The sequence below is a fragment of the Sorex fumeus genome, unplaced genomic scaffold, assembly GCF_029834395.1.
Source record: "Sorex fumeus unplaced genomic scaffold, SorFum_2.1 ptg000019l, whole genome shotgun sequence".
Taxonomy (NCBI): domain Eukaryota; kingdom Metazoa; phylum Chordata; class Mammalia; order Eulipotyphla; family Soricidae; genus Sorex; species Sorex fumeus.
In genome coordinates this window covers 21,518,679-21,662,857 of record NW_026606076.1, presented here as the reverse complement: position 1 = coordinate 21,662,857, position 144,179 = coordinate 21,518,679, and the positions used below count along the sequence as shown (strand labels likewise).

Sequence of the window (144,179 nt, the reverse complement as noted above, 5' to 3'; positions counted from 1 at the left end):
TTCACTTGAGTAATCTGGGTTCGATTCCTGCCTTCAGATCTTTGTGGGGTGGATAGCTGAATCGCCTCGAGGGTCGAGTGGGTTGCCCTACGTTTGTCTCTAAACCCCGAAGAGTGCAGAGGATTGAACTGAGCCTTTAATGAGTAAGGTAAGGTTATTTTCTTGCATTTATTGTTCTCTTCTCTCTGTACAAGAAAAGTTCTGAATGCACCTTGTGATGCCTGTGACCGAGCCCTGTGAATGTTTTCTGTTATGGGCAACCCAAACCCCATCACTCCACATTATGAGTGTACTCTAACAGTATTCTACACCGATGTGGGGAATGGAAGAATATACAGTTCTGGCACCCTCAAGTCATGGTGAGAGAATCGCTATCAAGGAACTAAAGCTCTGTGTTTTACTTTTCTTTCTTGTTTGTCCCTTTATGGCTGTGGCCACACCTGGGCATGCTCACGGCCTTCTCCTGGCTCTGCACTCAGTAATCACAATGGACCTGACTGAAGAACCATAGGGGAAGCCTATGAATATACCCCGGTCCGACGGATGCAAGGCAAAAGCCCTATCCGCTCTGCTCCTGTTGCAGTGGCCCAAGATGCGTGCTGGATCTTTAATGACCTCATACTTAACATTTCAGCAAAGAGAAGGCTGAAAGTCTTAAAAGTGGGAAAATTTGGACCCAAGAATTTATGCTGAAACACCACGAGATGGAGCTGTGGGCATTTCTGTCCTCAAGGCTCGTTCCTTTAAGAATTTTCCACCCTTTCTTAGGTTTGCTTCCGTGTAAAGTATTGGGTAATTAAAGATCAAGCCAGGAGCTTCAAAGGGGAAGTGGTAGGAAAGTCTTGAGGGTGTGCGTCTTTCACATGGGTGACAAGTATTCGATTCTCGCCTTCAGATCTTGTGGGGTACATAGCTGAATCACCTCGAGGATCGAATGGGCTGTCCATCTTTGCCTCTGGACCACGACGGATGCAGAGGATTGAACCTCAGGTGGACAGAGCAAGGAAAAGCTGCAAGGCTGGAGCCATAGTACAGGGCAGAGGGCATTTGCCTTGCATGTGGCCAACATGGCCGACCCGAGTTCGATTCCACCACCACTCTCGGCAAGCTACCAAGAGTATCTTGCCCGCACGCCAAAGCCTGAGAACCTACCTGTGTCATATTTGATATGTCAAACACAGTAACAAGTCTCACAATGTTACTGGGCCCGCTCCGAAAAATCCATGAGCAATGGGAGGACAGTGACAGTGACACTCTGAGCTAAAACACATCAGAAGCCACTTTGTTATGTCTGTGACCAAACCATTTAGAAATATTTCCTGGTATGGGCAACCCACACCACATCACCCCACGTTATGAGGATACCCAACCCTATACTACAAGGAAAAGGCAGCATGGATACAGCAAGATACAGCTCAGAAACGCCCACGTTGGGATGAGGGAATCCTCCAATAAGGGACTGAGGCTGTTTTGTTTGTATTTGGTTTGTTCATGGTTTGGGGGCCACAAATCAAGCAACACACAGAGATTCTCCTGGCTCTGCACTCAGGAAGCACTCTGGCATGATGGTGGGGTTGTATGGAGAGCCAAAGAGTATGAGAGCTTTCTTTCACTTGGGTAACCTGGGTTCCATTCCAGCCTTCATATCTTGTGGGGTACATAACTGGACTCACTATAAACAGAGCTCCTCTCCCACAGTCCAGGAGCTTCTCCCCCAGGGACAGCTTGTGTCCATGGACTGAGCAGAACAGTCTCCGAGTAGCTTTTTCCAGGGGAACGCTTCTTTAAAGCATGGGTGCTTACTTCCTTCTGGTCTCCCACAGAAGACATCCCACCTGTCTTGGCATCCTCATGGCGCTGAGGGCATAATTGCTCACTCGAGATTTTGTCACAGTGCGCATTATCATAAAAATTCCTCCTGGGTTGACTGCTACCTTCAAGAACAGCAGAGAAGACTTCCGATTACTGTGCTGTGCCTGAGAGTCTCTTCATCCAGAAAATTCTAGATCGGCAGGTTGGTTTCTAACATTTACCCAACTCAATTGCAATTCTGACAGGTGGATGGATTTTCCAGGCAACGACCTTACATTTCAGCAAAATGAACAAGCAAAATAGACCGACGGCAGGTCGCATAGCTGTGTAAATTTTTTTTCAACTCAAAGAACTGACAAACAAACAAAACAAACACAAACATTGTCCTCCCATTGTTCATTGATTTGCTTGAGCAGGCCCAGTAACGTCTCCATTTTGAGACTTGCTGTTACTATATTTGGCGTATTGAATATGTCACAGGTAGCTTGCCAGGCTTCGCTGCACGGGCAAGATACTCTCGGTAGCTTGCCAGGCTGTCCGAGAGGGGTGGAGGAATCAAACCCAGCTCGGCCGGGCTGGCTGTGAACAAGGCAAACACCGTACCGCTGTGCTATCGCTCCAGCCCAAGATACAGTAACTGGAAATAACTACCTCTGCAGAAAATTGAAGCACCAGTTTAGAGTAAAAATAAAAGGCGCCCAAGACTCGGTTTGGTACTAGCTTAGTGTGGAGCATAGTGGGATAGCTTAGTGGAATAGGCAATGATGCATCCCCACACAGCCGAGACAGACCTTTGAAAACATCTCACCTGAAACAGATTCCTCTCCAGGATCAATGAGTTTTTTTGTTATCTTGTTCTATTTACTTAGGTGGGGAGAGGGTCACACCAGCATTACTCAGGGATTCCTGCTGCTGGGGCTCTGGGGACCCTGAGGGGTGCTGGGATGGAACCAAAGTTTTCTTCCTTCGGACCAAGCAAGTGCGCTTCTTAATGCAAAATCACTAGTGCTGAACCATCGAGTTCTTTTCAACAATCACACTTGTCCTTGCTGTCTATCAAATGTAAAGTCACAGTATTTGCCCTGTAATAAAAAGAATTTTTGGGGGGTTCCATAGTACAGGGGTAGGCATTTGCCTTGCATAGAGCCGGCCCAGCTTCAATCCCAGGCATCCCATATGGTCCCACATGCACCACTAGGAATAATTCCTGAGTGGAGAGCTATGAGTAACCCCTGAGCATCGCTGGGTGTAACCCAAAAAGCAAAATAAATAAATAAATAAATAAATAAAAGATATATTTTTTTAGGTTTTAGAACTACTGATTTTATGCAGCAACACGATTGAAACTGGAAGATACCATCTTGAGTGAAGTTAGCCAGAAAAAGAAACAAAAACAGGATAATGTCACTCATCGGTGGAATACAGAACACTGGATGTGGAGATGTACTGTAAAGGGTCTAATTAAATCATCCCTTATTTCAGTGTTTAGAGAGAAGCAGGATAAAGAAGGAAAGAAATCTGCGGGCAGAAAAGAACCAGAAGTTTACAGGGATCAGGGATTCATTTATGGCAGTGACATGAGTGACGGGAGTAGCCATTTACCCAAAATACAAATGCAACAGAACTGAAAACAAGAGATGTAAGCTGCAACCACTGAAACTTAGTCATGTGGTTGTTCAGATGACAGGCGGGGGTGGAGTGAGGACTGAGGTTGGAGGGAATACAGAAACATGGGTGGAGGGAAGCTGACACTGGCGCAGGGATTGGTGCTGAATTATTGTATGCGTAGGGCTGGAGCTATAGCACAGCGGGAAAGGCGTTCGCCTTACAAGCGGCCAACATGGCCGACCCGAGTTCGATTCCTCTGCCCCTCTCGGAGAGCCCAGCAAGCTACCGAGAGTATTCGATATGCCAAACACAGTAACAACAAAGTCTCCAATGGAGACGTTACTGGGCCCGCTAGAGCAAATCGATGATCAACGGGAGGGCCTTTACCTTTACCTTTACCTACTGTATGCGTAAGTACAACTATCAATACTTTTGAAAATTCTGGCACTTTAATGAAAACTTCAAAAAAGAATAAAATGAAATAAATTTCCAGATTTCAGCCCCCACTGAGGTTAAAGACCCTCTAGTCCCAGTATTAGGCTCTTATATATTTCCTATGGTGCTGAGACCATAGATATGGTTGTGGGGATGGAGTCAGACCCTACCTTTCAAGTCACATGCTTGGTCCACTGAGCACTCCAGTAGCATAATATTTAGTTTCAACAAGAGAATCTTACAGCACACTTGTATGCAATACCCCTTTTCCCAAATGAAATTGCTGTAATTCCACATCCTGAACTGTAGTATAACACTGTTCTGTCCTTCTTGCATAACCTCAGGAATAGTTGATAGTTTATTGGACTTAGGAAAAGAGAAAAACACCTTAAGTATCTTGCCCTTGAGCAGTGAGGAAGGGCTTTTTATATTGATTTGGCTACCTGACAGGGTGGAGTGTCAGCCCAGACTAGAGGGGAGCTGGAGAAGGAGAGAGCAGGGCTGAAAGATGGACTACCAAGAGACTAGCAAGGAGAACTTGTGCTTGAGAGAATCTAGGCCCTACATAACATAAATTTCTTCTATGGGATAAACTTCCTTGTAATAAACTGCTACAAAGATCAACCAGTCTGGCCCTCATCTCTTCCTTCATCTGCCCTTGGCTAGCAGCCATCCCGATGCAGGCCACACACAGCGGCTCTAGGGCACCGAAAGCAGGCGGTGAGATAGAGCTGTTCAGAGAACCCACGAACACACAACCTTCAGCATGCGTAGTTTTTTACAGCGGACCTGTGATTTGAGATCTGAAATCAAACAAAATGCACAATGAGGATTAGTTCAACATTGAATGGAATGCAATTGAATGGCTAAACAGGTGGAGGACATGGTTTCCACAGTCCAAACAAGCCGACAAAAAGAGAAAATCTGCGGGAAGTGTTGCTGCAGGAGCAAGGCAATTCCAGAACAAGCCTTTTGGGTTTTATTTTTGATCAGACCCAGTGATGCTCGAGATACCATAGGGGAAGCTGGACATCAAAGGTAGGCAGCGTCTGTTGGCGAGCACCCTCCGTGATGCACTGCTGTTCTGGTCCTAATAAGCTTCACTATGGGCTCACAGCCACAATTTAACATACACACAATAAAATATTTTGTGGTGCGTATAAGAGTACAGCAGGTAGGCATTTGCCTTGCATGAGGCTGACAGGGGTTGATCCTTGAGCATTGCCAACAGCAACTTATGAGAAACACCAGGAATAACTGTTGGTCATCCCCAGTCCCAAAAACAAAAGAAAATTCAATTTCTTCCTATATTCAAAAAAACATGGCAATGATTCAAAGGCAAAGATAAGCAGATAAGCATGGTGTCATATTGACAGAGAGGGGTACAGAAAGGGTACCCGGCCCTGTAGGTGTACAGTGAGGCTGGTTTTTCAGCTGGGGGGGGACAAGGGTCTTGAAACTCATGACTATTCGGCATACCTGACAGACGAGGAAGAATGACAACAAAGTCAAGAAAGCAAAGGACAGGATCTCTCCGTAACGAACAGCTCCGGGGAATGAAGGGCAGCGTGAGTGCAGTACAGACGCCTGATCCAGTGGCCCGAGGACACAGTAGCATGTTTCACACACACAGGGCACGCACACACTGCCCAGGGACCCAGCCAGGAAGGGTCCTCAGACACTCACCTGTACACACCTCACCTCCCCGGCTTTAGGGCTCCTCTTCCAGCCTAGAGATTAACGCAGGCTTCACCCCAGAAGGCCCTGCTCCGCAGAGACAGAGGACTGGATTAGTCACAAGGAAGGAAAAGGCGACAAGTAAACCTCATGTGTCCCTGGTCTAACTGGTCACACTATTGAAAAGGCATGATCATAACGTCCACTTTCAATATGCCAACGATTGGTGGGGAGTGAGGAATAAGACAAGGTTTAAACTTAAGAGTAAAATAAGGGAGTACCAGATAATATCACTAAGCTACCAGCACTGTATGCAGTTTTGTTTTGGGTTACAGTTGGCGATGCTAAGGGTTAATTCTGTATCCGTGCTCAGGAATCATCTCTGGTAGTATTGGCTCCATGGAAGGTCAGTGATTGAACCTGATTTGCTTTACGTAAGGAAGCGCCCTCCCCACAGTGCTTTTGGAACATCTGCAATTCCCTGAATTTCTCTTTTACCTTTACTTTGAGCTTACAATTCCCCAAGTGAGGTTTGATGACTTAGGTGAATCTGAGCATTGTATTTGAAGTGAATACTTCCTATTCTATATTCCCATTAGCCCTTTTATACTCTACTATAGAGCAATGTTCTTTGCTTAACCACAGATAGACTATTAATGATAGGCTCCTAATATTTGGCCCATATCCTGAAATACATCTACTCCTGGCACCTGTCATATTTACTTGATTCAAGCTTCAGTTGCCATACTTCCTAACACTCCAAAAAGGAAGGCCCCCATAGGGCTGAGATGGATCTGGGGAAAATAGCAAAACTACCCCGGAATCGAAATGGAATAGTCTAGAAAGCATGAAAGAACAGTCCTGATATTAGCTGTTATGACTTAAGAGACAGGACCTCATGAAGGACAAGCTGTACCGGCCTGAAGACCTAGTATGGGGTTTATGGTAGAAGCCCAGCAACCTTGCCCTCAGAGTCCAGAGAACTAAATTTTGGAATCTATATTTCTTACTATTTTTATCCACATATCTGCAATTATTAATAAGAAGTAAATTTAATTGTTTAATATTTTCTAGTAGATGAAGAGGAAAGCAATATAATGCTGTTGACCCTGGGAGAATCTCTCTGTATAGCCACTGGGAGACAGTGTATCCTTGAATTCTCCAGAATTGTCTCCATCAAAACCCTTTACCTCTGTAGGGGCTGGAGCCATAGCACAGCAGGAAGGGCATTTGCCTTGCACGCAGATGATGAGGGTTCTTTTCCCAGCATCCCATATGGTCCCTCGATCACATCCAGGAGTAAATTCCTTAGTGCAGAGCAAGGAGTTACCCCTGTTAATGGCCAGGCGTGACCCAAAAACAAAAACAAACAAAAATGCTTTACCTCTGTAAACGATCAGTCACCCCTATGTGTAGTCCTATAGCTCAACAACCTTCAATGCTCTGTATTATGCTAAAAGCTTCACATTAAACAAGCCATTCTGACCATCAGTCAGTGGTTCTCCATATCTTTGTTCCTCTTCTGACTCCAGCATAATGTCCCTTTAGAGATTCCTCTGAGAGGCAATCAGGTATGTTCATCCTTCTGGGGTGAAACTCACTGCCATGTTGACAGAGGTAACCACATTTCGAACCAGCACACACTAGGATAGGAGGAGGCTATCCCAATCCACACAATGGGCCTGAGGATGAGACACTGCAGCACCCTAGGGGTTCTCAGGGATCTCCCTTCTCCCCACTCCAGAAGGGAGGAACCAGCCTCCACCAATACTTTAGGGTGACGGGCCCCAGTAGTCACTGGATGGAATCCTGATATACCACAATGGAACTATATTAGAAGCTGATGGACTTGCACGCAGTCATCCCAGAGACAAACCCAATGAACAATGCTCCTGTGAGTAACACCTAAGCACTGACCCAGCAGGACCAAAAGAAAGCAACACTGGGTTGGACCAAAACTCTAGACACTCCTCCCCCATGCCATATAGTCACATCAACTGTTCTAGGGGTGAGAAGGGGACACTCAATGTCCAGTGAGCAACTCAAAGGTGTTGTGGACTGGAGGACTCCTGGGTTGGCCACATGCAAGCAAGTACCCTACTTGCTGTACTATTGCTCTGGCCATTTCTAAATAAATTTATTTTCCCAGCACACCAGCAGTGACCCCTGAGCAAAACTCCCCTTCCCCATACTGAAATATCTCCCTTTCAGGAAAAGATAAAACAACAAGTATACTGATGTAGCCACCCCCAAGAGCCAGTTTTCCTGATGTTCTGGTCAGGGAGAGATGAAGAGAAAGGGATTGTTTGCAATTGGACATGTGGAAGTAGAAAAAATTACTTGCAGTATTGTTGTTTATTCGGCTATTGATTAGGCTGACTGAAATGGGCATCAACTCCACCGTACTTTCCCCCTTTTTTTTGATAATTTTATTTTTTGAATCGCCCTGAGTGAAGTTACAAAGCTTTTGGGTTTGTCTCATTCATACAATGAAGCACCAGTCCCTTTACTGTGCCAATTTTCCGCCACCAAAACCCCAAGTATACCCCCATTCTACACCCTCCCCCTAACTGTTGGGGCAGATGATTTCTACATTTCTCTCTACTTTGATTACATTCAATATTTTGACACCAGACCCACCATTATTATATTTGGGATTTAACCCCAGCACTCAGATAGTTCAAAAAGGCAACAGTAGACAATTTGTTTTCTACTGCTGGTTATAACAACATGATTTTGTAATTTTGAAATTTTAATAATATGGAGGGATTTCTCCCAATACCTGCTGAGTTCCAGATTTTCTCCTGACTCTCTGGGATCATGGCCATTAAGCAGCTTTATCAGGAGCCAGAGAGGCGGTTCGTGGGCATGATCTAAGCTATTGTTGGGTCGTGGAGGAAAGGGCCACCTCCACCCCCATCCCCCCATCTTGTGAAGCTCCACATATCTCATCACTGCGGGCCCAAACGTGACTTTCCAATGGCCTCTGGAGGATGGTGGCCAGCGAGCCGCCAAGGGGGAGCAGGTGGAGGGACAGCACCACTTCCCTCTGGGGTGGCCCGGGGTTAGTAACCTACTGCAGGGTCCAGACTCATTTCTGCCAAGAGCCGCTGGGTTTTGAGATTTGTCTCTGAATCTTTGGGATCATAGCCATTAAGCAGCAGTGATATCAGAGCAGGTAGGATGTTTGCCTTGCACGCGAAAAACCCGGGTTCGAATTCTGACAACAATATGTTCGCCTGAGCACTGCCAGGAGTAATTCCTGAGTGCATAAGTCAGGAGTAACCCCATGTGCATCGCTGGTTGTAACTCAAAAAGCAGAAAACAAAATAAATAAATCATACAAACAGTAAATTTTCAGAGGCAAAACCCTCTCACTTGTGCAGACACACCCCAAAGTCCCAACCCCAGCACAGGAGCCAATAAAAATGGCCACAACAGTGTCCCTTTCCTTCCGGGGCTTCCCGTGAACATATCTGGAGGTTTGATAAGTGTTATCTCCAGTCCAAAGGCTCCAAAAAGGGCCCTGCGCAGTCCCGAGTAGGGAGGTATGAGATGGCCAAGACCACCACTCTCTGCAGGTCCCTCACACCAAGGCCCAAAGTTCATGTGGCATCTTCGACCTGGATGTGATCTTGGCTGCAGGGACCCTCAGCATAACGCACCCTCACCCATGACACCTCCATCACAGAACAGCTCCCAATGCAACCCTCAGAAGCTCCACATTCCCTAATACCTAGATATGCAGAAAAAGTTTTGAAAAAAACAAGCACAAAAACGCCCTACAAGCTGGCATGTCCTGCCGCTCAAGTTCCCAAACTAGGAGCTGCAGGGTGCTCAAGCAGTGTTTCTCCAGCGTGAATGTGCCTGTGTTCAATAAGTCTGAGGCTCCAGCAAAGGCCTTTCCACATTCCTTACATATATATGGTTTCTATCCAATGTAAATTCTACTATATACATTAATTATTGAGGTCACAGCAAAGGCCTTCCCACATTCCTTATATATAAAGTTTCTCTCCAGTGTGAATTCTCCTATGTACAGTCAATTGCGAGGATGTAGTAAAGGTGTTTCCACACTCCACACATATATAAGGCTTCTCTCAAGTATGAATTCTCATGTGTATAGTAAGGGAAGAGGACAACGTGAATGCCATTCCACATATCTGACACTGATGAGATTTCTCTCCACTGTGAATTCTGCTATGATTCCGAAGGTACTGAGATTGACCGAAGGCCTTCCCACATTCTTTGCAGATATAGGGTTTCTCTCCAGTGTGAATTCTCCTATGTTCACTAAGTCTTGAGGCTTTAGCAAAGGCCTTCCCACATTCCGTACATATATATGGTTTCTCTCCAGTGTGAATTTTCATATGTACAGTAAGTCTTGAGGCTGCAGCAAAGGCCTTCCCACATTCCTTACATATATACGGTTTCTCTCCAGTGTGAATTCTCCTATGTACAGTAAGTCTTGAGGCTTTAGCAAAGGCCTTCCCACATTCCTTACATATATACGGTTTCTCTCCAGTGTGAATTCTCCTATGTACAGTAAGTCTTGAGGCTGCAAAAAAGGCCTTTCCACATTCCTTACATATATATGGTTTCTCTCCAGTGTGAATTTTCCTATGTACAGTAAGTTCTGAGGATGTAGCAAAGGCCTTCCCACATTCCTTACATATATACGGTTTCTCTCCAGTGTGAATTCTCCTATGTACAGTAAGTCTTGAGGCTTTAGCAAAGGCCTTCCCACATTCCTTACATATATACGGTTTCTCTCCAGTGTGAATTCTCCTATGTACAGTAAGTCTTGAGGCTTTAGCAAAGGCCTTTCCACATTCCTTACATATGTAGGGTTTCTCTCCAGTGTGAATTCTCCTATGTTCACTAAGTCTTGAGGCTATAGCAAAGGCCTTCCCACATTCCTTACATATATACGGTTTCTCTCCAGTGTGAATTCTCCTATGTACACGAAGGCTTGAGGCTGCAGCAAAGGCCTTTCCACATTCCTTACATATATATGGTTTCTCTCCAGTGTGAATTTTTCTATGTACAGTAAGTTCTGAGGATGTAGCAAAGGCCTTCCCACATTCCTTACATATATACGGTTTCTCTCCAGTGTGAATTCTCATATGTACAGTAAGTCTTGAGGCTGCAGCAAAGGCCTTCCCACATTCCTTACATATATACGGTTTCTCTCCAGTGTGAATTCTCCTATGTACAGTAAGTTCTGAGGATGTAGTAAAGGCCTTCCCACATTCCTTACATATATACGGTTTCTCTCCAGTGTGAATTCTCCTATGTACAGTAAGTCTTGAGGCTGCAGGAAAGGCCTTTCCACATTCCTTAAATATATAGGGTTTCTCTCCAGTGTGAATTCTCCTATGTTCACTAAGTCTTGAGGCTTTAGCAAAGGCCTTTCCACACTCCTGACATATATAAGTCTTCTTTCCACTATGAGTATTCTTATGTCTATAAAGAGACGAGGTGTGAATAAAGGCCTTCCCACAGGTCTGACATTTATGAGGTTTCTCTCCACTATGAATATTCATATGTCTATTAAGATCTGAGGGCCGATTAAAGGCCTTCCCACATGTCTGACATATATAAGGCTTCTCTCCACTATGCGTTTTCATATGTCTATTAAGATCTGAGGGCTGAATAAAGGCCTTCCCACATGTCTGACATTTATGAGATTTCTCTCCTGTATGAATTCTCCTATGTCTAAAAAGATGTGATGATTTATTGAAGGTCTTCCCACATGCTTCACACGCATAAGGTTTCACTCCTGAATTTATATTCATATGGTCATGATGGAGTAACCCTTGACTCACGCTTTGTTCTCGGTGCTCACTTTTCCAGGGATGCTGTCCACTGTAGTTTTCTAAGGGAATTCCACAGTGCTGAGAACATGGGGAGGCTCCGCCACATTCCTTACACTTAGATGGGTTCTGTTCACAGTGACTGTGATTGAGAGTTTGTCGCTGTGAGGGACTCACTATAAACAGTGCTTCTTTCCCTAGTGGCATCCAGACTAGGGGATTTTGTGACTTTGAACTGAGAACACCACACTCCAAGGAACTTTTTCCAAGGGAGGGCTTCTTCAGAGTGAGGTAGCTCTCGCCATTCTGATCACCCTCAGAAGACATCCCACACATCTTGGCATCCTCATGGGGTTGAATGCAGGATTGCTCACTAGAGATATTGTCATAGAGTGCAGAATCAGAGATATCCCACTTGGGTTGGTTGCTTCCCTGTAGGAAGAGCAGAGAAGGATTCCAATTATTAACTTATTCACCGAGTCTTCCTGTCAAAAAACTGAGCCTTCAGATGTGGTTTCTTTTTGGGGGGGTCACACCTGGTGATGCACAGGGGTTACTCCTGGCTCTGCACTAAGGAGTTACTCCTGGCAGTGCTCAGGGGTCCATATGGGATGCAGGAAATCAAACCCGGGTTGGCCGCGTGCAAGGCAAATGCCCTGCCCGCTGTGCTATTGCTCCAGCCCCAGGTGAGGTTTCTAACATATGCACCACACAAATGTAATTACCTACGTAAGGATTGTCTTATTATAGAATAACTTCGTGTAAATGTAAGTTCGACGCACAAAATTGATGGAAGCAGATTCATAAAATTCTGTGACTTCTCCCCACCTTTAACTTAATGAAGGAATATAACTGGAAATAATTCCTTCTATAGAAAACTGATGCATCCATTTCAAGAGAAAATGAAATACAACCACAGTGGGTTTGATTAAAGCTCAGAGTGGAACCTGTGATGAAAGGGTGAAGATAACGCTGCATCCTCACACAGCTGAGACAGACCACGTGGCTATTGCAAAGCTCCCACCACAAGTGATTGCTTTCAGGATCAACAAAGTTTTTTGTTCTTAATGTTTTGTAGTTTCTATTTATTGGGGGTTGGGTGGGCAGAGGGGCACACCATGCAGTATCTAGGATCAGTTCTGTGTGTCTACGGTGTCTATAAGGAGTGCTGGGTAAGGATCATCCATCCCTGTGCAAAGCAAGTATATTTCTCACTGCATTATCTCCACGGCCCACAAATTAGTTTTTTAAATGACTATAACTGTCAAGCAAATGAAAACTCACAGCATTTTTATACATGGTTGATTTCAGCACCTAGTAAAGCTAAGGGTCCTCTACCCCAAGCATCAGGCTTTGGAATTCCTCCCTGCCATTCACAGCCCTCCACCCTAACAATCACATATTTGGTCCACTCCCCCTGGCATAATAATTTATTCCGAATTAAAAATCTTACCAACTCACTCGTACTTGCAGACCCCATACCCAAATCAAAGTGCTGTAATGCCAAATCTTGAATCTGTGGTTTCAGCTCTGAAACTGAACACAACATGCAGTTAAAGCAATTGTCAAAAATGTAACAAAATGATGCCATGTAGTTGGAGTACATCTCTGTGGTATTCAAAGTCCATAAAATCCTACACTAAAGAAAAGATTAGGTTAGTGGAAAACGGTAAGGATCTTTGCAATTCAACACTAGGTTTTGTTTTAGTTTTTGAGCAGACCTGGTGATGTTCGGGGAACCAGGTTATTGAACAGGTCACTTTCAGGCACTGCAAGGCACTCCCTGCTGTACTATCGTTCAGATCCAAACTAGCTCTGTTATGGTCTTACTTATTCGAAAGCCATGGAAGCAACTTACAGAGTCATTCTGGACAGACATACGATGGGAATGAAGAGGAGTGTGAGTGTGGCACAGACCCATGGATCCAGGAGCCCAAGGCCCCAGCCTCAGCAGCGTGTTTCATACATGCTCAGGGCACCCATACACTGCACAGGGCCTGAGCCAGGAAGGGTCCTCAGACACTCACCTAAACACAAGTCTCTCCTCCCTGACCTCAGGGCTCCTCCTTCCAGCCAGGAGATCACCGCAGGCTTCATCCCAGTGTGCCCTGCCACAACAGAGACAGAGGCATGGATAAGTGACAAGGAAAAGGTGACAGGTAAATCCCCGTGTTTCCTGATATAAAGGCATGAACACAATGTCCATTTCCAAATTGCCACATATTTCTAGTTATTCGAAAGGTAAGACCCAAGAAAATACCACAAATACAATAGACCAGGCCTTGTGTATGGCCGACAGGGTGTTGATCAGCACAGTATGTTGTTGGTTTTTGTCTTGTTTGGGGTCTAACCTGGCAATGCTCAAGGACGACTCCTGACTCTGTATTCTGAAATCAGCACTGCTGGTGCTTGGGGATGACATGGGATGCCGGGGATTTAACCCAGGTGCATTGCTTGCAAGAAAATCACTTTCCTAACCATACTGTCTGTCTAGGCCTAACACCACATGGAGTTTCCTGAGCCCCTAATGAACTCATCAAGAATTTCAGTAAAACTAAGTGCTTAATAAATCTGGAAATGGCCAAAGGTGGCAAGAGACCCTTATTTTGTTAATCTAAAAATGTATCCAGAAAGAGAGCACAGCAGGAGTTTCTCACAGCCAATCCAGTTGCAATACCCGACATCCCCTAGGGTCCGTCACGCCAGCCAGGAGTGATCCCTGAGTTCAGAGACCAGGAGAAAAGCCTGAGTCCTGCTGAAGTCTCACAAGAACCATTAGAAGTATCTCCAAGCACTGAAATACGGCAGTGTCAGATGAGTTGAGAGAAGATATATCAAAGCCCCAGTGGTGGGAGAGATAGAACAGCACATAGGACAGAAGTGCTGCACACACATGTGGGTTTGATCACAGGCAGCCCATAAGGTCTTGGAGCAAGGTCAGGTGTGGATCCTGAATACACAGGCAGGAATAATCCCTAATCACAATCACAACCATCCTGTTATTCGTCGATTGCCTCAAGCAGGCCCCAGTAACGTCTCCTTCGTCCTAGCCCTCAGATTTAAAAAACAAGTCCCATATTCAAGGCTCTTTCAGAATTAGGAGAATGAGACCCTTCATTATTATTAGTATTTGGCATATTGGGTACTCCACGGGGAGTTTGCCAGACTCTGACATGTGGGCAGGTTACATACGGTAGCCTGCCAGTTTGTCCAAAGTAGGAATGAGAAGATAAGATGTCGTAAAGGGTGTGATAATCTCTGGATCCTGGCCCTTACGTTATTATTATTATTACATAATAATAATTATTATTACTATTATTATAATTACTATAATAATTACTATAATAATTATTATTATTACTATTATGTGAATGTAATAATGAAAAGAATCAGGCCGTAATCCTGATTCTTTTTTCCTAATACCTAAGGAAAAAAGAGAAAGTAAAATCCGTCTGATTTGAGTGCCTGGTGCAAAAATATTGGGAGTCATGCACCAATGTTTTAAATTGCCAAGAGGTTTCAGTCCATGGTATCCCGGTTTCTGTGCACTCTTAGGAGTCATCGTTTAGCACAGAGCCAGGAGAACTGTGGACTGTGCTCCCTAAACAAAGGCAACAGAAAAGCCAATTAAACACACGGAAGTTTGTGTAGTACACAAAGCCAATTGATTCACCAATGGATGAAACTATTTAAAGGGACCTGAGTGATAACTGGGCAGATAGGGATCTTCCCACGGACACAGTCGAAACGGGTTGATCTGAATCACCCCACAGGGTCCTGCTACTCCACAAGACTGATTCCTAAGGACAGAGCTGAGAGTAAGCCCTGAGTATCCACAGGTGAACCCTAAAAAAAACAGGGAGGGAACAAACACCTCATGGCTGTTCAACATACCAGCCCGTCAGTCACAGCTACTGTTGGACACACAGCTGCGGCCCAAACCCAGGGAGCCCAAGCAGGTCTGTCCAGACAGGGTTGGCTCCACACTGCTCTCACCTACAGCCTGCAGATGCTGGTAGGTCTCCAGCATCACGTCCTTGTAGAGCTTCTGCTGAGAGGCCGCCAGGCATGACCATTCCTCCGGGGTGAAGTTCACAGCCACGTCGTGGAAGGTCACTGCGTCCTGAGTCAGCACACAGGGAGGGTGGCAGTTAGAGTCTACCTTAGTCTCATCCCCACTACTGTGAGGCCAGGACCCAGAGTCCTATATTGTCGCTAGTCCTCTCCCCTTCGAATGAACCAGCCTCCATGCAGACGCATGGCTGACGGGCCCCAGAAATCACATAAGGCAGCTGGATCTGTGAAAGTGGGAGGATGTTATACAGAAAGTTCTCGGATATATCTGCCTTTCCTGGTAACCCAAGGTCCAATTCGAGCACCACTGGTCCAGTGAGCACTGTAGAGAGGATCACCTGACCGCAGACTTGTACGATCCAAAAAACCATCCCTGGGTGCAGCAAAAACGACTGCACGCTCACCGCTGCACCCCCACAGCACATGACTACTAGGACTAAGAACTACAGTCCATATAGACAACTACTCAGAGTGGTGCATGGCATGTGTGCCTGTAAGAACACACTGCTCAAGACCGCCCCAAATCCCTCGCAAAGAAGGAGAAGTTTCTTCACCCCAACATCTCTACTGGCCTCAGAGATCCTTGGCTCTTTCTCCTTGCGATCAGCACATGCCCAGAAATCCACACATAACTTTATGTGAATATAAGACTGTATGGCTGAGAAGGCAAGGCTCTCCAGAGCAGGAAGGACAAAACAGGGGAAAAATAAGTCCTGGGGTCCACGTTACTGTAGTTGACAGTACGCAAATGTGGCCAGCAGACCCCAGGGCATTCTGATGCCCATCAGTTGTGAATCCAGAGAACAGAGTAAAGAGGATGGCTGAGTACAAAAACAATGCAAAAGAAAATGAAGCAGCAGGTTGGCGTAACAGGACAGCTGCTCCGGGAACAGCGTGTAGGACTGGCGATCCCCACCATCCCATATGGTCCCACAAGCACTGCCAGGGGCAATGCCAGAGTGCAGCACAAGGATTTCTTGTGAGAATCCTTTGCAATGTACCCCAAATTGTTGATCATCGATTTGCTCAAGCGGGTCCAGTAACGTCTCCATTGGAGACTGCTGTTACTGTGTTTGGCATATTGAATACGTAACAAGAAGCTTACCAGGCTCTGCCGTGCGGGCGAGATACTCTCGGTAGCTTGCCGAGCTCTCCGAGAGGGGCAGGGGCGGAGGAATCGAACTCAGGTCAGCCATGTTGACTGCGTGCAAGGCAAACACCCTACCGCTGTGCTATCACTCCCAAATAAAACAGAAAATTCAAGACAAAATCTTTGGACCTCCAGCATCCCATTGGTTGCCTAGACATGTCAGGAGTGATCATTGAGCACTGAGCTTTGAGTATTCCTCATGCACCGCTGGGTCGGTCCCACAGCCAAATATGGCGCGGTCTGATCGGAAGTCTCAACTTGGAATCCATCCAAAAGAAACTCAAAACAGATCGCCCAGGAAACCCGGGCACTCCTGGCACTACCTCATGCCATTCTGTCCCTCTACTCCTACCTTTGGACGGTTTATCAGAAGCCGCATCACCACCTTCTCCCGCCACTGTTGTGCTGAGAATTAGCAGGAGGCTCTGTGCAAAGACCTGAAGAAGTCAGAACAGTGAGCACCAGAGAGCAGCACCTCCTCCCACCCCTGATCTCAGACCAACCACACCCGCATAATCCCACCTCAGGGAGACAATGGCAGAAGCTCCTGTCTCCACTGGGGATGCAAATTTTGTTGGCATCTGTGCTGCACTTCAGGATAGGAGCCTGGGCCCAGGCAATAGGAGAGGAAACGACAGCCCTCTCTGGTCCCCGAATTCCTCCCTGAATTGCACAGGAAAATCCCTACAGGCCCAGCCTTGGTCTGACTCTGAGTCCCGGTGCTCCCAAGTACTGGCGCCCCTGCAGCTGGCAGCAGTGCTGGCCCCTGGGAACTATAGCCTGGATGTGGATCTGCCATGGGGAAAGTCACAGGGACATAGAGTGGACAAAGCTTCAGCCACTCTCCTGCAGCAGGGACAAGAACATGCGCCTGGGCACTCTGTCCTGGGGACCAAGATCACTTCTGGGTACAGTTGGGTCAGAGGCACAGCCCTGCTCTCTCGCGCTGGACCTGAGACCTTATGGGTCCTAATTTACTCTATCCCTGAAACGGAACATCTGCGTGAGCCTCAGCTAACACTTGCTCCTGCCGTCCAAGAATATATTAGAAAACTGCGCAAACGGTTGAATAGAAAAATAATTCAAATAACCAGGGCATTTACTAGGGTCCATAATATGAACTGTCAGGAGTTAAGACCTGAGCACTGTAGATTATGACCAAAAATACTGCAACAAAAAGGCAAATTCGAAGCACAAGAAACCAACAGAATTCATGTGCAAAATAAGAGGGAAGAACATTTAAATAGACAAATAGCAGGTCCTTAAAACTTTGATTGTCTGGTATGGTTTTCCATGAATTATTATTCTCTTTTTCTACGATCACACGTTTTCTGTGTGCATGTGTATGTGTCCGTGCGGGTGCGTGTGCATGATTTTCTTCTTTGAGTCAGAACCAGCATTGCTCAGGGAGTATTCCTAGCTCTGCACTCAGGTTTCACTCCCAGCAGGTGTGGGGACCAGTGGGATTCAAGACACAGAACGTGGGTTAGCTGTGTGTAAGGCAATCACCCTACTTGCTGTACTTTTGCTCCGCCCCTTCCTATATAAATTTCTTCCAAAAATACTAGGAGTGAGTCATGAACACAGCTCTTCCCCCTCCCCGCACACACAAAAATATTCTTTAAAAAATAAACATTAAAAAGCCCTTTGGAGCTGGAGTGATAGCACAGCGGGTAGGGTGTTTGCCTTGCATGAAGCTGACCCAGGTTCGACTCCTAGCATCCCATATGGTCCCCTGAGCACCGCCAGGAGTAATTCCTGAGTACGAAACCAGGAGTAACCCCTGTGCATCGCCAGGTATAACGCAAAAAGCAAAAAAAAAAAAAACCTTTACCCTCAGTATTTACCCGGATTCCAGTGGTTGTCTGCTCAAGGAAAGATGAAGAGTCAGGTCTGCCTTACAGCTTGATGTGAAGGACCTGAAATTCATGATCCGGAAAAAGATACACCAGTATTGTTGGACAGGCAGTAATGTGACTTGGGCGTTGGACCACATGAACCGATCAATCCTCTGCATCCCATATGGCCCCCAGCAGTGCCAGGGATAATTCCTTAGCTTAGAGGCTAGAGTAAGTCAGAAGCATCTCCGGATGTGTTCCCACTCCCCCCAAAAATAAAAAGAATCAAAAATAGCCCCCCAAATACGTTTTCATTGGCAAACCTCAGGCACCTGCAGGTCCCCTTCCCCCCCCCCCACATACCACACATAACCCTGGCTAAAACGGCAGACAATGAAGATGACCAGCAAAATATCTCCTGCCATGAAGTGGAGGGGCTGAAGCTCTGCCCCTCAAATCTGTAGATTCTAAAGAAGCTAGGTTAGGGCCGATGGTTCAAACATGGGACTGCTGGGAGGGTTGGTACGGCCAAGATCCGGCTGATTCTCGCATTCACCCACTATTGCCCCATCCTGGAGCTGGAGATGATCGTGGCCAAAGAGGCCCCCCGGGATCACACACTCACAGCTGCCACCCCTGAACCCTGAGACAGCCTCCACTGCACCCCCAAAGCTCCGCATCCCCCTAAAGCCTCCACCGCACCTCAGAATACACCTGGATTTCAGAGAACAAGTGAAAAACTAGGGCAAAAGTGCCCCCCAAGCTGGCTCGGCCCCTCAGCTCAGAGTGTGGAAATGGGAAGGCGCGTGGTGCTCACAGGAGGCTGCTCGAATCCTGACATAAAACCCGCCTTCAGAATCCCTCTTTAAGGATAGAGCGCAAATTTACTTGTCCTTTGGCAAGTATACAACAGCCCCAGTGTCAGTGTCAGGGATGGAAAATGAACTATGACATCACTTATGACATCACTTTTATTTCCATAAGGTGCCTTAAAGAGCCAGAGTCTAGGCACTGAGAACCATTTTGCCTCCTAGGTGAATCCGTACTGCAAGGGGGATGGACTCAAAAAAAGGCATGGAGAGGCAAATGCTGGAGTGGTCGATCACACACTATGGGGCCCGGGGGTAAGGAGAAGTCCCCTGATTCTGCAGTTGTCACCAAACATTGAACCAAAGATATCTAGACACACAATGTTACCCTGACTCTTGCAAATGATCCCTGAGCTCAGACACAAGAGTAAACACTGAGTACTGTATGCTATGGCAAAAAATATAAGAACAAAAAAAGGCAAATTCTACCGAAGGGGGGGAAATAATGTGCAATGACAAATTCTAGAGTGAAACATTTAAAGAGTCAAATTTCTGGTCCTTAAAAATTCCCTATTCTTGATCTTTCCCTGCTACCGAAACTCTATTGTTCTTTCTCCATTTTGCATCTTTCTTAATTGTATGTGCATATATGTGTGTATATACATGGACACAGTATGTGCATATATGTGTCTTTGTGTGATTTTTGTTTGGGGGCCACAAACGGCATATTCAGTGCTTACTCTTAGCTTTACACTCAGGAATCACTCTGGTACAGAATATATGGATGCAGGGGTGGAACCTGGGTCGACTGCTTGGATGGTTAAATCCTTACTCACTGTACTATGTCTCTGGCCCTAACTAAATGTGCTCCTAGCACAGCCAAGGTGAACCCTGAGCAAATGTCCTTACTCCTGAAAAACCAAAACTAAGACAGCAAGATGTTTAAAAAACAAAACCCTTTACCTTTGTTGGATTAGAGTTCTAAACAATTTAGGTTTATCATTGGTCCATCATTTCTCTTCTGCTACAAGGAGTTTAGGCTTACTGAGTAACACCCATACCAATGCTCCCGAATCACTCCCATTTCCTTAGTATTCATCTTTAACTTCCAGGTGCTCTGCTTCTCCTATGCATTAATCACCCATTTCCCCTAACCAGAAACTGTGAATTGTAAAGTCAAATTCTTCAGAGATCTCTGGATTTTGTATTTGTGAGTCAAATTTTGACTTTCTATTTCCTTAATGTCCTCTGCAGTTTACTTTAGACAAATATCCTTTTTGCTCCTGGACAAGGACCAGTGCAGTCCCAGTTGGGAAGATTGTGCTGGCAGGATCGGGATGGCCATGCCCCCAGCCCTCAGCTTTGTAGAGACAAAGGAAGACAATGTTATGCTTTTGTAACTTCAGAGTTATCTGACTCCAGATATTATACACTCCTGGGCATTGTCATATTTATGAGACTTAAGCCTCAGCTACTCTTCGTTCTTAGCACCCAAAAAGCAAGAGACTGGATGGACCCAGGATAGTTGTGCGCTACCCTGGCATTAAAAAGGGACAGGTAAGCACCATAAAAAATTTTGTCGTGACCCAAATATAAGTAACTGGGTAAGGATCCTGCTGGGGTTAGGAAGGACTATCCTATCCTGGGGAGTGTAGTCTGGGAGCTATAGGAAATATTCCCAATAGAGACACCCTATAAGCTTAATAGATCTTTTACTTTGTCCATTCAAATTAAACAGAAAGATTAAGTGTCAATTTAAGATGAATGTTTCAATGAATATGAACTACGCAAAGAAAAAATATGTCCTTAGAGAAAATCCTGCCCTTGAGCTGATCTCTCCTTCTGAGTCAAAGTTTTGTCCTAGAAATTTCTCTTCAGGGAAGGGCTTTACATCCTTTGATTGTACAACCACATCTCTGTCTATTTACTACCCCTAACTCTGTGGGATGGGGAATAAAGCCTGTGGGAGATGGGTGAAGAGAGGGATAAAGAGCAGTGGGAGACTGGTATAGGTGCACAGGAGAATGGAATAAGGAGCAAGTTGATCACTGTGAGTCCACAAAGTAAAATGTGCGGGTACAGTGAGTCCACAAACTAAAATGGGGATCCCTTCCCAACAGAGACAGAGAGACAGGGAGACAGAAAACCACACCCTAAGTGAAAAATGGCCCATTTAATGCAGAACAGCTACCATACTTATAGAACATCTGAGGGGTCGTGAGATAAGGACATGGGAGTGACTGATCATTTATGCAAATAAACATTTGTCAGAGGAACTTCTCATTGGGAGATTCACCCAAGGAGACACTCTGTCTCCCAGGGACATCTACATTGCTTTTATCTTTTCATCTAGTTGTATAAGTTATCAATACTTGCAGTTGTTTGGATAAACACAGTAAGAAACAAAGATCCCAACACTTAGTTCTCTGGGCTTTGAGAGCAAATAAGGATTTTAACACTTAATTCTCTGGGCTGTGAGAGCAAGCAAGGTTTTACTGTAAATTCCAGACTAAGACCTCAGGCCAGTTCGGCTTGTCCTTCCCCATGGGGCTCCTGTCTCTTAAGCTGTAACTGTTTGAATCAAGACCATGCACTTCTGCTTTCTACAATATGCCATATGGAAGCCAGGGTAGTTTTGCCACTTGCTCCAGGTCCATCCAAGTCCCACGGCAGAACCTCCCTTTTGGGGTGTTACGAACTACAGCAACCGAAGCATGAGTGAAGTAATGATGACCAAGCAATTATGCCCAGGAGTAGGTAACTTCAGAGTCAATCAACTCCCAAATATTAGGAGCAGAGCATTGATGTCTTTCTGGATTAACCATAGACACTGTTGTGTAGTAAAAACATAAAAAGCTATAGGAGAAACAGAAAAGTGGGTACAAATACACAGCACTTCAACTACAAAGCAGTACAAATATGAAGCTGAGAATTAAGAGAAAGTTATGGCTCATAAGTAATCAAGACTGACTTGGGGAACTGAGACAATGAGAGGTAAAATACAATGAAATGGTTAAAGATAAACTTTAACTAAATTTGGGATGTAAGCAAGGACATGATAAGCTTCTCTGGGTGGAGCAAAAGTGGAAATTCACAGATGAAGCCTAAAATATTGTTAAGTTAATTAATATCCAGCAGATCACCAACATCCTGGCCCCTGTTTCCTTCTTCGATCCTCTCTCACCCTTTACCAGGCAGGGTGGGGAGACCAATCATTGCCACCAAATGCACACAGCTCATGCCCATACATTATTTGAACACAACTCTCAGTACTCAGTGTAACAGCCGCACTTTGCCCTAATCAGGGAGAGATGAAGAGTCGGGGTGCAATTTTCAACTTGATTTTAGGGTACAGAAATTCCACATGTTAGAAAAAAAAACAACAATGTGGAATCAGAGAGATAGTAAGCTGGGAGGGGCGATTCCCTTGCTGACCCAGATCGATACTCGGCATCTCACGTGACCCCTAAAGATCAAAAAAAAAATAATTGCAGAGTGCTGCTCGTGAAGTAAACCCCGAGCTTCCACAGATGTGCCCAAAATACAACCAAAAGTAGCCCCAAATTAAATTTTCACTTGCAAACCGCAACCACCCCTAGATCCACACACACAGGATGGCCCTGGACATCAGGGCTACTAATGAATAGTGACCGAGGGCTACAGTGTCATTTGCCATTGGGGAGCTTCCCCTCTGCCCCTCTAAAATTAACAGTCCTTTTATAGTTTTGGAGGCACCACCGGCAATATGGACGAGAAACTTCTGACTCTGCGCTCAGGCACCCGTCCTGGTGGAGCTCAGAGATCAAACTTGGTGGGCAAGATGCAAAGCAAACGCCCTAACCGCTGTGCTATCTCTCCGGTCCTCTAGGTGAATCTGCAGCTTCTATAGCAGGGAGGTACAGGCCAAAGCGTCCAGGACAGGGCCCAGCGCAGTCCTGTGCTGGGAGGGTCAGGACGGCCCAGCCCCGACGCTCTGCAGCCCCCGCGCTCAGCCCCGCGCCCATTCGCCACTGCCCGCCGGCGGAGCTGAAGGCGACTGTGGCTGTAGGGGATCCCCAGAAACACGCACTCACACCTGTGACCCCTGCGCCCCAGTAGAGCCCCCACTGCACTCACCAAAGCTCCGCGTCCCCCCGCGCTGCAGGAACCGCCAGGTTCTCGGGAAAGGATTGAAAAAAGAGCGCGAAAGCGGCCTCCAAGGTGGCCTGGCCCCGCCCCTCAGCGCGGAGACCGGGAGGGTGGGGCTGGCGCTCAAGGGAGGCCGCTAGTGTCCTGCCACGAAACCGGCCTTCACAGACCCCTTCCACGCGGGACAGCCACTTCGCCCCTCACCTGCATAACAAGTGGAGGCCGGATCCAGCTTCTTGCACGCAAATACCTGAATGCCCTGCTGCGATGTCACTTCCGCTTGTGCAAGCAGCCTTAAAGGGCCAGACACCAGCTGCGCAGAGAACAACTAGGAAATGCAGGTAAATGTGTAAGCCTCGCTGGCTGGCTGGCTGGCTGGCTGGCTGGCTGGCTGGCTGGAACGATAGCACAGTGGACAGGGCATTTGCCTTGCACGCAGCTGACCCAGGTTCAATCATCTGCATTCTATAGGGTCCCCAAAGCAGGACCAGGAGTGTAGAAGAGAGAGGAGAAACCCCTGAACACCGCTGGGTGTGACCAAAAAAGTGGAACTAGATTTTACTGCAAGTGGAATTGGATCGCATAAAGGAACAGAGAAGTGGTTGTTAGAGTGTGAAGTCACAAAGTGGGCGTCTGGAGAAAAAAGTTCCCCGACCCTGTATTGCATAGTGACTCTGAAGCCAGCTCTGGAGATGCAGAGAGGAACTGATCTAGTAACAACACAGATTGCCAGAGAGACACTGGAACAGGAGGAAAGGCTTCTACCCCTTAACAACACGAGAGCCGTGGATTCATGCCTACAAGGAAAACCCCAGGAAGCAGTTTCAGAACCAATATTTCAAACCAACAGTGGCCTGAGGGGTAGTACAGTGGGTTGGGAACTTTCTTTGAACTCGGTCAACCTGAGATCAGTCCCTGACATCCCCAATAGTGGCCTGGGAACCACCAGGAATAACCCTTAAGGACTGTCAGGTTTCCCCAAAAATGAAAATAGATAATTAAGTACGTAAAACACAGAATACAGACCAACCCCCAGCATGGAGGCATGCATGGAGCTAACAGGCAGCAAACCACACTGGTCACTTTGTAGACTGGCTTGGCTTTTTGCACAGATCTACATGGTGTTTACCATTGGCTGAATATTAGATTGTTTTACTGCTTCCAAAGTGTAAGTCTCAAAACAGTAACCCTCAATGTTTGTGTAGATCCAATAGAAAACTGAATACAATGAGTGCTGATATGCTGCAGAGAGTGAAGTGCTTCCTTGCATGTGAGTGACCTGGACACAAATAATGGACAGCGCAGCGGAATGTGGCTCCCAGAACATAACACAGAAGGGCCTGAAGAATGGAGATTTGGCTATCTATTCAATGTCAAATGAGTTCACCGCAGCATCGCGGTTGATGAACCCCCGCAAACCAGGGCCTCTGAGCAAGGCCAAAGTCAAAGCAAAGAATGAAACCAAGGTGAGTCTTGACGGTACCCAAACAAAATGCAATTTTTGTACCTATTTCCATCTTATTTAATTCCTTCCACCTTGCTTTATTACTAAGAACCATTATTTATCCGTTAACATACTTAGAAGTCCACCTACTGGGACATTATCATAACCATGGTCCAGGTGATAATCAGCAAGCACCTTTCACTTGTGGTACTAGTATCACAGGAAGCTTTCACACGTACCAGGATTGTTTCCTTCCTTACTGTACTTTTGTATAAATCCCCCACCCACGTCTTGAAACTAAAATTATTTTACCTAAAGTCCCTGTTCTGACCCCGGCCATTGATATTATGGAATTGGTTGATCCAGCATAACTTTTATATTTACTAAAGCCTGAGGGAACATGATGGTCTTCATCTATTTCTTCCCTACAGGATTTTCTCCAGTATTCTCTTAAAAGGCCTCATGTGCGAATAATGGGCTTCCCACATTCTTACATACATATATATATATATATATATATATATAGTTTTTCTCCAGTATGAATTCTCCTATGCATAATAAGGCCCGAGGATCCAGAAAAGTTCTTCCCATGCTCCTGAGATATATAAGGTTTCACTGCAAAATGACTTTTCCCATGCACAGGAAGGGCTGAGGACAAACTGAAGACATTTCTACATTCCTTACACTTATGAGGTTTCTCTCCACTGTGAATTTTCTTGTTCAGAAAGCTATGTTATTTGCATGAAAATCTTCCATCAGTTTTTACATATATAAGGACTCAATCCAGGATAAATTTTTCTACACACAGCAAAGCTTGAGGATTGAGTAAAGTTCTTCTCACACCCTTATATATGTTTTGTTTTAGTATGAGTTTTCCTATGTTTAATAAGGAGTTAGGGGGAACTGAAGGCTTTGCCAAAGACTTTACAAACACAAGGTTTGTCTCCAGTATGAAATTTTCTGTGCCTCAAAAGGCCTGTGAAATAAGCAAAGGCCTTGTCACACTCCATACATATATGTGGATTCACTTCAGTGTGTTTTCTTGTGGACAAAAATGTTTGAATAGAAAGTGAAGACCCTCCTACAGTAGTGACACGAATAATGTGTAATTACTGTAAGAACTTTCCAATGCTCAGAAGGACCTGAGAAGAAATAAAAAACCTTTTCACCTACCTCACAAATATAAGGGTTTTCTCCAAAATGGAAATTGTGAAAACTACGACTTCAGGAATAAGCAAAGGCTTTCCTACATTGCTCACATGTGTAAGTTATCTCTCCAGTGTGAGTTTTTTGTGTACTAAGACATGTGGAATAAGCAAAGATTTCTCACTCCATACATGCATATGGTTTCTTTCCAGTGTGAATTTTTTGTGCATAATAAGTTGTAAGAGTCAGATAAAGGCCACGACACATTCCATACATGCATAGGAACTCTCCAGTATGAAATTTCCCTTGTATAAGTTATTATGATCCACTAAAGGCCTTCCCACAGTCCTTACACTTAACCGGTTTCTCTCCTGTGTGGATGTTCACATACTCCCACCGGGGTGATACTGGACTCAAGTTTGTCCTCAGTGCTTACATTTCTGGGGATTCTGTCCAGTATGGCTTCTAAGGGAAGGTGATGGTGGTGAGGACATGGGAAGGGTGATCTTCTGATGAACCTCAGAAGAAATCCCACCTGTTTCAGCATCCCCATGGCAATGGGGGTTAAATTGCTCACTTGAGCCTTTATCACAGTATGCAGGAAGAGATATTCCACCAGGGCTGGCTGATTCCTTGTAGAAGAGCAGAGAAAGATTCTAATTAGTAGTATATGCCATGAGAGTTTTCATGTCAAAAGAAATCAAGCTCTGCAGGTAGGTAGCTGGTGGGGCATGGGACAATGATTTTCTTTGGGGAAGTAATAAATCCAGATGGGGGTGAAAGTAGTGATTCCGAAGCCAGCCTTGGGGATAAAGAGTGGAATTGGCCTAGTAGAAACCCAGAGAGTTGGAGACATGGAAAAGGAGCAAAGGCTGGTAAGAACATCAGAGAGCACGGTCTGGACAATGCTCACCCCTTGACAACACACAAGCAGTGGACTCTCAGCTATAAGGAAATCCCCAGGAGGCAGTTTCAGAAACATGATTTCAAACTGAGTATCAGGCTAGTATAGTGGATTGTATGCAGTCAATCTAGGTACAATGCCCAGAATTCCAAATGGCCCCCTGAGCACTGTCCACCCTGAGATGGATGGAATTTTGCTCTATTCAATCATAAATGTTGCCATTTTTCTTCTAATATTATTAAAGTGACATGGGTAGAATCCAGGACTGTGACCAACCTTGTGAGTAATCACAGTTAAATGGAATTGCCTGATGGGATGTGGGAAGCTTGGGAGCTGACCCATATTCCCACTTATAAAATACTTCACCAAGGGGTCTCTTCCATCCTTTCAAACGACATTCTGTGCACAGTAAAGTTCATCTAAACTGTCTCTAATTGAGACCAGTGCAACTGTAGATCAGGGTAAGGTGTTGTTTTCACATGGCCAACCTAGGTTCAACCCCTAGGATCCTGGAGTCTCCCGGAGCACCAACTGAGTGCAGACCCAGGAGAAACCCCTGAGCATCACCAGGTATTATAGGATAATATTGATTTTCCCTTCCTCCCTGGTCTCTGGGAGCTTGTCTTTGTTTATTGCCCCCAAACCTTTCAATTACCTTTATCTCCTGATCAGACATTTACTTTAAATATTGTCTTTCTCTTCTCCTTAATGTCCTTTGTGTGATTAGCGATTTCAGAGCAATTGCATTTTGTATGCATATAGTAAAACAGTTACAAAGACAAGCCTGTGGCTTGGGAGTTGATTATCTCCAGATAATATCACCTGCTGCACATCTGCTCTCTTGACTTAAGCCTCAGTTGTCCTTACTTCCTTGATCCCCAAAATCAGGGTCCTGATGCATCACTGGATGGATCCAGGGCAAGAGGTGAACTAGCTACCCTGGCATCAAAATGGGCCTGGCCAAAGTACCATAATGCTTATCCATAAGTTAAGAGCATGGTCATGGACAAATTCTGTCATAAATCAAAAAGTAATAACTAGACTTGACCCTGCTGGGATTTGGAGTGATTGATCCGGCCTGAGCAATGTAGTCTGAGTTTGTGGTGAGAAGTCCCCAGGAGTGTCACCCCACAAGCCTAAAAATTTCTAGTTCTGTGTCCATACAGAATGGTAAATATTAGGAAGTAAAACTGTCACTGTCACTGTCACTGTCCTCCCGTTGTTCATTGATTTGCTGTAGCGGGCCCAGTATCATCTCCATTTCGAGACTTGTTACTGTGTTTGGCATATTGAATATGTCAAAGGTAGCTTGCCAGGTCTTTCACAAGGCAAACACCCAACCACTGTGCTAAATGTTATTTGCTTGTCTAAGGAGAGGAGAAACACACATTAAGGTGTGCTTTGCCCCCGTGGGCTGCAGGTGATGGGGAAGTCTGGAAAAACAATTTTCATTATGCTTCCCATGGGGAGGCGTGACTGGGGGGCATGGTGAGAGAAGAAAAAAGAGCAGCTTCAGGGAGACAGAGGGATTGAAGGAGACTGAGAGAAAAGGAGACACAGTTAGAGATGGTTGCGACTTAGAGAGAAGGATGAGAGCTGAGAGTAAGAGTGGCTGGGGAGATTGGAGAGGGGTCTCTGAGAGCATTGTAGAGCAAGTTAGAGAGACGGTTGGAGAGAGCTGGGAGAGACAAGGGATTGAATAAACTGCACCTACTCAGCAACCAGCTTGGCCCTCATTCTTCTTTCGCCGGTCCAAAGCAACAGCTGTCCGGGGTGATAAGTGGCTTGAGAATAACAAATGCAGACAGGGAGAGAGCCACCAAAAGTCTGGTACCCATAGGTGTAAAATCATGTACCCATAGGTGTAAAATCATAGTCTGAAAACCTGGCCTGTAAGCTCTGAGCACTTCTGGATGTGGGCCCAAAACAAAATAAACTCAGAGGAATGACCGTTCAGAATATATTACCAGATTTTACACTTCTGCTCTTGGCAGATACCTACTCATTGCCTTTATTTGGGTAGGAGGGGGATGGCTATGTGGGCTTTTGCCAAAACCAGCAGTGATCTGGGATCGCTCCTTGGCAATTCAGGATGTGAAGTTAAGTCTTTTGCGTTCATGACAAGTGCCCTCCCACTCACTGTCAGCTCTTTCGGGTCCCTGCAAACCTTTGAAATTGCAGCCTATACTTCTGGTTCAGGTTTGCACTGGGAGGCCCCAGGTGCCAGCAGCCCTGCCCTGACCTCTAACAGTTGGGCCTCATCCCTGCCCCCGTCTGTATCCTTCTCACAAGGTTCACATTATTTCTATAGAATTTGAATTCCTGTGGTCAGAGATAGGCCAGGAATGCAGGACGTGTCTTTGCAAGCAGTCTGATATGGTACAGTCTCCTGTACATTGCAGGGTTCCCCAAGCACCTCTCAGATAAGCCCAAACTTCTGCCACTTGTAACCCCAAAACCCAAACCTGCATTCTACAAAACTGGCTGGTGGAGATTGACTTGCGAACAAATTATATATATATATATATATATATATATGTACATATATATATGTATATATATACACACACATACACAAATACATATATATATATGGTTTTACCCTGTGATTCCTGCCAAAAGGTACCAAAAGGTACCCAGTGTGGTGCCGGGGTATACAGGTCAGCCATGTACAAGGCCAGTACCCTACAAGACCATAGTTCTGGCACATAAATTTTTTAATTTACTTTTGGTTGGCCACACCTGATGGAGATATGGTTTAACCCGGCTCTGTTCTCATTGATAATGCTAGGATTGGGAACCCTGTGAGGTTATAGGGATTGAACCCTGATCAGCTGTGTGTCAGACAAGCAATTCATGGTCTGTGCTATATCTATAGCCATCATAAAATTTTTTTATGCTAATCGAGAAAGTTGTGTTCTTTTTTCTGATTAACCACACAATTGTGTTTTTTTTGGGGGGGTCACATCCTGTGATGCACAGGGGTTTCTCCTGGCTCGTGCATTCAGGAATTATTCCTAGCGGTGCTTGGGGGACCATATGGGATGCTGGGAATCAAACGTGGGTTGTTCGCATGCAAGGTAAATGCCCGACCTGCTGTGCTATCACTTCAGCCTTGCACAATTCACTTTGTGTGTGTGTGTGTGTGTGTGTTTTTTCGGGTCACAGCCAGAAGTGCTCTGGGATTACTCCTGACTCTGCACACAGGAGTCACTGCAGGGGGGGTTGGGGAACCCTATGGGAAGTGGGGGAGTGAACCAAATTTACATGTTAACAGATGTTCCTGGACTCTCCAGGTGGCTCTCTCTTGCTGTCCACGTTTGGTGCTCTCAAGCCACTTCTCCACCCTGGTCAGCTATTGCCTTGGACCAACGAAAGTAGAGCAAGGATCAAGCTGGTTGCTGTTTAGTTGCAGTTTATTTAGTCTCTTGTCTCTCCCACCTCTATCCAACCATCTCTATAACTTGCTCTACAATGCTCTCCATGACTCCTCTCCAATCTCCCCAGCAACTCTTACTCTCAGCTCTCAGCCTTCTCTCTAAGTCGCAACAGTCTCCTCTAATTTTGTGTCTTTTCTTCTCACAGTCTCCTTCAATCCCCCTGTCTCCCTGAAGCCGTTCTGTTTCTTCTTTGTCCATGCCCCCAACCACGCCTCCCCACGGGAAGTGCAATGAAAAATGGTTTTCCAGACTACACCATCACCTGCAGCCCATGAGGGCAAAGCAGCCCTTAAGGTGTTTTTCTCCTCTCCTTAGATCAGCAACTTAATTAACTTTTTTTTTTACTTCTTTAATATTTACCATTCTGTATGGACACAGCAATCGACACTTTCAGGCTTGTAGGGTGACTCTCCTGGGGACTTCTCACCACAGACTCAGACTACAGTGCTCAGGCAAGATAAATCATTCCTAACTCCAGCAGGTCCAAGTCTACTTATTACTTTTTGATTTATGACACAATTTGTCCATGACTATGCTCTTAACTTATAGATAAGCATTATGGTACTTTGGCCAGGCCCATTTTGATGCCAGAGTAGCTAGCTCACCACTTGCCTTGGGTCATTCCAGTCCCTTATCAGGACCCCGCCTTTGTGGATTGAGGAAGTAAGGGCAACTGAGGCTTAAGTTAAGAGAGCAGATGTCCAGGAGGTAATTTTATCTGGAGAAATCAACTCCCAAGCCACGGGCTTGTCTTCCTGTACCCATACAAAAAGCAATTGCTCTGAAATAGCTAACTATGCAAAGGACATTAAGACGAAGAGAAAGACAATATTTACAAGTCAAAGTCTGATCAGGAGACAAAGGTAATTGACAGGATGGGGCAATCAACAAATAAAAGCTCCCAGTGGCCATGGAGAAAGGGAAAACCAATATTATCCTATAATATCTGGTGATGCTCAGGGGGTTCTCCTGGCTCTGCATTCAGGTATTATTTCTGTTGGTGCTCCGGGAGACTCCAGAGGATCCTGGTGATTGAACCTAGGTCGGCCATGTGCAAGCAACACCTATCCCAATCTACAGTTGCTCTGGTCTCAATTGGAAACAGTTTAGATGAACTTAACTCTGCACAGAACATCGTTTGAAAGGATGGAAGGGGCCCCTTTATAAAAATTTTTATAAGTGGAAATATGAGTCAACTCCTAAGCTCCCCACATCCCAGCAGGCCATTCCGTTTACCTTATTTACTCACAAGGTTGGTCACATTCCTTGATCCCACATATGTCACTTTACTAATATTAAAGGGAAAAAAGACAACATTTATGATTGGAAAGAACAAAATTCCATCCATCTATTAGTCAGATGGTGCTCAGGGGACCATTTGGAATTCAGGACATTGTACCAAGATTAACTGCATGCAACCCACTGTACTAACCTGATACTCAGTTTAAAATAATGTTTCTAAAACTCCCTCTTGATGTTTTCCTTGTAGCTGAGAGTCCACTGTTAGCGTGTTGCCAAGGGGTAGAGCATTGTCCAGATTGTGCTCTATGATATTCTTACCAGCCTTTGCTCCTGTTCCATTTCTCCATCTCTCTGGGTTTCTCCTAGGCCAGTTTCTCTCTTAAGCCCAGGAGTTACTGCTTTAACCCCCATCTGGATTTATTACTTCCCCGTGAATCTCATTGTCCCTTCCCCCACCAGTTACCTACCTGCAGAGTTTGATTTCTTTTCACATGAAAACTCTCATGGAATAGAATGATAATTGGAATCCTTCTTTGCTCTTCTACATGGAAGCAGCCAGCCCTGGTGGAATATCTTTTCCTGCACACTGTGATAAAGGCTCAACTGAGCAATTTTTCCCTCATTCTCATGGGGATGCCGAGACAGGTGATATGTCTTCTGAGGGCGATTGGAAGAACACCTTTCCTGTGTCCTCTGCACCATCACGTTCCCTTAGAAGCCCATAATGGACAGAATCCCCAGAAATGTAAGCACTGAGGATAAACTTTTGAGTCCAGCCTCACCCCGGTGGGACTATGAGCATCCATACAGGAGAGAAACCGATTAATTGTAAGGACTGTGGGGAGGCCTTCAGTGGATCTTCATACCTCATACACAGGCGATTTCATACTAGATAGTCCGTATGCATGTAAGGAATGTGTCATGGCCTTTATCTGAATCTTACATCTTAGTATGCACAGAAAAAGTCACACTGGAAAGAAACCATATACTTGTACGGAGTGGGAAATCTTTGCTTATTACACAAGCCTTAGTACACAAAAAAAAGTCACACTGGAGAGATAACTTATATATATGAGCGATTTAGGAAGGCCTTTGCTTATTTCTGAAGTCTTGGTTTTCACAATTTCCATTTTGGATAAAACCCTTATATGTGTGAGGTAAGTATAAAGGCCTTTCATTCCTATTCAGGTCTTTCTTAGCATAGCAAAGTTCATACAGAAATGAAACATTATTCGTGTCACTACTGAGGGAGGGTCTTCACTTTCTATTCAAACTTTTTTGTCCACAAGAAAACACAAACTGCAGTGAATCCATATATATGTGAGGAGTGTGGCAAGACCTTTGCTTATTTTGCAATCCTTTTGCAGCACAGAAATTTTCATACTGGAAACAAATCTTATGTTTGTAAAGACTTTGGCAAAGCCTTCATTTCGCCCTAACTCCTTATTAAACATAGGGAAATTCATACTCGAAAAAAAAAAACATACGTAAGTATGTGAGAAGATCTTTACTCATACTCGAGCTTTGCTTTGTGTAGAAAAATTTATCATGGATTGAGGCCTTAAATATGTAAGGACTGCAGGAAGATTTTCATGCAATTAGAATAGCTTTCTTAACAGAAACATTGACAGTGGAGAGAAACCTCATAAGTGTTAGGAATGTAGAAAGGTCTTCAGTTTGTTTTCAGCCCTTACTGAGCGTGTGAAAAGTCATTTTGCAGTGAAACCTTATATATGTAAGGAGTGTGGGAAGGACTTTCCTGGATCCTCAGTCCTTTTTATGCATAGGAGAATTCACACTGGAGAAAAACTATACATGTGTAAGAACATGGGAAGCCCATTATTCGCACCTGCGGCCTTTAAAGAGAATACTGGAGAAAATCCTGTAGGGAAGGAATAGAGGAAGACCATCATGTTCCCTCAAGATTTAGTAAATATAAAAGTTATGCTGGAGCAATCACTTCCATAATTACAATGCCGGGGTCAGAAAATGAATCTTAGGTAAAACAATTTTAGTTTCAACGAGTGAGGGATTGATACAGTAAGGAAGGAAATAATCCTGGTATGTGTGAAAGCTTCCTGTGATAATAGTACCAGAAGTGAAAGGTACTTGCTGATGATCACCTGGATCATGGTTATGGCAGTGTCCTGGCATTTCGACTTGCCAGTAAGTTAACTGGTAAATAATGTTTCTTAGTGATAAAGCAAGGTGGAAGGAATTAAATAAGAATTAAATAGGTACAAAAATGCATTTTGCTGGGTACTGTCAAGACCCACCATGGTTTCATTCTTTGCTGTGACTCTGACTTGGCTCAGAAACCCTGGTTTGCGGGGCATCATGGCCGAGATCAACCATGATGCTGCAGTGAACCCTTTTGACATTGGATAGTCAGCCAAACCTCCATTCTTCAGGCCCTTCTGCGTTATGTTATGGGAGCCACATCCCGCTGTGCTGTCCATAATTTGTGTCCAGGTCACTCACATGCAAGGAAGCACTTCACTCGCTGTAGCATATCAGCACTCATTGTATTCAGTTTTCCATTGGATTTACACAAACATTGAGGGTAAATGTTTTGATATTTTTACTTTAGGAGCAGTAAAATCTTAACAATCGAATATTCACCCAAATAGTAAACACCATGTAGATCTGTGCCAAAGGCCAAGCCAGGCTGAAAAGTGACCAATGTGGTTTGCTGCCTGTTAGTCCCATGCATGCCTCCATTCTAGGGTTTGATATATATATATATATATATATATATATATATATATGCTATGTTTTGTGTACTTATGTATTTTCATTTTTGGGCAAACCTAACAGTTCTTAAGGGTTACTCCTGTTGGTTCCCAGGCCAGTATTAGGGATGTCAGGGACTGAACTCAGGTTGACCGAGTTCAAGGCAAGTGCCCAACCCACTGTACTACCTCTCAGGCCACTGTTGGTTCTGAAACTACATCCTGTGGCTTAGCTTGTAGACATGAGTCTACTGCCCTCGTGTTCTTAAGGTTTAGAAGCCTTTCCTCCTGTTCCAGTGTCTCTCCGGCAATCTGTGTTGTTACTAGATCCGTTCCTCTCTGTATCTCCAGGGCTTGCTTCAGAGTCACTGTGTAGTACAGGATTGGGGTGAAAGATAGCCCCATGACAATTGGGCCCTCGCAAAGCAAGTCCCAGCCCATATCACCGCCTACACCTGCGTCACCTGACAACACCAAGTACCGCCATCTCCTCCTTGCCCCTGGAATTCGTCAAATAAGGCCACAAGGCCGGAGAAGGCCTAATGATGTATTTCCTTGCTCTCGAAATCCGCCTAATAAGGCCATAAGGCCAGAAAAGACCTAATCGGTTGCCCGTTGGGATGGCCTGGTGACCTGTACAAAAGAGAGTAGCTGGTGCTGATGGCTTGTTGCAAAATGACTGGCTGCCTGCATGGAGCATCTAATGTGATAATTCAAATGTATTGGGTGATTTGTGCGCGGGGTTTTCTGAGACGGCAGGAAATTGCCCTATAAAAAGCTCCCTCTGAAGCGGCTCGGGGCTCTCAGCCACTGATGGTTTTTGGTCAGGCTGTGAGCCCAAGCATGCTCAAATAAACCTCTTGCTTTTGCATGAACTTGGTCTCTCAGAGTTTTCCTTGACAGGTGAGGCTGTCCTGAGCTCGGACCCTAACAGGGGGACTTCTTTCTCCAGACCCCCGCTTTGTGACTGAATACTCTAGACACCACTTCTCTGCTCCTTTATGAGATCCAATTCCACTTGCAGTACACTTTTTCTTTTTGGGTCACACCCAGGAGTGCTCAGGGGTTTCTTCTGGCTCTTCTACACTCCTGGTCCTGCTTGGGCGACCATGTAGAATGCAGATGATTGAACCTGGGTCAGCTGCGTGCGAGGCAAATGTCCTATCCACAGTGCTATAGCTCCAACCAACCAGCCTTAAACATTTACCTGGATTTTCCTAGTTGTTTTCTGAGCTGCTGGTGTCTGGCCCTTTAAGGCGGCTTGCAGAAGCGGAAGTGACATCACAGCAGGGTATTTAGGTGTTTGCGTGCTAGAGGCTGGGTCAGCTTCCATTTCTACACAGGTGAGGGGCGAAGTGGGTGTCCCGCGTGGAAGGGGTCTGTGAAGGCGGGGTTTGTGGCAGGACACTATCTGCCTGGCGCATCCCGGTCTCTGCGCTGTGAGGGGCGGGGCCAGGCCACCTTGGAGGCCGCTTTCGGGCTCCTTTTTCAATCCTTTCCCGAGATCCAGGCAGTTCCTGCGGCTCCACGAGGTTTGGTGGGGGACGCGGAGCTTTGGTGAGTGCAGTGGGGGCTGTGCCAGGGCGCAGGGGTTGCGGGTGTGAGTGCGTTGTTCTGGGGATCCCCTGCAGCTCCACCGTGGGGCAGTGGCGGGTGGGCGCGGGGCTGAGCGCGGGGGCTGCAGAGCGTCAGGGCTGGGCAGTCCTGACCCTCCCAGCACAGGACTGCGCTGGGCCCTGTCCTGGGCGCTTTGGCCTGTACCTCCCTTCTGTAGAACCTGAAGATTCTCTTAGAGGGCCAGAGAGATAGCACAGTGGTTAGGGCGTTTGCTTTGCACCTGGCCCATCCAAGTTCGATCAACTAGCTCCACCAGGACGGGTGCCTGAGCGCAGAGTCAGAAGTTTCTCATCCATATCGCCGCTGGTGCTTCCAAATCTATAAAAGGCCTGTTCATTTTTGAGCGGCAGGGGGACAGCTCCCCAATGGTAAATGACACTGTAGCCCTCGGTCACTATTCATTAGTGGCCTGGATGTCCAGAGCCATCCTGTGTGTGTGGATCTAGGGGTGGTTTCGGTTTGCAAATGAAAATTTACTTTTGGGGTATTTTTGGGTTTTTTGGGCACATCTATGGAAGCTCAGGATTTACTTCAGGAGCAGCACTCTGCAATTATTATTTTTTTCATCTTTAGGGGTCACATGACATGCCGAGTATCAATCTGGGTGAGCAAGGGAAGCGCCCCTCCCAGCTTGCTATCTCTGACTCCACGTTGTTGTTTTTTCTAACATGTAGAATTTCTGTACCCTAAAATCAAGTTGAAAATTGCACCCCGACTCTTCATCTCTCCCTGATCAGGGCAAAACGCGGCTGTTACACTGAGTACTGAGAGTTGTGTTCAAATAATGTGTGGGCATGAGCTGCGTGCATTTGGTGGCAATGATTGGTCTCCCCACCGTGGCCGGTGAAGGGTGACAGAGGATTGAAGAAGGAAACAGGGGCCAGGCTCTTGGTGATATGCTGGATATTAACAGTGTTTTAGACTTCTGTGAATTGCTCCTTTTGCTCCTCCCAGAGAAGCTTATCATGTCCTTGCTTACATCCCTATATTAGTTAAAGTTTATCTTTAACCTTTTCTTTGTATTTTACCTCTCATTGTCTCAGTTCCCCAAGTCAGTCTTGATTGCTTATGAGCTATAACTCTCTCTTAATTCTCAGCTTCATATTTGTACTGCTTTGTAGTTGAAGTGTTGTGTATTTGTACCCGCTTTTCTGTTTCCCCTATAGCTTTTTATGTTTTTACTATACAACAATGTGTTTGGTTAAACACAGAAAGACCATCAATGCTATTCTCCTAATATTTGGGAGTTGATTGACTCTGAAAGTTATCTACTCCTGGGAATAATTGCTTGGTCATCATTACTTGACCATGCTTCAGTTGGTGTAGTTCCTGACACCCCAAAAGGGAGGTTCTGCCGTGGAACTTGTATGGACCCGGGACAAGTGGCAAAACTACGTGAGTTTCGAAATGGAACATTCTAGAAAGCAGAAATGCATGGTCTTGAGGCAAACTGTTACAACTTTAGAGACAGGAGCCCCATGGGGAAGGACAAGCTGAACTGGCCTGAGGACTGAGTCTAGGATTTACAGTAAAAGCCTTGCTTGCTCTCAGAGCCCAGAGAATTAAGTGTTAAAATCCTTATTTGCTCTCAAAGCCCAGAGAACTAAGTGTTGGGATCTTTGTCTCGTACTGTGTTTATCCAAACAACTGCAAGTATTGATAACTTATACAACTAGATGAAAAGATAAAAGCAATGTAGATGTCCCTGGGAGACAGAGTGTCTCTTTGAGTGAATCTCTCCCTGAGAATTTCCTCTGCCAAATGTTTATCTGCGTAAATGAACAGTCACTCCTGTGTCCTTAGCTCATGCCTCCTCAGACGTTCTATAAGTATGGTAGCTGTTCTGCATTAAACGGGCCATTTTCACCATCAGGGTTTGGTTTTCTGTCTCCCTGTCTCTCTGTCTCTGTTGGCAAGGGACCCCCATTTAACTTTGTGGACTCACTGCACCCGCGCATTTTACTTTGTGGACTCACAGTGATCAGTTGCTCTTTATTCCATTCTCCTGCGCACCTATACCAGTTTCCCACTGCTCTTTATCCCTGTATTCACCCATGGTCCACAGGCTTTATTCCCCATCCCACAGAGTTAGGGGTAGCAACTACTCAATGCCGTAATAACAATTTTAATGTTATTTTATTGTCAAAACAGGCCCCTTTGGTAAAGTCTGGTTACTACGTACCATGGGATGCTGTGCTACAAAAGTGCAGCCAGGAAGGAAATAATCCCTTAGTGTGTAACAAAGTTTTTGTGATGTCAGTCTATTATTAAAAGTCTATGCTAGGGCTCCGCAATTTAAACTTGATGTGGATGTTAATGCCACAGGGAGTTTGCCAGATGGTACTCCCTGTGGCATACCCAATATGCCAAATGAAGGGTCTCATTCTCCTAAAGAGCCTTGAATATAAGACTTTCTTAAAAATCTCAGTGCTAGGATGAAAGAGATGTTACTGGGGCCTGCTCGAGGCAATCGACAAATAACAGGATTGTCATGATTCGTCGTGATTCGTGGATGTTAACATGTACTTTTTAGATTTTCTGGTGAAAGCCAGGAGGAAGGTGAATTAAAAGATAAAAAAAAATCTCCTTCGCTCAGGGCTATCAAGGCTCAACCTGTCTTATTCTTTGTTGTGACTCTGTCTAGACTTTTTTTTTGCTTTTTGGTTCACACCCAGTGATGCTCAGGGGTTACTCCTGCCTCCACTATCAGTAATTACTCCTGGCTGTGCCTGTGGACCATATGGGATGGCAGGGATTGAAACTGGGCTGGCCCCATGCAAGGAAAAAGTCCTCCCCCTGGACTATCGCTCCAGCCCCTGTGACTTGGTTTTGAGGCCCTTGGTTTGGGGGATTATGGAAGAGAAACAGCCACACCTTCGTTCTTCAGGGCCTCCTGATTCGTGTTCTTTGGAGCCACACCCAGCTGAGTCCTAGTCCTCGCTCTCAGCTCAGTCATCCATACCTGTGGTACTCAGGATCATTATGGGGCACTGTGGTTGGAGTCCCGATGGGCTGTGTGTGACCAGCTCCTTCCCTCAAGCCATCTCTGCCTCCCATGTGTTCAGGTACTTTTTAACGTTGTGTAAGTACAAAGGATAAATGTTTCAGAAAGTGTTATCTTAGTTAAATGGCCCTGGCAAGGTTCTTTAATGGAGTGCCGTGAAGACAGTTTGTTTTTAAATTTTAAACTTTGTTTTTCCCATCTTTTTGGGTCATATCCTGAAATACTCAGAGATTACTCCTGGTGGTACTCTGGGAACCCTGTTAAACCTGGTGCAATGCAGATGTCCTGTCTGTTGTGCCTACTCTTTGGCCCTTATTGGAAACAGTTTAAAAGAACATTCCTGTGTTTAGAAAGACAGGAAAGGATGGAATGGGTCCCTTGAGTCAAATGTCTGACAAATGCCGGGAATATGGGTCAGCCCCCCACAACCCAGCAGGCTGATCCATTTACCTATGATTACTTACAAGGTTGGTTACGTTCCTGGATCCCCCCCCCCCAAGTTCAATAATATTACAGAAAAAATTAAGTGTTGTATTTAGAATTAGCAAAGTCCCCTCAATGTAGTATTCACCAGAATCATAAAAAGGATTCAGGTCAGGACAAAAACGGCTCCACGGTGACCAAAATGACTTTGCTGCCCATTAGCCTCAATTTTTAGGGTCAGAATATGTGATTCTTGTGCAGCCTGGCAGTGCTCAGGACCTACTCCTGGCATTGCTCTCCGATGGTGCTCAGGGGACCATTTGGAATTCTGAGATTTGAACCCAAATTGACCACATGCAAGGCAAGCGCCCAAGCCACTGTACTAACCTCTTGCCCCATGGTCTGGATTTAAAATTGTGCTTCTGTTTCTTTCCTTGTAGGTAAGAGTGCCCTGGTTCTGTATTTTCAAGGGGTAGTGTGTTGAGCATACAGTGCTCTCTGATGTTCTTACCAGCCTCTGCTCCTCTTCCAGTGTCTGTCCAGCTCTCTGGGCTGCTGCTAGGCCAGTCCCTCTCTGCATCTCCAGGGCTGGCTTGCAGTCACTGCTTTCAACCCATCCTGAATTAATTAATTCCCAAAGAAACTCAGTATCTGGTGAATTGTACCAACCTTCCTGTTTTACCTTGAATCACCCCAGCTGCGTTTTTCCTGATGGACTGTGTGTGAGAGCACTGGGTCATTGTTTGACTGACCAATACAGGACCAAGGGTCTTCTTATCCCCCCCACCCCCCACTGTGTGACCCACCACTCTCCACATTCACCTCTCTACACCTTTATCCAGTCCATCCCCTTTGAAGCACAGATTCACCTGGGTGGGCAAAAAGGGTCTCTGCATCTGGACCAGGGTCCTTTTTAAGGTTCAGGTTCTGGCAGCAGTGGAAGTGGCGTCCCAGGCCAGGGACGTTTGGATATTTTTTCTCTTCCCATTGTGGTTGCCTGATCAGGCTGCCATTGCTCTGGTGGTAGAGGAGGAAATGGAGGCCCTTCATGGAAGGGGGATTGTCAAGACCTATTTTTTGTCAGGACCGAGTGGCGGTCCGTGAGTGCCCTGTGCCTCCCGTTCTCCGCCCTGAAAGCACTGGGGCCGCTCCAGCTTGGTGGGGGGGGGGCTTTTGTTCTTGTTTTTCTCTCATTTCGATATAAGCCATTTCCTGAGGCATGAGGGAAGCTTTAGGGGAACCCAGAGGCTTTAGGGGGTGCAGGGGTTGCAGTGTGTGTAGGTGATCATGGGGTCCCCTTTGGCCACCATCACCTCCAGCTCCATGAATGGTCAGCAGCAGGTGGGCATGGGGCTGAGCGCAGGGGCTGAGCTCGGGGCCTGCGGGACATGCAGAGGGCAGGGCTTGGCTGTCCCGACCCTCCCAGCATGGTATTTTGCTCTGCCCTGTTCCAGTGCATTTGGACCTGGCATCACTCACTCGTGTAGAACCTTCAGATTCACTTCAAACGGCAGGGCCCCAGTCCTTCCCCCCTCCACCCCCCCGTTGTTGTCTGTTCTTTGACTGGGTTTTACAAAGGCATGCGGGTCCCGGGGCTGAGATCTCCAAGCCTGCTCAGGATCGGGGCTGAGCATCCTCCACCCAGATCCTCCAAATTCCAGTAGGCAAGCGTCACACCCACCAACTGGCCCCCTGAAGCCGTGTAATCCCATCAACGCCCATGACCCAGAGACTATAAAACACAGCTCCCGGAAGAGAATAGTGCACAGTCTCCTGCCTCCACACCTGGCTGTCCTGGCCAGGGCCCCTTGGAGGGGAATGGGTTGAGTTTCCCTCCCCACCCTGACCAGGGCTCCAGCGGCCGAATACCTCCAGATCTAGCCACCAATATGCTGAGACCACTCTCCACACGCATGAAGGTACTGGCAGAGGAACAAAGGCATGCGGGTCCCGGGGCTGAGATCTTCAAGCCGGCTTGGATCGGGGCTGAGCATCCTGAACCCAGCTCCTCCAAATTCCAGTAGGCAGGGGTCACAACCACCATATATAATGTTTGTTGGTGGTACACACCTGGCAGTGCGCAGAGCTTACTCCTTGATTTTCACTTTGATGGTGCTCAGGGAACCATTTGGAATTATGAGGATTGAACCCAGATTCACCATATACAAGGCAAGTGCCCACCCCACTGTAATATCCCTCTTGTCCAAACTCTGGATTTGAAAGTGTGTTTCTGAAATTGCCTCTTGTGATTTTTCTTGTTGGCAAGAGTCTACTGGTCATGCGTTTTCAAGAGGTAGCATGTTGGCTGGACAGTACTCTCTTATGGTCTTACCAGGCTTTTCCCCTTTCCAGTGTCTGTCCAGCTCTCTGAGCTGGTACTAGGCCAGTTCCTCTCTGCATCTCCAGGGCTGGCTTCAGAGTCACTGCTTTCACCCCATCTTGATTACTTCCTCATGAAACTTAATGTCAGGTGCCTTGTACCAACCTGCCTGTTTGACCTTGAATCAACCCACATGTTTTTTTTTTCCTGATGGACTGTTTGTGAGAGCATTATTTCAATGGTTGACTGACCAGTACAGGATCAGGGCTCTTGTCCTTACCTCAGCCCCCCACTGTGTGACCCATCACTCCAGCATCTTCCTCTCCACTACTTTATCCAGTCCAGCCCCCTTAAAGCACCAATTTACCTAGATGGGGACAGAGGGTCTCTCTGCATCTGGACCATGGCCCTTTAAGGATTCTGTCGGGTGCAGAAGTGATGTCACAGAGCTGGTACTTTCAGCATCCTTTCTATTCTAGTTCTGGTTGCCTGTCTCAGGCCTCCACAGGTCTTGTGGGTAGAGGAGGAATTGGCGGCTCTTTATACAGGGGGACTGTGGAGGCCGATTTTGTGGCAGGATACTAGTGGCCTCCCAGTCTCCTGCACTGTGAGTGGCAGAGCTGGGCCAAATTGGGGGCGCTTTCACCTTTGTTTTTCACTCACTCCTGATATCCAGGTGGTTCCTTAGGAATGGCAAAGGCTTTACGGGGACCCAGGGGCTTTGTGCAGTGGAGTGGGGCCTGTGCCAGGGTGCAGGGTTTGCACGTGTGAGCAAGTGATCATGGGAGGGTTCCCTTAGCCAGCATCGCCTCCGGCTCTGGGAAGGCTCAGAGGTGGGTGGGTGCTTGGCTGAGGGACCTGCACAGGGCGGGGCCTAGCCCTCTCAAACCTGCCAGCACTGGGCTGAGCTTGGCTGTTTCCAGAGCCTTTGGCCCTGGCATCACTAGTGTAGAAGCTTTAGATTCACTTCAAAGGGCAGGGCCCCAGCCCCCTTGCAGCAGGAAACCCAATTCTTCTCAGTGCTTTGTTTGGCTGTTGTGATGGGAAAAGGCCACCCACTGGCTCATTCCCTGTGGGTGGGTAAGGTTTGCAAGTGGAAATTTTTCTTTTCTTTTTTCTTTCTTTTCTTTTTATTTATTTATTTATTTATTTATTTTTGGGTCACACCTGGCGATGCACAGGTGTTACTCCTGGCTCTGCACTCAAGAATCACTCATGGCGATGCTCAGGGGACCAGGTGGGATGCTGGGAATCAAATCTGGGTCGGCCGCATGCAAGGACAATGCTGTGCCGGCTCTGCTATTGCTCCAGCCCCTTCATTATTTTTTTGGTTTGGCTTGTGTACCTTGTGTACCATATCTGGAGATGCTCAGGGTTTACTTTTGGGTCTGTAGTTGGGAATTCCTGTTGATGATACTCGGGAATCATATGGGATGCCAGGAATTGATCTGGGTTGGCAACGAGCAAGGCAAATTCCCTTACCCGCTTTTCTGTCTCTCGTCCCAACTTTTTGTCTTTCATCTAGGTCAAGAATTTCTGCTTCCTAAGGGTCAGTTGCAAAGCACTATGAACACTGTTTCGTGTGACACTGTCCCAACATATAAACGTAAACAAAAAAAATTTCATTGATCCTGACATTGATTCAATTAGGTTAGATGATTTCAATGGCCCTTGCATTCTCAGCTTTGTGGGGACGCAGCCTTGCCTTCATATATGCATCCCGAGCTCTGTACTGAGCTACAACCGAACCCAGACTCGGGTGTATTTTTACGTGCTTGAAACTGATGCTTCCTTTTTCTGTATAGAAATTATTTCCACTTAATGTGTTCTTCATTGAGTTGAAAAAAAATGGGCAGACGTTAATGACAACACTTCTGTCAATTTTGCATGTCCTTCTTCCAAAACTATTTGGTCATCACAGGAAAAGTCATATATGTGTTGATAATTGTATTTTCATGGTGGGAAGGTTAGCCATTAAACCTGCAGGGTTCGACATTTTTTTTTGACATGGAGACTCTCATGAAATCAAGACGTAATCGGAATCCTCTTTTGCTGTTCTCCAGGGAAGCGACCAGCCTCAGTGCAAAGTCTCTGACCCTGGGCACTGTGACAGTATCGAGTGAGCACCAGTGCCTGTATCACCGTGGGGATTCTGAGACAGGCCGGAACTCTTCAGATGGGAAAAGTTCCAAGGCTGTTAGCAGCACGAACAGAATTTGAGTCAGCCGCCATGCAAGTGTGATCATCTGAATATCCACACAGGAGAAAAACTGTAGACATTTAAAGAATGTGGTAAGGCTTAGATCGATCCTCATACCTGATTATACATAGGAGAATTCATACAGGAGAGAAACGCTATTCATCCAAGGAATATGGGAAGACCTCAAGACTTAGTATGCATAGGAAAATTCATTTAGAGAAACCTTATTCATGTAAGTATAAGGAATGTATGAAGACCTTTATTTCCTTTTCAGGCGTTTCTGTGCATAGGAAAATTCATGCAGGAGAGAAACCTTACTCATGTAAGGACTGTGGGAAGACCTTTACTTTGTACTCAGAACTTACTAAGCACAGGAAAACGCACACTGCAGAGAAGCTTTATATATGTAAGGACTGTTGGAAGGCATTCACTTACCCCTCACTCCTTATTACACATACGGACATTCATACTGGAAAGAAACCTTATGTACGTAAGGCAAGCAGGAAGGCCTGCATTATGTCCTCAAGCCTTAGTGATCACAGAAAAAATTATATGGCAGACAGCTTAAGTATGGAATGACTGTGGGGAGGCCTTCATTCAAAGTTGATGTCTTACTAAACAGAAAATTTCATACCAGAGATAAAGCCCATACATGTTAAAAAGGCCTTTGCTCTACATTCAAGCCTTAGTATACATAGGAAAATTCATAGTGGAGAGAAGTCTTACATATGTCAGAAATGTGCAAAGGCCTTCACTCAACCCTCAACTCTTACAATCCACAGGAAAATACAAACTGGAGGGAAAACTCATGTTTGTGAATGTAGGAAGGCCTTTGTGTGCCTCTCTAGCCTTTGTAGTCATTGTAAAATGCACATGGGATGAGTTCACCCCAAAGAACTATCCCCAAGTTCAGAACAATCCCACTAGGGAAGACATGTTTTATTTAGACCAGGAAGGTTAGGGGGTCTACAAAAGTGCAGCCAAGAAGCTAAGAATCTAGCATGATATGCTTCCCGTGACATCATCCTATAAGGGAAAGATACTTGGTGATTATCACCAGGGCTATATTTATGCCAGTGTCCCCGCATTTGAACTTCACATGTATGTTAACTTGTAAATAACAGTCTTGGTGATGGAAGCCAGGAGGAAAGTGACTAAATAAGTACCAAATTTAAATAGGAAAAACCTCTTGGAGCAACAAAAGCTTTTAAAAATTAATGAGACAATCTTACCAACCCTACAACCAGATAGAACAATGTTCACATGAATTTGTTTTCTCCACCTATTGATATTAATATTGCAAATTTGTTATCTCAAATTTTATTTTATTTTTTTTTACCTTTTTTGGTTACATCTGGCGATGCACAGAGTTTACTCCTGGCTAGGCACTGAGGAATTATTCCTAGCGGTGCTTGGGGGACCATATGGGATGCTTGGAATTGAACCTTCGTAGGCCGCATGCAAGGCCCTACCTAAAGAACTATTGTTCCAGCCCTGTTTAAATATAGAATTGTATCAAAAATTGGTGTTTTCTTTTTCTTTAGTAAATTAAATAAATAACCACCCCTCACTCTGGACCGTCAAGGTTCACCGCTGGACCATTCTTTGCTTTGATCCTGGCATGGCCCAAAAACCCTGTTTTCTGGGGGGTAGGGGTGCAGAGACCAACTTCAGTGCTGCAGGTAATCGTCTTCAATCAAAAATCAGCCAAACCTTCATTCTTCAGGCCTTTCTGTGTTATATTGTAGGGCACTGTGCTCAAGACCTACACCTAGTTCTCAGCTCAGAGCTACATACCTGGGGGAATTCTCATATGTTGAGGAGCACTGAGGTTGGAATACAGTTTGGCGTATCTGATAAGCACCTTTTCCACTGTTGCATCGTTGCATATTTCGTATTCTGGGATATTTTTTTTGAAGACTTAGAGTTGAGAATGTGTATTTCCAAAAACTACCATCCTACAAAAATGTTCCTGGAAATCTTCTTTCTTAGGGTGAATGGGAGACAGTTTAAATACATTTTATTGTGCATAGAAGAACTTGTGCCAGTTTTTTGAAAGGGGTCCCTGGAGTGAGATATTTTACAAATGGTGGGGCCATGGGAGAGACCTCAAGCTTTCCCCTATCTTAGCAGGCAATTCCATTCACCTGTGCTTACTGACAGGACAATCACGATCACGACCATCCTGTTATTCATCGATTGCCTCGAGCAGGCCCCAGTAACGTCTTCTTCAGCCTAGTCCTGAGATTATATTCAAGGCCCTTTAGGAGAATGAGACCCATCATTGTTACTGGTATTTGGCATATTGGGTTCACCACGGGGAGTTTGCCAGACTCTGCCGTGTGGGCAGGCTACATTTGGTAGCCTGCCAGTTTGTCCAAAGTAGGAATGAGATAGTAAGATTTCTTAATAAGATGTCGCGGCCGTGCAGTTCCGGGAGCTGGGTTTTTATAGTCTCTAGTCTTGGCCGTTGATGGGATTACACAGCGCCAGGGGGGCGGTTGATGGGTGTGACCCCCACCTACTGGAATTCTGAGGATCTGGGTGGAGGATGCTCAGCTCCAATCCGAGTAGGCTTGGAGATCTCGGCCCCAGGAACCCGCATGCCTTCGTTCCCCCGCCAGTACCTTCAGGTGTATGGAGAGTGGTCTCAACATGGTGTTGGCTGGTCCTGGAGGTCTTCGGCTGCCGGAGCCCTGGTCAGGGCGGGGAGGAAAGCTCAACCCGCTCCCCTGACAGGACAGGGTGGTCTTATTCCTGGATCATACTCCTTTCTCATTTCAGTACTATTACAGATAAGGAAACCAGAAACATTTACTTTTGCTTTTTTTTGAGGGGGGGTCACATCTCGCAATGCATAGGGTTTACTCCTGGCTCTGCACTCAGCAATTCCCCTTGGTGGTGCTCACGCGACTATATGAGATGCTGGGAATTGAACCCAGGTTGGCTGCTTGCAAGACAAACGCATTACCCGCTGCGCTATCACTCCAGCCCCAGAATAATTTACTTTTGGAAGCAGTAAAATCCTGACACCCTAGTGGCCACTCGAATGCTAAAAGCCACTTAGATAGCAAGGCTATAAAATGATCTGTAAGATTTGCTAACTCTGAACTCTGTGTATACCTCCATTCTGGGATTGGTCCTTATGCTAGGTTTTATTTTTTTAGATAATATTTTTTATTTGGGGGCCACACCTGGTATTTCTTAGGGGTTACTCTTAGTCAAAATTTGGGATGCCAGGGATGGAGATCAAGTTGACCAAGTCCAGTGCAATGTACTGTTCCCACCTGATTCATACTTTGCATTTGAAAATGTGTTTCTGAAGCCTCCCCATGGAACATTCCTTGTAGGTAGGTGTCCACTGCTTGAGTGTTGTCAGAGGGTAGAGCGTTGAACCTATAGTATTCTAGGTACTCTAGCAGCCTTTTTCTCCTGTTCCAGTTTCTCTCCAACTGAGGCATGGCGTAAGCTTTATGGGGACGCGCAGCTTTGGGGGCGTGGTGGGGGCTGTAGTGGGGCGCAATGTTGCGGGTGTGAGTGCGTGGTCCCGGGTTGCTGCTGAGGCCATTGATGGTCTCTACCTCCGTGATGAGGCAGCGGCGGGTGGGCAGGTGTTTTGAGGGGTTGAGCTTGGGGCTGAGCACTGGGGTGCGGGACCTGCACAAGGCGGGGAGCTTAGCTGTCCCGATACTCCTGGCAGTCCCATGTTGAAGCCTTTGGCCCTAATCTTGTAGCTGTAGAACCTCAAGATTTGAAGGGCAGAGCCACAGCTCTCCCTCATCCCCCAGTGGCAAGGGTCCCCTTGCTGTTCATCATTTTCATTGCTGCCGTGTTGGTCTGTGACATTCAGTGGCAGTGGACGTGCAGGTGGCTGGGGTTTGCTAGTGAACATGTTCTCTTGGGGCTATTTTTGGTTTGGGGGTTCTTTGGGGGGGGCTGCTGGAGGGGGCATCCCCGGAGATGCTCAGGGCTTCCTCTGGATCTGGCCTCAGGTATGATTCCTACTGGTGTTGCTGCGGGACATAGGTCCACGGAGAATTTACCGGGTCAAGGCAAGTGCCCTACAGACTTCATTTTCTGTCCAACCACAGTATTGTTTTTCTTTTTTTTTCTTTTGTTTTCCAGATAACGAGTTTCATCTCCCTCATGTCAATTTGCAAAGCACCCTCCACTCTTCATCTCTTCCTGAGCAGGGGACCCGTGGCTATTGGGATAAATACTGAGGGTAAAGATTTTTGTTGTTGTTTTTTAAATTTTTCCTTTTTGTTTGAAGGAAGATACTTGTTTATTTTTGTGTGTTGGGGGGGCTTTGTACAGGACTCCTGGTATTTTTGGAAGAAATTTATGTAGGAAGGGGCGGAACAAAAGTACAGCAAATACTTGCGTTGCACACAGTCAACTTGGGTTCGGTCCCCTGCATCCTGGTGATCCTCAAAGCTTCCAGAAGTGAAACCCTGAGTGCATAGTTAGGAATACCCACTGAGCAATGCTTGTTCTGGCTCAAAGGGAACACACACACACACACACACACACACACACACACTTACTTGTACACACAGGAAACTTGCGATTGCAAGAAAAGAGAATAATAAGGATTCTGGGAAACTCTGGAAATACCAGAAAACAGAATTTTCAGAACCCACTATTTTACTATTTAAATGTTCCTCGCTAGTTTGTCTTTGCACATGATTTTTTGTTTGTTTGCTTCCTTAGAATTGTCCTGTTGTTGCTGTAGTTTTGGCCACTCCCTGTAGTGCTCTTCCCTTACTTCTGACTCAGCTCAGGGATCACTGTAGCCAGGGCCTGAGTGGCCAAGTATTGTTCTTGGTTCATCTGAGTGTAAGAACACTCCGCCCCAAAACTAGAATATTTAGAGTATGAGTAGTCTTGAGAAGTTCCAAATGTCAGGCACAGTTCATATTATGGTCCTTAGTAAATCAATGCATTGGTTATTTGGATTTATTTTCTATAAACCTGGGTGATTGCAGCATTTTAAAATATATTCCTGCACAACAGGAGCAAGCATAGGATGAGACTCACACAGATGTGCTGATTTGGGATTAGAGTAAATCAGAACTCAAATGAGCCCAGGTCCAGCGGGACAGAGCTCGGCTGTGCCTCAGGCTCTTCTGGACCCAGAAGTGACCTTGTTCCCATGGACAGAGTGCACAGGCGCATGTCCTTGTCCACCCTGCAAGGCAGTGGCTGAAGGTTTGTCTACCCTACATCCCAGTCTTTCCCCATGGCAGAGCCACATTCCAGGCTGTAGGTCCCAGGGGAAGCACCGCTGCCTGCCTGCAGGGGGTGCTGGTACTTAGGAACGCCTGAGGCCCCTGGCTGGGTCTCTAGGGAATTTTCTGTGCTCCATGGATGAATCTGAGGGTCATAGAAGGCTGCCATTTCCACTGCGTTCACGCCATCTTGATGACTTCCTCACGCAACTCACTGTCAGGTTCCTTGTACCAACCTGCCTGTTTGACCTTGAATCAACCCACATGTGTTTTTCCTAATGGACTGTTTGTGAGAGCATTGTTTCAATGTTTGACTGAGCAGTGCAGGCTCGGGAGTCATCCTTTTATCCCCAGGCCCCCACTGTATGAGCAAACCCTCTAGCAGCTGCCTCTCCACTCCTTTATCCAGTCCATCCCCCTTGCAGCACGGATTCACCTGGGTGGGCACAGAGGGTCTCAGCATCTGGACCATGGCCCTTTAAGGCTCCTGGCAGAATCAGAAATGATGTCATAGATGGGCCCTTCAGAAATCCTTTCTGTGATAGTTGTGGTTGCCTGACTCTGGCCGCCATTGGTCTCCTGGGTAGAGGAGGAACTGGCGCCTGGCATGACAGAGAAACTGAGAGGCAGATTTTGTGGCAGAACGGAAGTGGCCACACTTCAGGTGAGCGCTCCACCTCTTGGCACTGTGAGTGGTGGGGCTGCGCCAGCTTGGGGGGTGTTTTTGCACTTGTTTTTCACTGTTCAGGATGTTCTGGCGGTTCCTGAGGTGAGGCAAGGTGAAAGCTTTCAGAGGACCCAGAGGCTTTGGGAGGTTCACTTGGGGCTGTGCCAGGTGCAGGGGTCGCAGGTGTGAACAAGTGATCCTGGGGGGCTCCCTTGGCCAGGATCTCCTCCAGCTCCTGGAAGGGTCATAGGCTGGTGGGCCTGGGGTTGCAGAACCTGCAGAGGGCGGGGCTTAGCCCTCCTGAACCTGCCAGCACCGGACTGTGCTTGGCACTGTCCGGAGCCTTTGGCCCTGGCATCTTAGTGTGGCACCTTCAGATTCACTTAGAAGGACAGGGCCCCAGCCCCACTGCAGCAGGAGACCCAATTATCCTCTGTGCTTTGTTTGACTGCTGTGATGGGGTGGGGCCACCCAGTGTCTCTGTCCTTACAGGTGGATGAGGTTCGCAAATGCAACTTTTCATTATTATTATTTCTGTTCGGCTCATGTACCACATCTGGAGGTGGTCAGGGTTTTCTTTCGGCTCTGTAGTCAGGAATTCCTGCTGCTGGTACTCGGGGACCATAAGGGATGGCTTGAATTGATTCCAGTGCTCACTGGAACAGTGGTGCTCGAATTGGCCGGGCGGTTACCAGGAAAGGCAGATACATCCAAGAACCTTCTGTAAAACTTCCTCCCACTTTAGCAGATCCAGTTGCCTTATGTGATTTTTGGGGCCCGTCAGTCATGCATGTGCATGGAAGCTGGTTCATTTGGAGTGGAGAGGCCCAGCGACAATATAGGACCCTGGGACCTGGCCTCAGAGTAGTGGGAATGAGGCTAAGATAGACTCTGACTCCCACCCTCTTTGTGTGCTGACTCAGGACGCAGTGACCTTCCATGACGTGGCTGTGAACTTCACCCCGGAGGAATGGTCATGCCTGGAGGCCTCTCAGCGGAAGCTGTACAGGGACGTGATGCTGGAGACCTACCAGAATCTGCAGGCTGTCGGTGAGAGCAGTGTGGAGCCAATCATGTCTGAACAGACCCTCGTGGGCTCCCTGGGGTTGGGCGGCATCTGTGTGTCCAATAGTAGCTCTGTGACGAGCTGGGATGTTGGACAGCTGTGCAATAGCTCTTCCCTCCCTCTTTTTTTTAGGGTTCACCTGTGGATACACAGCCCTTACTCTCAGCTTTATCCTCAGTAATTTATCGTGTGGGGTAGCCGGATCCTTTGGTGTGATTCATATCAACCCGTTTCGACTGTGTCCACGGGAAGATTCCTCTCTGCCCAGTTATCTCTCAGTTCCCTTTAAAAAGTTCCATCTATTGGTGCATCAATTTACTTTGTGTACTACACGAACTTTTGTGTGTTTAATTGTTTTTTTGTTGCTTTTGTTTGGGGGGGCACAGTCCACAGTTCTCCTGGCTCTGTGCTAAAGGATGACTCCTAAGAGTGCTAAGGGGCCATGGGGTACTGTGGACTGAAACCTCTTGGCAAATTAAAATGTTGGTGCTTCATCCCCAGTACTTTTGCAACAGTCACTCAAGTCAGACGGTTTTTGCATTTTCTTTTTTCCTTAGGGATTAGGGATTATTCCTGCCTGTGTATTCAGGATCCACATCTGGCTGGAAGGAGGAGCCCTGAGATCAGGGAGGACAGGCATGTGTGCGGGTGAGTGTCTGAGGACCCTTCCTGGCTCAGGCCCTGTGCAGCTTATGGGTGCGCTGAGCATGTAGGAAACACGCTGCTAAAACCGGGGCTTGGTCTCCTGCATCCTTGGGTCTGTGCCGCACTCATGCTGCTCTTCATTGCCCTGGACTGTTAGTCACAGAATGATCCTGTAATTTGCTTCCATGGCTTTCGAATAAGTAAGATCATAACAGAGATAGTTTGGATCTGAACGATAGTACAGCAGGGAGTGCCTTGCAGTGCCTGAAGGTGACCTGTTCAATAATTTGTTCAGTAATCTGGTTCCCCGAACATTATCAGGTCTACTCAAAAACAAAAACAAAACCTAGTGTAGAATTGCCAAGATCCTCACAGTTTTCCACTATCCGAATCTTTTCTTTAGTGTGGGACTCTTTGGACTCAGAGAACCACAGAGATGTACTCTTAACTACATCGCATCATTTTGCTACATTTCCTGACATGTGCTTGAATTGCATGTTTGTTCAGTTTCAGAACTGAAACCACGACTTCAGGATTTGGCATTACAGCACTTTGATTTGGGAATGGGGTCAGCAAGTACTAGTGAGTTGGTAAGATTCACTAATTCAGAATAAATATTATTATGATAGCAGGAGTGGACCAAGTATGTGATTGTTAAGGTGGAAGGCTGGGAATGGCAGGGAGGAATTCCAAAGTCTGATGCTTGGAGTATAGGACCCTTAGCTTCACTACGTGCTGAAATAAACCACGTATAAAAATACTGTGAGTTTTGATTTACTTGAGAGTGGTAGTCGTTTTGAAACCTAATTGGTGTGCCCTAGAGATGGTGCAGTGAGAAATATACTTTCTTTGCACAGGGATGGTTGGTCCTTACCCAGCACACCTTATAGACAGCATAGACCCACAGAAATGATCCTAAACACTACATGGTGTACCCCTCCACCCACCCAAAACCAATAAATAGAAACTACAAAACAGAAAGACCAAAAAACTTCATTGATCCTGAAAGCCATCGCTTGTGGTGAGAGCTTTGCAATGGCCACGTGGTCTGTCTCAGCGGTGTGTCGATGCAGGGTTGTCTTCACCCCTGCATCACTGGTTCCACACAGAATTTTAACCAAACCCACATGTGTATCTATTTAATTTTCTCTTGAAATAGATGCTTCCATTTTCTATAGAAGGAATTATTTCCAGTTGTATTCCTTCATTAATTTAAAGGGGAGAAAGCCACAGAATTTACTGACTCTGCATCCATCAATTTTGTGTGTCCAACTTACAGTAACATGAAATGATTCTATCGTAAGACAATTCATATGTCGGACATTGCATTTGTGTGGTGCATATGTGTGAAACCACAGCTGAAAGGCTCAGTTTTTTGTCAGGAAGACTCAGTGAATAAGTCAATAATTAGAATCCTATGTTGTTCTACAGGAAAACTGCCACCCCAAGTGGAATGTCTATGATTCTCCACTCTGTGACAATGTCTCTAGTGAGAAATCCTACCCTCAGCCCCATGAGGACGCCGAGACAGGCGGGATGTCTTCTGAGGGTGATCAGAATGGCGAGAGCTACCTCACTCTGAAGAAGCCCTCTCCTGGAAAAAGTTCCTTGGAGTGTTTTATTCTCAGTTCACAGGCAAAAAATTCCCCAATGGGGCACCTGCTAGGGAGAGGAGCACTGTTTATAGTGAGTCACTCACAGCAACACACCCTCAACCACAATCACCGTGAGCAGAACCCATCTACGTGTAAGGAATGTGGGGGAGCCTCCCAATGTTCCAAGCACTGTGTTGTTCCCTAAAGAAAACCACAGTGGACAGAATCCCCAGAAAAGTCAGCCTTGAGAACAAAGTGTGAGTCAAGGGTTACCCCATCGTGACCATATGAATATAAATGCAAGAGTGAAACCTTATACATGTGAAGAATGTGGAAAGATCTTCAATAGAGCAGCACATCTTATTTTGCATAGGAGAATTCATACAGGAGAGAAACCATATAAATGATAGACTTGTGGGAAGGCCTTTATTCGGACCTCACATCTTAATAGACACATGAAAACTCATAGTGGAGAGAAGCCTTATATATGTCAGGAGTGTGGCAAGGCCTTTACTCAGTCGTCAAGCCTCAGTAGACATGCAATTATTCACACTGGATAGAAACCATATAGATGTAAATAATGTGGAAAGGCCTTTGTTTGGGCTAGAAGACTTGGTTTGCATAGGAAAATTCACACTGGAGAGAAACTGTATATGTGTAGGGAATGTGGGAAGTCCTATGCTGTAGCCTCAAATCTTAGTGTACATAGGAGAATTCACACTGGAGAGAAACTGTATATATGTAAGGAGTGTGGGAAGGCCTTTGCTGTAGCCTCAAGACTTAGTGAACGTAGGAAAATTCACACTGGGAGAAACCATATATATGTAAGGAATGTGGAAAGGCCTTTGCTTGGGCATCAACATTTAGAGAACCTAGGAGAATTCACACTGGAGAGAAACCACATATATGTAAGGAATGTGGGAAGGCCTTTGCTGTAGCCTCAACACTTCGTGACCATAGGAAAATTCACACTGGAGAGAAACCATATATGTGTGAGGAATGTGGAAAGACATTCACACGGTTCTCTTCCCTTACTCTGCACATGAGAATTCATACTGGAGAGAAGTCTTGCATATGTATGGAGTGTGAAAAGGCCTTTACTTCTTCCTCACGATTGACTGTACGTAGGATAATTTACAGTGGAGAGAAAGCGTATATATGTAAGGAATGTGGGAAGGCATTTGCTACAGCCTCAAATATTAGTGTACATAGGAAAATTCACACTGGAGAGAAACTTCATATGTAAGGAATGTGGGAAGGCCTCTGTATGTCCTCAATACTTAAGGTACATAGGAGAATATGCACAGGAGAGAAACCATATACATGTAAGAAATGTGGAAAGGCCTTTTGAGAAGCCTCAGATTTATTGTACAAAGTAGCATTCCTTATTAGTGTCCGACTTGTGGGAAGACCTTCATTTGGTGCTATTCTCTTACTCAGTATGTGAGAATTCATACTGGAGACAAACTGCATATATGTCAGGAGTGTGGGAAGGGCTTCATGTACCCCTCACACCATAATAAACATATAAAAATTCATACCGGATGGTTTGATCCCTTAATAAAAGTCTCTAAGGACAGAACAGGACAAGTCAGTCAAGCAAGTTTCCTTTGGAAACAATGGTCAAGGGTGTTAAAAAAGTGCAGTTAAGAGGGAACTAAGTCTGCCTGCTTGGAACAGGCTTCTCTTGTCATTGAAATGTACCTGCTGATTTTCACCCGGGCTGCACCTATGCCAGTATTTAGTGCTTAGAATTGCTTGTGTGTTAACTTGTATATAATGGGTCCTGGTGATGTAAAGAAGGAAGAAGGTGACTTAATGAACAGGTACAGAGACACTCCCCTTCTCAGAGCTGTCACGGCTCACTACTCTGTTATTGTTTGCTGTGCTTCTGGCTTGGCCCAGAGGGGCTGTTTGGTGGGAATTATGGCAGAAATCAACCAAGATGCAGCACTGAATTCTTTGAAAATGGAAAAACAGGTAAACCTTCATTCATCAGTCTTTCCTGTGTTAGAATTTGGAATGCTTGAGCACCCTGAAAATCCTGGTTTGGGAACTTGAGCGGCAGGTCACACCAGCTTGTAGGGCAGTTTCATGTTTTTTTTTACTTGTTCTGGATATCCAGGCTTTAGAGGATGTGGAGCTTTTGAGGGGTGCATTGGGGGCTGTTATTTGGCTCAAGTGTCATGGGTGAGGGTGCGTTATCCTGAGGCCCCCTGCAGCCACGATCGCAACCATGTCCAAGATGGCACTGGAGGGTGGGCACATGGACTTCAGGCCTTGGTGTGAGGAGCCTGCAGAGAGTGGGGGTCTTGGCCAACTCATTCCTCCCTACTCGAGACTGCACAGGAACATGTTTGGAGCCTTTGGACTGGACATAACACTGTATCGAACCTCCAGATATGTTCACGGGCAGCCCCCAAAGGAAAGGGACACTTTTGCGATCGGTCATTTTCATTGGCTTCCGTTCTGGGTTTGGGACTTTGGGGCGTGTTTGGACAAGTGAGAGATATTTGCCTCTGAAAATGTACTCTTTGAATTATTTATTTATATAGTTATTTTTTGCTTTTTGGGTCACACCCAGCATTTCACTTGGGGTTCCCCTAGCTTATGCACTCAAGAATTACTCTTAGTAAAGTTCAGGGCACCATATTGTTGCTGGGATTCGAAACCAGGTTGGTCATGTACAAGTCAAACATCCTACCTTCTTTGTTATCACTTCAGCCCCACTTAGGATTAATTTTACTAGCTTTTTTTAATTCAGGGGAGTTGGAAGGGATTCTTTAATGCTCAAGGTTTACTTCTGGTTCTGCAGCTCAGGAATTATTCTTCAGTGCTGCTGGTTTCCTATGGGATGGGGAGGTTTGACCTGGATCAGCAAGGCAAGCATCCTACTCGCTTTATAGTGAGTCTAACCCCACTATTGGTATTTTTTTCCATATATAGAATTTCTACTTCACGGGTGTAGGGTACCACCACCAGGTCTATCTGTGCCTGTAAGGTGAGTGCCTCAGCAAAATGATGGCACCATCAGACTTCCAGATACTCCGAAATAGATGCTGTGTCTTTGGCCAGACAACAAAAACTTTGGGCAAAGTCTTCCAATAAAGTAAACGGCCAAAAGTTAGGTATGTGCAAGACACACCAACAAACCATTTCCGGCTCAGCTATATAATTGGAGGGAAGGTCTCTCTGGTTCCTGATCAAACTGCTTAAAGGCTATGATCCCAGAGACTCAGAGACAAATCTCGGAACCCAGCGGCTTTTTGCAGAGATGCGCCCGGTTCCCGCAATGAGCTACCAGTGACAGACCATCACAAGGGGGAAACAGTGTGTATCTCCGCCTGATCCCACTTGGTGGCTCAGTGGCCACCATCTTCCAGAGGCCATTGGACATACAGGTTTGGGCCTGCAGTGAGAAGACATGCGGGGCCTCATGGTATTGGGGTAGACTCTGCCCTTTCCTCCCCAACTCAAAGAGACCCCGAGTCGCTGCCAATGTATGGACTGTCTGGCTCTTGATCATTCAGCCATGATCCCAGAGTCTCAGTATCAAATCTTTGGAACCCAGCGGCTTTCAGCAGACATGTGTCTGATCCCCACAGTAGGTTACCAAAGCTGGGTATTTCAGGTGGCAATAGGTTTTGTGCCTGGCAGCTCAGTGGCCGCCATCTCTAATGACTTCTGGATGGTTCGGTTTGGGACTGCTGTGAGGAGACATGCTGGGCCTAACTGGAAGGTGGTGGAGCCGGCCCTTTTCTCCCCACCCCAACGGAAGCCCGAGTTGTCTGGTACCTATGATTGACCTCTGTGGCTCGTGATCAAGGTTCGTAATGGCCATGATCCCAGAGATTCAGAGACAAATCTTGAAACCCAGCGCCTTTTAGCAGAAATGCATCTGGACCCTGCAGTAGGTTATTGTTCCCTGTCCACCCCAGGGGAAATTGGTGCTGTCCCCCCAACTGCTCCCACCTGGTGGCTCGGTGGCCTCCATCCTCCAAAGGCCTTTGGAAAGTCAGGTTTGGACCCTCACTCAGGAAGATACGTGGGGCCTCTCAGGATGGTGTGGAGCTGGCCAATTCCTCCCCTCCCCAAAAAGAGCCTAAGTCATTCCCACGAACCGCCTCTCTGGCTCATGGTAAAGCTGCTTAATGGTCATAACCCCAGAGACACTGGAACAAATCTCGGAACCCAGCAGATTTTGACAGAAATCCCTCCAGATTTAGTTGTTAAAATTTCAGAATTCCAAAATCATATGTTATTTATAACCAGCAATCGAAAAAGAATTGTCAATTGTTGGTTTTTGCCAGGTCTGAGTGCTGAGGTAAAATTCCAAATAATAATGCTGGTCTCGTGTCAAAATATTGAATGCAATCAAAGTAGAGACAAGAATGTGGAAATTATCTGCCCCACAGTTAGTGGGAAGCAGTGGAATGGCGGTATACTTGGGTTTTTAGTGGTGGGAAATGGGCACGGTGAAGGGACAGGTGTTTCATTGTATGACCGAGAATTAAACCTGAAAGCTTTGTAATTGCTCTCCCATTTTTTCCCGTTTCCTCCCATTAATTTAGAAATGGCCAGAGAAATAGTAGGGCAAGTAGGATGCTTGCCTTGCATGTGACCAACCCAGGAGTCCTCCAATCCACAGCATCTTTGAGTTGCTCATTGGACATTGAGTGTCCCCTTATCATCGCTAGACCATGTTATGTGGAAGTGTGGCATGGAGTAGGGGTGTCTTCTCCTCGGAGCTGTTCATTACGGAGGGATCCTGTGCTTTGCTTTCTTGACTTTGTTGTCTTTCTTCCTCATCTGTCAGGTATGTCGGGTAGTCCATGTGTTTCAAGGCCCTTGTTTCCCGGCTGTATAACTAGCCTGACTGTACACCTAAAGGGTCAGGTGCCATTTCTGGGCCCCGGTTAGTCAACCTGACACCATGCATATATTTGCCTTTGGATCATTGCCATGGTTTTTTGAATATGGGATGAAATTTAGTATTCTTTTGTTTTGGGGCCTGGGGATGCTCATCAGTTATTCCTGGTGGTTCTCGTAAGTTACTTTTGGCAGTGTTCAAGGATCAACCCCTGTCAGCCTCATGCAAGGCAAATGCCTTCCTGCTGTACTCTTGTATGCACCAAAAAATGTTTTATTGTGTTTATGTTAAATTGTGACTGAGCCCATAGTGAAGCTAATTAGGACCAGAACAGCAGTGCATCACGGAGGGTGCTCGCCTTACAGATGACACCTACCTTCGATGTCCAGCATCCCCTATTGTATCCCATGAATCACTGGGTCTGATTAAAAACAAAACCCAAAAGGCTTTTTTGGGGATTGCCGGGCTCCTCCCAACAACACTTCCCAGAGATTTTCCCTTTCTGTAGGCTTGTTTGGACTGTGAGAACTATGGAGATGTCCTCCACCTGCTTGGTCATTCAACTGCATTCTATTCAACATTGCACTAATTCTCATTGTGCATTTTGTTTGATTTCAGAACTCAAATCACAGGTTCCGGATGTGGCAATACAGCAATATGCTTTGGGTACAGAGGAATTACATACAAGTGTGCTGTAGGATTCTCTTGTTAAAAGTAAATAGTATGCCATTGGAGTGCTCAGACACCGAACATGCGACATGAAAGGTGGGGTCCGGCTCCATCCCCACAACCACATCTATGGTCTCAGCATCACAGGAAAAATATCGGATCCTAATGCTGGGACTAGAGGGTCATTAACCTCAGTGGGTGCTGGAATCTGAAAATTTATTTTATTGTATTGTTTTTTTTTAACGCTTTCATTAAAGTGCCAGGATTTTCAAAGTTATTGATAGTTGTACTTAGGCGTACAATAATTGAACACCAATGCCTGCATCAGCTTCCCTCCATCCGTGTTTCTTTATTCCCTCCCCACCCCAGTCCCCACTCTACCCCCGCCTTTCATCTTGAAAAGCACATGACTACCTTTCAGTGCTTACGGCTTAGATCTCTTGTTTTCAGTTCTGTTGCATCTGTGTTTTGGGTAAATAGCTACACCCCTCACTCATGTCACTGGCATAAATGAATCTCTGATCCCTGTAAACTTCTGGTTCTCTTCCGCCTCAAATTTCTTTCCTTCTTTGTCCTTCTTTTTCCTTCCTTCTTTTTCCTTCTTTGGCTTCTCTCTAAAAACTGGAATCAGGGATGATTTAATCAGCCCCTTTTCAGTACATTTCCACATCCAGTGTTTGGTATTCCACAGATGAGTTACAGCATCCTGTTTCTGTTTCTTTTTCTGGCTAACTTCACTCAAGATGGTATCTTCCAGTTCCAACCGTGTTGCTGCATAAAACCAGTAATTCTAAAAACTAAAATATATATATTTTATTTATTATTATTTTTTGCTTTTGGGGTTACATTCAACGATGCTCAGGGGTTAATCCTAGATCTCTGCTCAGGAACTATTCCTAGTGGTACTTGGGGGACCATATGGGATGCCTGGGATTGAAGCTGGGCCGGCTGTGTACAATGCAAATGCTTACCTTTCTATTTCTACACTGACACCAACCCACCCAAAATTCTTTTTATTCTAAGCTAAATACTGTGACTTTACATTTGATAGACAGGAAGGACAAGTGTGATTGGTGAAATGAACTCGATGGTTCAGCACTAGTGATTTTGCATTAGGAAAGGCACTTTTTTGGCACCAGGAAAAAAGCTTTGGTTCCATCCTAGCACCCCACATGTCCCCCAGAGCCCAAGCACCAGGAATCTCTGAGCATTGCTGGTGTGACCCTCTCCCCACCTAGTAAATAGAACAAGATAACAAAAAACTCATTGATCATGGAGAGGAATCTGATTCAGGTGAGATGTTTTCAAAGGTCTTCTGTCTTGGCTGTGTGCGGATGCATCATTGCCTTCACACCTGTATCCCGGGCGCCAAACTGAGCTAGAACCAAACCCAGTCTCAGCCCCCTTTTATTTTCACTCTAAACTGCTGCTTCAATTTTCTGTAGAGGGAGTTATTTCCGCTTACTTTGTCTGTTCTTTGAGTTGGAAAAAAATTACACAACTATGTGACCTGTCGTCGGTCTAATTTGCTTGTCCATCTTGCTGAAACGTTATGTTGTTGCCTGGAAAATCCATCCATGTGTCAGAATTGCAATCGAGTCGGGTAAATGTTAGAAACCAACCTGCAGGTCTAGAATTTTTTTGACGAGAAGACTATCAGGCACAGCACAGTCATTGGAATCCTTCTCTGCTCTTCTTCGTGTAGCAACCAGCCCAGGTGTATTTCTTCTGGTCATGCACACTGTGAAAAAATCTCGAGTGAGCAGTTATGTCCTCAGCGCCATGAGGATGCCAAGACAGGTGGGAAGTCTTCTGTGGGTTACCAGTAGGAAGTAAGTGCCCACGCTGCAACGAAGCTCTCCCCTGGGACAAGCTACTCAGAGACTGTTCATTCCATGGTTCCAGACTGCCCCGGGTGAGAAGCCCCTGGACTGTGGGAGAGGAGCACTGTTTATAGTGAGTCCAGATATGTACCCCACAATATCTGAGTGCTGGAATCGAACCCAGGTTACCCAAGTGAATGAAAGCACTTGCATTTTTTGGCTCTCCGTACAGCCCCTCCGTAATGGCGAAGTGCTTCCTGAGTGCAGAGCCAGGATAACCTCTTCATATTGCTGGATTTGTGGCCTCCAAACCATGAACAAACCAAATAAAACCACAACAGCCTCCATCCCTTCTTGGAGGATTCCCTTACCCCAACGAGGGGTTTCTGAGCTGTATTTTGCTGTATCCATGCTGCCTCTTCCTTGTAGTAGAGGTTTGGGCTCCCTCAGAATGTGGGGTGCTGGGGTGTAGGTTGCCCATAACAGGAAATATTTCTCAATGGCTTGTTCACAGACATAGCAAAGTGGCTACAGAAGGTTTCTAGTTCAGTGAAGAGAACAAAAAATGAAAATGAATAACTTTGCCTTGCTCTTTCAACGTCAGGTTCAATCCTCTGTACCCCTTCTGGTCCAAAGACAAAGCGTGAGCAATCCACTCGACCCCCAAGAAGACTCAGATATGTACCCCACAAGATCTGAAGGTTGGAATCGAACCCAGGTTACTCTAGTAAAAGAAGGCACTCACGTGGTTCTTGTACAGCAACACCTGTGGTAGCGGCTTTTTTGATCCTTAATTATCCCATACTTATCCCTGAAGCAAACCCAAGGGTGGAAAATTTTTAAGAGAAACAGGCCTGGGGAGGGACGGAAATGCCCACAGCGACACTTCGTGGCGCTTCGCAGAACTGCTGCGGGCCGACCTTTCCCACGCTTAAGATTTCCAGCCCTTTTCTTTGCTTCAGTGTTAGATATAGGGTCATTAATCAGGTAAGCGGCTTGGGTCGCTGCTGCAGGAGCAGGGCGGTTTTTGCTCTTGGCTTGCAGTAACAGGTCCCTGGTTCTTTCTTTGGCTCTCCGTACAGCCCACCATCATGTCGGAGTGATTCCTGAGTGCAGAGCCAGGAATAACCCTGAGCATTTCTGTTGTTGGGCCCCCAAACCATGAACAAACCAAATCAAACCAAAACAGCCTCAGTCCCATGATGGCAGATTCCCCCACTCTAACTTGGTTGGTACTGAGCTGTATCTTGCTATATTCCTGACCCATTTTCTTTGTAGAAGACGGTCGGGGCATCTTCAGAACGTGGGGTGATGGCATTATGTAATTCATGCCATACTTGGCAGTTCTTAGGATTCTGTGTTGTTTTGGTTGCCAGGAATGGAACTCAGGAAAACCATGTTTATCACAAGCATTAAGCCACAGTACTAACATCTTTCCCCATAGTCTTGGTTGAAAACGTGTTTCTAGAGCTGCGTCCTGGGGTTTCCTTGTAGGTTCTTATATAGCGTGTTTTCAAGGGGTAGAGCGTTCACTGTACAGTGCTCTCTGATGTTCTTCCTAGCCTTTGTTCCTGCCCAGTGTCTCTCCAGCTCTCTGGGTTGCTGCTAGGCCAGTTCCTCTGTGTTTTCAGGGTTGGCTTCAGAGTCACTGCACCCATCTTGATTAATGACTTCCCAGAGAAACTCATTGTTCCAGGAGCCATTCACAACCTACTTGTCTGTTTTACTTTGAATCAACCTGCTTTTGTTTTCATGATCGATGTATTTGGGAGCATTGGTTCTGTTTGACCAGTTAAGGTACTCCACCTTAACTCACTGCCCTGAACTCTGTGACCAGTCCCTCCAGCATTTGCCTCTCCTCTTTTTGATTCGAGCTCATCTCCCTTGCACTGATTCACCTGGGCTGCCATAATGGTCTGTCTGCACTTGGAACCTGGCACGTGAGGGCTCCTTGGTGAAGTGGATGATGTCACAGATGGGAGTCTTCCATGTGCACCTTTACTTCCTAATGATGTCAAGTGGATCAGACCTCCTCCGGACATGCGTTTAAAGGACAAAGTGATACTTCAGTTGAAGGGGGACACTTGAAGGCCAATTAGTGGCAGAACACTAGGAACTGTCACCTCCAGTGCCTATAATGTGACCAACGAGATTGTGCCAGCTCTTGGGGCACTTTTCTGGTTGTGTTTACTCCCCTTCCATCCATATCCAGTGGGTTGCTGGGGTCTGCCTTGCTCTAGAAGCTTTAGGAGGATATGGAGCTTTGCTGGTTCCACAGGGGTCTTAGGAATGAGTGCATTATCCTTGGGGTATCTTCACCTCCTGCTCTGCGATGGAGCTGCATGGCCTGGGTGTGGAGTTGAACATGGGGGGCTGTGGGTCTCGAGGATGCTGGACCTGCTGATGGCAGAAGTCTTGACCATCCCAACCTTCTCAACCAGGGCTTGTACCAGGCCCTGTCCCGCAACTTTTGGTGTAGACATGTGTGTGTAAAACTGCCAGATCACTTTGAGGGGCAGCTCCTCAGCCCCCAATGGTGAGAGACCTTGTTGAAGCCCGTCTTTTTCATTGGCACCTGCCAGAAAGAATCCTGGGACCTATTTCTAGCATGTGGCTGAGGGTTGTAAAGGAATAAATAAATGAACGTCAGGACTCAGAGAGATGGTCTTGGTGGCTGTTTGCAAAGTATTTTTGTGAATTTTATTTCTTCGACAATACAAAGACTCTCTGCTCCACATGTTATCTGTTCAGCTCATCTCTCTCCTCCCTATCCCAAATCTGACGACCCCCAGCTGTCTGAATGACCTGATCCTATCCCGGAAAGGAGGAAAAATGAACCTTCCTGAGCAGGGAATTACCTGGTCAGAAATATTTGAAGCCTGGCCCTTTAAGGCTCTGGGCAAACGTACAGGTGACGTCACAAAATCCGCGACCTTTATCCACAGCCTTGGCGTTCTGTGTGGAAGTGCCGGTGGGTCACGTGGTTGCTGAAGGTGAGGAGTGGGTGAGGGGGCACCCAGGGAGGCAAGGGGGTCCAGGAAGTTCGGTTTCCCGCTGGCCTCCGGAGTGGTCGCTCTGAGCGCCTGAACCTCCGCGGTCTCCGCCTTGTGGGCGGCGGGGTCGCTCTGTGGCGGTGGCCCGGGGTGGCGGCCCCTCACCTGGGTCACACCGAGCGCTCCTGCCGAGAGGTTTATCTTGTTTATAAACTGATTTTTGAGGGGAACAAGGTCATTTTTACTAAGTAGAACTTATTTAGGAAGATGCATAAGGGGGGAACGCAGCCCGCTGGGTTTGATTCCGACACCCCACAGCGTCCGATCACGGCGTGGAGTGAGCCCAGAGCCCGGAGTAACCCTTGAACAAAGCCCCCCAGCCCCCCAAAAATAAAAGGTGGGTGGATAGAGGAAGCACGTGGTGGAGGAGAAAAATGAATTGGAAGTGCGAAGGTCGTTCTGAACTTTCCAGAAACAAGGACAATAACTGAAAAAGCAAAAGTGGAAAAAAGTTTTAATTTTTTAATGTGTTTTAGACCCTTACCCGGTGGCGCCCAGGACTCCCTTCCTGGGGATTCGAAGACCCTTCGGGGTGTCGGGATGCGAGGCCAGCGCCCTCACAGCTGACCAATCGCTCGGGCCCCTCACAAAGCAGAAAGCGTCAGAGCTAGAGGGAGCCTCAGTCTCCCCCCAGATCTGATGGGGCATGTGAGGGCACCTCAGCGTTATCTCAGTTTCGGGGCCACGACCAGCACCTGGTCAGTCACAGGGTTGGGTGGGTCATCCCAGAAGTGTCCCCAGGACATCCCGTTACTGGCCCCCTTTGGTTCCTTAGGCTGATTGTGGAGTAGGGCTAACGCATGGGATTCCCTCATCAAAGGGACCTGGGGGTGCATTCTTTTTCCTCGTGGGGGGTGTTGAGCCCCACCTGGCAGTGTTCAGGGCTCACTCCTGGGGTTGCACAGGATACCCCATATCAGAGTCAGCAGCATGAAGGAAAAAACACCCTCCCCTCTGTCCTGTCATTCTTGGGGGGTGTTGGCGCTGGATGGGGGGAGGGGCACGGCATATTCTTTATGTGCTTAGGGATCAAAAGCATTTTGCAGAGCCTTTGATTTTCGCTAGTTCTTGTCCATTCAGTGGGTTCTGGGAGTACAGGGAGGTGGCGAGCTTCTCTTTCCTTTTTATTTATTTTGCATTTGGGGTCACACCCAGCGAGACATTATGGTTACTCCTGGCTCTAAATTGAGCAAGCACTCCTAGTGGTGCCAAGAGCTATGAGGGATGCCCAGAATTAAACCCAGGTTGGAGACCTTCAAAAGAAATGCTCATTTGTTTATGCTGTCCCTCAGGCCCCAAGGTGTGGAGCTTTAAGCCAACTCAGGTTGTGGTCTGGAGGGGTGCATCAGGGTGGTGCTACAGTCGGTCTTGTAACCAAATATGTAATTTTAGCAGGAAGTAGCTTGGGCACTTCCAGAGTGTGCCCTAAACCCTCTAATAATGCAATTTAGGATCACTATTGGCCGCAACACCTTTAATCATTTAAATGAATTAATTATACAGTCTGTAGGAAGTACAACAGCAAGAATCAGTTACTTCTCCTGCCTTTGCACTCAGGTATCACCCCTGGCTGGGCTCAGGGTACCGTATGGGATGCCAGGATTCAAACTTGGTTTGGCCGAGTTTAAGACAAGCGCCTCACCTGCTATATTATGTCTCCAATCTCTTTACACAGAAATTTCTTTTTTTATTTTTAAGGTCACACCCAGCAATGCTCAGGGTTTACTCAGGCTTTGCATTCAAGAATCACTCCTGACAGTGCTGGGGGACCATATGGGATTTCGGGAATTGAACCCGGGTTGGCCGCATGGAAGGCATACTCCCTACCTGCTGTACCATCGTTCCGGCCCCAGAAATGTCTTCATTATTTAATTTATTGTACTTCTTTTGGCCAAAGAAGCACTCAGTGCTCAGAGTTTACTCTTGTTTCTGAGTTCATGCATCATTTTTAGCAGTGCTGGAGTGGGTGAGCCTATGTCCTGTTGCATATTGACCCTGGCTTAGCTGCTTGAAAGAAAAGCACCCTATCAACTTATTAGCTTTGCTAACCCTATGTCATTATATTTCCTCAGAAAAAAGAATTTATGCCTCACCTGTCCAGATTACAAGCATCTTCACTGTCCATCTCTCCAAGACCAGGAGTGTGCTCTGCTGTTGAAGTGAGTACTTGCAGAAAGGGATTTCCCAGGGACCAGCTGCAATAGGTTCTAAATGTCTCACTCTTAGGGGCTGGTGCAGTAGTATAGCCAGGAGGGCGTTTGTCTTTCTTGCAGTGGCCAGAGTTATCCCTGCTACAACATCACTAGGTGATATTGTCCCCTGACCATCACTAGCTATGATGGCAACCCTCCCCACTCCAGAATTTGTCTTGACACATGAGCATTCTTTGAGCATCTTTTTGGAGTTGGAATGTTTCTCCTGTCTTCCCCCCCACCCCCGCTCCATTGGCTACAAACTTGTAGATAGTCAGAGACTCTCCCCCTCTTGTGTCTGTGTATCTGAGATGCAGGGGGAGCCATGCCATGTTCCCCAAAGGTAAATCAGGTGCTCAGCCCTCTGAGCTCCTCTCCTTGGGTGTATCTCACTACTTGGGGAGCAGATGAGGTGAGATTTGGGGCCACACCTGGTGGTACTTGAGGTCTGTGCCCTGCTCTGTGCTCAGAGGACTAGTGGACACTGGATACCAGGGAAGGCCCTCTGGGCTTCCAGGTGGCTGGCATCTTCTTCAGTCTGGTGTGCTCTCTCCTGTTTATACCTTCATTGAAAGCTCTTGCATGTGAAATTTCTTGAGCCCTTTCAACAGATGGCTGTTAGGGGAAAATGAAGGAGTTGGAGGCTTTGGGTAAAATTATGGACTTTAAAATCTGGTTTGGGCTAAATTTAATTTTTCTTTTCTTTTTTCTCTTTTTTCTTCTTGGGACACAGCAGTAATGCTCAGGTGTTATTTCTGGCTTGGCACGCAGGAATTACTCCTGGCAGTGTTTGGGGGACTGTATGTGATGCTGAGGACCAAACATATGCCCTGCCAACTCTACTATCACTCTGACTCCAAGTATAATTTTTCATCCTCTTTTTCGTTTAAAAAATCATGTACCCACAGGAGTAAAATCATAGTCTGAAAACCTGGCCTGTAAGCTCTGAGCATTTCTGCATGTGGTCCCAAAACAAAACAACAAACCCAGAGGACTGACCGTTCAGAATATATTACTAGATTTCACACCTCTTCTGTTGGCATTTAACTCCGCATTGCCTTCATTTGGGCAGGAGGAGGATTGGCTATGCGGGATTTTGCCAAACCCAGCAGTGCTCCGGGATCACTCTTTGGCAATTCAGGTTGTGAAGTTAAGTCTTTTGTGTTCATGACAAGTGCCCTCCCACTAACTGTCAGCTCTTTCGGGCCACTGGAAACATTTGAAATTGCATCCTGTACTTCTGGCTCAGGGTTGCACCAGGAGGTCCCAGGTGCCAGTAACCCTGCCCTGACCTCTATCTACCAGCTGGGCCTCATCCCTTCCCATTGCCTGTATCTTTCTCACAAGGTTCACATTATTTATATAGAATTTGAATTGCTGGGTCAGAGATAGGCCAGGAATGCAGGACGGGTCCATGCAAACAATCTGCCATGGTACAGTCTCCTGTAAAACGCAGGATACCCCCAGCACCACTCAGGTTACCTCAAAGTTCTGCCACCTGTAGCGCCAAAATCCAAACCTGCATTCTACAAAACTGGTTGGTGGAGGTTGACTTGTGAACAAATTACACACACACACACATATATGTATATAGATATAGATATACACACATACACAAACACACATATTTATGTATGTGTGTGTGTGTGTACACATATGTGTGTGTATGGTCATACCCTGTGGTTGCTGCCAAAAGGTACCAAACGGTATTCAGTGTGGTGCCAGGGTATACAGGTCAGCCTTGTACAAGGCCAGTATCCTACCAAACTATAGTTCTGGCACCTAAATTTATTGATTTATTTTTGGTTTGCTACACCCAATGGGGCTGGAGTGATAGCACAGCGGTAGGGCGTTCGCCTTACAAGCGGCCAACATGGCCGACCCGAGTTCGATTCTTCCGCCCCTCTCGAAGAGCCCGGCAAGCTACCGAGAGTATTTGATATGCCAAACACAGTAACAACGAAGTCTCCAATGGAGACTTTACTGGGCCCGCTCGAGCAAATCGACGATCAATGGGAGGGCCTTTACCTTTACCTTTTTACACCCAATGGAGATTAGAGTTTACCCCGGCTTGGTTCTCATTGATAATGCTAGGTTTTGGGCCCCTGTGAGGTGATAGGGATTGAACCCTGGTCAACTATGTGCCAGACAAGCAATTCAGGGTCTGTACTATCTCTGTAGCCATCATAAAAATGCTTTTGCTAAGTCGAGAAATTTGTGTTCTTTTTTCTGATTAACTACACAATTCCCCCCCCCCTTATTTTTTTGCTTTTTGGGTCACCCCTGGTGATGCACAGGGTTTATTCTTGGCTCATGTATTCAGGAATTACTCCTGGAAGTGCTTAGGGGAACATTTCGGATGCTGGGACTCAAACCTTGGTTGGTCGTGTTCAAGGTAAACACCATACCCGCTGTGCTATCGCTCCAGCCCCCCCACAGTTCACTTTTTTGTGTTTTTGTTTTCGGATCACAGCCAAAAGTGCTCTGGGCTTACTCCTGACTCTCCACTCAGGAGTCATTCCAGAGGGCCTGGGGGACCCTCTGAGAAGTGGGGGTTTGAACAGGATTTACACGTTAACAGATGTTCCCGGTCTCTCCTGGCGGCTCTCTCTCACTGTCCACATTTGATGCTCTCGAGCCACTTCTCCACCCTGGACAGCAGTTGCTTTGGAACTATGAAAGTAGAACGAGGACCAGACTGGTTGCTGATTAGTTGCACTTTATTCAGTCTCTTGTCTCTCCCAGCTCTATCCAACCCTCTCTCTAACTCGCTCTCCAGTGCTCTCTGTGACTCCTCTCCAGTCTACCCAGCCACTCTTACTCTCAGCTCTCAGCCTTCTAAGTCGCAACCATATCCACTACCTCTGTGTCTCTTCTTCTCTCACTGTATCGTTGTCATCCTGTTGTTCATCGATTGACTCACGCAGGCCCCAGTAATGTCTACTTCATATTGCTGAGATTTTAAGAAGTGCCACATATGAGGTACTTTCAGGGTCAGGAGAATGAGAACCATGATTGTTACTGGGTTTTGGCATATTGAGTACACCATGGGGAGTTTGCCAGACTCTGCGGTTAGGGCAGGATACTTCTGGTAGCCTGCCAGTTTTTCCAGAGTAAGACAAGATAATAAGATTTCATGTGGCCATGCACTTCCCAGAGCATGGTTTTATAGTCTTTGGGTATTGACCATTGATGGGTTTACATGGCACCGGGGACAGTTGGTGGATGTAACGCATACATACTGGAAGATGGGAGATCTGGGTGGAGGAGGCCCAGTCCCAATAGGATCAGCTTGGAGATCTAAGCCCCAGGTCCTGCACACCTGGGTTCCTCTGCTGGTTCCTTCATGCATGAGGCTTGTCCGAACTTGTGGGGCTGTGGCTCGAACCAGAGGTCTTTAGCTGCCGGGGCTCTGCTCGGGGTGGGGAGGGAAACCCAACACACCCTCCTCCAAAGCGCCCCACTAAGACACCCAGAAGCGGAGGTAGGAAACTACGCTGTTCCCTTCCAGGAGCAGGATATTATAGTCTCTGGGTCTTGGCCATTGTTGGGATTACACAGTGCAAGGGACAGTTGGTGGGTGTAATGCTTACATACTGGAAATAGAAAATCTGGGTGGAGGAGGACCATCCCTTTTCTCAGTCTCCTTCATTCCCCCTGTCTCCCTGAAGCTGCTCTTTTTCTCTTCTCACCACAACCCCAATCCACGCCTCCCCACCGGAAAGGCAATGAAAAATGGTTTTCCAGACTTCTCCATCACCTGCAGCCCACGAAGGAAAAGCAGCACTAAAGGTGTGTTACTCCTCTCCTTAGACCAGCAAGTTAATTGACATATTTAGTTTTACTTCCTCATGATTAACATTCTGTATGGACACAGTAATAGACAATTTTAGGCTTGTTGGTGACTCTCCTGGGGACTTCTCACCACAGATTCAGACTACAGTGCTCAGGAGGGATCAATCACTCCTAATCCCAGCAGTGTCCAAGTCTAGTAATTACTTTTTGATTCATGACAGAATTTGTCCATGAACATGCTCTTGTAGATAAGCATTATGATACTTTGTCCAGACCCATTTTGATGCCAGGGTAGCTAGCTCACCACTTGCCCTGGGTTCATCTAGTCCCTCATTGGACCCTTCTTTTGGGGATCGAGGAAGTAAGGGCAACTGAGGCTTCAGTCAAAAGAGCAGATGCCCAGGAGGTAATATTATCTGGAGACCATCAACTCTCAAGCTCAGGCTTGTCTTTCTGTCTTCCTGTATCCATACAAAAAGCAATTGCTCTGAAATAGCTAACCATGCAAAAGAGATTAAGGAGAAGAGAAAGACAATATTTACAAGTCAAATCTGATCAGGAGACAGAGGTAATTGAAAGGTTATTGGCAATCATTAAACATAAGCTCTCACCAGCCAGGAAGCTAGGGCAGACCACTATTATCCTACAATACCTGGTGATCCTCAGTTGTTTCTCCTGACTCTACACTCAGGTATTATTTCTGATGGTGTTCCGGGAGACTCTACAGGATCCTGGGGATTGAACCTAGGTTAGACATGTGCAAGCAACACCCTACCCAGATCTACAGTTGCTCTGGTCTCAATTGGAGAGTTTAGATGCAAGTAACTGTGCCCAGAATGTTGTTAGAAAGGATGGAAGGGGCGCCTCGATGAAATTTTTTATAAGTGGGAATATGGGTCAGGTCTCAAGCTCCCCACATCCCAGTAGACCATTCCGTTTACCTGTTCTGTTTACTCACAAGATTGGTCACATTCCTGGATCCCACCCATGTCACTTTACTAATATTAGAGGTAAAAAAGGAAACATTTATGATTGGATAGAGCAAAATTCGATCCATTTGTTAGTCAGATGGTGCTCAGGGGACCATTTGGAATTATGGACATTGTACCTAGATTGACTGCATGCAGCGCACTGTACTAATCTAATACTCTCAGTTTGAAATCATGTTTCTGAAACTGCCTCCTGGGGTTTTCTTTGTAGCAGGGAGTCCACTGCTCACATGTTGTCAAGGGGTAGAGCGTTGGCCGGACATTGGTCTCCGATGTTCTTAGCAGCCTTTGCTCCTGTTCCATGTCTCCAGCTCTCTGGGTTTCTACTAGGCTAGTTCCTCTCTGAATCCCCAGAGTTGGCTTCGGAGTCATTGCTTCATTCCCATCTGGATTTATTACTTCCCCAGAAACTCAGAAACTCATTGTTCCGTACCTTACCAGTTACTTACCTGCAGAGCTTGAATTCATTTGACATGAAAACTCTCATGGCCTAGACTAATAATTGGAATCCTTCTCTGTTCTTCTACATGGAAGCAGCCAGCCCTGGTGGAATGTCTCTTTCTGCACACTGTGATAAAGGCTCAAGTGAGCAATTTGACCCTCATCCCCACAGGGATGCCGAGACAGGTGGGTTGTCTTTTGAGGGTGATCAGAAGATCACTCTTCCCATGTACTCAGCACTATAACTTTCCCATAGAAGCCCATATTGGACAGAATTCCCAGAAATGTAAACATTGAGGACAAACTTTTGAGTCCAGCACCACCCCGGTGGGACTATGTGAACATCGACACAGGAGAGTGTAAGGCCGGTGGGAAGGCCTTTGATGAATCCTTATACCTTATAAACAGGAGATTTCCTACTGGAGAGTCAGTATGCATGTAAAGAATGTGCTGTGGCCATTCTCTGACTCATACATCTTAGTATGCACGGAAAAAGTCACACTGGAAAGAAACCATATGCATATACAGAGTGGAAAGTCTTTGCTTGTTCCACAAGCCTTAGTTCAAAGAAAAACTCACACTGGAGAGATAAATTATAATTGTGAGCAATGTAGGAAGGCCTTTACTTATTCCTGAAGTCTTAGTTTTCATAATTTCTGTTTCATAGAAAACCCTTATATTTGAGGTAGGTGGAAAGGCCTTTCATTTCTTCTCAGGTCTTTCTGAGCATAGGAAAGTTCATACAGGAATGAAACACTATTTGTGTCACTACTGTGGGAGAGTCCTCACTTACTATTAAAACTTTTTTGTCCATAAGAAAATGCACATTGCAGTGAATCCATATATATATAATATATATATACATATATATTTATGTAAGGAGTGTGGCAAGGCCTTTGCTTATTTCACAATCCTTTTGTGACACTGAATTTTTCATACTGGAGACAAACCTTATGTTTGTAAAGACTTTGGCAAAGACTTCACTTTCCACTAACTCCTTATTAAACATAGGAAAATTCATACTCGAAGAAAACATATGTAGGGGTGTGGGAAGATTTTTACTCAACCCTCACGCTTTGCTGTGTAAGAAAATTTTATCCTGGATTGAGGCTTTATATATGAAATGACTGCAAATGACTGCACTAAGATTTTGATGCAATTGGCATAGCTTTCTGAACCTGGAAAATTCACAGTGCAGAGAAACCTCATAAGTGTAAGGAATGTGGAAAGGTCTTCAGTTTGTCTTCAGCCCTTACTGCACATGTGAAAAGTCATTTTTCAGTGAAACCTTATATCTGTCAGGAGTGTGGGAAGGACTATCCTGGATCCTCAGACCTTATGCATAGGAGAATTCACACTGGAGAGAATCTAAATATAAATATACATATTTATATATGTAAGAATATATATATTTATGTAAGAACGTGGAAAGTGCATTATTCGCACCTGTGATTTTAAAGAGAATCCTGGAGAAAATCCTGTCGGTAAGGAATATAGGAAGGCCTTCATGTTCCCTCAAGCTTTAGTAAATATAAAAGTTATGCTGGATCAATCACTTCCATGATAACAATGGCCGGCGTCAGAAGAGGGCCCTGAGGTAATACAATTTTACTTTCAACAAGTGAGTGGGGATTGATAAAAAAGTACAATAAGGAAGGAAATAGTCCTGTTATGTGTGAAAGCTTCCTGTGATACTAGTACATTAAGTGAAAGGTACTTGTTGATTATCCCCTGCACCATGGTTATGACAATGTCCTGGCATGTGGACTTCCCAGTATGTTAACTGGTAAATAATGGTTCTTAGTGATAAAGCAAGGTGGAAGGAATTAAATAAGAAGTAAATAGGTACAGACATTGCATTTTGCTGGGTACTGTCAAGACTCACCATGGTTTCATTCTTTGCTGTGCCTCTGACTTGGCTCAGAGGCCCTGGTTTGCAGAGGATCATGGCAGAGATCAACCAGGATGCTGTGGTGAGCCCTTTTGACGTTGGATAGACAGCCAAAGCTCCATTCTTCAGGCCCTTCTGTGTTATGTTCTGGGAGTCACATCCTGCTATGCTGTCCATAATTTGTGTCCAGTTCAGCCATGTGTAAGGATGCACTTCATTCGCTGTAGCATATCTACACTCATTGTATTCAGTTTTCCATTTGATTTACACAAACATTGAGGGTAAATGTTTTGAGACTTACACTTTGGAAGCAGTAAAATCCTAACTATCTATTATACACCAAAATGGGACCATATAGAATCCAGATGATTGAACCTGGGTCAGCTGCGTACAAGGCAAACACTCCAGCCAACCAGCCTTACCCATTTACCTGCATTTTCCTAGTTGTTCCCTGCGCAGCTACAGCTGGTGTCTGGCCCTTTAAGGCTGCTTGCAGAAGCGGAAGTGACGTCACAGCAGGGCATTTACGTGTTTGTGTGCAAGACTCTGGATCAGGCATCAGTTTGTTGGCAGATGAGGGGTGTAGTGGCTGTCCCGCGTGGAAGGGGTCTGTGAAGGCCTGTTTCGTGGCAGGACACTAGCGGCCTCCCGTGAGCGCCCCGCCCTGAGCCTACCAGTCTCTGCACTAAGGGGCGGGACCAAGCCAGCTCTAAGGACACTTTCAAGCTCGTTTTTCAGTGGATATCCAGGTGGTTCCTGAGGCGCAGCAGGGTTTGTTGGTGGACGCGGAGCTTTGGTAAGTGCAGTGGGCGCTGTGCCGGGGCACGGTGGTCGCGAGTGTGAGTACGTGGTTCTGGGGATCCCCTGCAGCTCCGCCGTGGGGCGGTGGCGGGTGGGTGGGGTGCCTAGCGTAGGGCCTGCAGAGCGTCGGGGTTGGGCCGTCCTGACCCTCCCAGCACAGGAGTGCGCTGCGCCCTGTCCAAGACGCTTTGGCCACAACCTCCCTGCTGTAGGACCTGCAGATTCACTTAGAGGACCTTACAGATAGTACAGCGGTTAGGGCGTTTGCTTTACATCTGACCCACCCAAGATCGTTCTCCAAACTCCACCAGGACGGGTGCCTGAGTGCAGAGTCAGAAGTTTCTTGTCCATATCGCCGGTGGTGCCTCCAAAACTATAAAAGGACTGTTCATTTTTGAGGGGCAAGGGGGCAGCTCCCTAATGGCAAATGACACTGTAGCCCTCAGTCCCTATTCATTAGTAGCCTTGATTTCCAGACCATCCCTTGGGCGTGGTTCTTGGGGTGGTTGCGGTTTGCAAATGAAAATTTACCTAGGGGCTATTTTTGGTTGTATTTTGTGTATATATGTGGAATCTCAGGGCATCCTTCAGCAGCAGCACTCTGGAATTCTTTTTTTTTTAAGTGCTTTATGGGTCATGTGAGATGCTGAATATCGCTCTGGGTCAGCATGGGAAGCGCCCCTCCGAGCTTACTATCTGTGATTCCACATTGTTGTTTTTTTCTAATGTAGAATTTCTGCATCCTAAAATCAACTTGAAAATTGCACCCCGAATCTTCCTCTCTCCCTGATCAGGCAAAACTCGGGTATTACACTGAGTACTGAGAGTTGTATTCAAATAATGTCTGGGCATGTGCTGTGTGCCTTTGGTGGCTGCGATTGGTCTCCCCACCCTGGCCGGTGAAGGGTGACAGTGGATCGAAGAAGGAAACAGGGTTCAGGCTGTTGGTGATCTGCTGGATATTAACGCAAAGTGTTTTAGGCTTCATCTCTGAATTGTCCCTTTTCCTACTCCCAGAGAAGCTTATCATGTCCTTGCTAACATCCCTAATTTAGTTAAAGTTTATTTTTATTTTATTTTATTCTGTATTTTCCTCCTGTTGTCTCAGTTCCCCAGGTCAGTCTTGATAACTTATAAACCATAACTTTCTGGTAATTCTCAACTTTTTATTTGTACTGCTTTGTAGTTGAAGTGCTGTGTATTTGTACCTGCTTTTATATTTCCCCTATAGATTATTTATGTTTTAACTATTCAGAATGATCTTTGGTTAAACAGAGTAAGACCATCAATGCTATGGTCCTAATATTTGGGAGTTGATTGACTCTGAAGTCATCTTCTCCAGGGCATAATTGCTTGGTAATCATTACTTGACTTGGGCTTCAGTTGCTGTAGTTCCTAACACCCCAATAGGGAGGTTCTGCCGTGGGACTTGGATGGACCCGGGGCAAGTGGCAAAACTACCCCGGCTTCGAAATGGAACATTCTAGAAAGCAAATATGCATGGTCTTGATGCAAACTATTACAACATTGGAGACAGGACCCCCATGGGGAAGGACAAGCTGAACTGGCCTGAAGACTTAGTCTGGGATTTACAGTAAAAGCCTTGCTTGCTCTCAGAGCCCAGAGAAGTAAGTGTTAAAAGCCTTATTTGCTCTGGGGACTGGAGAGATAGCACAGTGGGTAGGGTATTTGTCTTGCACGCGGCCGACCTGGGTTTGATTCCCAGCATCCCATATGGTCCCCTGAGCAACATCAGGAGTAACTCCTGAGTGCAGAGCCAGGAGTACCCCCTTGTATCACCGTGTGTAACCCAAAAAAGCCAAAAAAGCCTTATTTGCTGTCAAAGCTCAGAGAACTAAGTGTTGGAATCTTTGTCTCTTACTGTGTTTATCCAAACAACTACAAGTATTGATAAATTTTACAACTAGAGGAAAAGATAAGAGACAGAGTGTCTCCTTGGGTGAATCTCCCCATGAGTATTTCCTCTGCCAAATATTTATCTGTGTAAATGATCAGTTATTCCTATGTCCTTACCTAATGCCCCCTCAGATGTTCTCTATGAATGGTAGCTGTTCTGCAATAAACAGGCCATTTTCACCCTCAGACTGTGATTTTCTGTCTCGCTGTCTCTCTGTCTCTGTTGAGAAGGGTTCCAGAGGTGTGGAGGCAGCTCTGGTCCACCAACACCTCACCGCACCCCCACATTTTACGTTGTGGACTGACAGTGATGAGTTGCTCTTTATTCCATTCTCCTGTGTATCTATACCAGTCTCCCACTGCTCCTCATTCCCTCTCCTCACGTGTCTTTCACAGCCTTTATTCTCCAGCCCATCCCATAGAGTTAGGGGTAGCAAATACACAGAGATATGGTTGTACAATCAAAGGATGTAAAGCCCTTCCCTCCAGGGAAACTTCTAGCCCAAAAATATAACTCGAAGGAGAGATCAGCTCAAGGGCAGGATTTTCTCTAAGGACATATTTTTTTCTTTGCTTAGTTAATATTTATTGAAACAGTCATATTAAATTTACACTTACTCTTTCTGTTCATTTTGAATGGACACAGTAAGAGATCTATTAAGTTTATAGGGTGTCTCTATTGGTGATATTTCCTATAGATCCCAGACAAAAATCCCCAGGACAGGTTAGGTTAGTCCTTTCTAACCACAGCAGGATTCTTATTCAGTTGCTTATGTTTGGGTCATAATGGAATTTGTTATGGTGCTTACCTGTCACTTTTCAATGCCAGGGTAGCTCACAGCTCTCCTGGGTCCATTCAGTGTCTTGCTTTTGGGGTGCTAAGAACAAAAGGCAGCTGAGGCTTAAGTCTCATAAACATGACTATGCCCAAGAGTATATAGTATCTGCAGTCAATTAACTCTGAAACTACAAAAGCATAATATTTCCTTCCTTTGTATATACAAAGCTGAGGGCTGGGGCATGGCTCTGCTACAAGGAGCTTAGGCTTACTGAGTAACACCCATCCCAATCCTCCCAGCACAATCTTTCCAACCTTGGACTGCACTGGTCCTTGTCCGGGAGCAAAAAAGGATATTTGTCTAAAGTAAACTGCAGAGGATATAAAGGAAAGAGAAAGTCAACATTTCACTTCCAAATACAAAATCCAGAGATCTCTGAAGAATCTGACTTTACAATTCAAAGGTTGTGGTTATGGGAAATGGGTGATTAATGTATAGGGGAAGCAGAGCACAGGGAAGTTAAAGATGAATACTAAGGAAATGGGAGTGATTGGGATGGGTGTTACTCAGTAAGCCTAAGCTCCTTGTAGCAGAGGAGAAATGATGAACCAATGTTAAACCTAAATTGCTTAGAACTAGAATCCAACCAGGGTAAAGCGTTTTGTTTTTTTAAGCAAGAAAGTTTTGGTTTTCCAGGAGTAGGGACATTTGCTCAGGAATCCCACTGGGTGTGCTAGGAGCACATATACTTAGGGCCGGAGCCATAGTACAGTGAGTAAGGACTTAAACATCCAAGCAATCAACCCCGGTTCTATCCCCTGCATCCCATATGGCCAGTACCAGAGTGATTCCTGCGTGTAGAGCTAGGAGTAAGCCCTGAATCTGCCAGTTGTGGCCCTGAAACAAAAATCACACAAAGCCACACTTATATTTACACATATATATGCACAAACAATGGTGAAAGAATAATAGGGATTCAGGAGAAACTGTGAGTTTCTGTAGCAGGGATAGATCAAAAATAGGGGATTTTTTTTCTCTTTTGGGTCACACCTGGCGATGCACAGGGATTACTCCTGGCTTTGCACTCAGGAGTTACTCCTGGCAATGCTCAGGGGACCATATGGGGTGCTGGGAATCGAACCTGGGTTGGCCGCGTGCAAGGCAAATGCCCTACCCGCTGTACTATCTCTCCAGCTCCAAGAATAGGGGATTTTTAAGGACCAGAAATTTGACTCTTTTAATGTTTCACTCTTAAATTTGTCTTTGTACATCATTCCCCCCCCCTTCGGTAGAATTTGCCTTTTTTCTTGTTATATTTTTCACCACAGCCTACAGTGCTCAGTGTTTACTCTTGTCTCTGAGCTCAGGGATCATTTGACAAGAGTCAGGGTAACAGTTTGTGTTTAGATATCATTGTTTCGATGTTAGGTGACAATGCACGATCAGGGGACTTCTCCTTACCCCCAAGCCCCCAGTGTGTGACCAACCAGTCCAGGATTTGCCTCTCCACTCCTTTATTCGAGTCCACAGATTCACCTGGGTGGCAAAAAGGTTCTCAGTGCCTAGACTCTGGCTCTTTAAGGTACCTAACGGAAATGGAAATGATGTCATAAGTGACGTCATAAATGTCATGGTTCATTTTCCATCCCTGACTCAGACACTGGGGATGTTGCTCACTTGGCAAAGGGCAAGTAAATTTGCACCCCATCCTGGAAGGGGGACTCTGAATAAGGATTTAGTTGCAGGACTCAAGCAACCTCCTGTGAGCACCCTGCGCCTTCCCATTTCCACACTCTGAGCCGAGGGGCCGAGCCAACTTAGGGGTAATTTTGCGCTGGTTTTTCACGTGTTCGCCAACATCCAGGTGGATCGTGAGGTGTGATGGACGTTTTTGGGGGAGACAGAGCTTTGGGGGTGCAGTGGGGGCTGTCTCAAGGTTCAGGGGTGACAGTTGTGAGTTCGCCACAATCGTCTCCAGCTCCGCGATGGGGCAACAGAGCTGAGTGCGAGAATCATCCGAGGGCTTGGCTATTCCAACCGTCCCAGCAGTCCCACGTTTGAACCATCGGTCCTAAGCTCGCTTCTGTAGAATCTCCAGATTTGAGTGGCAGAGCTTCAGCCCCTCCAGCTAATGGCAGGAGACCTGTTGCTGGTCATTTTCATTGTCTGCCATGAGAGCCGCGATCATGCGGGGTATGTGAGGGGAAGGGGGCTTGCAGGTGACTGAGATTTGCCAATGAAAATGTATTTGGGGGGGCTATTTTTGGTTCTTTATATTTTAGGGGGGAGAGAGGGCACATACCCGGAGATGCTCATGACTTACTCGAGTCTCTAAGCTCAGGTATTGTCCCTGGCGCTGGTAGGGGCCATATGGGATGCAGAGGATTGATCAGTTCATCTAGTCAAGTGCCCAATTCACATTATTGCTATCTAACCAAAATACTTGTATATCTTTTTTAGGTTCATGAATTTCAGCTCCCTCACATCAAACTGCAAAGCACCCCTGACTCTCTATCTCTCCCTGAGCAGACGACACCTGCCATTGTAGTAAATACTGAGGTTCCCGGGACAGAGTGCCCAGGTGCATGTCCTTGTCCACCCTGTAAGCGAGTGTCGAAGGTTTGTCCACTCTAAGTCACATGGTGGAGCCACATTCCAGGCTAAGGTTCCCATGGTGCAGCACTGCTGCCAGCCTGCAGGGGGCGCTAGTATTTGGGAGCTCCTGGCCTGAGAGTCGGCCCCTGGCACGGCCTATAGAGACTTTCCTGTGGGAGCCAGAGAAGAATCCGGGGATCAGAGAACGCTGTCTTTTCCTCCCCTGTAGCCTGGGCCCAGGCTCCTCTCCTGAAGTGCAGCACAGATGCCAACAAAATTTGCATCCCTAGCGGAGACAGGAGCTTCTGCCATTGTCTCCCAGAGGTGGAATTGTGAGGCTGTGCCTGAGGGTGTGGCTGGTCTGAGCTTGGGAGTGGGAGGAGGTGCTCTTCTCTGGTGCTCACTGTTCTGACTTCTCCAGGTCTTTGCACGGAGCCTCCTGCTGATCCTCAGAACAATAGTGACAGTAGAAGATGGTGACGCGACTTCTAGTAAACCGTTCCCAGGTACGAGTAGACGGATAGAATGACATGAGGTAGTACCAGGAGTGCCCAGGCTTCCTGGGTCATCTTTTTCGGTTTATTTTGGATAGATTCCAAGATGAGACTTCCGATTTGACCGTCCCATTCTGCTGTTTGAAGCTGCTTTTGTGTATGTTCGTTTTGTTTTATTTGGCTTTGGGACCGAACCAGTGGTGCATGAGGAGTACTCAAAGCTCAGTGCTCAATGCTCATTCCTGACAGGTCTAGGTGACCAATGGGATGCTGGAGGTCCAAAGGTTTCATCTTGGGTTTTCTGTTTTATTAGGGGTGGCAGAGCAAGGATTCTCGCAATCATTCCTTGTGCTGCACTCTGGCATTGCCCCTGGCAGTACTTGTAGGGCCATATGGGATGTTGGGGATCTCCAGTCCTATGTGCTGTCCCAGGAACAGCTGTCCTGTTACGCCAACCTGCTGGTACGGTTTCTTTTGCATTGTTTTTGTCATCAGCTGTTCTCTTGACTCTGTGCTCTGGATTCACAAGTGACAGGCCTCAGAGCACCCTGGGGTGTGATGGCCCCGTTTGTGCCCTGGCAACTACAGTGACTTGGGCCCACAGATTTGCTTTTCTCCTGTTTTGTCCTTCCTACTTTGGAGAGACTACCTGCTCGGTCATACAGTCTTGCATTCACATAATCTTGTGTGTGGATTTCTGGGCATGCACCAATCCCAAGGAGAAAGAGCCAAGGATCTCTGAGGCCAGTAGATATTTTGGGGTCTAGAAACTTCTACCTTCTTTGAGCGGGATTTGGGCAGTCCTGAGCAGTGAGTTCCTACAGGCATACATGCCATGAGTAGTTGTTTATATGGACTGTCGAGTTCTCAATCCTAGTGGTCATGTGCTGTGGGGGTGCATCGGTGAGCGTGCAGTGGTTTTCGCTACAACCAGGATAGCCTTTTGGATCGTACAAGTCTGTGTTCAGGTGATCCTCTCTACAGTGCTCACTGGAACAGTGGTGCTCAAATTGGCCGGGGGGTTACCAGGAAAGGCAGATACATCCAAGAACCTTCTGTATAACTTCCTCCCACTTTAGCAGATCCAGTTGCCTTATGTGATTTTGGAGGCCCGTTAGTCATGCATGTGCATGGAGGCTGGTTCATTTGGAGTGGAGAGGCCCAGCGACAATATAGGCCCCTGAGACCTGGCCTCAGAGTAGTGGAAATGAGGCTAAGATGGACACTGACTCCCACCCTCTTTGTGTGCTGACTCAGGACGCAGTAACCTTCCATGACGTGGCTGTGAACTTCACCCCGGAGGAATGGTCATGCCTGGAGGCCTCTCAGCGGAAGCTGTACAGGGACGTGATGCTGGAGACCTACCAGAATCTGCAGGCTGTCGGTGAGAGCAGTGTGGAGCCAACCGTGTCTGAACAGACCCGCGTGGGCTCCCTGGGGTTGGGCGGCAGCTGTGTGTCCAATTGTAGCTCTGTGACGAGCTGGGATGTTGGACAGCCGTGCAGTAGCTCTTCCCTCACTCTTTTTTTAGGGTTCACCTGTGGATACTCAGGCCTTACTCTCAGCTTTATCCTCAGTATTTTCTCGTGTGGGGTAGCCGGATCCTATGGTGTGATTCATATCAACCCGTTTCGACTGTGTCCATGGGAAGATCCCTATCTGCCCAGTTATTGCTCAGTTCCCTTTAAATAGTTCCATCCATTGGTGCATCAATTTACTTTGTGTACTACACGAACTTTTGTGTGTTTAATTGGTTTTGCTGTTTCCTTTGTTTGGGGTGGGGCAGTCCACAGTTCTCCTGGCGCTGTGCTAAAGGATGACTCCTAAGAGTGCTCAGGGGCCATGGGGTACCGTGGGCTGAAACCTCTTGGCAACTTAAAGTGTTGGTGCCTCACCCCCAGTACATTTGCACCAGTCATCAAGTCAGATGGTTTTTGCATTTTCTTTTTTCCTTACGAATTAGGGATATTCCTGCCTGTGTATTCAGGATCCATACCAGGCCTTGCTCCAAAACCATATGGGCTGCCAGGGATCAAACCCACATGTGTGTCCAGCGCTTCTGTCCTATGTGCTGTACTATCTCTCTCCCACCACAGGGAATTTGATATCTCGTCTCTCAACTCATTAGACGCTGCCCTATTTCAGTGTTTGGATTTACTTCTAATGGTTCTTGTGATACTTCAGCAGGACTTAGGGTTTGTTCCTGGACTCTGCACTCAGGGATCACTCCTGGCTGGCATGAGGGACCCTAGGTGATATCGAGTTTCGCAACTGGATTGTCCGTGAGAAACTCCTGCTCTGCTATCTTTCTGGATACATTTTTCAGCTTAAAAAAATAAGGGTCTCTTGCCACCCTTGGCCATTTCCAGATTTATTATGCACTTATTTTTACTGAAATCCGTGATGAGTTCATGAGGGGCTCAGGAAACTCCACGTGCAGCTGGGCCTAGAGAGACAGTAGAGGGAGGAAAGTGATTTTCATGCAAGCAGCGACGTGGGTTAAATCCCCAGCATCCGATGTCATTCACGAGCACCAGCAGCAGTGATTTCTGAAAACAGTGTCAGGAATCACCCCTGAGCATTGCCAGGTGAGACCCCAATGAAGACAAAAAACCAACAACATACTGTGCTGATCAACCCCCTGTCGGCAATACACAAGGTCAGGTCTAGAGTATTTGTGGTATTTTCTTGGGTCTTACCTCTCGAATAACTAGAAATATGTGGCATTTTGGAAATGGACATTCTGTTCATGCTTTTCAGATATATGCCCACTTATATCAGGAAAACTTGGGGATTTACCTGCCACCTTTTCCATGTCACTTATCCATGCCTCTGTCTCTGTTGGGGCAGGGCACTCTGGGATGAAGCCTGCGGTGATCTCCTGGCTGGAAGGAGGAGCCCTGAGGTCAGGGAGGAGAGGCATGTGTGCGGGTGAGTGTCTGAGGACCCTTCCTGGCTCAGGCCCTGTGCAGCGTATGGGTGCGCTGAGCATGTAGGAAACACGCTGCTAAAACCGGGGCCTTGGTCTCCTGCATCCTTGGGTCTGTGCCGCACTCATGCTGTTCTTCATTGCCCTGGACTGTCAGTCACATAATGATCCTGTAATTTGCTTCCATGGCTTTCGAATAAGTAAGACCATAACAGAGCTTGTTTGGATCTGAACGATAGTACAGCAGGGAGTGCCTTGCAGTGCCTGAAGGTAACCTGTTCAATAATTTATTCAGTAACCTGGTTCCCCGAACATTACCAGGTCTACTCAAAAACAAAAACAAAACCTAGTGTAGAATTGCCAAGATCCTCACAGTTTTCCACTATCCGAATCTTTTATTTAGTGTGGGACTCTTTGGACGCAGAGAACCACAGAAATATACTCTTAACTACATGGCATCATTATGCTACATTTTTGGACAAGTGCTTGAATTGCATGTTTTGTTCAGTTTCAGAACTGAAACCGCGACTTCAGGATTTGGCATTGCAGCACTTTGATTTGGGAATGGGGTCAGCATGTACGAGTGAGTTGGTAAGATTCGCTAAATCAGAATAAATATTATTATGCCAGCAGGAGTGGACCAAGTATATGATTGTTAAGGTGGAAGGCTAGGAATGGCAGGGAGGAATTCCAAAGTCTGATGCTTAGAGTATAGGACCCTTAGCTTCACTACGTGCTGAAATAAACCATGTATAAATATACTGTGAGTTTTGATTTGCTTGACAGTGGTAGTCGTTTTGAAAGCTAATTGGTGCGCCCTAGAGAGGGTGTAGTGATAAATATACTTTCTTTGCGCATGGATGGATGGTCCTTACCCAAAACAACTTATAGACAGCATAGACCCACAGAACTGATCCTAGACACTGCATGGTGTGTCCCTCCACCCACCCAACCCCAATAAATAGAAACTACAAAACAGAAAGAACAAAAAACTTCATTGATCCTGAAAGCCATAACTTGTGGTGAGAGCTTTGCAATGGCCACGTGGTCTCTCTCAGCTGCGTGACGATGCAGCGTTGTCTTCACCCCTGCATCACAGGTTCCACACGGAACTTTAACCAAACCCGCATGTGGATCTATTTCATTTTCTCTTGAAATAGACGCTTCCGTTTTCTATAGAAGGAATTATTTCCAGTTGTATTCCTTCATTAATTTAAAGGGGAGAAAGGCACAGAATTTACTGACTCTGCATCCATCAATTTTGTGTGTCCAACTTACAGTAACATGAAATTACTCTATCGTATGACAATTCATATGTCGGTAATTGCATTTGTGTGGTGCATATGTGTGAAACCACAGCTGAACGGCTCAGTTTTTTGTCAGGAAGACTCAGTGAATAAGTCAATAATTAGAATCCTTTGTTGTTCTACAGGAAAGGTGCCACCCCAAGTGGAATGTCTCTGATTCTACACTCTGTGACAATGTCTCTAGTGAGCAATCCTTCCCTCAGCCCTATGAGGATGCCGAGACAGGCGGAATGTCTTCTGAGGGTGATCAGAATGGCGAGAGCTACCTCACTCTGAAGAAGCCCTCTCCTGGAAAAAGTTCCTTAGACTGCGTTATTCTCAGTTCACAGGCAAAAAATTCCCCAATGGGGCACCTGCTAGGTAGTGGAGCACTATTTATAGTGAGTCCCTCACAGCAACACATCCTCAACCACAGTCACCGTGAGCAGAACCAATCTACGTGTAAGGAATGTGGGGGAGCCTCCCCATGTTCTCAGCACTGTGGTGTTCTCTTAGAAAACCTCAGTGGACAGAATCCCCAGAAAAGTCAGCCTCGAGAACAAAGTGTGAGTCAAGGGTTACCCCATCGTGACCATATGAATATAAATGCAAGAGTGAAACCTTATACATGTGAAGAATGTGGAAAGACCTTCAATAGATCAGCACATCTTATTTTGCATAGGAGAATTCATACAGGAGAGAAACCATATAAATGTCAGACTTGTGGGAAGGCTTTTATTCAGACCTCACATCTTAATAGACACATGAAAACTCATAGTGGAGAGAAGCCTTATATATGTCAGGAGTGTGGCAAGGCATTTACTCAGTCGTCAAGCCTCAGTAGACATGCAATTATTCACACTGGAGAGAAACCATATAGATGTAAAGAATGTGGAATGGCCTTTGTTTGGGCCACAAGACTTAGTTTACATAGGAGCAGTCACACTGGAGAGAAACTGTATCTATGTAAGGAATGTGGGAAGACCTTTGCTGTAGCCTCAAGTCTTAGTGTACATAGGAGAATTCACACTAGAGAGAAACCGCATATATGTAAGGAATGTGGAAAGGCCTTTGCTGTAGCCTCAAGTCTTAGTGTACATAGGAGAATTCACACTGGAGAGAAACCGTGTATATGTAAGGAATGTGGAAAGGCCTTTGCTAGAGCCTCAGGACTTAGTGTACATAGGAAAATTCACACTGGAGTGAAACCATATATATGTAAGGAATGTGGAAAGGCATTTGCTAGAGCCTCAGGACTTAGTGTACATAGGAAAATTCACACTGGAGAGAAACCGTATATATGTAAGGAATGTGGGAAGGCCTTTGCTGTAGCCTCAACTCTTGGTGAACATAGGAAAATTCACACTGGGGAGAAACCAAATATATGTAAGGAATGTGGAAAGGCCTTTGCTTGGGCCTCAACATTTAGAGAACATAGGAAAATTCACACTGGAGAGAAACCGCATATATGTAAGGAATGTGGAAAGGCCTTTGTTAGAGCCTCAAAACTTACTGTACATAGGAAAATTCATACTGGAGAGAAACCGTATATATGTAAGGAATGTGGGAAATCCTTTGCTGAATCCTCAACACTTAGTATACATAGGAGAATTCACACTGGAGAGAAACCGTGTATATGTAAGGAATGTGGAAAGGCCTTTGCTAGAGCCTCAGGACTTAGTGTACATAGGAAAATTCACACTGGAGTGAAACCATATATATGTAAGGAATGTGGAAAGGCATTTGCTAGAGCCTCAGGACTTAGTGTACATAGGAAAATTCACACTGGAGAGAAACCGTATATATGTAAGGAATGTGGGAAGGCCTTTGCTGTAGCCTCAACTCTTGGTGAACATAGGAAAATTCACACTGGGGAGAAACCAAATATATGTAAGGAATGTGGAAAGGCCTTTGCTTGGGCCTCAACATTTAGAGAACATAGGAAAATTCACACTGGAGAGAAACCGCATATATGTAAGGAATGTGGAAAGGCCTTTGTTAGAGCCTCAAAACTTACTGTACATAGGAAAATTCATACTGGAGAGAAACCGTATATATGTAAGGAATGTGGGAAATCCTTTGCTGAATCCTCAACACTTAGTATACATAGCAGAATTCACACTGGAGAGAAACCGTGTATATGTAAGGAATGTGGAAAGGCCTTTGCTAGAGCCTCAGGACTTAGTGTACATAGGAAAATTCACACTGGAGTGAAACCATATATATGTAAGGAATGTGGAAAGACATTTGCTAGAGCCTCAGGACTTAGTGTACATAGGAAAATTCACACTGGAGAGAAACCGTATATATGTAAAGAATGTGGGAAGGCCTTTGCTGTAGCCTCAACTCTTGGTGAACATAGGAAAATTCACACTGGGGAGAAACCATATATATGTAAGGAATGTGGAAAGGCCTTTTCTTGGGCCTCAACATTTAGAGAACATAGGAAAATTCACACTGGAGAGAAACCGCATATATGTAAGGAATGTGGAAAGGCCTTTGTTAGAGCCTCAAAACTTACTGTACATAGGAAAATTCACACTGGATAGAAACCGTATATATATAAGGAATGTGGAAAGGCCTTTGCTGGAGCTTCAAGACTTACGACACATATGAAAATTCATCTCAGAGAGAAACCTTATCAGTGTCTGACATGTGGAAAGGCATTCACACGGTTCTCTTCCCTTACTCTGCACATGAGAATTCATACTGGAGAGAAGTCTTAAATATGTGTGGAGTGTGGAAAGTCCTTTACTTCTTCCTCATAATTGACTGTACATAGGAGAATTTACCGTGGAGAGAAACCGTATGTATGTAAGGAATGTGGGAAGGCATTTGCTACAGTCTCAAATATTAGTGTACATAGGAAAATTCACACTGGAGAGAAACTTTTTATGTAAGGAATGTGGAAAGGCCTCTCTATGTTTTCAATACTTAATGCACATAGGAGAATACGCACGGGAGAGAAACCATATACATGTAAGAAATGTGGAAAGGCCTTTTGAGAAGCCTCAGATTTAGTGTACAAAGTAGCATTCACACCAGAGAAAAAACTTATATATGAGAGAAATGTGGGAAGGCCTTCTGCCATTCAGAATCCTTACTAAGCACAGGAAAATTCACAGTGGAAGGAAATATTTTCAGTGTCCGACATGTGAGAAGATCTTCATTTGGTGCTATTCTCTTACTCAGTATGTGAGAATTCATACTGGAGACAAACTGCATAAATGTCAGTAATGTGGGAATGGCTTCATGTACCCCTCACACCATAATAAACATATAAAAATTCATACCGGATGATTTGATCCCTTAATAACAGTCTCTTAGGACAGAACAGGACAAGCCAGTCAAGCAAGTTTCCTTTGGAAACAATAGACAAGGTTGTTAAAAAAGTGCAGTTAAGAGGGAAGTAAGCCTGTCTGCTCGGAACAGGCTTCTCATGTCACTGAAAGTTACCTGCTGATTTTCACCCGGGCTTCACCTATGCCAGTATTCTAGTGCTTAGAATTGCTTGTGTGTTAACTTGTAAATAATGGGACCTGGTGATGAAAATAAGGAGGAAGGTGACTGAATGAACAGGTGTAGAAACATCCCCCTGCTCAGAGCTGTCATGGCTCACTACTCTCTTATTGTTTGCTATGCTTCTGGCTTGGCCCAGAGGGGCTGTTTGGTGGGAATTATGGCAGAAATCAACCAAGATGCAGCACTGAATTCTTTGAAAATGGAAAAACAGGTAAACCTTCATTCTTCAGTCTTTCGTGTGTTAGAATTTGGAATGCTTCAGCACCCTGAAAATCCCGGTTTGGGAACTTGTTCTGGATATCCAGGCTTTAGGGGATGTGGAGCTTTTGAGGGGTGCATTGGGGGCTCTTCTGTGGCTCAAGTGTCATGGGTGAGGGTGCGTTATCCTGAGGGCCTCTGCAGCCACGATCGCAACCATGTCCAAGATGGTTGGAGGGTGGGCACATGGACTTCAGGCCTTGGTGTGAGGAGCCTGCAGAGAGTGGGGGTCTTGGCCATCTCATTCCTCCCTACTCGGGACTGCGCAGTACCATGTTTGGAGCCTTTGGACTGGACATAACACTTATCGAACCTCCAGATATCTTCACGGGCAGCCCCCAAAGGAAAGGGACACTTTTGTGATCGGTCATTTTCATTGGCTTTCGTGCTGGGTTTGGGACTTTGGGGCGTGTTTGGACAAGGAGAGAGATTTGCCTCTGAAAATTTACTCTTTGGATTTTTTTTTTACTTCTTGGGTCACATCCAGCATTTCACATAGGTTTCTTCTCGCTTATGTACTCAGGAATTACTCCTGGTAAAGCTCAGGGGACCATATTGTTGCTGAGATTAGAAACCGGGTTGGTCATGTGCAAGTCAAACGTTCTACCCACTCTGCTATCACTTCAGCCCCACTTTGGATTAATTTTAATAGCTTTTTTTTAATTCAGGGGAGTTGGAAGGGATTCTTTGATGCTCAAGGTTTACTTCTGGTTCTGCAGCTCAGGAATTATTCTGCAGTGCTGCTGGGTTCCTATGGGATGGAGAGGTTTGACCTGTATCAGCAAGGCAAGCATCCTATCTGCTTTACAGTGAGTCCAACCCCACTATTTCTGTTTTTTCCATATATAGAATTTCTACTTCCCGGGTGTATGATACCACCAGCAGGTCAATCTGTGCCTGTAAGGCGAGTGCATCAGTAGAATGATGGCACCGTCAGACTTCCAGATACTCCAAAATAGATGCTGTGCCTTTGGCCAGACAACAAAAACTTTGGGCAAAGTCTTGCAATAAAGTAAACGGCCAAAAGTTAGGTATGTGCAAGACACACCAACAAACCATTTCTGGCTCAGCTATATAATTGGAGGCAAGGTCTCTCTGGTTCCTGATCAAACTGCTTAAAGGCTATGATCCCAGAGACTCAGAGACAAATCTCAGAACCCAGCGGCTTTTTGCAGAGATGCGCCCTGTTCCCACAATGATTTACCAGTGACAGACCACCACAAGGGGGAAAGGGTATGTCTTTCCGCCTGATCCTACTTGGTGGCTTGGTGGACATCATCCTCCAGAGGCCATTGGACAGACAGGTTTGGGCCTGCAGTGACAAGACATGCGGGGCCTCATGGGATTGGGGTGGACTCTGCCCTTTCCTCCCCACCTCAATGAGACCCTGAGTCGCTGTCCATGTACAGACTCTCTGGCTCTTGATCACTCGGCCATGATCCCAGAGTCTCAGTAACAAATCTCTGAATCCAGCGGCTTTCAGCAGAAATGTGTCTGGTCCCTACAGTAGGTTACCAAAGCTGGGTATTTCAGGTGGCAATAGGTTTCATGCCTGGCGACTCACTGGCCACCATCTCTAATGGCTTCTGGATGGTTAGGTTTGGAACTGCTGTGAGGAGACATGCAGGGCCTAACTGGATGGTGGTGGGGCCGGTCCTTTTCTCCCCACCCCAATGAAACCCCGAGTTGTCTGGCACCTATGATTGACCTATGTGGCTCGTGATCAAGGTGCGTAATGGCCATGATCCCAGAGATTCAGAGACAAATCTCGAAACCCAGCGCCTTTTAGCAGAAATGCATCTGGACCCTGCAGAAGGTTACTGTCCCTGGTCCACCGCAGGGGAAATTGGAGCTGCCCCCCCAACTACTCCCACGTGGTGGCTCGGTGGCCTCCATCCCCCAAAGGCCTTTGGAAAGTCAGGTTTGGGCCCTCACTCAGGAATATACGTGGGGCCTCTCAGGATGGGGTGGAGCCGGCCAATTCCTCCCCTCCCCAACAAGAGCCTATGTCATTCCCACGAACCGCCTCTCTGGCTCTTGGTAAAGTTGTTTAATGGCCATTATCCCAGAGACTCAGGAACAAATCTCGGAACCCAGCAGGTTTTGGCAGAAATCCCTCCAGATTTAGTTGTTAAAATTTCAGAATTCCAAAATCATATGTTATTTTTAACCAGCCATCAAAAAAGAATTGTCGATGTTGCGTTTTCGCCAGATCTGAGTGCTGGGGTAAAATCCCAAATAATAATGGTGGTCTCGAGTCAACCTATTGAATGTAATCAAAGTAGAGAGAAGAATGTGGAAATTATCTGCCCCATAGTTATTGGGAGACTGTGGAATGGCGGCATACTTGCGTTTTTAGTGGTGGGAAATGGGCACGGTGAAATGACGGGTGTTTCATTGTATGACCGAGAATTAAACCTGAAAGCTTTGTAATTGCTCTCCCATTTTTTCCCGTTTTCTTCGATTTATTTAGAAATGGTCAGAGCAATAGTAGGGCAAGTAGGATGCTTGCCTTGCGTGTGGCCAACCCAGGAGTCCTCCAATCCACAGCATCTTTGAGTTGCTCATTGGACATTGAGTATCCCCTTCTCATCACTAGGCCATGTGATGTGGAGGTGTGGCATGGGGTAGGGGTGTCTTCTCCCCGGAGCTTTTCATTACAGATAGATCCTGTGCTTTGCTTTCTTGACTTTGTTGTTATTCTTCCTTATCTATCAGATATGTCGAGTAGTCCATGTGTTTCAAGGCCCTTGTGTCCCCGGCTGTATAACTAGCCTGGCTGTACACCTAAAAGGTCAGGTGCTCTTTCTGGACTCTGCTCAGTCAATCTTGCACCATGCATATCTTTGCCTTTGGATCATTGCCATGGTTTTTTGAATATGGGAAGAAATTTAGTTTTCTTTTGTTTGGGGGCCTGGGGATACTCATCAGTTATTCCTGGTGGTTCTTGTAAGTTGCTTTTGACAGTGTTCAAGTATCAACCCCTGTCAGCCTCATGCAAGGCAAATGCCTACCTGCTGTTCGCTTGTACGCACCAAAAATTGTTTTATTGTGTGTATGTTAAATTGTGACTGTGAGCCCATAGTGAAGTTCATTAGGACGAGAACAGCAGTGCAACACAGTGGGTGCTCGCCTTATAGATGCTGCCTACTTTCAATGTCCAGCATACCCTATGGTATCCCAAGCATCACTGGGTCTGAATAAAAACAAAATCCATAAGGCTTTTTGGGGGATTGCCAAGGTCATGCTATCAACACTTCCCACAGATTTTCCCTTTCTGTAGGCTTGCTTGGACTGTGAGAACTATGGAGATGTCCTCCTCCTGCTTGGTCATTCTACTGCATTCCATTCAACATTGGACTAATTCTCATTGTGCATATTGTTTGATTTCAGAACTCAAATCACAGGTTCAGGATGTGGCATTACAGCAATTTTTTTAGGAAACAGGGGTATTGTGCAAGTGTGCTGTAAGATTCTCTTGTTGAAACTAACTATTATGCCATTGGAGTGCTCAATGGACCGAGCATGCAACTTGAAAGGTGGGGTCCGGCTCCATCCCCACAACCACGTCTATGGTCTCAGCATCACAGGAAAAATATCGGAGCCTAATGCTGGGACTAGAGGGGCTTTAACCTCAGTGGGTACTGCAATCTAGAAATTTATTTTATTGTATTGTTTTTTAAAGTTTTCATTAAAGTGCCAGTATTTTTAAAGTTTTTTTAGTAGTTGTATTTTGGCGTACAATAATTGAACACCAATCCCTGCATCAGCTTCCCTCCACCTGTGTTCCCGTATTCCCTCCCCACCCCAATCCTCACTCTAGCCCTGCCTTTCATCTGGACAAGCACATGACTAGGTTTCAGTGGTCACAGCTTAGATTTCTTGTTTTCAGTTCTGTTGCATCTGTGTTTTGGGTAAATGGCTACACCCCTCACTCGTGTCACTGGCATAAATGAATCCCTGATCCCTGTAAACTTCTGGTTCTCTTCCACCCCAAATTTCTTTCCTTCTTTGTCTGGCTTCTCTCTAAACACTGGAATCAGGGATGATTGAAGTAGCCCCTTTACAGTACATTTCCACACCCAGTGTTCGGTATTCCACCAATGAGTGAACATCATCCTGTTTTTTTTTTTTCTGGCTAACTTCAGTCAAGACGGTATCTTCCAGTTCCAACCGTGTTGCTGCATGAAAGAAGTAATTCTAAAACCTAAAAAATAGATCACTTGATCGCTTGATCCCCCTTTATTCATCGATTTATTCGAGTGGGAGCCAGTAATGTCTCCATGCATGCCTGTTGCGTGCTAGTGTAGCCCAATGGCATCTGTTCGTTCTAGGAACATGCAGAGCCTCAAACCGATCATTCAGGGTCTTGACGAAGAAGTCTGACCATCTTGTAGGTGGACGTCCACGCGACCTTTTGACGTCCCGTGGAATCCAGTCAGTAATTGCTCTAGGCCAGTGGTTGTCTGCAAACCTTAGTACATGTCCAGCCCATCTAATTTTTGATGCCTTGGCAGATGAGACAGTGTGCCTGATTCTTGACCATCGAGAGAGATCAGAACTCCAGATTCTATCTCTCATTTGAGTGATGTGTGATATTCCAAGCATAGCTCTTTCGATTCCTCTTTGAGAGAACCGAGTAGCGTTCTCATCCTGTTTTCATAAGGCCCGGGTCTCTGAGGCATATATTAATGCAGGAAGAAAAGAGGAATCAAAGAGATGTGCTTGTAGCTGGAGGTTCTTTGTCCTCTTATTTATTTCTTCAGCGTTCTTGAAAGCATTCCAAGCTGCTCTCTTCCTCCTGTATAACTCAGGTACCAGGTCATTCATCATGTTGATTTCTCGAACTAGGTATATATATCTGTTGATTCGGAGATGGTGGTTCCATTGAGAGTGAATGGAGCGTCAGGAACGAGGCTGTTTCTCATAAACATTGTCTTTCTAGGATTCAGCTGTAGTCCGATATTTCCACATTCACGGTCGAAGTAGGGCAGCATTTGTGCCTCTTGGCTGATGTCTGGTGTTATTACAACGATGTCATCAGCAAAGCGGAGGTTGTGTAGTTGACGACCATCTATGTTCACTCCCATTCCTTCCCATTCCAGTCGTCGCATTATGTTCTTGACGGTGGCACTGAAGAGTTTTGGTGAAATGGTATCACCCTGCCGAACCCCTCTCTTGACATGGATGCTTACTTCTTTGTAGAATGGTGAGATCCTGGTAGTGAATCCATAATAGAGCTCAAGGAGGATCCTGATGTATTGTGTTTGTAAACCCTGATTGGCTAGGGCTTCAATGACCACTTCCGTCTCAACAGAATCAAAGGACTTCTTTAAATCAATGAACGTTAGACAGAGCGGCATCTTGAACTCCTGAGAAACCTCAATGAGCTTAGTAAACGTGTGGATATTGTAGATGGCACTGAATCCTTTACAGGACCCGGCTTGTTCACATGGTTGTTCTTCATCTAGTGTTCTGCTAATCCTATTCAGTATGACTCGAGTGAACAGTTTGTAGATGACAGACAATAGGCAGATTGGGAGATAGTTGCCGAATTCGTGGATGTCTCCCTTCGTATATAGTAGTACAGTCTTGCTGGTTTTCCATTGGAATGGAACCTTGCATTCAGACAGCGTGTGAAGAGCTGAGACAGTGTATTGATGAGTACTGATGGTAAGTTCTTCAGGTGTTCAGGTCTGATCTTGTCTGGCCCAGGTGCTTTTTATTTCTTTACCGACGAGATGACATGTTGAATTTCGGAAGGGGGAACATTGGGAAATATATATCCATTGTGCGGAATATGGTATGTGGGCAAGTGGACGTGCCTATTAAAGAGATATGAGTAGAATTCATAAATAATCTTCTGACTGCCCTTCTGGAAGATGTTACAGATCCATCAGGATGTCGGAGGGGAGTCCTCTTGGTCTTGTAGTTGGTGAAGGATAGGCGGGCATTACAAATGCTTTTCCCAGCTTCTGCCGCATCTACCAGCATCAGTGTTCTCCTGTCTTTGAGATCATCCTTGATGGCTTCTGTGCATTGTTTTGCCAGCTCGGACGTTCGCTTGCGGTTGCCTGAGGCATGTGCCAAGCCACGTTGGCGAATAAGTTCAAGAGGGCTCGAAGAAAGGCAGTTTTTTCATGGTTATCTCTTGCATTCCTGAGAGTCCCAGCAGCAGGAATCCCTGAGCACTGCTGGTGTGACCCTATCCCCACCTAAGTAAATAGAGCAAGATAACAGAAAACTCATAGATCCCCGAGAGGAATCTGCTTTAGGTGAGATGTTTTCAAAGGTCTGTCTCGGCTGTGTGGTGATGCATCATTGCCTTTGCATGTGTATCCCACTAAGCTATCCCACTAAGCTCCACACTAAGCTAGTACCAATCCCAGTCTCGGGCCCCTTTTATTTTCACTCTAATGTGGTGCTTCAATTTTCTGCAGAGGGAGTTATTTCCATTACTGTGTCTGTTCTTTGAGTTGGAAAAAAATTACACGGCTATGTGACCTGCCGTCGGTCTATTTTGTTTGTCCATCTTGCTGAAACATTAGTTCATTGCCTGGAAAATCCATCCACGTGTCAGAATTGCAACCATGTTGGGTTAATGTTAGAAACCAACCTGCAGGTCTAGAATTTTTTTTTTTTTTGACGAGAAGACTATCAGGCACAGCACAGTAATTGGAATCCTTCTCTGCTGTTCCTTGGGTAGAAACAGCCCAGGTGGAATTCTTCTGGTCATGCACACTGTGACAAAATCTCGAGTGAGCAGTTATGCCCTCAGCCCCATGAGGATGCCAAGACAGGTAGGATGTCTTCTGTGGGTTACCAGTAGGAAGTGAGAAACCACGCTGCAAACAAGCGCTCCCCTGGGTAAAGATACTCGGAGACTGTTCTGCTAAGTTCATGAACACAAACCGCCCCAGGAGAGAAGTCCCTGGACTGTGGGAGAGGAGCACTGTTTATAGTGAGTCCAGTTATGTGTCCCACAAGATATGAAGACTTGAATAGAACCCAGGTTACCCAATTGAAAGAAAGCTCTCACACACTTTGGCTCTCCATACAGCCCCACAATCATGCCAGAGTGCTTCCTGTGTGCAGAGCCAGGAGAACCTCTGCGCCTTGCTGAATTTGTGGCCCCCATACCATGAACAAACCAAATAAAAACAAAACAGCCTCAGTCCCTTATTGAAGGATTCCCTCACCCCAACGTGGACGTTTCTGAGCTGTATCTTGCTGTATCCATGGTGCCTCTTCCTCGTAGAAGAGGGTTGGATACCCTCAGAAAGTGGGGTGATGAAGTGTGGGTTGCCCATAGCAGGAAATATTTCTAAATGGTTTGGTCAAAGACATAACAAAGTAGCTGCAGATGTTTTTCAGCTCAGACTCTCACTGTCACTGTCCTCGCGTTTTTCATTGAGTTGCTTGAACGGGCCCAGTAACATTGTGAGACTTGTTACTGTGTTTTGCATAGCGAATATGTTACGGGTAGCTTGGCAGGCTTTACCCTGTGGGCAAGATACTCTCGGTAACTTGCCGAGAGGGGTGGAGGTATGAAACTTGGGCCGGCCATGAAGGTCTCCTGCACGGCAAACACCCTACCTTCTGTGCTATGGCTTCAGCCTTGCAAATTTGCCTTGCTGTTTCCACGTCAGGTTCAATACTCTGCACCCATCGTGATCCAGAGGCAAAGATGGAGCAGCCCCCTGGACTCCCAAGGTGATTCAGCTATGTACACCACAAGATCTGAAGATGGAAATCAAATGCTTGTTACCTGTGTTAAAGACTAGCAACCTCAAGGCTCTCCTACCATTCCCCTTTGAAGCTCGTGATTGATCTTTAATTACCCTATACTTAACACAGAAGCAAACTTAAGGGTGGAAAATTCTTAGAGAAACGGGCATGGAGAGGAACGGAAACACCCACAACTCCATCTCTGGGTGTTTCAGCATAACTTCCGTGGTCTAAATTTTCCCAAATTTAAGATTTACATCCCTTCTCTTTGCTTAAATGGGGTCATTAAGGATCAAGCACTGCAGCTTGGTCCGCTGCAATGGCAGCAGATAAGATAGGGCTCTTGCCTCGTATCCACAGGACCCGGGTATATTCATAGGATCCCCATATTGTTCTTCAGTCATGTCCGAAGTGTTTCCTGAGTTCAGAGCCAGGAGAAGGCCCTGAGAATATCCATTCTGGCCACAATCATAAAGGAACATACAAAAAAAAAGTAAAACACAGAGCTTCAGTTCCTTGATGACGAATTCCCTCATCCCGACTTGAGGGTGTCAGAACTGTATATTCTTCCATTCCCCACGTTGGTGTAGAAGATGGTTAGAGTACCCTCATAATGTAGGATCATGGGTTGTGGGTTGCCCATAAAAGGAAACCTTAATAGGGCACGGTCACAGGCATCAGAAGGTGCATTCAGAACTTTTTTTGTACAGAGAAAAAAGAACAATAAATGTAAGAAAATAACCCTGCCTTGCTCATCAAAGGCTCAGTTCAATTTGCTGCACCCCTCAAGGTTTAGAGACAAAGCTAGGGAAACCCACTCGACTCCCGAGGAGATTCAGCTATCCACCCCACAAAGATCTGAAGGCTGGGATCGAACCCAGATTACTCAAGTGAAAGACAATAAAACGCAGGCTCCCCTAACGCTGCACCTGTGGAAGCTGCTTGCTTGATCCTTAATTACCCCATACTGAACACTGAAGATAAACCAAGAGTGGAAAATTCTTAGAGAAATGAGCCTGGAGAGGAACAGAAACGTCCACACCGCCATCTCGTGGTGTGTCGAAGGAAATACTGCTGCCCGACTTTCCTCACGCTTAAAATTTCCAGCCCATTTATTTGCTTCAATGTTAGGTATAAGGTCATTAAGGATCAAGCAAGCTGCTTGGGTCGCTGCAGCGGGAGCAGGACGGTTAGTGCTCTTGGCTTGCAGCACAGGCCCCTAGTTCTTTCTCTGGCTCTCCATACAGCCCCACCATCATGCAAGAGTGATTCCTGAATGCAGCTTCAGGAGACCCTCTGTGTGTGGCTGGATTTGTGTCCCCCAAACCATGAACAAACAAAATAAAACCAAAACAGCCTCAATCCCTTATTGCAGGATTCACTCACCCAACGTGGGCGTTTCTGAGCTATATCATGCTGTATCCATGCTGCCTCTTCCTTGTCGTAGAGGTTAGGGCACCCTCAAAATGTGGGGTGATGGGGTGTGGGTTGCCCCTAGCAGGAAATATTTCTCAATGGCTTAGTCACAGACATAGCAAAGTGACTTCAGAAGGTTTCTAGCTCAGAGAGAAGAGAACAAAAAATAAAAATAAATGACTTTGTCTTGTTCTTTCCACGTCAAGTTCAATCCTCTGCACCCCTCGTGGTGCAGAGACAAAGCGGAGGCAACCCACTCGACCCCCGAGAAGATTCAGTTATGTACCCCACAAGATCTGAAGGCTGGAATCAAACCCAAGTTACTCTAGTGAAAGAAAGCACCTGCGCGGTTCTCGTACAGCAGCACCTGTGGAAGCGGCTTGCTTGATCCTTAATTATACCATACTTATCAATGAAGCAAACCCAAGGTTGGAAAACTCTTAAGAGAAACGTGCCTGTTGAGGAACGGAAACTCCCACAGCGCCATCTTGTGGCGTTTCTGCGGAACTACCGTGGCCTGACTTTTCCCACGCTTAAGACTCACTGCCCATTTCTTTGCTTCAGTGTTAGGTATAGGGTCATTAAGGATCAAGCAAGCAGTTTGGGCCGCGGGAACAAGAGCAGAGCGGTTAGTGTTCTTGGCTTGCAGTCATAGGCCCCTGGTTCTTTCTTTGGCTCTCCATACAGCCCCACCATCATGCAAGAGTGATTCCTGAATGCAGCGTCAGGAGAACCTCTGTGTGTGACTGAATTATTGTTCCTCAAACCATGAACAAAACAAATGAAACCAAAACAGCCTCAGTCCCTTATTGGAGGATTCTCTCCCCTAAACGTGGGAGTTTCTGAGCTGTATCTTGCTGTATCCCTGAACTCTCTTCTTTGTTGAAGAGGGTTAGGGCATCTTCAGAACGTGGGGTGTTGGCACGTGGGACTGACTATAACTGGAAACCTTTCTAGAGAGCTCGGTCATGAACAGAGCAAACAAGCATAACTTTTCTCGGTCAAAGTAAACAGAACAACAACAAAATAATCTCACCCTGCTTGAAGCCAACCAGGTTCAATCCCAGGTACTCAATGGTCCCCAGAACCTTATAGGCACACACCAAAGCAGCCCCCAAAAAAATCCTCGGAGGCAGAGCTATAGTACAGCATGTAGGATGTTTGCCTTGCATGCAGGCAACGTGGGTCCAATCTCTGGCATCCCATATGGTTCCTCAAGTACTGCCAGGAGTAATTTGTGAGTGCAGAGCCTAGAGTAACCCTCGAGCATTGCTCAATGTTACCAAAAAGCAAAAAAAAAAATGCTTGGCAGAAGTTATGTATTTCAGATTGCTAGGGAAGGAGATTGCTGGGTCTTAGGCTCATTATTCCTGTGCTAATTAAAATTCTCCTTAACCTAACTCCAGTCTGTCTGATGACTGTTTCCTTCACCCCAGACATCTGGAGATGCTGGAGTTGAATGTGGCCCCTGCCACCCTCCTCCACGGAGAACAGAAGACATGAGACTTCTCATATGTATAGGAACCCCAAAACTCAGGACGGAAGATGGCACACTTAGCAATGTGGGGTGCTGTGATGTGGGGACCTGGGGTCTGGAGAACTTTAAACTGAGTTGTTTGGAAACATTATACTGCGGGATGGCACAGGCTCTCCTGTGTCACCCTGTTCCCTCTCTGGTGCTGGCTCTGGAGCACTGTCCACTGGGTGTGCCTCCACAGAGAGAGTGAGTGGGGAGAGCCCCAGGCAGCAAGGACACCCAGACACAATTCACCAGTTTATTCTCTGACCCGAGGCCCAGTAACTGGGCGTGGGCAGGGCCGGAAGATTCTGGACTCTCATCCCCTCCAGCCCTTGGCGGGTGTAAGTGAGTCGAATCCACCAGAGTTGGCTCCTCTTAGCACACTGATCCCTCGAGAATTAAGGCAGCACCATTGGGGTCTGGAGTCATCCTCCAACCCCCATCCAACACCTCCTGATCTGGCTATATGATTTGGGGGAGGGGGTCTGAAGCAGGGGTGGGACAGCGTCTAGAGTTGGGCTGAGGTGAGGTTCACACAGCTCTGCCAGGGTGTCCCACATCCTTCTGGGAACCCCAAACCTGCCCTGCCCCTGCAAATGTCTGGGGAAGCCAGTGAGTAGTCTCCCTCAAACAGAAGGGAATTCAGTGGTCAACAAGATTTCTGGAAGCACCAGATTTTTTTTTTTTGCTTTTTGGGTCACACCGGCAATGCACAGGAGTTACTCCTGGTTCATGCACTCAGGAATCACTCCTGGCGGTGCTCAGGACCATATAGGATGCTGGGAATCGAACCTGGGTCGACCGCGTGCAAGGCAAATGCCCTACCCACTGTGCTATTGCTCCAGCCCCAGGAAGCACCAGATTTTTGCGAGTCAGGGCGAGAGGCTGGTTTGGGGTGGCTGTATCAGCTCCAAGCTGTAAGTCCTTTGTATGGGGTGCAGAGGTGCTAAACATCCAGCTAAACTTCCGCTGCGCCCCCCAAGGTCAGCTGAACACTGCTCACTGGGGCGCCAACCAAGTCCACTTAGGAGAACTGTGGATGCCCAAGCAGGAGTTCAGGACCAGTGGGTCGCCAGGGGCAGGCCGGATAGCCCGATTTCTTCCTCCTGGTTGCATTTGGTTTTGTTTTCCACACCTGGCTGTGCTCAGGGATCACTACAGGTGTGCCTGGGGGGGCACTGTGGGGTGCCTGGGATCGAACCCCAATCGACATGATGCAAGGCATCATGGTCTTGATGCAAACTGTTACAACCTAAGCGACAGAACCCCCATGGGGAAAGACAAGCTGAACTTCCCCGAGGATTTAGTCTGGGATTTACGGTAAAAGCCTTGCTTGCTCTCAGAGCCCAGAGAACTAAGTGTTGGGATCTTTGTCTCTTACTCTGTTTATCCAAACAACCCATGTATTGATCACTTATACAACCAGTGGGAAAGATAAAAGCAATGTAGATGTCCCTGGGAGACAATGTCTTCTTAGGTTGATCTCCCCAAGAGAGTTTCCTCTGACAAATGTATATCTATGTACATGACCAATCACACCTATGTCCTTACCTCAATCCCCCTTCAGAAGTTCTATAAACATGCTAGCAACTAAGCATCAAAGGTGCGTTTTTCAACATCAGACTGTGGTCCCACATCTCTCTGTCTCTCTGTTTGGTAGCCCTGTGAAGGAGGGGAGGTGAGTACCCAGTTCAGGGTCACAGAACACACACACACAAACATGCATCGTAGCAGTAGCCCCAGCGTTTTACCTTGTAAACTCAAACACTTGATGATGCTTGGAGCTGAGTATTGAAAGCAGGTAAAGGGATATACATGATAACCTGTCAGCATCTGTATTGAAAAACATAATGGCTTAAATTAGAAAGAGAGAGAGAGAGAGAGAGAGAGAGAGAGAGAGAGAGAGAGAGGAGAAGTACCTGCCATAGAGACAGGCTGGGGTCGGGAGTGACTTGAAGAAGTGGGAGGGAAACTGAGAACCCTGGTTTTGGGAAAAAACATGGTAGGAGGGATGGGTATTGGATTATTTTATGACTGAAACACTATCATGAACAATTTTGTAATGCTCTGATTCACCCTGATTCAATAAAAACATAAATAATTTATAAATTTTGACCCCAGTTCTTACGACACCAATGTGAATCCATTGCCAAATTTACTGAATACAATCTGTGACTGTAATTGTAACTGTGGAAGGGGAACCATATTGCCCCTCAGAGATAGGTTTCTCTGTAGAAAAAAAAATATTGTCTTATGGAGGGATACTAAAGTTTCCACTTAAAATCCTACCATAATAGTGGTTGGAGTGATAGTACAGCAGTTAGGGTGATTGCCTTACATGCACCTAATATGAGCATAATCCTGAGCATCCCATATGATCCACTGAGCCCCACCAGGAGTATTTTCTGAGTACTGCCAGGTGAGGCCTCAAAACAAAAGAAAAATCCAAAGTATTATTACCACACCCTTTAAAACATGCAGTGAGTTTGCTCTAGGTACTCAGATAGTGCATTTACAGAGGGGGATCCAGCTAACAGGCTTCTGGGACCTGCTTTTGGACTCAAGACTGGACTTCTCTACTTCCTTGCCTCAATGCCAGGGGAGAGGGAACAGGTTTATAAGACCTTGTAGATATCCCCGTAACCAAGAGACAAATAATTTAAACTGAACAAAATAACACTATATATTGAGAAATACATAAATTCTCTGTCACACCAGTAAAACACCTTAACCTTCCTGAGTATTACATTGATGGTATTACCATACAACATACCCAGAGCTATGAGCTTCCTACAAACCACTTTCTACTTAACTCAAAAGATTTCAAGATCAAAACACAATTATGCAAGTTTGTAAGTCTGTATCTCATGGTGATTCATTAATATATATATATAAATTTCGAGATAAAAGAAAACAAAGATTGAGGCGCTGTGTGTATTAGTTTGAATGTGAAATTCTGGTAACTGTCAGTCACCTTTTATTTTGTTAGCCTGCATCTGTGAACCAGAAATGCTAAGGGAAGGCAGGGTTGTCTGAGATTCTTTATTATTTGAGCCGCAATACTGGGTTTGGCAGAGCAAGGTTTGTAATGAGTACATCAAAACTCACTGTGCCAGATGCCAAGTTCAAAGTCCTGGGCTGGCCACATGCAAGTCAAGTTTTATAGAAAGTTCCTTAATTAGGAAGTGCTAACTCCCTCCCCCCCACCACCACCAATACACATGTGGCAGGTGAATCTTATGGAAACTTGGACAGATCTCTTATTGGCTAAACTTAAACTTCAAATATCCTAAGATTGATCTTAATATTTCTAAAACTCTGATATATAGGTACACTGAGACCTTCTAATGAATTGGAGCCAAGGTCAGGGTATTTGTTTTGGGTTTTGCAAAACACACGGAAAAGCTTATAAACAGGCATTGGAGGACTAGGTCCGGAGATGACGCACAGGTTATGTAGTCTAACGGTCAGCATCTAAAGGTACAGAAGAGAATCTGGTGTCTGGAGCACAAAGGTTTCCTGGCTAAAGAGCATGCGCCTTTGAGCCCGCCCCCAGAAATCAGTCCGCAGGGCGCTAGGCCTTAGCAACAGCCAATGAGAGAGGAGCGGGACAAAACGTGGACCAGTAGGAAGCGTGTCCATAGGTATTTCCTGGCCCTGGGGCAAGGTTTGCTCATTGCCTGTCTCGGCATCGAAGGGTTAGTCGTGGACTCTGATCTGCTAGGATGAGATCTAGAAAATTGCATTGTGGATCCCGAGCATCCCGAGCATCCCAAGAATCTCAGGAATCTCCAGATGACAGGTCAGCAGGATAGGGTCTGATTTTGCCTACAGCGGGCCAGGGAGAAAGCGACCGTGGGGAGGGAGGAGCCTCACCCAGGACTCAGAGGGTCCCAATGGCAGGTGGTGGGTTAAGTCCTGGGGGGCGAGTCGGATTTTATGGCTGGTGACCAGCGCAGTTTGGAGCCGGTTCGTAGAGGTGTCTATACTGGCGACAAGAGGGATTGGGTTTGGATCTTCCTTGAGAAACTTTAGGGGAGTATCCTTCTGACAGCTCCTCGCCCTGCTCTCCACGGTCTAGGAGAGCCACCCTTGAGTCAGGGTTGGAGGTTTGTGTGTCTGAAAAGCTTTTGCTGTGGGGATCAGGTGCCAGATTCGGAACTGATAACCAAGGGTGAAACGCCCGTTTCTCACCAGTCCAGTGATTCTAATTAAAAAAAAAAAAACAACCCTTATTTTAACTAATTTGGTGGGGGATAATTTTTTGTCATGCTCTAAGCAGCAGTGTGTTCCTCCCCCCCACCCTGCCTCTTTTGGACAAAGCAATAAACGGATCAGAGTTGTGTTTGTAAATTTCTTGTTTCTGACGACTTCAATGAGGGGTAGGGGAGGGGAATTGAGTGGCATCATATAAAATTGTTATCAGTTTCTGAGAATTTAAGTTAGGTTAATTTTAACTTTATGATTTAACTTGGCCGTGATTCAAAGCCCAGCCAGCTTCCCCACTCTAGTGCATTGATCTCAACTTTCTATATTTTAACCGGGATGTCTCAATTTCAGGGAAACTGTGTGTCTTGTGTCTTCACTTGACTCAAGTGGAGAAGCTTCATTTATGCTATTTCAACTACCGCAAATACATTCTTCACACCTAAGATGAACACCAATAACTTGGTTTTTGTTTGATTTTGAAATGGGTTCAAAATGCCGCCACGGGCCAGGTCAACAACTCAAAGGGCTGGGACGCATGCCAGGCTGGCAAAAGACCCCACGTTTGAACGCGGGCTCCCTTTGTTTCCCCCTCCCCGCATCTGCCCCACTGGGTGTGACGTCAGCAGCATCAACCCTGGTGGCCCTCAACACTGAAGGTAAACACTGAACTGAACCCCAATCCTTTGGACCCGCACCTGGGCAGTTTTCCAGAGAGGGGGACTCTGTCAGGCACCTCCGTGGAGCTCTTTCCTCATCCCCAGGAATGGATCAAATTAAAATAAGCTTACAGAAAGGCCCTGGGTAGAGAATACTTACTTGTTTCAATCATTTAGCGTTCCTACACCACCAGTTTGACTGTCCCTCCACCAATATCACCAGTTTCCTTCCCAATCCCAATATACCCCCTTTGGCATGTAACAAATTCACTTTATATTGTTTATTTCAACAAAACATTGAGAACGACCAATAGAAACATCAGAAACTAGATCAGTAAGGGCTAATTAGTGCACATCTGAGTCTTTTAAAAATGTATTTGTGGGACTGGAGCGATAGCACAGCAGGTAGGGCATTTGCCTTGCAGCAGCTTACTCAGGTTCGATTCCCAGCATACCATACAGTCCCCTGAGCACTGCCAGGAGTAATTCCTGAGTGCAGAGCCAGGAGTAACACCTTTGCATCGCTGAGTGTGACCCAAAAAGAAAAAAAATGGTCATTTAAATTAAAATTTTATTTTTATAACTCACTTGATCACTTGACATCCGTTACTCATCGTTTTGCTCAAGTGGGCGCCAATCACGTCTCCATCCATACTTGTCACATGCTAGCGTAGCCCAGTGGAGTCTGTTTGTTCTAGGAACAAGAACGACGAGCCTCAAACTGATTGTTCAGAGTCTTGAAGAAGAAATATGGCTATCTTGTAGGTGATCAGCCATGCGATCTTTTGACGCCCTGGGAATTCAGTCAGTAATGGCTTTAGTCCAGCAGTCATCTCCAAATCTCATTACATGTCCAGCCCATCTGATTTTCAACGCCTTTGCAAATGACACAGCATCCCTGATTCTTGACTGTCAATGGAGGTCAAAACTTCCGATTTTTTCAATCATTTGAGTGAAGTATGATACTCCAAGCATAGTTCTTTCAATTCCTCTTTCGGAGACGAGAATAGCGTTCTCATCCAGTTTTCATAGGGCTCAGGTCTATGAGGCGTATGTTAATGCAGGTAGAACAGTGGATTCAAAGAGATGTGCCCGGAGCCAGAGGTTCTTTGTCCTCTAAGCTGTTTCTTCGACGGTCTTAAAGGTGTTCCAAGCCACTCTCTTCCTCCTGCGCAACCCAGGTGCCAGGTCATTCGTAATGTTGACTTCTCGACCTAGGTACATATGACTGTGGCATTCGGAGATGGTCATTCCATTGAGAGTGAATCGAATGTCAGAAACAAGACTGTTTCTCATAAACATTGTCTTGGTGAGATTCAGCTGTAGTCCAACCTTTCCACACTCACTATCAAAGTCAGCCAGTCTTTTTGCCACTTGGCTAATGTTTGGAGTTATTAGAATGATGTCATCCTCAAAGCGGAGGTGGTGTAGTTGCCGACCGTCTATCTTCACTCCCATTTCTTTCCATTGCAGTCATTGCATGATGTTCTCGAGGGTGGCACTGAAGAGTTTCGGTGAAATGGTATCACCCTGCCGAACCCCTCTCTTGACATTGATGATCACTTCTTTGTAGAATGGTGAGATCCTTGTAGTGAATTCATAATACAGCTCATGAAGGATCCTGATGTATTGAGTTTGAAAGCCCTGTTTGGCTAGGGCTTCGATGAGAGTTTCCACCTCAACGGAATCAAAGGCCTTCTTTAAGTCAATGAACGTTAGACAAAGCGGCATCTTGAACTCCCGAGATACCTTAATGTGCTTGGTTATCGTGTGGTTATGGTCAATCATGCTGAATCTTTTTCAGAAACCGGCTTGCTCGTATGGTTGTCCTTCATCTGGTGTTCTGCCAATCCTATTCAGGAAGACTCAAGTTAACAGCTTGTAGATGGCAGACAATAGGAAGATTGGGCAATAGTTGCCAATGTCTTGGATGTCTCCCTTCTTGTACAGTAGTACAGTCCTGTTGCTTTTCCACTGGGAGGGAATCTTGCATTCAGATAGGTAGCATGTGGAGAGCAGAGCCAGTGTATTGATGAGTCCTAACGGCAAATTCTTCAGGTGTTTGGGTCTGACCTTGTCTGGGCCAGGTGCTGTTCACTTCTTTACCGACGAAATGGCGTGTCGGATATCAGAAGGGACAACATTGGGAACGACATATCCATCCTGCGTTATTTGGTATGTGGGTAGGTGGATGTGGCTATCGAAGAGGTTCGAGTAGAAGTCATGGATAATCTTTTCCATTGCCCTTCTGGAAGATTTGATAGAACCATCAGGACGTCGGAGGGCAGTCATCTTGGTCTTATAGTTGGCCATGAAAAGGAGGGCGTTGTCAATGCATTTCCTGTCTTCTGCTTCATCTGCCTGGACTTCTGCTAATCTCTCTTCAAGTTCTTCCTTTCTCACTTCTCTGCACTGCTTTGTGAGCTCGTGCTTTCGATTGTGGTTGCCTGAGGCTAGCACCAAGCCATGTTGGCGAATAAGCTCAAGAGTTTTCGAAGACAGGCATTTTTTGTGACTATCTCTCTCTTGGCGTTTCTCACACAATCATGGAGGTGCTGAACCAGTCGATTGTATTTCTTGTCAATGTTTTCTACGATGGCATCTTCCCATGTTGCCGCAATAGTGCCAAAGAGCTCCCAGTTGGTGGTCGTTCTGAGAGTTCTCTTATTAAACTTTGCGGCCCTTTCTCCCCACTCCGTGAAGTAGAATTTTGCATGAAGGAGATGGTGGTTCGATCCTGTATGGAATTTTGGGACAACAGCGACATCGGGCAAAACCATCGATTGAATATGATATGGTCAATTTTGTTGTGGAATCATCCACTGGCAGACTCCTTTGTCCAACGTTTAATTTCGGCCTTCTGGAACTATGAGTTATCATGGATAGTCTTGGTGAACTTGATGAACTCAGATAGTCTCTCACCCTGTCTGTTTCATTCTAGGCCATGGATCCCGATGTTGAGTTCTTCGTCTGATCTTATTGATCCTATCTTGACATTAAAATCACCAAAATGATCTTGTAGAAGGTGTGGTCTTCTTTATAGAACTTTTCAGCTTTCTGTAGAACTTCTCAATTTCTCCTTCATCATAATTGGATGTTGGTGCGTAGACAACGAAGACAACTACTTTTATAAAGTAGTTGACAATATTTGACAACTGCTTTATATTTGACAATTACACTTTATAGTTGAACACCAATTCCACCACCAATGGACCTTCTCACTACCATATTTTAGATGTGTCCATATCGAACCCCAACCTCTGCCCGAAAGCAGAACTAAAGTAATTTATTTTCTATTGTTTGTTAGCAATAAATCACTGAAAACGCTCCAGAAAACTTTCCTTAGGGTAGTGTGTGTGAAGATTAGTGTATTTCACCCAAGGGCCATTAAACCCTTCTATAAGAGATGATTAATATGTTGTTAAATTAAACCGCATTTAATGTGGTGTGCTACTTTTGGAATGTGAGTGGTGTGAGGTATGTGATAGTGTATGGCTGCACAGTCCAGGATTTCAGTGGCCAGGTCTGGATCCCTTTGGGTGGGTAGGAGCTTCCCCAGGTACCCTGTATGAAACAGCCTGGCTTGGGGTTCAGCAGCATGGCTATTGCGTGTGTTGTTTTATGCTGTCTTCCAAGAGAGAAGGACAGTGAGTCTCTGGATCATGTCCATTGATGAGATTACCTGGCCAGATTTTATTCTTGAGCACTTCTGAGCACTAAATAAGGAATAGCCTGAGCACTGCCAGATGTGCTCCAACATCCCCCTGACTGCCAACTTTTCCCAAAGAGAGAAATGCTTGAGGATGTTAGTGGCACGTTCAGAACTTCACATTATTGATGGTTATTTTTTGTTAATTTTTTATTTTATAACGTAGTTTACAATATTTGATTGCATTGAATATCCCAATACTAATCCCACCACCATTGTACCTTCCCAACAACATATTTCAGATGTTTCTGTCCATCTCGAACCCCAACCCCTGCCCCAAAGTCTAAACAAAATAATATATTTTGTATTTTGTTATAAAAAACTGCTGAAAACTCCACAGAAATGTATCCTTAGAGGAAAGAGTGTGAAGATTGTTGTATTTAACCTAGGGACAATTAATCCTTCTATAAGAGATAACATGTTGTTAAAGGTTTAGCCTTCTGTGCATATATATATATATATATATATATATACATATATATGTACACACACATATATATATGTAAAAAATATTTCCCTCTAAGATTGGTTGCCTCCTTCTTTGAACCCCATCAAATGTGGTGTGGTATTCTTGGAGTATGGGTAGGGTGTGTCCTATGAGGCGTTGCACGACTTGAATGTGGCCACGAAGTCCAGGAATAGGTTCACTCATGGGTGAGGCTTGACCTGAGCATGTGGAGTCAAATAGCTCTGTGCGGGGTCTGGTAGCATGCTTCTGGTGAGTGTCATGTTATGATCTCTTTTGGGAGAGAAGGAGATGCGATCTGGATGGTGACTAATGATGAGATTATCTGGCGTCAGTCAGAGTTGGCTTATGGGCATGCCTATTGACTTGCTGGAGACAGGGCCATATGACCAGAGGATCTCTATTCCCGGTACCATTGAACCCAGAATTCTCAGTGACAAAGTCCTGCATCTGGTGATTCAATCATGGGTGAGGCTCAGTCCAAATGTATTGAGAGCGGCCATGAGCAGACCGTGGTTGAGTTCTGGAGATTTTCGGTTGCCAGGACTGGGTCCCTTGGGGCAGGGAGAGGTTTCACCCAACCCCTCTGGGGCGCCCAGGGTGAAATAGCCTGGCTCAGGGTCTGGTGGCATACTTATGTCAAGTGTCATGTTATACTCACCTCCAGGAGAGAAGGACATAGGACACTGGATGGTCGCAAATGACGAGATTATCTGTCGCCAACCAGAGGTAGCTTAAGGGTGTGACTGCTGAGTTGCTGGAGATAGGGAGATATGGGCAGAGGATCTAGTGAGGAATTTTTGATATTTTGGTTGGGTTAGGCCATGGCAGGATTCATTTTCCATGTCAGAGTGTATCCAATTCTCATTGAATGATGAGGACAGAATGAGTGGAGGAAAAGCAGATTTATTATAGTACCTGTGGAAAATATCAATCCATTACCATGCAAGTTTTTATTTTTATTATAATTATTTAAATTTTTTAAATTGAATCACCATGAGATAGAGCATTACAAAGTTCTTCATGATTGGGTTTCAGTCATACAATGTTCTAACACCCATCCCTCCACCAGTATAATTTCGCAGCACCAGTGTTCCCAGTTTCCCTCCGACCACTTCAAGTCACCCCCCCAGCCTGACTCTATGGCAGGCACCACTCTTCTCTCTCATTCTCTTTTTAGTCATGATGGTTTGCTACACAGACACTGAAAAGTTATGTATATCCCTTTACATACTTTCAACACTCAGTTCTTGTCCAGAGTGATCATTTCTAACTATGCTGTCATGATGAATCCTCCTCTATATTAACTACCCTTTATCTCCAAAGCTATGTGGCAATTCCCAACAATTCACTAGTCCGATTGGCCCCTGTTTTCACTGGCCTCGGATATTAGGTTATTTTAATTTTTTTTAATTTTATAAAGTAGTTCACAATATTTGATTACAATTAATACTCAAACACCAATTCCACCACCATGACACCTTCCCACCACCATATTTTGGAAGGTTCCATCCCAAACCCCAACCCGGGCCCCAATAGCAGAACTGAAATAATATATTGTGCATTGTTTGTTATGAAAAAACACTGATCATGATACAAAAAGTTTCCTTATAGTAAAGAATGTGAGGATTGTTTTATTTCACCCACAGGCCATTAAGGCCATTAAGCCCTTCTATAAGAGATTATTCACATGTTAAAGGTTGAGCCTTGTATATATATATATATATGTGTGTGTGTGTGTGTGAAAATATTTTTCTCTAAGACTGGTAAGATTGGTTGACTCTTACTTGAACCCCATCAAATGTGGTGTGTTACTCTTGGAGTTTGAGTGGTGTGTGGTATGAAGTGTCATGCGGATTCAAATGTGGCTGTGCAGTCCAGGAATAGGTTCACTTGAGGGTGAGGCTCAGTCAGAGTGCGTGGAGAATCACCATGAACATGGTGGCAGTTGAGTTCTGGAGGTTTTTGGTTGCCAGGTATAGGTCCTTTGGGGTGAGGAGGGGTCTCAACCAGTCGCCCTCTGGGGCACTCCAAGTGAAACAGTCTAGCACAGGATCCTGTGGCATGGTTATGCAAGTGTCATGTTATGCTCCCTTCTGGGAGAGAAGAACATGTGACTCTGCATGGTGGCCGATGATGAGACTATCTTCACAAGTTAGAGGTGGTTTATGGGTGTGACTGCTATTGCTGGAAACGGGGATATGGGTGAAGGATCCCCGTTCCTGGTTCCATCGAACCCTGAGTTCTCACTCACAAAGTCCCGCATACCTGGGTTTTCTGGGGATTCAGTCATACGTGAGGCTTGGCCCAAGCGTACGGAGAGTGACAGTGAGCAGGGCGGTGGTTGAGTTCTGGAGGTTTTCAACTGCCGGAGCTGAGTCCCTTGGGGTGGGAATGTGACAGAGTTTTTAGGTTTGTCAGGCTACTCCTATCACAGTGTTCCCATTCCTCTGTGTTTATTTGTGACCTTTTCCTTTGTGCATTCCTGGGTGTGACCCAAAAAGGAAAAAAATGACAAAAAAGAGAAAGAAAGAAATAATGTTTGTTATCATGCTAAGTGAAATGAGTCGGGAAGAGCAGAACAGACATTGACTGCACTCATTGTGGAATAAAATCATGAGACCGACACCCAAGGGCAGTAAACACAAGGCCCAGAAATATTACTCCATGGTTGGTAGCCTGCCTCATGAGCTGGGGAGAAGGCAGCTGGAATAGAGAAGAGATCATTAATTCAATGAGGGTTAGAAGGATTGCTGGGATGGGACGTGTGTGCCGAAAATAGATAAAGCGCCAAAGGTGATAGCTCCTCAGTATTTGTATTGCAAACCATAATGCCCAGAAATAGAGAGTATGGGGGAGATTGTCTGCCATAGAGGTAGGGGGGAGACATTGATGGTGGAAAATGGAGGATGGGTGTTCGTTTATTGTATGACCGAAACTCAAACTCAAGCTGCAATGCGGTTGCCTACCTGCTGTGCTATCACTCCAGCCTGGTGTCTAATTTTTGCTTGGACTCTGGTTTGAACAGAGGCCCTGGTTTTCAGGGTTTATGGTAGACATCAAGCAGGACGTTGTAGTGAATCCTTTGGAAAGGAAAAAGGTGCAAACCTCCACACTTCAGCCCTTCCTCTGTTATATTTTGAGGAGCCACGCCTGCTTTTCTCAGCCCGTACTCTTGGCTCTGAGCTCATCCATACCTGTGAGGGAGAACATAGGTGTCCTTAAGGGGATCTGGACTTTGAATCCAGATCAGTCTTATGCAATCAAGCACCTTCCCGCTGTATCAGCTCTGCACTCCTAGCATTCAGATTTTTATTAGATTTCCCTAAGCATTAAGAATAAATATTTCTGAAAAGTTTAGGATAATAGCCCTGCCATTGTTCTTTAATAGGGTGGATTAGAGATAGTTGAAGTGGACTTGACTGTGCACAGAAAGATTTCTGATTGTTTTATGAAAGGATGCAACAGGCCCCTTGATCAAAATATTTTACAAATGGTGGGAACCTGGCAGAATAGTCAAACTCCCATCTCAGCAGGCAATAACATCAGCTGTGATGACTAACTATGAAGGGTTGTCACATTCCTGGATTCCACTCTCCTCATTTCAGTTATATTAGGAGAAAAGACGACAAAACGATGCATTTGCAAGTGGTATAATCTCAACCTTACTAGCCACCAGAATGATTAAAACCGTTTTTGGTCTTTCCAAAAGACCAAGTCTGGTGGTATGGTGCCGCCAGCGGTCAATCTGTACCTGTGAGGCAAGTGGATCAACAGCCTGATGGCACTGTCAGGCCTTCAGATACCCAAAATTGCTGCTGTGCCTTTGACCAGACCCCTAAAACTCGGGGCAAATTTTCTCAAGAAAGTAAACAGCCAAAAGTTAGGTATGTGGGAGACATACCCACAAACCACCTCCGGGTCAGCTACATAACTGGAGGCATGGCCTCTCTGGTTCCTGATCGAACTACTTAACAGCCATGATCCCAGAGGCTCAGAAACAAATCTCGGAACCTAAAAGCTTTTGGCAGAAATGCATCCTGTTCCTGCAGTAGGTTACTGGGGCTGGGCCACTCCAGGTGGGAATAGGTTCCGTGCCTTGGCGGCCTGGTGACCATCATCCTCCAGAGGCCACAAGACAGTCAGGTTTGGGCCTGCAGTGACGAGACATGCAGGGCCTCACCAGATGGGGGTGGAACCAGCTCTTTCCTCCCCATCCCAGTGAGACCTCAAGTCGCCGCCTACAAGCGGCCTCTCTGGCTCCAGATAAAACTGATTAATGGCCACGATCCCAGAGACTCAGAAACAAATCTTAAAACCCAGTGGCTTTTGGCAGAAATGCATCTGGACTGCATACACAGCCATGGCTCCAAGTCAAAAGGACTTAATCCAGAGCCCAACATCTTGTGGTAGAAAAATGAATCGACCATACATCACATCATGCCTCCCCGGGAGGGAAAGGGTGTTGCTCCCTTTCACCTTTCTCCCCACCACCAGCAAGGTGGCTGCCGCCTCAGAGCTTATTAGAAAGGCAGGTATGAGCCGGCAGTGACGGGGCAACTGTAGTCTCATGGGAATGGGGTCGGTACTGGCTCGTTTTTCATGCCCTACTGAGGTCATGAGTTACGCCCCACGAGTGGCTCTCCAGCACAGACATGGCTCCAGAGGCAAATGGACTTAGCCCAGAGGCCGAAAGTTTGCGGCAGAAAAGTAAATGGACCATGCATTAAACTACATTGTCATGCCTCCCCGGGAGGAAAAGGGTGTTTCTACCTTCTGCGTCCCCACCCCCAGCAGCAAGGTGGCCACTGCCTCAAAGCTGATAGGATAGTCAGATATGAGCCAGCAGTGACAAGGCAACTTAAGTCTTATGGGAAGAGGGGTGGTACTGGCTCGTCCTTCACGCCCTACCAGGTCCTGAGTTGCCTCCCAAGAACAGTTCTCCGGAACAGCCATAACACAAGACACACACAAAAAAAAACAATCTCTAAATTATCTGGCTCTTTGCAGAAATCCAAAATCGCGTGGCCGCAATAGCGGCCACACAACATTATATAATTCTCATAACCAGCTATAGAAAACAAAGTATTTCACAGTGCCTTTTCAGCAATTCTGATTGTTGGGGGGGGTTCTAAAAAATAACGGTACATCTTTTGTCGAAATGATGAATGTAACCAATGTAGAGAAGAGATAAGTAGAAATCATCTGCCTCACAGGCATTGGGTGGGGTGCAATAGGGGTATATTGGAGTTAAAAAATAAAACTATGAAAAAAAGTAAGATTGAGTTCATGCCCAATTCAATCAGCTAATCAGTGGCTGAATAAATAGCAGTACTCCTACATAAAAAGACCAAGTATACAAAATGATCTGGTACACTTTGGTGCCCCTTAACTCCTATGTGCCTCCGTTCATAGGGTTGGTTCATACATGAGATTTATTTATTGAAGTATTTTTATGGAATTCATGCTATACTTGGCAGTTCTTAGGAGTATGTATTATTTTGGATACCAAGAATGGAACTTAGGAAAACCATGTTTAACACAAGCATTAAGCCACAGTAGTATACTCTTTGCCCTTACTCTTGGTTGATAAAAGCTGCATCCTGGGGTTTCCTTGTAGGTTAGAGTTCTCTGCTCTTGTGTTTTCAAGGGGTAGAGTGTTCACTGTACAGTGCTCTCTGATGTTCTTCCCAGCCTTTGCTCCTGTCCAGTGTCTCTCCAGCTCTCTGGGTTGCTGCTAGGCCAGTTCCTCTGCATCTTCAAGGCTGGCTTCAGAATCACTGCACCATCTTGATTAATGACTTACCAGCGAAACTCATTGTCCCATGAGCCATTCACAACCTACTTGCCTGTTTTATTTGGAATCAACCTGCATTTTTATGATGGACGTGTGTGTGAGAGCATGGGTTCCATGTTTGACAAGTACAGGATCAAGGGACTCCGCCTTAACTCGCTGCCCTTACCTCTGTGACCAGCCCTTCCAGCACTTGCCTCTCCTCTTCTTTATCCGAGCTCATCCCCCTTGCACCGATTCACCTGCACTTGCATAATGGTCTTTCTGCACTTGGAACCTGGCACTTTAAGGCTCCTTGGTGAAATGGATGATGTCACAGACGGGAGTCTTCCATGTGCACCTTTACTTCCTAATGATGTCAAGTGTATCAGGCCTCCTACGGGCACGCGTTTAAAGGACAAAGTGACACTTCAGTCGAAGGGGGACACTGAAGGCCAATCAGTGGCAGGACACGAGGACCTCTCACGTTCAGTGCCAGTACTGTGACTGACGGGATCGCACCAGATTTGGGGGCACATTTGTGATTGTTTTACACTCCCCCCATCCATATCCAGTGGTTTCCTGGGTCTGACTTGCTCCAGAGGCTTTAGGAGGATGTAGAGCTTTGTTGGTTGCATTGGGGGGATTTAGCAAGGTACAGGGGTCTCGGGTGTCTGTGCGTTTTATTGGGGGCGCCTTCATCTCCAGCTCTGCAATGGGGTAGCGTGGCCTGGGTGCTGAGCTGAGGATTGGGGGCTCTGGGAATTGAGGACCCTGGAACTGCTGATGGCAGACCTCTTGACCATCCCAACCTTCTCAAGCAGGGGTTGTGCCGGGCCCTGTCCTGCAGCTTTCAGTGTAGACATGTGTATGTAAAATTTCCAGATCACTTTGAGGGGCAGCTCCTCAGCCCCCAGTGGAGAGGGACCCTGTTGAAGCCCATCTTTTTCATTGGCAGCTGCCAGGACGAATCCTGGGGGCTTGGTCCTAGCATGTGGCTGAGAGTTGTACATGAATATATAAATGAACGTCGGGACTCAGAGAGATGGTCTTGGTGGCTGTTTGCAAAGTATTTTTGTGAATGTTACTTCCTTCGTAAATACAAAGATTCTCTACTTGACATGTTATCTGTTTAGTCGTCACTCTCCATCTATTCCGACCTGGCGACCCCCAGATGTCTGGGTCACCTGATCCTATCACAGAAACGAGGAAAAATGAAACTTTCTGACCAGTAATATTTGAAGCCTGGCCCTTTAAGGCTTTGGGCAACCATGCAGGTGACGTCACATTATCCGGGTTCTTTATCAGAGGAGACTTGGCATTCTGGGTGGAAGTGCCAGTGGGCTGCAAAAGGTGAGAAGCGGATGAGGGGGCATCCAGGGGAAGCTGGGGAAAACTATACCATTGATGAACAACAGGAAGTTTGTGATCGTGATGTGTTTTAGGCCTTTACCTGGTGGTGCTCAGGAGTCCCTCCCTGGGGATCCGAAGACCCTTTGGGGTGCCAAGATGCGAGGCAAGTGCCCTCCCTGCTGAACCATTGCTTGGGCCCCTTACAAAGCAGAAAGTGTCAGAGCTAGAGGGAGCGTCAGTCTACCCCCCAGATCAGATGGGGCGCATGAGTGCACCTCAGTGTTAACTTAGTTTCGGGACGTCTCCTAGCACCTGGTCAGTCACAGGGGTTGGTGGATTATCTCAGCAGTGTCTGCAGGAAATCCCATTACTGGCCCCCTTTCATTCATTAGGCTGATTGTGGAGTAGGGCTAAAGTGTGGGTTTCCCTCATCAAAGGGACCTGCGGGGCATTCTTTTTCCTCTTGGGGGTTTTTGAGTCCCACCTGGCAGTGTTCAGGGATCACTCCTGAGGTTGCTCAAGTATCCCATATCAGGGTCTGCAGCATGAAGGAAAAAACACTCTCCCCACTGTCCTTTCATTCCTTCTGGGAGTCGGGCAGTTGGAGGAGCTGGGCATATTCTTTATATGCTTGGGGCTCAAAAGCATTTGGCAGAGCCTTTGATTTTCACTTGTTCCTTGTACATTCAGTGGGTCTTGGGAGTACAGGGAGATGGGGAGCGACTCTTTACTTCTTTTTATTTTTTATTTTTCTTTTTGGGTCACACCCAGCGATGTTGGTTGGTTACTCCTGTCTCTACATTCAGTAAGCACTCCTAGTAGTGCCAGGGATACCCAGAATTAAACCCAGGTCAGCCACCGTCAAATCAAATGCATATTTGTCTATGTTATCACTCAGTCCCCAAGCTGTGGAGCTTTAAGACAACTCAGTGTTGGGGTGTAGGTCCAGAGGGGTGCATCAGGGTTGTGCTATGCCACCGTGGTTCTTGCAACCACATATGCAATCTTAGCAGGAAGTAGCTTGGGCACTTCAGAATGTGCCCTAAACCCTCTAATAATGCAATTTAGGATCACTACTGGCCACCAAACCTTGATTGATTTAAATGAATTAATTATTTAGTCTGTAGGAGTATAACTGCAAGACTCATTTACTCCTCCTGCCTCAGTACTCATGGATCACTCCTGGATGAGCTCAGGGCACCATATGGGATGCCAGGATTCAAACCTGGGTTCGCCGTGTGCAAGACAAGCACCTCACTTGCTCTACTATCTCTCCAATCTCTTTTCACAGAATTTTTTTATTATTTAATTTATTGTACTTTTTGAGGCCACAGCACCACTCAGTGCTCAGGGCTTACTCCTGGTTCTGAGATCAGGTATCATTTTTAGCAGTGCTGGGGTGGGTGAGTCTATGTACTATTGCATATTGACCCTGTCTTAGCTGCTTGATAGAAAAGCACCCTAGCAACTTATTATCTTCGCTAACCCTATATGATTATATTTCCTCAGAAAAAAATAATTTCTGCCTCAACTGTCAAGATTCCAATCATCCCCCACTGTCCATCACTCTCAGATAGAGGAGTGTCCTGCTGTTGAGTTAGTACTTGCAGAAAGGGGTTTTCCAGGGACCAACTGCAATAGGTTCTAAACGTCTTACTCTTAGGGGGCTGGTGCAGTAGTATAGCCAGGAAGGTGTTTGTCTTTCTTGCCATGACCAGAGTTATCCCTGCCACACCATAGGGTCCCTTGAGCATCACTAGGTATGACTCCAACTCTCCCACTCCAAAATTTGTCTTGACGCATGAGCATCCTTTGAACATCTTTTTGGTGTTGGAGTATATCTCCTGTCTTCCCCGCTCCATTTGATACCAACGTGGAGATAGTCAGAGACAACTCTCCCCCTCTGTGTCTGTGTGTCTGAGATGCAGGGGGAGCCATGCCATGAACCCCAAAGTTAGATCAGGTGCTCAGTCATCTGAGCTCCTCTTCTTAGGTGTATTTCACTACTTGGGGAGCAGATGAGGTGAGATTTGGGGCCACACCTGGCAGTGATTGAGGTCTGTTCCCTGCTCTGTGCTCAGGGAACGAGTGGACACTGGGTACCAGGGAAGGCCCTCTGGGCTTCCAGTTGGCCAGTATCTGCTTCAGTCTGGTGTGCGCTTCCCTGCCCCTGTGTTCATAACTTCATTGAAAGTTCTTAGATGTGAACATTCTTGAGTCCTTTAAACAAGTGGTTATTAGGAGGAAAGGAAGGAGTTGGAGGCTCTGAGCAACATTATGGACTTTAAAATCTCATTTGGAATAAGCGTAATTTTTCTTTTCTTTTTTCTTTTATCTTTTTTTGGGACACAGTGGTGATGTTCAGGCGTTAATTCTGGCTTGGCACTCAGGAATCACTCCTGGCGGTGCTTGGGGAACCGGATGGGATTCCGGGGACCGAACAAATACCCTTCCTGCTGTACTATCACTCTCGCTCCAAGTGTAATTCTTCATCCTCTTTTTCTTTTATAAAATCACTTACCCGCAGGAGTAAAATCATAGTCTGAAAACCTGGCCTGTGAACTCTGAGCACTTCTGGATGTGGTCCCAAAACAAAATAACAAACCCAGTGGACTGACCCTTGAGAACATATTACAGATTTCACACTGCTGCTGTTGGCAGATAACTTCTCATTGCCTTTATTTGGGCAGAAGGAGGATTGGATATGCGGGCTTTTGCCAAACCCAGCAGTGCTCCAGGACAATTCAGGATGTGACGTTGAGTCTTCTGAATTCATGACAAGTGCCCTGCCACTCAATGTCAGCTCTTTAAGGCCCCTGCAAACCTTTGAAATTGCAGCCTGTACTTCTGGCTCAAGTTTGCACTGGGAGGCCCCAGGTGCCAGCAGCCCTGCCCTGACCTCTCCCAGCTGGGCCTGATCCCTGCCCCCTGTCTGTATCCTTCTCACAAGGTTCGCATTATGTGTATAGAATTTGAATTCCTGTGATCAGAGATAGTCCAGGAGTGCAAGAACTGTCCTTGCAAGCAGTCGTCCACGGTAGAGTCTACTGTATAACACAGGATTCTCCAAGCACTACTCAGGTAAGCCCAAAGTTCTGCCACCTGTAGCCCCAAAACCCAAACCTGCATTCTACAAAACTGGCTGGTGGAGGAGATTGACTTGTGAACAAATTTTATATATTGACTCGAGTTCGATTCCTCCGCCCCTCTCGGAGAGCCCGGCAAGCTACCGAGCGTATTCGATATGCCAAACACAGTAACAACAAAGTCTACAATGGAGATGTTACTGGGCCCGCTCGAGCAAATTGACGATCAACGGGAGGGCCTTTACCTTTATTTACGCATATATATATATATATATTTATACACAAAAAACACACACATATATTTATATATTTAATGTCATACCCTGTGATCTCTGCCAAAAGGTACCAAAATCAACCTAGTGTTGTGTGGTTCTAGGGTATACAAGTCAGCTGTGTACAAGGCCAGTAACCTACCAGACTATAGTTATGGCACCTAAATTTGTTGATTTATTTTTGGTTGGCCACACCCGATGAAGATTAGAGTTTTCCCCGGCTCTTTTCTCATTGATAATGCTAGGTTTGGGGACCCTGTGAGGTGATAGGGATTGAACTCTGGTCAGCAATGTTCCAGACAAGCAACTCATGGTCTGTGCTATCTCTGTGGCGATCATAAAAATGCTTTTATGCTAATTTGAGAAAGTCGTGGTCTTTTTTTCCTGATTAACTACACAATTCTATTTTTTGGGGGGGGTCATACCTGGTGATGCACAGGGGTTACTCCTGGCTCATGCATTCAGGAATTACTCCTGTCGGTGTTTGGGGAACCGCATGGGGTGCTGGGATCAAATGTGGGCTAGTGGCGTGCAAGGTAAACGCCCTACCTGCTGTGCTATTGCTCCAGCCCCCCACAATTCACTTGTTGTGTGTTTTTTGTTTTCGGGTCACAGCCAGAAGTACACTGGGATTACTCCTGACTCTACATTCAGGAATCACTTCAGGGGGGGGGGTTGGGGTACCTATGGAAATTGGGTTTGAACCAGATTGACATGTTAACAGATGTTCCTGGACTCTCAGCGGCTCTCTCTACCTGTCTGCATTTGGTGTTCTCAAGCCACTTATCAACCCCGGACAGCTGTTGCTTTGCACTGGCGAAAGAAGATTGAGGGCCAAGCTGGTTGCTGAGTATTTGTAGTTTATCAAATCCCTTGACTCTCCCAGCACTATCCAACCGTCTCTCCAACTTGCTTACAATGCTCCCAGAGACTCCTCTTCAATCTCCCCAGCCACTGCTACTCTCAGCTCTCAGCCTTCTCTCTCAGTCGCAACCATATCTAACTGTGTCTCCTTTTCTCTCAGTCTCCTTCAATACCTCTGTCTCCCTTAAGCTGCTCTTTTTTCTCTTCTCACCATGCCCCCCCAACCACGCCTCCCCACGGGAAGTGTAATGAAAAATGTTTTTCCAGACTTCCCCATCACCTGCAGCCCACGGGGGCAAAGCACACCTTAAGGTGTGTTTCTCCTCTCCTTAGACCAGCAAATAACTTATCATATTTAGAACAGCTGTTGGGCGTTTGCCTTGCACAAGGTCTGGCAAGCTACCCATGACATATTCAATATAACAAACACAGTAAGAACAAGTCTCAAAATGGAGACAATACTGGGCCCGCTCGAGAAAATCAATGAACAATGGGAGGACAGTGACAGTGACAGTTTTGCTTCATAATATTTACCATTCTGTATTGACACATTATTAGACACTTTTAGGCTTGTGAGGTGACACTCCTGGGGACTGCTCACCACAAATTCAGACTACAGTGCTCAGGCTGGATCAATCACTCCTAATCCCAGCAGAGTTCAATTCTAGTTATAACTTTTTGATTTATGACAGAATTTGTCCATGACCATGCTCTTAGCTTATATATAAGCATTATGATACATTGGCCAGGCCCATTTCGATGTCAGGGTATCTAACTCACCACTTGCCCTGGGTCCATCCAGTCCTTCATCGGGACCCTGATTTGGGGGATCAAGGAAGTAAGGGCAACTGAGGTTAAGTCAAGAGAGAAGATGTCCAGGAGGTAATATTATCTGGAGACTATCAACTCCCAAGCCACTGACTTGTCTTTGTAACTATCTTCCTATATGCATACAAAATGCAATTGCTCTGAAATTGCTAATCACGCAAAGAACATTAAGGAGATGAGAAAGACAATATTTAAAGTAAAAGTCTGATCAGGAGACAAAGGTAATTGAAAGGTTTGGGGGCAATAAACAAAGACAAGCTCCCAGAGACCAGGGAGGAAGGGCAAACCAATATTATCCTACAATATCTGGTGATGCCCAGGGGTTTCTCCTGGGTTTGCACTCTGTTGGTGCTCCGGGAGACTCTTCAGGATCCTGGGGGTTGAACCTAGATCGGCCATGTGAAAGAAACACCCTACCCTGAACTACAGTTGCTCTGGGCTCGATTGAAGACAGTTTAGATGAACTTTACTGTGCACAGAATGTCGTTTGAAAGGACGGAAGGGACCCCTTGATGAAATCTTTTATAAGTGGGAATATGGGTCAGCTCCCAAGCTCCCCACATGCCATCAGGCCATTCCATTTACCTGTGATTACTCACAAGGTTGGTCACAGTCCTGGATTCCATCCATGTCACTTTACTAATATTAGAAGTAAGAAGTGCAACATTTATGATTGGATAGAGCAAAATTCCATCCGTCTCAGGATGGATGGTGCTCAGGGGACCATTAGGAATTCTGGACATTGTAACTAGATTGACTGCATATAACCCACTGTACTAGCCTGATACTCAGTTTAAAATCATGTTTCTGAAACTGCCTCCTGGGGTTTTCTTTATAGCTGACAGTCCACTTCTTGTGTGTTGTCAAAGGGTAGACCATTGTACAGACTGTGCTCTCTGATGTTCATACTAGCCTTTACTCCTGTTCCATGTCTCCAACTCTCTGGGTTTCTACTAGGCCAATTCCTCTCTTAAGCCCAGGGCTGGCTTTGGAATAACTACTTTCACCGCCATCTGGATTTATTACTTCCCCAAGAAACTTATTGTTCCATGCCCCATCAGCTACCTACCTGCAGAGCTTGATTTCTTTTGACATGAAAACTCTCATGGCATAGACTACTAATTAGAATCCTTCTCTGCTCTTCTACAAGGAATCAGCCAGCCCTGGTGGAATATCTCTTCCTGCACATTGTGATAAAATCTCAAGTGAGCAATTTATCCCCCATTCCCATGGGGATGCTGACACAGGTGCAATGTTTTCTGAGGGTGATCAGAAGATCACCCTTCCCATGTCCTCAGCACCATCATCTTCCCTTAGAAGCCAATAATGGACAGAATCCCTAGAAATTTAAGCACTGAGGACAAACTTGAGTCCAGTGTCACCCCGGTGGTACTATGTGAACATCGACACAGGAGAGAAACTGGTTAAGGGTAAGGATTGTGGGAAAGCCTTCATAGCATCCTAATACCTTACACACAGGAGATTTCATACTGGAGAGTTCGTATGCATGTACGGAATGTGATGTGGCCTTTATATGACTCTTACAACTTAGTATGCACAGGAAAAGTCACACTGGAAAGAAACCATATGCATGTACTGAGTGGGAAGTCTTTGCTTATTCCACAAGCCTTAGTACAGAGAAAAAAGTCACACTGAAGAGATAACCTATACATGTGAGCAATGTAGGAAAGACTTTGCTTCTTCCTGAAGTCTTAGTTTTCACAATTTTCATTTTGGAGAAAACCCTTATATTTGTGAGTAGGTGAAAAGGCCTTTCATTTCTTATCAGATCTTTCTGAGCATTGGTAAGTTCTTACAGTAATGACACATTATTCGTGTCATTACTGTAGAAGGGTCTTCACTTTCTATTCAAACTTTTTGTCCACAAGAAAACACACTGCAGTGAATCCACATATATGTAAGGAGTGTGACAAGGCCCTTGCTTACTTCACAAGTCTTTTGAGGCACAGAAAATTTCATACTGGAGACAAACCTTATTTTTGTAAAGACTTAGGCAAAGCCTTCGCTTCCCCCTAACACCTTATTAAACATAGGAAAATTCATACTGGAAAAAAACATATGTAAGGGTGTGAGAAGAACTTTACTAAATCCTCAAGCTTTGCTGTGTGTAGAAAAATTTAACCTGGATTGAGGCCTTTTATATGTAAGGACTGCAGGAAGATTTTTATGCAATTAGCATAGCTTTCTGAAGAAGAAAATTCACAGTAGAGAGAAACCTCATATGTAAGGAATGTAGAAAGGTCTTTAGTTTGTCTTCAGCCCTTCATGTGCATGGGAAAGGTCATTTTGCACTGAAACCTTATATATATCAGGAGTATGGGAAGGACTTTCCTGGATCCTCAGGCCTTATTATGCATAGGAGAATTCACACTGGAGAGAAACTGTGTATATGTACAAACATGGAAAGCCCATTTTTTGCACATGTGGCCTTTAAAGAGAATACTGGAGAAAATCCTTTAGGGAAGGAATAGAGGAAGGCCATCATGTTCCGTCAAGCTTTAGTAAATATAAAAGTTATGCTGGATCCATCAATTCCATAATAACAGTGACCGATATCAGAACAGGGACCTTGGATAAAACAATTTTAGTTTCAACAAGTGGATGGGAGATTGATACAAAAGTACAGTAAGGAAGGAAATAATCCTGGTATGTGTGACAGCTTCCTGTGATAATAGTACCATAAGTGAAAGGTACTTGCTGATTATCACCTGGACCCTGGTTGTGATAACGTCCCCGTATGTGGACTTCCGAGTATGTTAACTGGTAAATAATGGTTCTTAGTAATAAACCAGGGTGGAAGGTATTAAATAAGACGTAAATAGGTACAAAATTGTATTTTGGTGGGTGCTGTCAAGACTCACCTTGGTTTCATTCTTTGCTGTGACTCTGGCTTGGCTCAGAGTCCCTGTTTTGCAGGGTTCAACAACCACGATGCTGCGCTGAAACCTTTTGACATTGAATAGACAGCCAAACCTCCATTCTTCAGGTCCTTCTGTGTTATATTCTGGGAGCCACATCCCGCTGTGCTGTCCTTAATTTGTGTCCAGATCACTCACATGCAAGGAAGCACTTAACTCGCTGTAGCATATCTGCACTCATTGTATTCAGCTTTCCATTGGATTTCCACAAATATTGAGGGTAAATGTTTTGAGACTTTTACTTTGGAAGCAGGAAAATCCTAACAATCCATTAGACACCAAAATGGGACCATATAGAATCCAGATGATTGAACCTGGGTCAGTTGCGTACAAGGCAAACACCCTATCTACTGTGCTTTCGCTCCAGCCAACCAGCCTTACACATTTACCTGCATTTTCCCAGTTGTTTTCTGCGCAGCTGGTGTCTGGTCCTTTAAGGCTGCGTGCAGAAGTGGAAGTGACATCACAGCAGGTCACTTAGGTGTTTACGTGCAAGATGCTGGATCAGCCTCCACTTGTTACACAGGTGTGGGGCGAAGTGGCTGTCCCACGTGGAAGGGGTCTGTGAAGGCCGGTTTCGTGGCAGGATACCAGCAGCCTCCCGTGAGCGCCCCACCCCGTGCCTCCCCGTCTCTGCACTGAGGGGCGGAGCCAAGTCACCTTGGAGGACGCTTTCGCACTCCTTTTTCAATCGGTTCCGATATCCAGGTGGTTCCCACAGAGGGGTTTGGTGGGGGACACGGAGCTTTGGTGAGTGCAGTGGGGGCTGTGCTGGAGCGCAGGGGTCGGGGGTGTGAGTGCGTGGTTCTGGGATCCCCTGCAGCCACAATCGCCTTCGGCTCCGCCATGGGGCAGTGGCGGGTGGGCTTGGGGCTGAGCGTGGGGGCTGCAGAGCGTTGGGGCTGTCGGGGCTCGGCTGTCCTGACCCTCCCAGCACGGGACTGCGCTGGGCCCTGTCCTGGACGCTTTGGCCCCTACCTCAAAGCTGTAGAACCTGCAGATTCAGTAGAGGACCGGAGAGATAGTACAGCTGTTACAGCGTTTGTTTTGCATCTGGCCCACCCAAGTTCGATCTCCAAGCTCGACCAGATTGGGTTCCTGAGCGCAGAGTCAGAAGTTTCTCATCCCGATCACCGCTGGTGCCTCCAAAACTATAAAAAGCCTGTTCATTTTTGAGCGGGGGGCGGAGGGGCAGCTCCCTAATGGCAAATGACACTGTAGCCCTTGGTCACTAGTAATTAGTAGCTTTGATGTCCAGGGCCATTCTGGGGCCATGGTCCTAGTAGTGGTTGCGGTTTGCAAATGAAAATTTACTTTTGGGCTATTTTTGGTTGTATTTTGGGCACATATGTGGAAGCTCAGGGCTTACTTCAGTAGCAGTACTCTGGAATTCTTTTTTTTTTTCAGTTCTTTAGGGGGTCATGTGAGATACAGAGTATCTGGGTCAGCATGGGAAGAACCCCTCCCAGCTTACTATCTCTCTGACTCCACATTGTTGTTTTTTCTAACATATAGAATTTCTGTACCCTAAAATCAAGTTAAAAATTGCACCCCGACTCTTTATCTCTCCCTGATCAGGGCAAAACCCGGCTGTAACACTGAGTACTGAGAGTTGTGTTCAAATAATGTCTGGGCATGTGCTGCATGCATTTGGTGGCCATGATTGGTCTCCCCACCCTGGCCAGTGAAGGGTGACAGAGGATCAAAGAAGGAAACAGGGGCCAGGCTCTTGGTGACCTGCTGGATATTAACTTACAGTATTTTAGGCTTCATCTGCCCCTCCTGCTCCTCCCAGAGAAGCTTATCATGTCCTTGCTAACATCCCTAATTTAGTTCAAGTTTATCTTTAACCTTTTCGTTCTATTTTACCTCTCATTGTCTCAGTTCCCAAGTCAGTCTTGGTATCTTAAAGCCATAACTTTCTGTTAATTCTCAACTTCATATTTGTACTTCTTTGTAGTTGAAGTGCTGTGAATTTGTACCTGCTTTTCTATTTCCCCTTTAGATTTTTTATGTTTTTACTATACAACAATTTGTTTGGTTAAACACAGAAATACCATCAATGCCATGATCCTAACAATTGGGAGTTGATTAACTCTGAAGTTATCTACTCCAGGGCTTGATTGCTTGGTCATCATTACTTGACTTAGGTTACAGTTGCTGTAGTTCCTAACACATCAAAAGGGAGGTTCTGCCATCGTACTTGGATGGACCTGGGGCAAGTGGCAAAACTACCCCGGCTTCGAAATGGAAAATTCTAGAAAGCAGATATGCATGGTCTTGATGCAGAGTGTTACAACGTTAGAGAGGATCCCCACGGGGAAGGACAAGCTGAACTGGCCTGAGGATTTAGTCTAGGATTTTCAGTCTTGCTTGCTGTCAGAGCATTAACTGTTTTAAGTTTTAGCATTTAAGTTTTAGCATCAAGTGTTAAAAGCCTTATATGCTCTCAGAGCCCAGAGAATTAAGTGTTGGGATCTTTCTCTCTTGCTGTTTATGCAAACAATTGCAAGTATTGATAACTTATACAACTAGAGGAAAAGATAAAAGCAAAAGCAATTTAGATGTCCCTGGGAGACAGAATGTCTCCTTGGGTGAATCTCCTTATGAGAATTTTCTCTGCCAAATGTTTATCTCTGTAAATGACCAGTCACTCCTATGTCCTTACCTCATGCCCCTCAGATGTTTTATAAGTGTGGTAGCTGTTCTGCATTAAATGGCCATTTTCACCATCAGGCTGTGGTTTTCTGTCTTCCTGTCTCTCTGTCTCTATTGGGAGGTGCTCAGGAGATAGGAGGCAGCGCTGGACCACCAACACCTAACCACACCCTCGCATTTTATTTTGTGGACGCACAGTGATCTGTTGCTCTTTATTCCATACTCCTGCGCAACTATACCAGTCTCCCACTGCTCCTCATCGCCTCTCCTCACTCGTCTCCCACAGCTTTTATTCTCCAGCCAATCCCACAGAGTTAGGGGTAGCAAATACTCAGAGATGTGGTTGTACAATCAAATGATGTAAAGCTCTTCCCTCAGGGGAAACTTCTAGGGCAAAAATCTGACTTGGAAGGAGAGATCAGCTCTAGGGCATGATTTTCTTTATGGACATATATTTTCTTTGCTTGGTCAGCTCAAGGGCATGATTTTCTCTACAGACATATTTTTTTCTTCGCTTAGTTCATATTCATTGAAACAATCATCTTAAATTTACACTTCATCTTTCTGATCATTTTGAATGGACACAGTAACAGATCTATTAACCTTATAGGGTGGATCTGTTGGGGATATTTACTATAGCACCCAGACTACACTCTTCAGGACAGGTTAGTTCTTCCTAACCCCAGCAGGATCCTTATCCAGTTGCTTATGTTTGGGTCATGATGGAATTTGTTATGGTGCTTACCTGCCCCTTTTCAATGCCAGGGTAGCTCACAGCTATCCTGGGTCTATCCAGTGTCTTGCTTTTGGGGTGCTAGAAACATAGGGCAGCTGAGGCTTCAGTCACAATCACAACATCCTGTTGTTCGTGGATTGCTTCGAGCAGGTACCAGTAACGTCTCCTTCGTCCTAGCCCTGAGATTTTAAAAAGTGCCATATTGAAGGCTCTTTTAGGGTTAGTAGAATGACAACCATCATTGTTACTGATATTTGGCATATTGGGTATGCTACAGGTCCTTTGCCAGACTCTGCCCTGTCGGCAGGTTACGTTCGGTAGACTGACTGGTTGTCCAAAGTAAGAACGAGATAAGATGCTCCACTTCTGGGAGCAGGATTTTATAGTTTCTGGGACTTGGTGGAGGATTCTGGGTGCAGGATCTGGGTGGAGGATACTCAGCCCCGATCCGAGCAGGCTTGGAGATCTCAGCCTCCGGACCGCATGTCTGTGTTAAGGTGAGGCTTAAGTCTCATAAATATGACAATGCCCAGGAGTAAATCGTATCTGTAGTCAATTGACTCTGAAGTTACAAAAGCATAACATTGTATTCCTTTGTCTCTACAAAGCTGAGGGCGGGGGGCATGGCCATCCTTATCCTCCCAGCACAATCTTCCCAACATGGTACTGAATTTGTCCTTGTCTAGGAGCAAAATGGATATTAGTCTAAAGTAAACTGCAGAGGATATAAAGAAAAGAGAAAGTCAAAATTTGATTTACAAATACAAAATCCAGAGATCTCTGAAGAATCTGACTTTACAATTGACAGGTTCTGGTTAGGGAAGTGGTATTTAATGCATAGGGGAAGCAGAGCACCTGGAAGTTAAAGATGAATACTAAGGAAATGGGAGTGATTCACTAGCATTGAGATAGCCATTACTCAGTAAGCCTAAGCTCCTTGTAGCAGAGGAGAAATGGTGGACCAATGTTAAACCTAAATTGTTTAGAACTCTAATCCAACAAGGGTAAAGGTTTTTTTTTAGCAGGAAAGTTTTGGTTTTTCAGGAGTAAGGACATTTGCTCAGGGGTCAACCTGGGTGCACATTTACTTAGGGCCGGAGCCATAGTACAGTGAGTAAGGACTTAACCAAGCAGTCGACCCAGGTTCCATCCCCTGCATCCCATGTGGTCCGTACCAGTGATTCCTGAGTGTAAAGCGAGGAGTAAGACCTGAATCTGCCAGTTGTGGTCCCCAAACAAAAATCACACAAAGACACACTTGTGTATATACACTTATATGCACGTATAATTAAGAAAGATGCAAAATGAAGAAAGAACAATAGGGATTCAGAAGAAACTATGACATTCTGTAGCAGGGAAAGATCAATAATAGGGGATTTTTAAGGATCAGTAATTTGACTCTTTAAATGTATCACTCTAGAATTGTCTTTGTACATCATTTCCCCCTCTTTGATAATATTTGAATTTTGGGGGGTTTTTTGTATATTTTTCGCCACAGTCTACAATGCTCATTGTTTACTCTTGTCTCTGAGCTCAGGGATCATTTGGTAAGAGTCAGGATAACATTGTGTGTCTAGATATCATTGGTTCAATGTTTGGTGACAACTGCAGGATCAGGTTACTTCTCCTTCTTCTCCTTACCCCCAGTCCCTCAATGTGTGGCCGAACACTCTAGCATTTGCCTCTCCACTCCTTTATTTGGGTCCATCCCCCTTGCAGCACAGATTCAGCTGTGTGGCAAAAAAAAGGTTCTCAGTGCCTAGACTCTGCCTCTTTAAGGCACCTTATGGAAACGGAAGTGATGTCATAAGTGATGTCATAAATGTCTTGGTTCATTTTCCATCCCTGACACTGACACTGGGGCTGCTGCTCACTTGGCAAAGGACAAGTAAATTTGTGCCCCATCCTGGAAGGGGGACTCTGAAGAAGGATTTAGTTTTAGGACTCGAGCAACCTCCTGTGAGTACCCCGCACGATGCCGTTTTCACACTATGAGCCGAGGGGCTGAGCCAGCTTGTGGGGGGCAATTTTGCGCTGGTTTTTCACTTGTTCCCCAACGTCCAGGTGGATCCTGAGGTGTGGTCAAGGTTTTAGTGGGACCCAGAGCTTTGGGGGTGCAGTGGGGGCTGTATCATGGTTCAGGGGTGGCAGTTGTGAGTTTGTGATCCTGGGGGCCTCTTTCGCCACGATCATCTCCAGCTCCAGGATGGGGCAATAGTGGGTGATTGCGGGAATCAGCCGGGGGCTTGCCCGTCCTAACCCTCCCAGCAGTCCCATTTTTGAACCATAGTCCCTAACCTCGCTTCTGTAGAATCTCCAGATTTGAGGGGCAGAGCTTCAGCCACTCCACTTAATGGCAGGAGTTCCTTTGCTGGTCATCTTCATTGTCTGCCGTGATAGCCGGGGTCATGCGGGGTATGTGGGGGGGGGGCTGCAAGTGGCTGAGGTTTGCCAATGAAAATGTATTTGGGGGCTATTTTTGATTCTTTGGATTTTTGGGGGGGGGATACACCCGGAGATGCTTATGACTTACTCTAGCCTCTAAGCTTAGGAATTATCCCTGGCACTGCTGGGGGCTATATGGGATGCAGAGGATTGATCGGTGGATCTAGTCAAATGCCCAACTCACATTACTGCCTGTCCAACAACAATACTGGTGTATCTTTTTCCAGATCATGAATTTCACCTCCCTCACATCAAGCTGTAAAGCAGCCCTGACTCTTCATCTCTCCCTGAGCAGACAACCCCTGGAATTGGGGTAAATACTGAGGGTAAAGGGGTTTTTAATGTTTATCTTTTGAAAGAAGATTTTTGTGTGTGGGTGGGGAGGGAGAGCTGTGTTCATGACTCACTCGTGGTACTTTTGGAAGAAATTTACATAAGAAGGGGCGGAGCAAAAGTACAGCAAGTAGGGTGATTGCCTTGCGCACAGCCAACCCAAGTTCTGTGTCCTGAATCCCACTGGTCCCCATACCTGCTGGGAGTGAAACTTGAGTGCAGAGCTAGGAATACTCCGTGAGCAATGCTGGTTCTGACTCAAAGAAGAAAAACACGCACACACACCCACACAGACACATAGACGTGCACAGAGAAAACGTGTGATCGCAGAAAGAGAGAATAATAAGAATTCATGGAAAATCGTCCAGAAAAACTTGGTTTTAAGGACCTGCTATTTGACTATATAAATGTCTTCCCTCTTATTTTGCACATAGAATTCTGTTTGTTTCTTGTGCTTCGTATTTGCCTTCTTGTTGCAGTATTTTTGGTCATAATCTCCAATACTTAGGTCTTAATTTCTGACAGTTCTTATTATGGTCCTTAGTAAAAACCTTCGTTATTTGAATTATTTTTCTATTCAACCGTTTGCGCGATTTTCCAATGTATTCTTGCACAACAGGAGCAACTGTTGGCTGAGGCTCACGTAGATGTGCCGTTTCAGGGTTAGAGTAAATCAGGACCCATAAGGGCTCCAGTGGGACAGAGCAGGGCTGTGCCTCTGACCCAACTGTACCCAGAAGTGATCTCAGTCCCCGGGACAGAGTTCCCAGGTGCATGTTCTTGTCCCTTCTGCAAGAGAGTGGCTGAAGCTTTGTCCACTCCATGTCCCTGTGGCTTTCCCCATGGCAGAGCCACATCCAGGCTATAGTTCCCAGGGGGAAGCACTGCTGCCAGCTGCAGGAGCACTAATACTCGGGAGTAACGGAACTCAGAGTCAGCCACTGGCTGGGCCTGTAGGGATTTTCTTGTGCAATCCAAGGAGGAATCCGGGGATCAGAGAAGGCTGTCGTTTCCTCCCCAGGTGCCAACAAAATTTGCATCCCCAGCTGAGGCAGGAGCTTCTGCCATTGTTTCCCTGAGGTGGAATTGTGAGGTTGTGGCTGGTCTGAGCTCAGGGGTGGGAGGAGGTGCTCCTCTCTAGTGCTCACTGTTCTGACTTCTCCAGGACTTTGCACAGAGTCTCCTGCTGATCCTCAGAAAAACATGGCAGGAGAAGATCGTGACTCGGATTCTGATAAACCGTCCAAAGGTAGGAGTAGAGGGACAGAATGGCATGAGGTAGTGCCAGGAGAACCCGGGCTTCCTGGGCAATCTGTTTTGAGTTTCTTTTGGATGGATTCCAAGATGAGACTTCCGATCGAATGCCCCATGTTTGGCTTTGGGACCGACCCAGCGGTGCATGAGGAGTACTCAAAGCTCAGTGCTCAATGATCATTCCTGACATGTCTAGGTGACCAATGGGATGCTGGAGGACCAAAGATTTTGTCTTGGGTTTTCTGTTTTATTTCGGATGGCAGAGCAAAGGATTCTTGCAATCATTCTTTGTGCTGCACTCTGGCATTGTCCCTGGCAGTGCTTGTGGGACCATATGGGATGGCGGGGATCACCAGTCCTACACGCAGTCCCCGGAACAGCTGTCCTGTTACGCCAAACTGCTGCTTCTTTTTCTTTTGCATTGTTTTTGTACTCAGCCATCCTCTTGACTCTGTGCTCTGGATTCACAACTGATGGGCATCAGAACACCCTAGGGTGCGCTGGCCCCATTTGTGCACTAGCAACTACAGTCACTTGGGCTTCAGGACTTGCTTTTCCTCTGTTTTGTCCTTCCTGCTCTGGAGAGCCTCGCCTTCTCAGTCATACATTCTTACATTCACATAATGTTATGTGTGGATTTCTGTGCATGTCTCAGGTCCCTTTTATTTTCACTCTAAACTGCTGCTTCAATTTTCTGCAGAGGGAGTTATTTCCACTTACTGTGTCTGTTCTTTGAGTTGGAAAAAAAATTACACAGCTATGTGACTTGCCGTCGGTCTATTTTGCTTGTCCATCTTGCTGAAACGTTAGGTCGCTGCCTGGAAAATCCATCCACATGTTCAAATTGCAATCGGGTTGGGTAAATGTTAGAACCCAACCTGCAGGTCTAGAATGTTCTGGAGAAGGAGACTCTCAGGCACAGCACAGTCATTGGAATGCTTCTCTGCTATTCTTTATGGTAGCAGCCAGCCCAGGTGGAATTTTTCTGATCATGCGCACTGTGACAAATGCTCAAGTGAGCAGTTATGCCCTCAGCCCCATGAGGATCCCAAGACAGGTGGGATATCTTCTGTGGGCGACTAGAAGGAAGTGAGCTCCCATACTGCATGGTAGCGCTCCCCTGGGTAAAGCTTCTTGGAAACTGTTCTGCTCAGTCCATGGTTCCAGACTGCCCCAGGTGAGAAGCCCCTGGACTGTGGGAGAGGAGCACTGTTTATAGTGAGTCCAATTATGTACCCCACAAGATATGGAGGCTGGAATCGGACCCAGGTTACCCAAATGAAAGAAAGGACTCACAATCTTTGACTCTCCCTACAGCCTCACCCTCATGCTGGAATGCTTCCTGAGTCAGGAGACCTTCTGCACGTTGCACGATTTGTGGCCCCCAAACCAGGAACAAACCAAATAAAAACAAAACATCCTCAGTAGAGGATTCCATCATCCCAACGTGGGTGTTTCTGAGCTATATCTTGCTGTATCCATGCTGCCTCTTCCTTGTATAAGAGGTTTGTGTACCCTCAGAACATGTGGTGATGAGGTGTGGGTTGCCCATAGCAGGAAATATTTCTAAATGGTTTTGTCACAGACGTAACAAAGTAGCTTCAGATGTTTTTTAGCTCAGAGTGTCACTGTTACTGTTCTCCCATTGTTCATGGATTTGCTCTAGCGGGCCTAGTAACATTGTGAGACTTGTTACTGTGTTTGGCATATCGAATATGTGATGGGTAGATTAACAGGTTTTGCCCTGTGTGCGAGATACTCTCGGTAGCTTGCCGAGAGGAATGGAGGAATCAAACTCAGGTCAGCCATGTCGGCCGCACGCCAGGCAAACGCCCTATCTGCTTTGCTATTGCTCCAGCCTTGCAGCTTTGCCTTGCTCTGCCCATGTCAGGTTCAATCCTCTGCACCCCTCGTGGTCCAGATGCAAAGATGGAGCAGCCCACTCGACCCACAAGGTGATTCAGCTATGTACCCCATGAGATCTGAAGGGGGGAATCGAATGCTGGCCACCTGTGTGAAAGACTAGCACCATCAAGGCTCTCCTAACACTGCCGCTTTGAAGCTCCGTGCTTGATCTTTTAATCACCCCATACTTAACACAAAATCAAATCTAAGGGTGGAAAATTCTTAGAGAAACGGGCCTGGAGAGGGACGGAAACACCCACAACTCCATCTCGTGGCGTTTCAGCCTAACTTCCGTGGTCCAATTTTTCCTGCGTTTAAGATTCTCAGCACTTCTCTTTGCTTAAATGTTAAGTATGAGGTCATTAAGGATCCAGCACGCAGCTTGGGCTGCTGCAAAGAGAGCAGAGACCATAGGGATTTTGCCTTGCATCCATAGGACCCAGCAGTTCCCCTGCAGTTCTTCAGTCATGTCCATAGTGATTACTGCGTGCAGAGCCAGGAGAAGGCCTTGAGCATACCCGGGTGTGGCCACAACCATAAAGGAATGAACAAGAAAGAAAAGTAAAACATAGGGCTTCAGTTCCTTGATGGCGAACTCTCTCACCGCGAGATGAGTTTGCCAGAACTGTATAATCTTCCATTCCCCACGTTGGTGTGGAAGACGGTTAGAGTACCCTGATAATGTGGGGTGATAGGGTGTGGGTTGCCCATAACAAGAAACATTCAAAGGGCTCGGTCACAGGCATCACAAGGTGTGTTCAAAAGTTTTCTTGTACAGAGAGAAAAGAACAAAAAATGTAAGAAAATCACCGTGCCTTGCTCATTAAAGGATCAGTTCAATCCTCTGCACCCCTCTAGGTTCAGAGACAAAGCTAGGGCAAACCATTCGACCCCTGAGGAGATTCAGCTATCCAACCCACAAATATCTGAAGGCTGGAATCGAACCCAGATTATTCAAGTGAAAGACAAGCAACCACAGCCTCCCCTACCGCTGCACCTGTGGAAGTGGCTTCCTTGGTCCTTAATTACCCCATACTGCACACTGAAGCAAACACAAGGGTGGAAAATTATTAGAAACCAGCCCGGAGAGAAACAGAAACGTCCACAGCGCCATCTCTTGGCGTTTCGGTGGAATTACCGCGGCCCGATTTTTTCCACGCTTAAGGTTTCAGCCCATTTCTTTGCTTCAATGTTAGGTATAGGATCATTAAGGATCAAGCAGCTGCTTGAGTCGCTGCAGTGGCAGCACAGCGGTTAGTGCTCTTGGCTTGCAGTCACAGGCCCCTGGTTCTTTCTCTGAATCTCCATGCAGCCCCACCATCATGCCGGAGTGATTTCTGAATGCAGCTTCAGGAGAACCTATGTGAGCTGCCGGATTTGTGTTCCCCAAACCATGAAGAAAACAAATAAAACCAAAACAGCCTCAGTCCCTTGATGGAAGATTACCCCACCTCAACGTGGTGGGTTCTGAGCTGTATTTTGCTGTATCACTGACCCCTATACTTTGTTGAAGAGGGTTGGGGCATCCTCAGAACACGGGGTGATTGCACATGAGGTTGACTATAACTGGAAACCTTTGAAAGAGTTGGGTCACAGACAGAGCAAAGATGGCTTATAACTTTTCTTGTTCAAAGTGAATAGAACAACGACAAAATAATCTCACCCTGCTTGTAATCGACCAGGTTCAATCCCAGGTACTCAATTGTCCCCAGGACCCTGTGGGCACACACCAAAGCAGGCCCCCCCAAAAAACTTTGATGCCAGAGCTATAGTATAGCTGGTAGGATATTTGCCTTGCATACAGTCAACCCGTGTCTAATCCCCGGCATCCCATATGGTCCCCCAAGTACCATCAGGAGTAATTTCTGAGTGCAGAGCCTGGAGTAACCCTTGAGCATTGCTGGGTGTTACCAAAAAAGCAAAACAAAATTCCCTGACAGAAGTGATGTATTTAGAATTTCCAGGGAAGGGGATTGCCCAGTCTTAGGCTCATTATTCCTGTGTTCATTAAAATTCTTCTTAACATACCCTAGTTCCTCTGATGACTGTTACCTTCACCCCACACATTTGGAAATACAAGAGTTGAATCTGGCCTCTGCAAACCTCCTCCACGGAGAACAGAAGACGTGGTACTTCTCATGTGTATAGGAACCCCAAAACTCGGGACGGAAGATGGCACTATCAGCAATGTGGGGTGCTGTGATATGGGCACATGGGGTCTTGAGACCCTTAAATCCGAGTTGGTTGTAGATATCATACTGCAGGAAGGCAAGCCTCTCCTGTGTCACCCTGTTCGCTCTCGGGCAGCTGGCTCTGGAGCACAGCCCACTGGGTGTCTCTCCATGCAGAGGGTGAGAGGGGCGAGCCCCAGGCAGCATAGACACCCGGACACAGTTCACCAGTTTATTCTCTGACCTGAGGTCCACCAGGGCTCTGCAGGGCCAGAAGTTGCTGGACTCTCATCCCCTCCAGCCCTTGGCGAGTCGAATCCGCCAGAGGCAGCCTGCTCTTGGCACATGTATCCCTCAACCCCCACTCCACCACACCTGGTCCACACCTCCATTTTTGGCTATATGATTCAGGGGAGGGTTCAGAGGCAGACGTGAGGCAGCTTCTGGAGTTGGGCTGAGGTGGGAGGGCACACAACTCGTCCAGGGGGCCCTACATTGTCTGGAGTCCGACTTTGGCTCCCACACTCGGGGACCCCCCACCTGCCCTTCTCCCAGAAATTTCTGGGGAATCCAATAAGCAGTCTACCTGGAACAGGAGGGAATCCAGTGGTCAACAAGGAGTTCCGGATGCACCAGATATTTGGGGGAACAGGACGGGAGGCAGGTTTAGGAGGGCTTTATCAGCTCTGAACCTGAAAGTCTTTGTATGCGGTGCAGAGGTGCTAAACTTCCAGCTATACTTCCACTGTGCCCCCCCAAGAGAGGAGGGAAGAGGCTAGGGGGTCCCCCAGGAGGCTGAAGAAGGAAGGAAATTCCTTTTGTCTGACCATGAAGCAGTTGCAGGAGAAAATAAATGGGTCGGCTAGAGGCCTCATCACCATTAGTGCCCCCGTGGGGGTGTCCCATCTGTACCCCCTTCACCTCCACGACCCCCGACTCTCTCAGCTACTGAAGCAGAGAGCCCCTGTTGGAAGCCAAACTTCTGGTCTGGATGTCTGAATTCAGCAGCTGCCATATTGAGCAGCGACAGGATCCGTCCCTGGGAGCACTGAATGCCAGCAGGGTCTCTGCCGGGGCCCCCCAGAACTGAGGGGGTGTGGGCAAGGCTTGTCAGGGGCATGGCTAGCGGGTGCGGGGACCCCCATGTGTGCTCCCAACGCCTGCTCCACGGATCCACCAGTGGTCCTGGGGGACCAGAGTGCGGCCACCGCCATCTGGTTGAGCCCACCTCCTGGCCCACAGACCCCCGCAAGTGCAGCTCGTGGCCCTGGCCCCCAGTGGCCTCAGCCTGGTGGCCGAGTTCTGGCACAGGTAGGCAAAGGTCTGCCGTCAGCAGGGACAGGAAGGTGAGCTGCACGTGCTCACTGGGGCACCGATCGCGTCCACTTAGGAGAAATGCCCAGGCAGGAGTCCGGGGAGAGTGGGCCACCAGGGTCAGGCCGGCCAGCCCTGGTTCTTCCTCCTAGTTGCACTTGGTTTTCTTTTTGCACACCTGGCAGTGCTGAGGGCTCATTCCAGTCACGCCTCGGGGGGCACTATGGGGTGCCCGAGATCAAACTCCGGTTGATGTGTGCAAGACCAGTGTGTCCCAGTTGAACATCGCTGGGACCCGGCTGAAATTTTTTCCCTCTGGAGACGCCTGTGCTCTCTCCCCAGCGTGTGCTTCTCTCTAAAACTTTCTAAGTAATTTTCTATAAAAACTATCTTGTTGGAGCCCGAGTGATGATATAGTAGGTAGGGCACACAGCAGACCAGAGTTCGATTCCTGGCATCTCATAGTGTTCCCCTGAGCACAGCCAGGAATAATTCCAGGACAGAGAGCCAACAGTCAGCCCTGAGTATTGCTTGGTGTAGACCAAAAAGGAAAAGAAAGAAGAAAACTATCTTGCTTTACACAGACACACACACACACACACACACAATTTTAAAAAATCCAGTTGAGCCTCTCTGGCTCTGAGTTTCAACAGAGTCTGTTCCAGCAGCTGGCACATTGTCCCTGTTCTCCCAGTCACTGACCCCAGTCATTACTCAAGCCTCACTCAGTTTGCACCTTGTCCCCAGACCTTTGGGTCCTTCCAGCACGTACGGCCCCCAAACTGCCACCATGTCTATGGGTTCCACGCCCTTTCCCACAAGCCAATCTCTCTTCCCAGCCTGCCCGAGTTCCAATGACATGACTGACCTTTTTCCCTCAATGGAAGGAGCTGTACCAGCTTCCTGGCTTCTCCCTGGACCATGAGGCCAGTTTCACCTGGGGGACACAGGGAGTCAGTGGAACACAGGTTTTGGCTGCCTCCTACCAGCATGATTTTTATGAGGGGGATCAATTCCTATGCAATGCTAAGGGGTTTGTGGGCCCCTCCTGGTGAGAATTGGTTGTTCAGACCTTGAGGTGCTGAAGGCCTCCAGTGTAATACCTGTGTGTGAGGGACATGTGGTTTCATGGACAAAACTCAGTATTTGCACGTGCAAGGCATGTGCCCCATCTCCTGAACTACCTCTCCAGACCCTGCCCTGGCCCTTGTGGCCTTGTCATCCCAGGCTGGAAACTGGAGGCATCTGGGTCTCCCATCGTGCTAGTGGGCTTCAGGAAAGGTTCGATGCAGCACACACTCTTCAAGCAATGATGGACAGATGGAGCTTGTGGGCAAATGCACCTAGTTCTTGGCCCGCTCTATGCCAATGTGGAGCAATTCCCAAGTGCTGTCTGCCTCACACTGTCTCTCAGATGTCCCCAATGAAGCTGAGTACACCCAACAATGACAATGTAACTAAGCTCCCTTGGGGCCACTTCCCTAAGTTTGTCACCACCCACCATCCCCCTCTTGCCTTCGGGGGCTAGATTATACTGGAGACTCCTGCCTTGTACACAACTGACCCGGGTTCCATCCCTAGTATCTCAGAGGTTTCCCAGAGCCCTGCCACGAGTGATCCCTGAGCATTGCTACATGTGATCTGAAGACTAATAATTATCATTAGTATTAATTTTGTTTGCAGGTCATACCTGGCAATGCTCAGGGATCACTCCTGGCTGGTCTGAGGGACCCTTCAGAGGACTGGGGATCCAACCAGGACCAGCTGCATGCAAGGCAAGCACCTCCCCTCTGAACTAGCTCTCTGGCCTCACATTTGTTTGTTCTTTTTAAAACAAAAAAAAAAGGTTTTATCTGGACACTCTCAGAAAGGAGAGAGAGAGAGAGAGAGAGAGAGAGAGAGAGAGAGAGAGAGAGAGAGAGAGAGAAAGAGAGAGATGCTAGAGAGAACACGTTGGTCCCAAGTAGAGCAAGCCTAGGACACAAATGTGCTTATTCGGGTAGAAGGGCTTGTCTCAGGAGCCAGGGGAAGGCTCAATGTGACGGCACAGAGGGGAGGGCACTGGCCGTACATGCCACTGACCTGGATTTTATCCCAGGATCCCACAGGTCCCCCAAGCACTGCCAGGAGTGAGTCTTGACGCAGTTCCAAGGTGCTTGTATCTATATCTCACAGTGATTCAACTAAAAACACACACAAAAAAAAAAAAAAACCTTGTTGAATGTGTGAGTCTCTCTCATTGCTGGCCCTTAAATACATTCCCGAGGACTGGAATGTTCCCTTTGATCACGAGCCTATTTCCAGTTGATTCTCAGTCACTCATTTTGAAACATTCATACACCTACGACCTCTGTCACTGAAAAGTTTTTGAGCCCAAATCACTGTCTTCCCTCCACAGATTCTGATCTCTGGCACTGCCTAACCCACCCCTGCTCCATTTTGGTGGTGTGATGCTCAGGAAAGCTATTTTCAGTACTCATCCCCCTCACCCTCTGACATTCGTTAATCCTCACTTCTCACTCTGGTTGTGGCCTTCCTCACACATTCTGACTCTGCTCACAATATAGAAATTCGCCATTCGGGTTGAAGTCATAGTGCAGTGCTAGACATTTGCTTTGCATGAAGCCAGCTCAGGTACAATTTCTGGCATCCCCTATGGTTCCCTGGGCACTGGAAGCAGTAATTCCTGAGTGCAGCGCCAGGAGAAACCTTGAGCATCACCAGCTGTGTCAAAGAAAGAAAAAAATGTCAATAGGAAAAGGAATAAACTCATTGTTTTATTTGAGTTGATGTAATTTTTCAGCTAGATAGAAGTAAATGTTGCACAACATTTCTAATGTAGGAACAGTCATGAGGAAAAGGAGCACCGTATTATTTAAAGAAGAATTTGTTTCAGTCAATTATTAAATGAAGTACAAAATATGCATGTAAATAATAAACAATGTTTTCAAAATAGCATTGGAAAAGGCTTGGAGCAATTACACCACCGGGAGGATACTTGCCTTGTAGACAGCTATCCTGGGTTCGATCCCTGGTACAACATATCACCTGAGCCCCAGAAGGAGTGATCCCTGAATATGGACATAAGTATGAACATATCAACTATCATAAGCTCACTTTATTCCATTATATCTGCAATAGTATAATAAAGCAAGAAAGAAGATACACGTTGAAAAATATAAATAGATGTGTTGATTCACTGTTGATGAAGAATCTACACTGGTTAATAATTGAAACCTCCAAAGAAAACTATCATTCTGATAACACAAGTCATAAAAGAATTGCAAAGTTAAAGGATTTTCAATAGTCTTACTCATATAAAATAATTCTAATTGGTCCAAGAAATTCTCTCTACCCTGCTCACAGTCACTCTCCGTACACTCGGGTAAAGCCTCGTGTATGACTGGATCCCCAGAAAACCCAGTTATGCGGGACTTTGTGACAGAGAACTCAAGGTTTGATGGAACCAGGAATGGGGATCCTTCACCCGTGTCCCCGTTTCCAGAAACAGCAGTCACACCCAGAAACCACCTCTGGCTGGTGCCAGATAATCTCATCATTGGCCACCATCCAGAGACACATGTCCTTCTCTCCCAGAAGGGAGCAGAACATGACACTTGCCATAACCATGCCGCTGGACCCCGTGCCAGGCTGTTTCACTTGGGGAACCCCAGAGGGCGGCCAGTTGAGACCCCTTCCCACCTCAAGGGACCCAGCCCTGGCAACCAAAAACCTCCAGAACTCAACCGCCACCATGCTAATGGCCACTCTCCACACAATCTGGCTGAGCCTCACCCACAAGTGAACTTATTCCTGGACCGCACGGCAACATTTGTATTCGCACTTCATACGGCCACACTTCATACCACACACCACTCAAACTCCAAAAGTACCACGCTACATTTGATGGTGTTCAAGTAAGAAGCAACCAATCTTACCAATCTTAGAGGGAAATTTTTTTTCCTAGATAAATATATATCTATATATATATATGTATACATACATATATCACATCACACAAGGCTCAACCTTTAACAACATGTGAATGATCTCTTATAGAAGAACTTAATTTCCTGTGGGTGAAATACAACAATCCTCACATTCTTTCCTCTAAGGAAACTTTCTGTATCATGTTCACTGGTTTTTCATAACAAACAATACAAAATATATTATTTCAGTTCTGCTTTGGGGCAGGGGTTGGGTTTTGGGATGGAACCTTCCAAAATATGTTGGTGGGAATGTGTAATTGTGGTGGAATTGTTGTTTGAATATTAAATGTAATCAAATATTGTGAACTACTTTATAAAATTTAAACAATTTTAAAATAATCTAATATCCGAGGCCAGTGGAAACAGGGGCCACATGGACTGGTGAATGGTTGGAAATTACAACAAGGGTGTGAGGGTAGAGGGTAGTTAAGATAGAGGAGGATTCCTCATGACAGCATAGTTTGAAATGATCACTCTGGACAAGAACTGAGTGTTGAAAGTCGGTAAAGGGATATACATAACTTTTCAGCATCTGTATAGCAAACCATAATGCCTAAAATAAGATAAAAATAATGAGACAGAGAGAGGTGTCTACCATAGAGGCAAGCTGGGGTGGGGGCATGTGACTGGTATGGGGTGGGAGGTAAACTGGGAACACTGATGCTGGGAAATTATACTAGTGGAGGGATGGGTTTTAGAACATTGTATGACTGAAACCCAATCATGAACAGCTTTGTAATGTGCTTTCTCATGGTGATTCATTTTTTAAAAAATTAATAAGAATAATAATAAATAAAAACGTGTGGTCATGGATTGATATGTTCCACAGATACTACAATTAATCTGCTTTTCCTCCACTCATTCTGTCCTCATCATTCAATGAGAATTGGATACACTCTGCCATGAAAAATGCATCGTGCCATGGCCTCACCCAACCAAAATATCAAAAATTCCTCAATAGATCCTCTGCCCATATCTCCCTATCTCCAGCAACTCAGCAGTCACACCCATAAGCCACCTCTGCTTGGCGACAGATAATCTCATCATAGGCCACCATCCAGAGTCGCATGTCCTTCTCTCCTGGAGGGGAGCATAACATGACACTTGACATAACTATGCCACCGGACCTGATCCAGGCTGTTGCACCCTGGGTGTCCCAGAGGGGTTGGGTGAAACCCCGCCTCGCCCCAAGGGACCCACCCAGTCCCGGCAGCCGAAAACCTCCACAACTCAACCACGGTCATGCTCATGGCTGCTCTCCATACATTTGGACTGAACCACTCCCATGATTGAATCCCCAGAAAACCCAGGTATGCTTGATTTTGTCACTGAGAAATCTGGGTTCAATGGGAACTAGAATAGATATCCTCTGGCCATATCCCCCTGTCTCCAGCAACTCAACAGTCATGCCCATAAGCCAACTGTGACTGATGCCAGATAATCTCATCATTGGTTACCATCCAGATCACATGGCCTTCTCCGCATATCTTTCTCTACTGGAAGTGATCATAACATGACACTCACCATAATAATGCTTCCAGACCCCGCACAGAGCTGTTTCACTCCATATACTCATGTCATGTCTCCCCCATGAGTGAACCTATTCCTGGACTGCGTGGCCACATTCACATCTGTGTGATGCTTCATAGGACACACCCTACCCATACTCCAAGAATACCGCACCGCATTTGATGGGGTTCAAAGTAGGAGGCAACCAATCTTAGAGGGAAATATTTCTTTATAGATATATATGCATATATATGTATATGCACAGAAGACTAAGCCTTTAACAACATGTTATCTCTTACAGAAGGGCTTAATGGTCCCTGGTTTAAATAAAACAATCTTCACAATCTTCTCTAAGGATACTTTTTGGTAGGATTTTCAGCAGTTTTTTATATCAAACAATACAAAATATGTTATTTCAATTCTGCTTTGGGGCAGGGGTTGGGGTTAGCATGGACATATCTAAATTATGTTGGTGAGAAGTTACAATGGTGGTGGAATTGGTGTTCAAATATTAAGTGTAATTCTCAAATAGAAAGCAGTTGTCAAATATTGTCAACTACCTTATAAAATTAAAATAAAAATTTAAATGAACAAACAAAATTTTTAAAAGACTCAGATGTGTACTAATTAGTCCTTGCTGATTTATTTTCTGATGCTTCTATTTGTAGTTCTCAAAGTTTTGTTGGAATAAACAATACAAAGTAAATTTGTTATGTTCCAAAAGGGATAGATTGGGATTGGGAGGGAAAATGGAGATGTTGGTGGAACGACAGTCACACTGGTGGTTTTGGGACACTAAATGCTTGAAATAAGTAAGTATTCTCTACCCTGGGCCTTTCTGTAAGCTTATTTTATTTTGATCATTTCCTGGAGACTGGGGAGGAGCTCTACAGAGGTGCCTGACAGGGTCCCCCTCTCTGGAAAACTGCCCAGATGCAGGCCCAAAGGTTTGGGGTGCAGTTCAGTGTTCAACTTCAGTGTTGGGGGCAACCAGGGTTGTTGCTGCTGACTTCACACCCAGCGAGGCAGACGCGGGGAGGGGGGAACAAAGGGAGCTCGTGTTCAAACTTGGGGTCTTTTGCCAGCTTGGTACGTCCCCCAGCCCTTTGAGATGTTGCCCTGGCTTGTGGCAACACTTTGAAACCATTTCAAATTCAAACATAAGCCAAGTTATCGGTGTTCATCTTAGATGTGAAGAATGTATTTGCTACAGTTGAAATAGCATAAATTGAAGCTTCTCCACTTGAGCCAAATGAAAATACAAGATACACTGTTTCCCTTAAATCGAGACACCCCGATTCAAATATAGAAAGTTGAGATGAACGCACTAGAGTGGGGAAGCAGGTTGGGTCTGGGCTCCAGAATCACGGTCAAGTTACATCATAAGTTAAAAATAACCCAAATTAAATTCTCAGAAACGGACAGAGTTTTAATATGATGTCACTCAATTCCCCTCCCCTCCCCCTCATTGAAGTCGTCATAAAAAAGAAATTGACAAACGCATCTCTGATCCGTTTATTTCTCCCGTTCTCGCTTTGTCCAAATGAGGTGAGGGAGGAGGGGACACTGTTGGGTTGCACAGCAATGTCCTCCCGTTTTTCATCGATTTGCTTGAGCAGGCCCAGTAACATCTCCATTGTGAGACTTGTTACTGTGTTTGGCATATTGAATACATCACAGGTAGCTTGCCAGGCTTTGCCGTGATGGGGAGATACTCTCAGTTGCTGGCCGGGCTCTCTGAGAGGGATGGAGGAATCGAACCCTGCTCAGCCAGGCTGGCTGCATGCTAGGCAAATGCCCTATCGCTGTGCTATTGAGCATGACAAAAAATTACCCCCCAAATTTAATTAAAATAAATTTTTTAAAAAATATAATTGCTGGACAGGCAAGAAATGGGTGTTTCACCTTGGGTTATCAGTTCCAAATCTGGCACCTGCCCCCACAGCAAAGAAATTTCATAAACACACACCTCTGACCCTGACCCAAGGTTGGCTCTAGTGGGACATGAAGAGCAGGGTGAGGAGCTGTCAGAAGGAAACTCCCCAAAAGTTTCTCAAGGATTATCTGCACCCAATAATTGATGTCAGCAGTATAGATGCCTCTACCAACCGGGTCCGCACCACGCTGGTCATCAGCCATCCAATCCAAATCATCCCCCAGAACTTAATCCACCACCTGCCAGTGGGACCCTCTGAATGAGGTGAGGTCCCTCCCTCCCCCCAGTCCCTTCCTCCCTGGCACAGTCTAGGCGAGAGCAGCCCCCATCCTGCTCACCTGTCATCTGAAGATTCTTGGGATTCTTGGGAAGACGGGATCCCCAGTGCAATTTCCTAGACCTCATCCTAGCAAATCAGAGTCCACGACTGACCACTTGGATGCTGAGGCAGGCAATGAGCCAAACCCTGTTCCAGGGACGGGGAATACCTATGGACACGCCTCCTATTGGTCCATGTTTTGCCCCACTTCTCTCTCATTTGCTGGCAATGAGCCAAACCCTACCGGGACATACCTATGGACTCGCCTCCTATTGGTCCATGTTTTGCCCGGCTCCTCTCTCATTGGCTGTTGCTAAGGCCCAGAGCCACCAGTTTCTGGGGGCGGGCTCAAAGGTGTGTGCTCCTTAGCCAGGAGACCTTTGTGCTCCTGCCACCAACTGACACTGGAGCTGGCTCCAGCCAGCAGCTTCTCTTCCCCATCATTATATGCTGACCGTTAGGCTACAGATCCTGTGCTTCATCACCGGAGCTAGTCGTCCAGTGCCTGTTTATAGCTTTTCCACATTTTTTGCAAAACCCGGGACAAATACCCAAACCTTAGCTCGAATTCATTAGAAGGCCTCAGTGGAACATATATATCAGAGTTTTAGGAATTAAGATCAATCTTAGGATATTTGAAGTTTAAGTTTAGCCAACAAGAGATCTGTCCAGGTTTTCATAAGATCCACCTGCCACATTTCTATTTGTGGGGCGAGGGTTAGCACTTCCTAATTGAGAAACTTTCTATAAAACTTGCCCTGCGTGTGGCCAGCCCATGACTTTGAACTTGGCACCAGGCACGGTGAATTTTGATGTACCCATTACAAACGTGGCTCCCCCAAACCCAGTGATTGTCGCTCAAATATAAAGAATCTCAGACAACCCTGCCTTTCCTTAGTATTTATGGTTCACGGAAGAAGGCAAAGAAAACAAAACATGACTGACAGTTACCGGAATTTTACATTCAAACTAATACATAGAACGCCTCATCTTTGTTTTCTTATATCTCAAAATCTTTAATTTTTTTAATTTATTTTAACAAATCACCATGAGACACAGTTACAGACTTAAAAACTTTCATGATTGTGTTTTGATCTTGAAATCTCTTGAGACAAATAAAAAGTGTTTGTATGAAGCCCATAGCTCTGGGCATGTTGTGTAATAATACCCTCAATATAATACTCAGGAAGATTAAGGTATTTTACTGGAGTGACTGAGAAGTTATGTATTTTTCAATATATTGTGGTATTTTGCTCAGTTTAAATTGTCTCTTGGTTTCGGGTGTGTCGACAAGGTCTTATAAACCTGTTCTCTTTCCCCTGGCAATGAGGCAAGGCAGTAGAGAAGTCCAGTCTTTGGTCCCAAAGCAGGACCCAGAAGCCTGTTGGCTGGATCCCCCTCTGTAAATGCACTATCTAAGTACCTACAGTAAACTCACTGCATGCTTTAAATGGTGTGGTAATAA

The 144,179-nt window shown here is 46.0% G+C and overlaps 2 protein-coding genes across 2 annotated transcripts; one reads left to right on the top strand and one right to left on the bottom strand.

Moving 5' to 3' along the window:
* Positions 1 to 9,545: 9,545 nt before the first annotated feature.
* LOC130022161 (zinc finger protein 420-like) lies at positions 9,546 to 15,459 on the bottom strand (the record flags this gene model as incomplete). The annotated part of the gene is given in 2 exon segments (XM_056112927.1): positions 9,546 to 10,905; positions 15,356 to 15,459. Coding segments are annotated over 2 exon segments (1,464 nt in total), but the record flags the coding sequence as incomplete, so codon positions are not given.
* A 9,180-nt stretch (positions 15,460 to 24,639) lies between these two features.
* On the top strand, positions 24,640 to 86,096 carry LOC130022013 (zinc finger protein 420-like). The gene is made up of 4 exons (XM_056112738.1): positions 24,640 to 24,813; positions 84,261 to 84,446; positions 84,615 to 85,538; positions 85,707 to 86,096. Exons 1-4 carry the CDS (start codon positions 24,640 to 24,642, stop codon positions 86,094 to 86,096), a joined length of 1,674 nt encoding a protein of 557 aa, XP_055968713.1.
* The last annotated feature ends 58,083 nt before the right edge of the window (positions 86,097 to 144,179 follow it).

Coding starts and splice junctions, on each gene's coding strand:
- LOC130022013 (XM_056112738.1), top strand. CDS start 24,640: ATGGACAGCGCAGCGGAATGTGGCTCCCAGAACATAACACAGAAGGGC. Junction 24,814..84,260: donor AAGCAAAGAATGAAACCAAG/GTGAGTCTTGAC, acceptor AAACCATATAAA/TGTCAGACTTGTGGGAAGGC. Junction 84,447..84,614: donor GATGTAAAGAATGTGGAATG/GCCTTTGTTTGG, acceptor GAATGTGGAAAG/GCCTTTGCTGTAGCCTCAAG.